Here is a 144179-nt window from a genome sequence, read left to right on the forward strand (position 1 = left end):
TGCTTCTGTGTGGTGATACTATCATAGCCCAGTTTATTCTCTGTGTGATGTTTTGAATAGCATTAAATATATATTGTTAGCATGATGTATTGTATTAGGAATTAGGCTGGTCATTTAACTTTTTTATTCAATTACTATTTACCTTAACTGCTGGGTGCTGTACTTGTTAGCAAATGTTATTTAAACTGGAATAAATTGTGAATTCATTGGGGACTTTTTCCGCTGTGGATTAATGCACATTTGATGGTCTAGTTTAGTGAATACAAATGCAACTGGATCACTGTTTGGAGATGTTGGGTATCTATTTCAATGTAAAGCAGAATGAATTCAAGGGGTCGATAAGTTATGACTTGGTGTCTGAGCAAGGAAATGAAATCTCTCTTTGAGATTTCCCATGAAAAATAATGAACAGTTTTTTCTCTTCATGTTCCCAAATGTATTTAAATGTAACATGAGGGAAAATAACATTAATTTGGCAGACCTTATTCATGTTTTGTTTTTTTATTCTCCACTTCTGTGCTAATTGGATGATTTGGCATTAAGTATGAAAGTGTGTGTTGCGTAAGCCTCTTTTTGAGGAGTGCTTGAAAAGGAAGCAGAGCACTTGTCCTTAGGTGCTGTCAGTCGTGCCACTGAAACAAAATAACATTGAGAGGAGAGAGAGATGATCTAATAGTGACACAAATCGAAGGAGGGATGTGTCGATGCACAGCGGGACCTCACAGCGCCCGTAGGCCAGCCCTCTATTGGCCCCCTGGGATGCCATGCTCAGGATGTAACAAGACCAGTTGGGAAGAGGAGGAGAGGAAGGCAGGAAGGGACAGAGGAAGAGGCAGAGAAAAGAGTGAGCTGGAAACTTAGAAACTATGTAACAAAGAAATAATGAAAAAGGGGAAATAAGGTGAGTAAATGTGGTGTAAGTAAGTGCGTCATAGTTTGAAATTGTGGATACAAGGCTCAACTAGAAGCCAGTGTAAATAATGTAACTAATAATAATTGGATTGGGTGTTTTTTATTGGCTTTTCTTTATAGCTATCTGCAGTTTAGAGGAGGTGCAAAGCTTTTATATGTGGCCCTTTATAGCAGTATTAGTGACATCCCTCACACTGAGGATTCATGATGCCAGAGAAAATGAAACCGGTTTGTCATTTTAATGCTAGTAGCATCATAAAGACAATTTAAGCCTGCCGTGCAGAACACTTGTCCAGAGCACTATCTACACTTGTTATGGCCGTTTTGTAATGAAATAATCTTTCAAAGTGTACGATTTCATATAGGAAACATTCAATTAAAGCACCTTCTGGAATAGCAAATAGTATATTGTTTGTTTTGTGTAATGTGCGGTTTAATTTACATAAAGGTGTATGTTCTCAATCAGCTTTTGCTGTGAGTGATTGAGTCTGATTTAAACGCAAAATGTTCCAAAGGTTTGGAGAGTTATTTGACATGAGAGATTTATACAATTATGTTTTTGTTCTTGGTTTGTTTCATTAGTTTGAACATGGAAAAATGTGATCAGGTGACACATTGTTTTTGCTTGCGCTGCAGGGCCAGTTTAATTCTAAACTAAATTAACCACATCCATACAGAGTTGTTTTTTGTGTTAAACTTGTGACGGATAACCAAGGATGTTCTTTTCCTTTGATCGTGGCCTTTTCTTTCACAAATAGTTATTGTTGTAGAGGAGGTATTTATTTAAAACCAAGCTCTCTGGGTCTTCAAATCTTATTAATGATTTGGATTATTTTTCTGCATACATTTTGGACATTATTTAGCGTATCCGTAGCTTGCAGTATACAAATAATCTGCCAGTTGACTCACATAAAGAACAGAAAATCACAGGTGAGAATAAACATTGCATTTTTCCATAGTTCCCATCCTTCTTTCAGGCTTGGTGTGGCTTAGTCATTATGTTCCCAACTTTCCTGTGAGGTCAAGATGAACAAAGCTTTCTGTGTCTGATAGCTTTGGTTCTTATTTGACTGCCCAGCGCTTCACAACAGTGCGATGTGTGAGTGAGTGTATCAAAGAAAGGGAAGGCAAGGTTACAGGATGTGGGAAAAGTCTAAAAGGTGGTGTTTACAGGGAAAAGTTATTTAACCTCCATGCAGATTCTTGCAACTACCACCATGACACAAGACAGAGTGACGAGGCATCAACGTCACATCGCATCCTTGACCTGTGGCTTTGTGCTGTGTGTTCACAGACACCATACACATGTTTTTCACAAGGGGATGTTCAATCAATTGACCTTGTTTCCTCAGACTGACCTTGGATTGCCTCTAAATGGTTAAATCCTATTGGCTAAGTTGCACAACAAAAACAACTCTCACATGCTTTGAACCTGTTGCTTATACTAAATGTTTTTAAACCCTATATGTCAGAGAAGGTCTGATTTGATTGAGTCGACCTCTATATACTTGCATGTGTGTGGTAGTGCGTTTGTGTATATTTATATATGTATGTGTATACATATTAAAGCCTATCCTCCTGGAATCCTAATGGATTATTAACTTTTCCATACGTCACAGTGCTAAGGACACAACAAACTGCACTGATGTAAATATTGACAGTAATGAACAAATGTTTATGTACACGTTAAGATAGAAGATGTACGTACCTACAAAGAGAGAGGGGGAGGGATGGAGGGAGGGAAGAGGGGGTGGAGAAAAAGGTAAATGTTGTCGTCTGGAGGGAGTATGAGGAAAGGGTGCGTAAGGTTTAGGTCAGCATGGAGCCAAGTCACACTGGAGGAAACAATGTGTGTAATGTTGATGAATGAACACCAGAGTAAGGTTACTACAACACACGCACGCACGCACACACACACACACACACACACACACACTGAACATGGAGCTGTTTGTGTGATAGATGGATGCTCAGGTGTCCTACTGAAGTGCATTTGTATACATAGATTAGCATAAACCTCACAGAAGGCCATGTTGTCTTTACCTTCAGTGACAAGACGTGACACCTTTTTATATTATGTATTTTTCAAACCAAAACACACTAACAGAAAAACCGTCTGGATTATTCATGTTCTGATTTACTCTAATTTGGAGGCTTAATGTCCCCGGCATGTCATTATTGTTGCTATATTGGTAAATATGCTGCAGCAGAAGGTGAAAGCAAGAAAATAAATTAGGTAAAAGAAAAACCAGTGAGGCTACGGCAGGATTAGGGTTTTATAATATTTCTTTAACTGCACAAGTACAATCCATATACTTCAGCAAACACTAACTAATTGTTCACCATAAAGAGGATGTTTCCCCCCTGTTGGTATTTCTCATATTTGTTATTTTGAGCCATGGTCACTTAGAAATGAAAGCTGATCAATAATGATACAGCTCATAATTGACTGCCTCATGAGGTTCCCATTTACACAGTTATTTTGTCTAGCTTCTACCCACATAACACAGCATAAGATACTGTAGCTACATTTTCAAAAACATCCTGTTCCACATGCTGCTGCAGCATCGACTTAAAATGTATCGATAATAAGTGGGGAATCCCAGAGGAAAGATCAAAAGAATTTGAGACAGGAGAGGATAGAGATCGGGTCATCACCTCCACATGGACCGACAGAGGCTTTGTTCTTGATATCTATTAAAATAGCTCTGTTGAACTCAGGGTTGAGTGAAAGTGTGTTTGTGTGCTCTGCAGTGGTTAGAGGTTATGGTCTGTAAAAACAGGGTTTTGTGCATCAGTCGATTTCTGTTTCTAAATCACTGCCTCTTCCATAGTTGGCATCAGATTGCGTGTGTATGCGTGTGCTTGTGTTTGACCTGCAGGACACCAGCTCAGACTGCTGTCTCCATGGCGAGGGCTGCTTCCTGTCATCGGAAGGCTGGAGCTTCCTGTGCTGAGGGCGCTGTTACTGTGGGCGTGTGTACTGTAGATTTCTCAAATTGGATACTTTTCAACATCGAGCAGAAGAGTAGGTCCGTACATTCATGTAAAAAGAACAGAAATACTATAACCATGTGCTGGTGATGGCGGTTTATTTAATGTAGCGACAACAAAAAAGGCCTGAAAGTACGTCTGTTTTACTCCTGACCCGAAAACCTTGCTGGCCTTTCTTATCCCATTGTTCAGATGGCAGCAGGTCCGGGATACATAAACAGCTTCCAGGAAACTGTTTCAATCCACAAGAAGTCCTGCACACTGTATGTCTCACCCTGTCATCTAGATTAGATTCCTTCTAGCACGAGACCAAACATATATTTCAACTGAATAAAGGCAGGTGGTTAATGTTTGGGGCGACGCTAAAGGTGGAGGGAGCCTCTCGAAATAGCAATGGCAGGGCCAGAGCCATTGTCTGAACTGTTGTAGTGTCTGTTCTTTTCCTCCTGTAGACTACTCCTTCCCTGTCTGCCACACCCCCCTACTACACTGCCTGGACAGTAGACATACAGGCACCAGGAGGGAAACCATTCCGCTGCACGCTATTCTTTGAGGATGGCTATTGTAAAGCGTCAAAATTACAATAGGAGGGTGCTTTCAGACACATACAAACGAGTGTGCCGAATGTAAACCTTAGCATTTGTTATCGTATGTCAGTCCAAATAGACATTTTAAACTTCAGCATTTCAGTTATCAATCAGTTATCATCTTGTACTTTGTTACTGTGTAGATAATTTAGCCCAGCAGGTACAATTAACAGTAAACCTTTATTTGTACAAATCAATACAGACTATGACTACTTATTTCAGTTTAGTCATGTTCAGTCGCATAATGGGAAAGGCCAGTGGTGAGGACACAGTCTTAGGTCTTTTGTGACTATATCAAATGCAGGTAATTTATGGTTGAAGATTCCTGCTTAAGGGTTGCAGAGTTGAAAGAGTTGGTCATAATATTTCACTATCAAGTTTGCTATAATTTAATTCAGATTGCAAAGTAGACATACATTCCCTCCCATAATATCATATTTGGATTACACATAATGCTGAAATACTTAAGGAGTTTTCAAACACTAATAGTGCTATGGTCTAATTCTTTAAAGGGGGCCTATGATGGTTTTTGGGGATTGTCTGCTAAGGCTAAAATCCTAAAGTTCCCTCTAGAGGGCGTTCATCTCCGCCTGAAACGCCTCCAATGTAGTCCTTTGTTTAGTGACATAGTGACATCACTACGTAACACTCGCGCTTATATCAGCTAGTCCTCCAACACATTGTACGTGATAGGCTAAGGGGCGGGACATCTCTAAGCGGTTGTTCAAAATGTACAACAGAGCCGGCCAGCTTACCAATAAGAGCAGACTGGGCTCTGGTTTTAGACAGAGGGTGAAAAGAGATGCTGCAGCACAGGCAGTATGAGAAATATAAAGAGCTTTATGAACATTAAAGCATGTAAACCTGTCATAGTAGAGGCACAGAATACAAATATGAAACCTGAAAAGGACCAAAATGGGGCCACTTTAAAGAATGTGTTTCCTCACCTGCATGTGGTAGTTCAAGCTACAGTAGGTGTCTCCAGAAGCACATTTGCCATGCTGACACACACATAGACTCACAAGGTGAACACAACTCCAGTGTTGCTGTTACAGCTGGTAGCTTTACTTCCCTGGACACCAGGCTTTGGGTTGGCCTATAATGCTGTCCTTAAAATACTCACTGCCCAGCTGAGCCCTGTGTTCCCTTTTCAAAGTGTCTGGAATATTTGTGTCTCTCTGCTTAGCATTTGTGACAGACAGAGTGAAAGACAGAAAGTGCCAATGGCCATCTGACCTTGCTTTAGAATCTGTTTTCCTGTTCTCTCCAACAGCCCTGTGGCATACAAACAAGTTTTCATCAAATAGTTGGTGCTGTGTTTGACAGAACTGAACAGAGTTTTCTGCAACTGATAATTTACCAAACAATGTTACCTTTTTACAACATAGCTCCACACAGGATAAAGTATACCGTGACACTTATTTGACCCAGGGCTGATAGTCATCTGGTCAGGCAAGACTGTGACTGCAGTATCTGATGAAACGGTGCTTCTGACAGCATTTGACATTTCAGTCAGCCAGTCAGCACAGCAGTGCTCCCTGCACAGTGAGGCCGTCAGCATCTTTACGTAATAGCCAATATGTATCAAGCAGAACTTAGGGAGAGATACAGAGTGGCAATATTGCAGGGAACACCCACACATTCTGAAAAGCAGTTTGTGTGTATTTGTGTGTGCTACAACTTCTAATATTTTCTATAAGAAGCATTAGATATAACAGTTAAAATATACAGAATGCAAGAGTTAGAAAAAGAGTAAAAGTTGCTGCCTACTCAGAGGTTAGATACAAGAGAATACTCTGAGCAGAGAGGCGTTGTTCGGAATTAGAAACCTACCACTCAAACTTGGGCCAAGCTGCACTTAAAATACTTCAAGTTTTTTTTAATCTTTTCTGAGTGCTAGGACAAAGAAAGGTGCAATGAATTGACTCTCAAATACTTTCCTGTGATTGTCCAAACTTTATGACTCAATGTATTGTCCTGCGAGGCAAACTCTACCCATCTGGCGCTTGAGGAGGATAAATGAAACGTCGTAAAATGATTAACAAATAGCATCTGTCCCACTTTGGCAGTTAACTTCAAAACTGGCCTCCGCTAACAAGCAACACACACACACACACACACACACACACACACACACACACACACACACACACACACACACACACACACACCACACACACACACACACACACACACACACACACACACACACACACACACACACACACACACACACACACACACACACACACACACAGCCAGACACATGAGATGTTGCTTGGTGTTAAGTAGATATTATAATGAAAAATTAAAGTATAAAGCGCAATATCATTAAAGGAAATTACTCTCAAACAAGGCACCAACAGGTTATAAATCATTAACTAATCCTTAAACTACTGTATAAGGTAAAGACATTATGTGCTTGCTGCTGGAAACTTCTTGTTTTTCGTGTGCAAGTTAGAGGTTGCTAATTAAAAGATTCACAGCAGAGCGACTGCCTCCACATGCCACAGCTAACGGCGCTAGCAGCTAACGTTGCTAACAGCGAGAAACAGTGCAAACATTGGCTACATTGCTGACAAAGCATCAAAGTTAACCTAAAGGGAAAATCAGAGGGTGGGTGTTGCGATTCTTTCAAAATAAGGTTGGTTGGGAATCATTTGCGAGACAGTAGGGTACACAAACAAGGACTTACATGCTCACCACGCTACAGTAGGCTACGTCAACAAATCACTGAGAAAAAGGATTACAACACACAGAAGGAGAGTGACATAGCCTACTAGAGATAGACAATACTTTACTTTATCTTCACAAAAAATGTGGTAAACTTCGCTGCTATAGTAATTTTCAACCCAGTCTCACAGCATTTCATGTTATAGTCACGACATTTAATCTAATGATTCGTGTTCACCAACACGATTTTCCCATTTTTTACATGTCACACAGAACGATTTTAAAAGCAATGTATTTCTATTGGTAGTATGTTTCGTGCCTGCACCACGTCTTTTTTTCCGGTCGGGTCTTGGAAGACCGGAAGCTGTGTGGTTCATAAAAATATTTTCTTACTCAATATCAAGCCACGATTATTGTTTATATTTTAAATCGTATAATGTCTGACTTCTTTTGCTGTCCGTGAGGAAAATAAATGGGTCTCAGAATACTGAAATATGTATTTTTTAAATCTTTTTTTCCTTCTAATTTTTTATTCTTTTCTAAATAACACACTGTTATTTACTCAACAATAACACACAATTATCCTTGTTTTTATTTATTTGTTTAATTCTATAATATCGGGCTTTTTTGCCGTCCGTCAGGAACTGAATTTCAAAATAAAGTCACCGGAAACAGACGTAGGCGATACACACCCACTGAACTGATTACCCAAGATCCTCAGCTATGATTGAAGCTCGGTGATTGGATGTTTTAGCCGCAATGCACGTTGGGATATGTTGTTTATGCAATATGAAATCCGAAAACATAAAAAAATAATAATACTTTATTCCGAGTGTAGGCTACTTGCTTTTCTGTTTGAAAGTCATCACATATCGGCATTGTAATACACGGTTCGGTTGCATTAAATATTACACATCTGCCGTACTTCTGTATTTATAGAGCCCTGATTAGAAGACCTTTGGACAAACTGGAAGAAATGCCGCCGAAACTGAATACGTGACGTGGATCATAAATATATCAGCAATTAAACAACATCTTCAATTTCTCTTCACACAATATGTCTCCTTGCAGTATCAATACTAATTCGGCTGACTTTTATATTTGATCCAATTGGTAGATAGGCTGTATTTACACCATAACGGTGCACAGCTGATAGACAGGGACTTGTAGTTTTTAAAGATATTACTGATTTTCTTTGAATATAAGAATGTAAATACTGAGTTGAGAGAATAGTCAGGGGTTTTGGGTGATGGGAGACACATCTATGGAATCAGAATTCCAATAGCTTACCATTACATGATGGATATACCTTTCTGTCTGTGATGTTTTACAAATCAGATATTAATGTGTAGAAGTAAAACATGGGAAATAATATAGCAATATCCTGTAAAATGATGTGAAAACATGAATAAAACTACACATCTTCAGATGTTATACATATATAAGTGTCCTACACTAATAATACAAAGTATTGTTGTGTTAACACTTAAAACTTGACAGTTTTTTTAACCCGCACCCCCTAGTGGTTAAAGCAAGTTATTGCATTTTTTTTGTTGAATGTGTTATATTTGATGAAAAAAATATTAAGAGTACATACAAAATAGGGGGAAAGTAGAAGGTCAATGATAGAAATATAGAATCAAAAATATCAAGAAGATACTGTAAGTAATCTCTACAATAAAACAGTTTAGTGCCGGATGTACAAAGATAAGAAAAAAGCTTTGGGGATATCTAAAGATAAATATTAAGCCTGACAAAGTACTTAACGTCTAATATATTGCTTTCCTGCAATGTATATTGAAGCACTTATTTTAACTGATATTATACATATTAACTATACTCTTATAAGATGTATGTAGATACTGTAGTATAAGAAATGTGCGTAATATGACAGTTTAATGGTGGAGGTATACACACATATTGATAGATGTCTTGTAATGCACTGTTGAGGAACCGGCGACCAAAGTTTTTCATCATTGCATAACTACACCGTAGTTGTGTATATTATGTCAATAAACCTTAGAAAATCTTGAAATCTTGAAAGGGATGTGCAAAATAGCAATTATATACAGCCTTTAATAAACTACACTGAACAAAAATATAAACGCAACACTTTTGTTTTTGCTCCCATTTTTCATGAGATGAACTCAAAGATCTAAAACATTTTCTATATACACAAAATAACCATTTCTCTCAAATATTGTTCACAAATCTGAAATAATCTGTGATAGTGAGCACTTCTCCTTTGCCGAGATAATCCATCCCACCCACAGGTGTGGCATATCAAGATGCTGATTAGACAGCATGATTATTGCACAGGTGTGCCTTAGAATGGCCACAATAAAAGGCCACTCTGAAATGTGCATTTTTGCTTTATTGGGGGGGTCTGGGGGGGACTGAAAACCAGTCAGTATCTGGTGTGAGGGGTAGGGGTAGGGTTAGGGTTAGGTTAATGTTGTGAATCGAGTGGCCTGTGTTCGTCGTCCATAACATACGCCTGCCCATACCATAACCCCACCACCACCATGGGCCACTCGATTCACAACATTACCCTAACCCTAACCCTAATCCTACCCCTACCCGGGCTGAATTGTACTCAGGTGTAACTAAAGTCTGATTTAAGGGTTGTTTATATTTCACATCATTAATCAGAATCTGCAAAGTAACTAAAATAAATGTAGTGGAGTAAAAATACCAGGTTATTCAAGTCCAGTTTTGGATAGTCTGCCGTGGTTTCATTCCATTTCATAGAGCTGTTTGATGCTCAGCGTAACCATGGCACACTGCCACTCTATGAAGGTAGATATGGTGCAAAATGCGAGAGCTTGTAAAACCTCATGTGAGCACTTGCAGAAAAAAAATCTGAGCTTGTGTGTATACATTTACACTTATATAAAAATATCCACGTATCTGTGAACCAAATTTGAAGTCACAGAAGAAAAAAAAAGTTTTGTAGCTTGTAGAAAAAAAATGAACTTAGTGATGAAATGTTCACTTGCAGAAAAATAAATATTTTTAAAATATGTTTTCCATTACAACTGCAACTTGGTTATTACAACCTCTCAATTCAGTCATTACAACGTCACGAATCTGATCTGTGGCAGTATAAATCGACAAATCTGCGGCCTTACTTTTCGCTAAAGTAATTTTCACCTGTAGATGTGGGGGGAGGAAGGGGGGGTTGGAGCGAAGGGGCGGAGCTATCAGAACGACGAGGCGCAAACTCGGGTCACACAGCCATAGTCAGATTGAACCGGATGACTGCGGGGCCCCGCATGTTGCCCCTTTCACCCCAACGTGGTTCCAGGGCCGGTTCGGAGCTTGAGCCTGATAAGCACCTGTTCACGCCGCAGCGGAGACGGCTCTTTTCCCCGAAAACCGGTTCTTATCAAGCTCGAAAAAATTAGAGATTAACCTGAGCTAACAGTTTATGGAGAGTACGGCAAATACAAGTTGTAAAAAGCAGTAGCGCTGAGAAAAGTGACTAGAACCACACACTTATAAAAAAAACATACTTTATAAAGTCAGGCAACACTAACCAGGCTTCGTGTGATTCTGTTTATTTGTAGGCCTACCTTACTTTGACCATCCGTTCGCTGTTATTGATCATTGTGGAGAGAGGCAGACGTTTTGCATTATAGCAGCTATCAGATGGAATCAATACATGGGCTGCACAGGTTGTCATGTCCTACTATCACAAATAGAATAATAATGAAAAATATGCCGGTAAAATGTGCCTGTAGAAAACGGCTTATGCCACAATAGGATAGCAAAAAGTAGTCAATAGTCAGTTTAGCTTCGGTTGCTATGCTAACATCACCCATTTTATACCAAATAAACTGTCATAACAGCGTTGTGATGCCAAACAGCGTCAATTCAGACTGAAACTCATTATCAGCTGCTTGTGTGACAGTCAGACAGTGAATACTTTACAGCGGCCGCTGCTGTAAGTTAACGGGAGAATAAACTCTAGTGGACGAGCGGCACTGCTGCGGTCGGTAAATAGAGTGCCACAGTGACGCGTCCGGCTGAACAAAACGTGATCTGTCTCTTCAATTTGTGTCAACCACAGACCTTATTTTGAGCTATTTTCCAAAATCTTATGGAGAAATTGCATAGAGAGGCGAAGTCCCTCCCTTTCCGGGGGACCTCCATGGGACCTATGTGTAATTTGTGGCACAATTCAAACGGGATCGAAAGATAATCTTTCTCTCCCCATTGACTTCAATACATAATTTTTCCGACCATGGGTCGGAAGTAGATGGGCGGGACTTTGCCTCTCTATTGATTTTTGTCGAAGGAACCGGAAGAAGTTCACTTCCGGGTTTAGGACTGTGGCACTCTATGCACTCTCTTTTTTTTCTACAAGCTACAAAACTTTTTTTTTTCTTCTGTGACTTCAAATTTGATTCACAGATGCGTGGATATTTTATACAAGTGTACTGTAAGTGTATGCACACAAGCTGCAATTGCTCACATCAGGTTTTACAAGCTCTCGTATTTTGCACCATATCTACCTTCATACGAAACATACTACCAATAGAAATACATTGCTTTTAAAATCGTTCGGTGTGACACGAAAAAAAAGGGGAAAATCGTGTTGGTGAACACGAATCAATAGATTAAATGTAATGACTATAACACGAAATGCCGTTTGTACTGCAGCACTGTGACACTCCTGAGTTGCTTCACAAGTGACCCTCATCCTTTCACTCCGCAGACAAATCAAACCTGCTCCCATGATGCAACCCTGACGGTAGTGATGTAATGTCAGCGTAACTGCAGCGATAGCCTTTGGCATTGGTGTTCCTTTCACAACAAAGAAGAACACCAAACTGTGATGTTAATATTCACTGACAGAGCATACTCACAAAATGATTGAGTTGAATTCCTATGCAACCATGTTTTTGGTGTGGAGTGTGCAGAGAGAGTTTTTACAACTTATTAAGGAGAAAATAATACACACACACACACACACACACACACACACACACACACACACACACACACACACACACACACACACACACACACACACACACAGTTTCCCCTTTTGACCTCTTTCTCCTCTAACATTTAATTTCACCCAGCGTGATGTGGCTCCGTCTTCTCTTCTTTCATCTTATTGCTCATTTCTGCAGCTATCTCTGTATCCTTCACACATCTAAGCCCACATTTGGACACATTGTGCTGTGTTTCTCAGTGAGGGTACAAGTTAAGTGAGCACACTGCTGATTAATGAATGTGCTGCTATCCTTGCTGGGAATACAGGCCGATCGCCAACCCAGAGAAACTAATTACTCTGCCAGTTGGAAGCAATATGCCAGACTAAGGAGGTAGAGGAGGGAGAGGATAAGAGGATTGGAAATTAGGAGCCTGTTGAAGAAGGAGGCTAATACAAGGAAGAAGTATAAAAAGGAGGGTAAACTAAAAATAATTTGTCTAAAAGATTAAAAAGAGCTAATGACTATGAAGAACAGAAGGAGGAGAATTATGGAGGATCACTTGGGGAGAATTGGGCCCTGATAATAAACAGTATGGAGGACAAATGAGAAGGAATATAGAGAAAGGATCAGGGAAAGGAGAGAAATGCTTGCTGACAGAGGAGTCAATTAGTAGGGGGTGATAAGAAGAGCAGTAAAATATGAAGAGACAGAGCAGATGGAAGACAGAGAGAGCACACAGGGAGACACAGAGTCGAACAATCAGTAATAATAATAGTGATGTCACATTTCACCCTATTTTCTTTTGATATGTCTTCCTCTAGGAGAAAGATCTGCCTGCTCTGTATGCAAGACATGTCCCATTTCCCCTCATCTGCCCTGTGTGTGTGTGTGTGTGTGTGTGTGTGTGTGTGTGTGTGTGTGTGTGTGTGTGTGTGTGTGTGTGTGTGTGTGTGTGTGTGGTGTGTGTGTGTGTGTGTGTGTGTGTGTGTGTGTGTGTGGGTGTGGGTGTGGGTGTGTGTGGGTGTGGGTGTGTGTGTGTGTTCTTGACTGGCTGTAGCAAGATTATTCAGTCACTGAGTAGTTTCGGCAGTACACAGACCTGTCCTGCACTCTAATTGGTTCAAAGGATGTGCGGCCTCAGCCAATGAACTTGCAGCAAGGTTTTATGGCATTACTTGTGTGTGCAATCAATTTTGGCGTGTGTGTTTGTGAGAAAATAGAGAGAGAGCGTGCGAGAGAGAGAGCAGGATAAATGGTCAAAAAAGAGCATTACTTAACAAGCTTGTAGAAAATACTGTTGTTGTGTTATTTTCCTCAGGCTATGAAAAGAGAGGAGATTATTCTTATAGATTATAGAACATTAGAAGCCATCTATTCTTTCTCATGAGGCACCAGCAGCGATTAGACACACAAGACAGACATTTTATCATTCTGTCGGACTTTCTACCTCTTTCTTCTTCTACCAGGTAACGGTTGAAAGACCAGAAAGAAACCCCTTTAAGAATTGTAGGGGTTGAAGAACCAGTTTGCTGCCAGTGTTGTCAATCAGTGCATCATACTTTTTGATATTCATGGGTACACCTTCTCTCAGCTCTATTTTTGTATTATAACTAAGCTTTAGCCATTTACTGAAGTGGTGTTGTTAAAATATTCAGCCTGGTCGCAATGCATTGTTGTTAAATAGCGACAGCTCTTTAGGATCTGTATGAGAAACGCCAGACTTTTAGGTAAATCCAATGTAATTGTAAACACACCAATGTACGACAGACAGTGCGTAAAACCATAACTCAGTGTCAGTTACATAATTTACTGCATTCTTACAACAACAAAAGAAAATCTTTCCTGAAGTGGTTTTGCTCAATTTACAACGTTAACCACATGTTTACTGCAACTTTAGTGAAGTGTAATGGTTTGTTACCAAGAAGGGGTTTAAATATTTTCTAACACTGTAGTTTCTTTTATGCAGTAGTTTTGATTTGGAGGACATGGTATCTTTATGTTGTGGACACACAGAGGGGATTAACAGGGAATCATGCAGGCAACTATTTCATATAATATAAAAAGCTATTTTTGCTGTCACAACAGATTTTTGTCTTCTTCTGGTGCATTTTGGACAGTTGTCAATCAATTTGCTTTTGCTGCTGCTTCTAGTCGATTTATTTTCTTCCTAATTATTATATGTTATTGCCGTAAAGCATTTTCAACCTTAGTCAATACACAATACGCCGTCAGAATCCACTTAACTGCCTTTGTTTACTTCCCATACGTTTATTACTGCTTGAGAAATGTCACGTCAGCTGGCTTTGGAGTTAGTTTAAACACGTCTGCAGGGCCACAGTGGCCAACATTAGAAAGTTTGCCTTCTTCTCTCTTAGTCTTTGTAAACTGATGTCTAAAAATATGTGAATGATTCAACTGAAATATTTTGCGTACTTTGACAAACAAATCTTGAAAATCTTACAAAGTCACATTGTGAGTTTAGGGAGTGATTTGTTTCCTGGCACCAGTCTTCTCCTTGTCTTTTCTCTTTTTCTGGGGGGGTATTTTGGTTTTTCAGTGTTTTTGTCAGGAGAATATATATATTTTTTCTCAGCTCAGTGTTCCTTGGAACGTGGCTGAAACATTTCCATTTCAAAGCAATACTTGAGTCTCTGCAAGTCAGTGCATGCATATGTGTGTGTGTGTGTGTGTGTGTGTGTGTGTGTGTGTGTGTGTGTGTGTGTGTGTGTGTGTGTGTGTGTGTGTGTGTGTGTGTGTGTGCACATCTTGTTTGCGTGTCAGCTTGCTGAACTCCGTGACGAGGACAGCTTTGGGAAATGTTCTGCTCAAATGTTCGGTGACATCTCTATTTGCCTCTTACCCAAAAGCAAAACTGTTATCTTATATTTACTCTTCAGAGGCTCACAAATAAATGCCTGCAAAGGAAGTTAGTGGGGTGAAAGTAACAGAGAGAGAAACATAAACAGATTCCTCAGTCACTACCTGTCTATAGTAAAACTTTTTTCCTGTAAACAACATTTTCATCTGAAGTTTGAAGTGTGGGCAAGTAAAGTCACTTTGGCTACAAGAAATACACCTAATAATTGGTTAATGTTGTATCAATTTACAATCATTTAAAATGACCATACCTTATTTTGTAAGGGTGATATTCTATTCAGCAATGACTTTCAGATATAATCCTCCATAAAGTCCAGGATGCATTATTTAAATGAAGAATTGTTATACAAAATAATGGTCCATGCTGCTAAAATTAGAGTGACGCTGTCAAGGATAAGGGTAAAATACCATTACAAAAGTGTTTACCCTAACTCTTCAATACAGGCTATGGTAAATATCCCTAATCTGAATATAGATAAACTTTCAAGGACTTTACAGGTATTTCTTTTTAATATATCCACAGTTGGCTTAAGTTTTGGTTAAGATGTTGGTGGTTTCGCTAAAATGATCTGGTGCAGAACTGCACAGCTTAGCACAAAAATAATTAGACTGGTTGAATTCAGGTCACCAGAAAAATAAGTAATTTGTAATCCCTTTCCTCCTGACTTGCACATGTGTATTTATTTGCACACTACTTGCTGCAAATGCAATTTCTAAGGAGCAGGTTGACTGGTGATGCATTTCTCCTGCTACATTATTGCTTCTCTTTGCAATTTTGGTGCATTTAAAACTCAAAATGTGCACAAAAAAGGATCTATTACAATAAATTGGAAAAGAATAAGTTACTTTGTGCTGACATGTTGAGGCTGAGTCTCATATTTCTTTGAATGTTGCCTTATTTCCTTTCCCTTAAAAACTGAAAATACACATGCATGAATGATGAATTATTCCAAATAAATGTGGAATTGTGCATATGTGTGTGGGATCTGAAGTAAAATAAGACATGTGTAGATGTGTACTGGTGGTTGGAGTGGGTGTAATATGAGAGCCCCAAACCCCTCATTACAAAGATAACAAATAGATGTAAAACAACAAGGCTGAAAGATGAAAGAGAATAAGGAAGCAGGAGGAGAGGAAATGTTTCCCACTGGGCTACAGCTCCGCTCGCTCGGTCTTTCGCTGCATCCTCCCCGTGCAATAAGTTTATCTTCTCAGATTTCTTCACATATTTGAGCAGCAGTAGCTCTATGCTGTGTATTTATCCTAAATAATATATTAATTGTCTTTATATAGAATTATCTTCATTAATATGCAACTAATGAAAGGCTTGCACTTAAAAGGATGTCTCTCCATTAGCAATGATAAATCCGCCCGGGGACACCGGCAGTGATTTTGTCCTCCTCAGCTGTGGCTTTTAACCTGAAAGGAATTTAAAGGACAGGAAATACCAAGAAATAGAAAGAAAGCTCACCCAGAGTTTTAGGGTCATCTATCCAGACAACAGAGAGCACAACTGATAACTTATCACAGTCTGTATCCGGGTGAGTGGGCCGCAGAAATTCAACACAATACATCCGACTCTGGCAAGGTAACGCTGAATTCTTGATAAGCCTCCAAAGGGAATTCTACCACCTTACACTTATACCCGTTGTGTAGCCATTTCCTCTCCATCTGTTCGACTTAAAACAATGTTTTATGTTTCCCCAATTGGCTTTTAACAGGTCTAAATGTAATGCTTGTTTGCATCAAATGGTACGTCTCTAGTGTGTTTGTGAACAAGCCAGTGGCACCAGCTCTGGTAAATGACTAAGTCTAGTTAGTATTTAAGAATTAACTTAGTGGAGATTTATGCTTACCTCATTTTAAGGACCAACTGACAGTGTTAACATGACCTGAGAGTGCCGAACGGTGAGGCATAACTGCTGCAGTGCATAGCTACTGAATACACAGTCAAACAAACATTAGCTTGCTAGTATATGACCTGGTCACAAAAAAAGGTTTTTAAACTATGTTTCACAGAAAAATAACACAATATAGGGTTAAATAGCCGATTATTAGATTAGCATAATCTTTCTAAACTGATTGACCTCTGAAACACAACCTTCTTTTTGGAGAAGTTCAGTTACAGCTTGTGTTGCGGTTTTAATTCAGTTTAGAAAAATCACATATACTGTGTAATTGATGAGGTAATTGGATCATCAGTGAAGTTGTGGCAGGTTCGGGTGTCACTGACTGAAAACCCACCTGTTTGACTACACCATGTTCATTTAAAACAAAAAGAGAACAATAAAACATTTCCATTTCAGTACTTCTAAAACGTTTCGGCCTGTTTGAAGCTGATGTATTTGCAATATTCTTGCCGTCCTCTGGAGCCAAAGTTTTGTTTGTGTGCTCTTGGTTAGTGTAATATAGTGCTAGCTCCTACTGACAGTGTGTGAAACATTACTGCGTGCGTGTATGTTGGGAAAAGAGAAACCAGGCCACATCCCCTGGGGAGACAGACTGAGGCTCATATCCAATGCTCTTTATACAAGAGAGCTGTCCCCCCTGTCAGATCTCTCGATCTCTCTCCTCTCAGTGCCTTCATCTCTTTCTCCTCTTTATATTCATCTTTTTCTTTTCTCTCACATCTACTCACCCTTCCAGCACACTCCCCTGTATTTCATTCATCTGGCTCTCCCTATCTTTTCTCAGAATCTATCATCGTTTCACTTTGAACTGGTTCCCCCCCTCTGTACATGTCGACGGCATTCATGATGAAATTGAAATTCTAGCCTTAAAGCTAAAGTAGAACCCTTGACTCAGGATTTATCTTTCACATTGATTAACTCTCTCCGGAAAGTCTTGGACTCTTGCTAGTAATATCAGTTCATAAGTTCATAACCCATGTCATTATTAACGTTGACATCAAGTTTGTTGTTTTTCTGTGGACAAAGGAAAGTCCTTTGCTCTGGTTTTCCAGAACAAATGTTCCTGTCACAATGTCACGCCTTTTATGGTTGAAGCACTTGCTGCATTGCAAAAGCACTCTGACATTTCCTCAACATACTCCAACTATGAACACGGGAATGTCCCTTTTTTGCCTTATCAACAGTTTCCATCTTTTCTACTTCTGCTCCTGATCCCCTCATAGTGTTACCGTGGCGATGGGGGGCCGGCGGTCACTCATTGGTGTGGCGCCAGATAGGAAGCAGCTGACCGCTGTGCAGGAAATGGACAATATAAAGGACACACTGAACCTCAGGCGAGCAAAGAAGAGAGAGAGAGAGTGTGTGTGTGTGTGTGTGTGTGTGTGTGTGTGTGTGTGTGTGTGTGTGTGTGTGTGTGTGTGTGTGTGTGTGTGTGTGTGTGTGTGTGTGTGTGTATATATAGACAGACATCATTGGTGTCGTAGTGTGTAAATATGTAGACCATTGTTTTTATTAGTGACATGCATCATGATGTAAAGGGGAAAACCAAGCTAAATCCACTACATCATCTTAGTTTAATGACTTACATTTTGGTAAAACTTTATTACAACATTTTAAATTATAACATTTGTTATTGTCTCTACTGTTGTTGTAAACAAACTGTACAGTATATAACATTGGATTTAGCTAATGCTTTTATCCAATGTGACCTACAATAAGTGCAGTAAACAATCATTTGTCTTAATACAATTTGGGAAATGTCATTATAGCACTTACAAAGCTGCTGGTGAATTATTCGTTTATACAACAAGTTATTTATGAATTATTATCTTATGCTATGAAATATTGTGTTTTCAAGCATTCATTAACTGTTTATACATATCTTATCAAATCCAAGCTTGTGCTAATAACTTCCTTTTGGAGTCTGTTATAAATATTTCGGTACCGCTTTGCAATAAGACTACCCTTATAAAGGGTTTACGAATAGTTTGTAATTCATTTATTAATTAGGTTGTGAACACTTTATAAATCATTAATACGTTTTTATAAGACATGAGATAAACAGGGCAACTGTGACCGGTTGCTTGCCAAATAGTGAGCCCACATTTATCTGTACTGCTAAGCCTTATTGGCTACTTAGCTTACTTCATGTTCTTCATCAGCCAGCATCCTTGGTATCTGTTGTTCACTGAGTTGGTTCTCGCTAAGTAGCCAATAATAAAGTGTTTACAACCTAATTCATAACCCAATTATAATACCCTTTATGAATCCTTTATAAGGGTAGTCTTATTCTAAAGTGGTACCAACATTTCTATCAAATAAACTTTAAATAAATTCTGACGATGGTGTGACATCCCAGACTGAGATCATAGTGTTCTCTTTATACCGCATGAGCCGTACCACATAATATTACCTTACAGGGTAGAGTGCAGATATAAACTGTGATTTCACTTCCGAAGCACAGATCAGGGCAGAGGGAAATGATTGGCATGCCATGAGCCTCCTGAGAGACGAGAGGCAGAAACAAAGCATGTCTGTAAATAGAGCTGCTGAACGTCTGCATGCTCTCTGTGGCTCCTGCACACTTCCTTATCTCAGAGGCATCGCTCCATCGCTCCTCTGAAGTCAACGCTTCCCATTGTTCCTGGAAAGGCTGGAATTTCACAGCTGGTTCAATGGGAGTGACGGAGAGGGGCGCACAGGCAAAGCAAAGGCTCCTTTTGGGCCATGTATGGAGGGAGATCAGACAATGGGAAATGTTTTGATAGGATCGTTTTTACGTCATGTTAGTTTACCAAGTAGCCGGCGGTGTCTCAAAAAAGCTTACATCACTCATTTAATTACAGATTTATGCTTTGCCATGATTTGAGATTATTTTTAAACATTACTCACTAAAGTAAAACCTTATGATGACATTGAGATAATGCCCAAACATTGTATTTGACTAGCCAACAGAAAGAAAAGAGGATTTATCATTCACTGTATTTTCATAGGAGAGACACCAGCAGCTGAATATCTGCTCCCCAGTCAATACGCTGACACCCCCCTTGAAACTCTGAATTGAACAGACTTTCGGAGGTTCAAAAACTACAAAAGAAAAGTTTCAACAGTGAGAAAAAAACATTTCCCATGTGAATAAAGGAAAACCTTGCAGTTTCAGAACTTTTTCAGAAGTTGAGATCAGTTAAGACTTGAAAGATCTGAGTTTTACTCAGAAGAAGGACTTCATCTTATTTATAAACAGTGATAAATGTGGCCGGTTAAAATTGTAGTTCGAGTTATTAAGAAGCAGAGTTCTTCAATGAAAAGTAAATGTAATTATAATCTCTTTAAAGGAACTGCTTTTGGAAAGATTGCCTTTTAAGCTAAAGGGAAAACATACAAATCGCATCCCAAAACTACAGATGTAGCGTGCTTAAAACAGGGTGTGTGTGTGTGTGTGTGTGTGTGTGTGTGTGTGTGTGTGTGTGTATAAATAAATAAATGTGTATCTCTTTATTTTTTGCTTTTGTGTTTCCTGCACAGAATAAGATAAGTATCAAGACCAAGATAAAAATGCCCTTCACTCTTTGTCCTTGGAGACACATGTCTCAATGAGCGTATGTAAGCTTCAACGAGGCGGCAAGAAGAGAGTGTGTGTGTGTGTCATTAATATGTCCCCGAGTCCCCCCGGCTTATTCCTGTCAATCATCCATTGAAGACTGTAATACTGAAAAGGTCACAAGGCGTCTGCTAACCAGACAGGCTGACGAAGAGAGAAAGGATTGAATATTTTAAATAGTTATTGGATCAAAGAGACAGGATGGGAAGGGAATTAGAGGTGTGCACACGAGTCTGCAGCATAAAGCTCACATAATAAATATCTCACATTTCAGAAATGCTCCATAATGTTGCTTTTTTCCAAGAATTTCCTGATGACATGTCTTATCATAAATATTGATTTGGAGGTCATTTGACAAGTTTTTCATCCACATTCCTGGTTTGTCCAGAACAAAATGTCCTGCCCTGCTCACTCTGCAGACCAGGTGAATCACTGTCTCAGCTATTTGGCAGCAGCCAAGCATGGCTCAAGGAAGTGTTGCTTTTTCAGAGTTATTTCAAGAGATTGATCTGTCTGTAACAGCAGACAAGGTAAAGAGGTGGGGCAGCCAAGTCACGAGGTAGAGAGAAATAACTCAGGGTGCAGAGACTGGCACTTATTCATCATTGGGATTTGTTACAGTTGTCCATTGTAAATGTCCCTGTTCTGAATGAGTTCAGTCCACTAGGCGTACTGTATGAAGTAACAGGTTCACATACTGTCTATACTTCACATATTTTACCTTCAGTCATGTGAACAGCTTTCACTAACAGCTTCTTCAAATGATTGTTATCAACACATATGCATGCACACAATCCAGATGCATCAAACCATGGTGCAGAATTGTCCATGCACAGTTATCTATAATAAGATTTACGTGTGCAACATAGTGAACGTGCATTGTCTGAAACCAGCAAATGTGCACTAAACTAACACTGTATGCAATGCTTATATTCACTCTCATCCAACATAACATCACATGATATGTTCTCCCTAACCTGTCTCGTGACAGACACATTCTCACAGCTCCTGTTCTTCCTGTCCCTCCAGCCTTCAGGCAGTTGGCTGAAAATAACTGAAAAAGCTATGAGGAAAATCACGTTCTGCTTAAACCTAAATGTTCCTCGGAACTCTTTACAGTATTATATCTGTAATAAACACAGAGTGCACTCTCTCTCTCACACACACACACACACACACACACACACACACACACACACACACACACACACACACACACACACACACACACACACACACACACACACACACACACCCTTTTGTTGGCTTTGTGTTACCTTGTCTTGAGGAAGAGGAACACATTAATTGGTGTAAGTGTATAATTACAATACACGTTTGTGCAATATCTTTAACATCTACATAAATACATTACACCCTTCAGGCATGTATCCAAAACAATGTCATAACTCATCATTTTGTTTGTTTGTTTGTAGCCTTTATTTATCCAGGTAAAAATCCCATTGTGATCAACGATCTCTTTTACAAGGGAGACCTGTCGCACATTGGTTACACATGTAACACAAAACAAAAAAGGACACATACAACATAATGACAGGGGTACCATTTACAAACATATTCACAAAGACAGGTACCAGGAGTATCAAATGTCAATTCCTCAAGCTGTGCTTTAAAACGATGCAGGGGAACCAACATTTTAATTTTCAAAATGTTTTGCAGAGTGTTCCATGCTAGAGGGGCTGCACACATAAAAGTGTTAGTGCCTAAAACAGTCCTAGCACTTGGTACATGTAATAAAAACACATCCTGGGATCTTAGGCGATAGCTACTTGCGACTCTGTGAGATCAGAGAGCAGATATAAGTTGGTAGTTTACCCAGCATGGCTTTATAAATGAACATGTACCAATGACTGAGTCTCTGAACCGTAAGTGAAGGCAGACCTGCCCTGGCATACAGGGTACAGTGATGAGTAAGTGCTTTACTGTTTTTAACAAATCTCAGCGCACTGTGATAGGCGGCATCTAACTTGATCAGGTCATTACCTGATCAAGTTAGATGGGCAGGTGCATTCATATAGATCAAATCACCATAGTCCAGCACAGGTAAAAAGGTCACTGAGCCTTTTCCTGGCCTCAAGCGAGAAACAGGACTTGTTTCTGAAAAAGAAACCTAGCTTCATCCTTAGCTTTCTAAGCAGATTATTGACCTGAGAGACAATCATCAAGCCAGATACCAAGTCTGTTATAACAGGTAACCACTTCAAGTACTTTTCCTTGCGTAGTAACAATATCTAAAGTTGTCTCCGGTGTCTTTTTGGCTTTTGAAAATAGCATTACCATATAATTATAACCTGAGACGGCACAGCTTTTCCACAAGTATCTTTATTCATATGAGATTTATTTTGCACTCTGTAAACTTTCTGCATAACTAAAGTATAACCAACCAATCGTCCATGCACACACACATACTGTAGGCATCACACCATCATCCAGTCATCAGATGGTGACTCACAGCACATCTCGCCGCACCTCATTGTCACATGTTGTGTTTGTCTGCGCTGAGATCGGTATTTAGCAACACCCTGATGTACAAAAGCAAGGCAATCAATCAAGAAACTAGTGTGTGCTCACTTCAGATTGTATACAGGATAACTACAAAACACACGCATAGCTTTCATATTGTACTGGGTATAATTATTAGACATTATCAATTCGATTTAGAATTAGTCTAGTCCTGTAAATGTCACTTTACTTAATGGTAACTCTGTGTGGTGCTGTAACCAGCCATCTGCACGAACACTTGTATATCAAAATATATCTTTAGAAATCTCAAATCAAGGTCAACCTACTTGCTTATTTTCAAGCTATCAACAGCATCACATGGTCCTCATCACTCAATAATGGATTGTAAAGATAAAGTCAACATGTATAAAATAAGCCTTACATTTGAATATTTGAAGCAACCTGTAGCACTGAGGCCCAAGCCCATTCATTTATTCTGACAATGTAAAAGACAGGAACAATTACTGCATTGGTTGGGGACTACTTTCAGCAGCGGATTAATACACAGTTAGAGCAGAATTTATTTTTAACGACAGTAGGACAGTCTTTTAAGAAGGAACTAAAGATAAACTACAGTGCCCAGGTTCATTTGAATATAACTTGTCATGTGTAACTCATTGATGTGTTTTTTGTAAAGAGTTTTAGACAATAAATGAGGTATAATCAGGCAATGCATAAATCAATTTTGGGTTTTAGATTTTTAGAAATAAGGGGTTATATATAATATCAGCCTTATCATTTCAAGTCAAACTGAGTTGCAAGTCAGGTATTGAGAGTTAGTCAAGTTGATTCAATGTATGACACATTTATGTCAAATCCAAGTAATGTGACTGGACCCCCGCAGACCTCAACAAGGTACCGACAGTTCTGTGTCACGACCAATAAACATGATGTAAAATGAGTCTGGATGGAGGGAGTCTCACTTGTGGCGCGTTGCAGTCGCTGCTCCTGTTTTAGCTGACCGAGCACAGTGATGAGAGTCGGCCAGTGAGCCATTGTAATTGGTTCTTTCCTCTCCAGTTCCTTCCCTCTGTCTCCTTAGCTCAGCACTGCAGTGTTGTCGGCCCCACTGGGACTTGTTCCATGGCTGGACCCCCCCCCCCCCCCCCCCCCCACACACACACACACACACACACACACACACACACACACACACACAACACACACACACACACACACACACCATGTATACATCACTTCAGGGGACATTACATTGACTTATCCTAACCTTAACCATAACCAACACATTCCTAACCCTTACCCTTAACCTTACCCTAACCCTAATCCTAAACCTAACCAAGTCTTCACCCTAAAATTAATGATTCCCCTCATGGGGACCTCTAATTTGTCCCCATTAGGGAAGCCAGTCCCCACACGTGACTATGTAAACAGATTTAGGTCCCCACAAGTATAGTAATGCTACACACACACACACACACACACACACACACACACACACACACACACACACACACACACACACACACACACACACACACACACACACACACACACACACACACACACACACACACACACACACACACACACACACATACACACTCACATACACATACACATACACATACACATACACATACACACACACACATCTTTTGTTAACACCTTTTTTCCTGATATTATGCTCTCTAAACTAATGCTGTCAGTTTTATAAATGCTAACAATCTCCCACGCTAACACGCCCCAACCCAATGCACACATACTTACAGTCTACAGACGCAGATATACACACTTTTCCTCTTGGTGAAACTTTTAGTTTGCAAGGCAGGGTTACTATTTTCAGCGTGGGAGAGAACTTGCAGTGGTGTACGAGAGTAGCACCTCTACAGATGCTCTTTGCTGCAGCCTGTGGAAGCAGAGCAGGATTATGGGTAATTTACGAGTCGTGTCAAGAGCTGCTTTCCTAAAGACAGGGAGAGAAGACAGTGGATGTGAAAACTTTTGCACAACACAGTTGACATGCAGTCATGTACAAATGGTGGAGGGCATCAGGGATGGGCTCACCTTCAGGGTGTCAGCGGTCCATCACCCTGCTTCTTCACGCAGGACAGTGGAAATCAATTGTTTTAAGGCTGTAAAGAAATGTCAGAGGGCAAATACTAAAATAAAGAGAGCAGGAGAAAGACAAATCTTTTCGTCCTTCCTGCAAATTGAATTTGTCGTAAATTAGATATTGTTTAACTCGAGGTAGATGGGGAGTCCTCTCTTGGTTTTTGGAGCATTATTGATTTCCATTGATAATCTTCTGCTGACATTTACATTGTGATTTATTTGAATTTCAAACACATCAGATGGTAAATCTCTTGGAGTGTAGACACATTTTTATATTCCAGTGTTATAGTTTTAAAGGTCTAAATTAGGCAACTACAATAATGTAATGTAATGCCTGTGCTGTCTCTCAGATTCTCTGGTTTAATTAGAGTCAGGTCCTGGTGTTGTTTTCTCGGAGAAGGATTAGCAGTTGTTCGGTACATGATCAAAACATGCCCAGTGGAGCTCATTAGCACACTGAGATAGAAAGTGTGTACTGCCTCTGACCATCACAAGAGCTTAAAACAGCCTCACTTGGCTTTCTATTAAAAGTTATCTCCCGGAAATGTTCTGTCTGATTATTCCGGATAAATAATATGCAGGAAATTGCATGTAAACACCAACCCCCACATCACCACAACAGTTGGAGGCTGTTTTTGAGGAGGGGTGATCATATCTTATTCTTGCATAGCTCACTTTTAGGATAATTTACTGACTTTGGCAATACTCTGAAACATTTAAGAGAGCTTGTTATTAATATTGTATCCGCTGTGTTTGAATTCAGAAGAGCAGCAGAGAATTGTTGGGTCTTTTGGGAGACTTAATTAATGTTCCATATATGTAATGGAGAAGTTGTTGCGGTTATGTAAGAGCGTTGCTGCTGTCAGACTTTTAACAGCACCCTGGAGCCTATTGAGATGTATGATGAATATATTTTGGCGAACTAAGTTCTTGTATTCCTTTATATTCTTATGACTAATTCAACAAAGAGAACCACTGACGCTTAAATGTTGAGAGCATGGTTAGTCTTTTTATTCTACTGACTAGTCTCCATTATGCAATAATTAAGAATTCCCTTAATAGCTCAAACAAGCTTTTCCTGCCTTTCAATTAAAACTACTTGAGAAGTTAAAAACAACTCTAAGAACTAAGGCTGTGGATAAACCAAGTGCAGTATATAAAGTTTGAAAGAATATCTTATAGGCAACTCGACAAAAAACAAATCCCAGGAGATTCTCTACAGCAGGAAGTGCATTGTTTGCCTCCGCTGATAAATTGCAGGCCGCCCTTGGCTTTCATGCAGCTGGGTGCAAAGCTGATTCCACCAATCATTGTTCTGTGTCATTACCGATGAGTCACTGTTGATTGGGCCCCTGACTGATCTTGATTACTCTGAATTCTGCACAGTCACTGTTACCCCTCCAAGGAGAACCACATCCTTCTCGACATAAGGCAGAGGCAATCTGACTTGCTTGCTGCGTAAAGATAATTTAATTTCCTCATTATGCCTCAGAGTGTGACAAAAAAAACACTTTGTAATTTACACAGCGAGCGCAGGTGGTGTTTTTCCCATTGATTTATCCGGTTCTTAACCTTTTCTTTCTAATTGCTTCTGTCTTGGTCAATACAGTAACAGACAAAGTAATTGTACTGTTGTAGGTTTGTAAATAAAACTCTCCAACAAACTGATTTATGCCATTATAGTACATGCAAAACAAATTGTGCATTTATAGTTTATTCTGCAAAGTTTAACATGCTGTTCAGTTCCTCTTTTCACACTCATCCATTTATCTGCTATTACAGAAGGAGTCCATTCAAAGCACTGATGGAACTGAAAGCAGTAGGCATAACAAACCCTTAGTTGACAGTGATATGCTACTTTCTTGGAATATGTTTGAAGGAAAAACTTTCTTTCTTTTTTGGTTAGAATTTCAATACAACTGCAATGTCTGAATGCTTAATTGGAAGCTATGGCCATGATTTGGTTACCTTAGCTTAGCATTATTGCTGGTAGTACAGGGAAACAAGTCATTATGCCCTGTCAATAAATATCTGACAGCAGCTCAATAAATGTTTTCACACTTTTTACCAGCGTCTGGTAAAAAGTTACAAATATTGGATTAATGCTGAGCATCATGATAGAACTTGAATTTGAATAATACATTCAGGATTGTCGGTTATATAGAAACATTTACCAAGAACTTGCTTCATCAGCCACAATAAGACACAGCCGTAAGCCTGAAGTAGCAAAAGGGTATTAATGTTGCAATATATAATTTAACTAAGATTGGTGGGTGCAATAATTTGTTATGGTTTCTTTCAAAAGTGAAATAGTCCTGCTATAGACAACAAAATTAACATTTTAATTACTGAGCTGTCGATTTGAGAAATGTGGGGTAGGAATTGATCCTCTAGATTTGGCAGGAAAGCAAATCAACATACAGTTGTTGCTTAAGTGTCAAACACTTGAATTATAAGTGATGAGAGATGGCCACAATTACTGTGACAATCATGGATTCGAAAATCAATAAGTATACGTTTTTTTCCCTCCGGCCTCTCATGATACAAACCCTTTTCTCTGACTCATGCCGCACAATAACTGATCAGATACGAGCCGTTTGTTCTGGTGAAAGAAAAAGCCTCACAAACAATGCTTTGGATGTAGCCCCATTTTTTAATTCAAGTCACACTTTTCCATTAGCTGCTAGAAATGCCTTAGGCCATTTGAGTTTGTGAGCTACAGCAGGTAAAGGCCAAGTCTAAACTAATTCCCTCCTCATGGGTGAAGTCAGCAAACATCAGCTTTTAAATAATATGTGAAGCAGACAGAGAGACATAATACAACAACAAGCAGACAAGCATGTTTCAGTCATTAAAAAACATCTATATTTAAAGGGTTGTAAAAAAAGTAACTGTTCTTGCTACCGGCTTAATATTTCATTTATCATCAGTTCTTTTTAATGCAATATAGCCAGCTCACAACTGAACTAGAAACATGATTTTATTTCATTGCCAGGTTGACTTTATATGTGAAGTGCATGGACTCATGAAGGAAACATGATTCAGCTTTATCGCTATGGGTGTCACATCAGGAAATTCAATCAACCCTGTTTTAGAGGTGCAGAGGCAAGGGCATACACAGAATTGATCATGTGTGTGTGTTTGCTTGTGGGTATCACCTAAAGCTCTTAGGAAGAATAGCACCCTACAATAAACATTCGACCACGTTTGGAGACATGTTTTGGGCGTCCTTGTCTTTTTGAGTCCTCACTGGGACAATTTCAAAGACAAGTATATTTTTGGGGTGGATGAAGTGTTAGGGGGTGAGGTGAGGTAGATGAAGAGGAGATTGAGAGAGAGGGGGAGGTGCCACCATCGACTGTAGCAGAGAAATGAGCAAGCGGAGGAAAGGGGGAGGGCAGAGTGGTGATGAGGGACAGTGAGGAAGAGAGAGAGATGGAAGGAGAGAGAAGGGGGAGTCGGTGTGTGCTCACCGCAGAGCCTTTCATTGATAACGTAGCTCTGGTTTGAACCACAGGACTGCATCTGGACTCCTCACACACATCCTGCTCACACACATACACACACACACACACACACACACACACACACACACACACACACACACACACACACACACACACACACACCCACACACACTTCCGGGGTGTTTGTTTACAGGCTGCCACCACTGCATTCTTCACTCACTGTGCACCCCAAACATCTGACCCCACACACACAGTGATCTCACGCTGACACGCTCTAATTGAAACGGACATCTTTGCTGTCTCCTCCTCCTCCTCCTCCTCCTCCTCCTCCTCCTCCTCCTCCTCCTCCTCCTCCTCCTCCTCCTCCTCCTCCTCCTCCTCCTCCTCCTCCTCCTCCTCCTCCTCTCTCTTCACCCTCTTTTGGGTATGTGGGCATAGTGACAGCAGGGCAGGGGGACACCTGAGGAGCGAGGGGCTGGAGCGTCTGATCTAGGACGAGTTTTCGGAGGATAACAAAGAAGCTGCAGTGGAACCAGCAAACGCAACAGCATAAAGGTATGTGTGCGTGCTTTATACGCACAATTTGGAGAGATATGTTAATACACTTTGCATTTGAAAACAATAACACATGCATGGATAAACTTCACACACACCTCACACACATATTGGCTGTAAACAGTGCTATTAACTCCTCACAGCAACAGGAGCTAGTGCCTTCCTTTCTGCTTTTATCTCACTTTCTCCCTATCCTGACACCTTTTGTTGTTCCAGTTACATCATTCTCATTGCAGAGGCAGCAGGACTGTCCCTCATATGTTGGTCCATCTGTTTCCTCCACCTCCACCTCCTCTCACTCTCCTCCTCACACCCTCTCATTTGCCACCTCTATCCTTTTCAAAACAGAAGCATCCCTCTCCTTTGCCATCCTGCGCTCGGCTCTGCGAAAGCAACGTCTTTCTCCTCATGACTTAAACAGCTCTCTCCCCCTCTGTTTTTTGACTCTCCGTCAGTCTGTCCGTCACCCTGGGATCTACGGAGGCAAGCGGAGTGCCGGCGTCGGCCATGAAGCTGGTGAACGGGGGAGGACGAGGGGGAGGTGGGGAGAAGACTGCCTTTTCCTTTAAGAAGTGCTCCGCTTTCCAGTTTGTCAAGAGAAAGGTGAGTTTGGGTGACACACACACACACACACACACACAAAACACACACAATACACACAAAACAACACACACACACACATTTTGGGATGGATGCATTTTTTTCCCAAACACAGAGAGGTATGTAGGAGAGAGGAGACGTCACAGCCACAGTGTTCCCTCTTTATTTTTGGTGTGTGTGTGTGTGTGTGTGTGTGTGTGTGTGTGTGTGTGTGTGTGTGTGTGTGTGTGTGTGTGTGTGTGTGTGTGTGTGTGTGTGTGTGTGTGGGAGAGTGTGTGGGAGAGTGTGTGCCAGAGATGATGTCATTGGGAAAGCTAAGCCGCGCTAATAAGGCACAAGGCTCAGCTCCCTGCGTACTTGTGTTTACCGTGTGTGTTTGTCTCTCTGAGCGTGTGTGTGTGTGTGTGCGTGTGTGTGTGTGTGTGTGTGTGTGTGTGTGTGTGTGTGTGTGTGTGTGTGTGTGTGTGTGTGTGTGTGTGTGTGTGTGTGTGTGTGTGTGTGTGTGTGTGTGTGTGAGCGCCAACACACTGTTGCCTTACAGAGCCCACAAGTGTCTGCTGTGTAGAAATCATGACATCACTGAGCTGGCAAGTCCTACAGTTTAGGATCTACTCAGCATAATAGCATTTTGCTGCAGTGCTGTCACAAGCCTCGTTTCCTGCTTAGTGTTGATGGTTTGCATTAAATGGGTTCCTTGGTTGGTGCTTGGGTAATGAGTTTGTGTGCTGACATTTCCAAAAACAAAATCAGGAATGAATTAACCCCAAAACTGCACTTGAAAGATATTTCGCTTTCTAATTAGACATACGTATGGTTTTATATATTATAATCCACGGCTTTAATAATCAAAAAATAATTTGTTCTTGAGTAAAACAGCTCTGTCTCATTAGCTAACTCTTTAATGTGGTAGCATTTACATCTGCTGAAGTTTCTTCTAACTCCAGTTATATTTATTTATATATAGGATTATACTTAACTACATTTATACTAATGCAACACTTATTCTAGTGCAATACTTATATACATGTGCAACAAGTACATTTACTCCAGTGCATCAATGTAGAGTGATATTCAAAGTTATTTATTTACTATTTCAAAACCTTTGTCTGTCGACTGTGGATGTTTGTTTGCCTTAGTTATTTTAGTTTTTCTGATGTGCTTCTTTATTTTTCGGCTGTTTGACTTATTTTGTATCTTTTAAGTGCACTTAAATAGCAGCTTATTGTGTTTTTTTATACGTATCTATGTATGAGAAAGAGCTAGTTAAAAGCAAAAGTACAGTTTGTTGATTTAAAGCCATTTATTACAACTCGCTAATCTGTATAAGGAAGTAGATTGTCCTGTGCTTAAATAAATAAATGCATTAATCAGATAAAGTTTTAGTTCTCGATGATTGTAAATGTTATGTATTTGGGTTTCGGACTGTTTGATGTCCAATGATTATTAGAGGAAGTAATTAAAACAACCATTAGTTCCAACCATAAACAGAAAGAGCACCTATTTAAATATTCATGTTAGTGGCACGCTGACAATCCTTGTGCCCAATGCTTCTAACATTAAATAGAAAACATTGAATATAGATTAGATAAGTAATACAGCAACAAAAGAGAAATGACGCAACTGGATGCCCATTGTTTTTATAGTTAATTGTTATGTAAGTATTGCTGATAACTGAAATGTGAATTAATGACAAACTAGTGGACATTACCAGGAGTGTGTTGGTATCTGATGACGTTTGTTTCAAGGTCCATTGCTGTAACAATCATTCAAAACACGCCAAGCTTCAAGCAGTTCAACTTCTGCTCCTTCAATTTTGAATAATTTGCAGCTCATTTACATGAGGGGGGGGGGGGGGGGGGATTACGATGGGAATGAAATGACTAACATTACTTCCAGCCTGTGGAGGAGAGGAAGATTGATGCATTTACTCTATCAATTTGTTGCTTTGGGAATATGGCATCACATTAATGTTTTCATTACCAAAACAGTGTTATATAATATATCAGATAATAAAGTAAGGGTTTATTGCACAATATGTTCAAGTTAACACATTTTCAGCCTTAGGGAGAGAATATGTGCCAGAGAAACAACTAATTGGGTACAATCAACTATAATTCACACTTGATAAATAGCACTTGGTTTATAGTTGGTGGGCGGATTTAAACTTTTCTTTCTGGCTGTGTTCCTGCCGTGTGTTCTTGCTCGCTGTAGGGTTTTCCAAAGTGTGTGTTGGTCTCAGATGGCGTACAGTATGGTGTGGATCCCTGATGCCTCGGCCGGTTAATATGAGCAGATTGTGTTGTGTTAACACCCACACACAAACACACATGCACTCCCACAGGCACAGGCTTCTGCAAAAAATTAAAATTAAAATAAATTGGTAATGAGGAGCCTGAGGATCTATCTATCTGTACATCTATCCATGGTAAATTAGGGCCTTTTTTGTGCATATTTATGTATATAAACTGTCAAGAACAACAGAAGCTTCCGGATATGTTTCAGTCCCAAATGGGAATTCATGCCTTCTGCAGTAGATGGTTAATTTCTCTCTCTGTTTGTGTCTAAATAAGCCTAATTACATAATTGGAAGAGCAGGCCAGACAGAACACTGTATCATACCGGTGAGTAAGGGAAATGATGGAAGGAAATATAAAATCAATGGCTGTGTTTGTGTGTTTTGGTCTGTGAACTCAAACTGTACACAACACTTGATTATGCTTTTTGGGCAACATTAGGAGTTTTGAAATGCAACATTTCCCTGAAGTTGCGTCAAGCAGCTTTTCAGATATGAAGAGTTTAACATAGACATATATATATATATATATACGTATATATATATATATATATATATATATATATATATATATATATATACATATATATGTCTATGTTAAACTCTTCATATCTGAAAAGCTGCTTGAAGTAAAAAAAACAGTAAAAAAAACATAGAAAACATCTCCCTGCAGCTGTAAGCACCTCCGTGTGTGAGGTTGAATGAGTGTTATTCAACACATGTTTCCCTTTAAACTGTGGGTTTTCTCTGGAAGTGTTTCCTTGTACGATGTGAGGGTCTAAGGACAGAGGGTGTCGTATTGTCATACTGATAGTCTGTACAAACTGTGAAGTCCACTGAGACAAATGTAACATTTGTGATATTGGGCTATATAAATAAACATTGATTGATTGATTGATTGATTGATTGATTGATTGATTGATTATTCTTCAGATGACATGTCTCATCATTTTCATGGTCAGCATGACATGTTAAAGAAGAGATATGACAGTGCACTGTTTGATTATTGTGGAAAATGCCAATACTTTTCTAACTCTGGTTTGAATCTCTTAAGGAATAACAAGGGAAATAACACTCTAATTGGAAGTAACATCAATCCCAAGTTCATATTCGGTGTGAAGAAACGTTTGTCAATGTTCTTATTTTAGGTGTGTGTCATCTGTTGTGCTAGACCTACAGTATAAAGCCTAGTTTGTTTTTGTGTTGACCTCCTGGATCTCTGTTTTCCTTTAGACTCAACATGCCTTGACATGCTGTCTGGCTGCCCTTTGACTTAAGCATTCATTCATAGTGTGTATGTGTATGTGTAAATGTGTTTGTGTGTGTGTGTGTCACAGCTGTCTGGACTTAGGCTACTGCCCCGTGGTGTGTGTTTGCTAAATGTTCAGTTCATGCAGCTGGACAAGATCTCATAACGTTTTTAATGAAAATGCTGCTTGTATTTCCCGGACTTTCCAATTTGTCCCTTGTGTTGTTATCTCTTTCCTTTCACCACCTCTGCTCTATGTTACTTTAAACTAAACACACCCACCAATAACAGATATTACGATTAGTGACAGTTAGTGCTGTTTTGGGAAGTCTTAGTCACTGCAGGAGGGATGTGTGTATGCAATTTACTTGTCTTGTACACACTAATATGAGCATGGGACAGTGAGATCTCACCTTATTACATCATTTCTGATTGAGTGTTTTTACCGTATGGCTGCATAAAAGGACCATCAGGATATATTAGGATTTTACAAAGCAGTAAATCATCATAATAGCTACATATGGATTACATTCACTCTGAAATGTTGCCGTCAGCGTCATTATAACAAGGCAAGTTGAAGACATACATTTTGAAGAAAGTTAGACAAGACAGAAGTCGTCTTTCATCATTTACATGGGGACCATCAGCATTGTTATTGCATGCAACAGGTGTTGACATGCATGTAATTAAATGTGTGTTTGATTTCTGCCTCATTTGCATATTTAACCTGTTAAGCTCCAAGGTCCCCGTCGGCGGGGACCCTGTTTTTTTTTTTCACGACACTGTGTCTCAGGGGATCTTAATATTTAAGAACCTATTCATGTGTTATACCAGATTAACGGGAATAATCTCAGCTAACTGACAATACAAACCATCTTTACCAAAACAAAACACAAGTCTCATAAGAAGCATCTAAATGACCCCTTAGCGAAAAATGCTAACGGACATTGGCACAGAACTCAAGATAAAAGTACCCTTATTACTTATCGTAGCTGCACATACAAGATATCCGATTAAAGCTGAGGTTCCACAGATTATTTAGGTACATAGTATCATCACTGAGTGATCCGAACTCGCGACAGGGGAAGCAAACACAGACATCACAACACGTACCTTTACGTAGCTTTTAGGGAGATCGTCTCACCGTAGCTGTCAATCTGATCAAAATACGTGTTCAATGGCATTCAAACGAGAAAAAACGCAGCTGAATCGGTTAATCCATAGGTTTTTAACGTCTCTGTATAAACAAATTATTTAATTTATAATCGCGGCTGAATCGGTTAATCCATAGGTTTTTAACGTCTCTGTATAAACAAATTATTTAATTTATAATCCATAATTCCATTTTTATGTAAAAATCGGAGAGCAAAAGTTAGCTGCTAATGGTAGCTACCAGAGTGGCTGCTGCTTCCGGTCTTGGCGATGCGGCAGTCTAACACACACACATTACCAAATAAGGACTATGTGGGTGTTCCCCTCGATTCCATTGGCTCTGACGGTTAGAAAGAGATGTCACATGTCAAAATCCAGCAAGGGGGGCCAGAGATATGAAAAATCCACCCAAATGGCCCCAGAAGAGTTTTTTGTTTGTTGCTAAATCTGTCTAAAAAGGTCAAATATCACTTGTTTTGCATCAATCTTGATACAGGGTACTTATTATATGTTGTACTTTGGATTCCTAAAGCTTTTAGTCTACCATCCCATCATCCAAGGTTAGTTTTCACTATAAATACAAAATATTCTTTGGACGGACGCTATAATTTACAGTTTTTTACCATGTTCAATCTGAATTTTCTTTAAAATAAAAAACATCTATATTGAATCTGACTTTTCTACATCCAACTCACAGGTTTATCATTACTTTGAGAAAAAAGATTATTAATTTAACCCTTTTAGAAGGAAAGATATGGTCATTTGTTCTGGGGGCTTAACAGGTTAAAGACAACTTTCCACTTGTGACACAACATTTTATTGTGTTGATGTTAGTTATCAACTGCAGAATTGTTTGGGTGATATCTTTAATTAAATAATGTACTCTTTTCACCTGTATGGTCTCCCTTTACTTTATGCTTTTGGCCTGATCGCTTCTCTTCTGCGCAGGTACGGAGATGGATGCAGAACCCCAAGGTGAGCGTGGAGAAGGCCCAGGGGAAAAGCCACCTTCACTCCTGTCCAAAGTGTCCTCTGGCAGACGACCTGTGGTACACACACTTCCCCTCGCCTTATGGCTGCTGTCACTACGGGGGTCTGCAGGGCGGACAGTACTACCACCAGGATCCGTGCTCACCATGCCCTGCCAGCGGACACACCAGCGGCCATGACAAGAGCAAGGGCTGCAAGGTAAAGGGTAAAACAAATACAGAGAGTGGGGGGGGGGAACGAAGAAAGGAACGAATCAGTCAGTCATTCTGTAACACTGCACCCTGACACACAATGTTACCCGTCACCTTCAGAAATGAATGCTCAGTCTTCTTTAAAGGATAATGTTAGAGCCAGTATTTTGCTTATATAAGAAAGGCCACCTAATCGTGACGTCTGTAGTCAACCAGAGTATAAAAGACTAAAATTCCCATTGCGCCTCCTCCAAGGTGACAGAGATGTTAGAAAGACTCCGTTGAGGATCAGTTTTTAACCGTTCAATTACCCTTTAAGTTATCAAGTTATACAAGCCTTAACAAACAAAGAAAGAAAGCAAGAAAGAATACCTAAGTTTTGCCTGTTTGATTTGAATATTGTAAAGGCCTCTTTTCTTTGTTGCATGTGTTTGTTATTTTATTTTGAGCAAACCCATTGCATAATATCATCCAAACCATCAGAGGCCAAGCAAGTCATCAACTGTAAGTAACACAAATATAAAGGAAATAAAAACAAGTTAAAAATGTCTGTTTAAGGCGTCTAGTGGCTTGATAGAAAAGTAAGGAAGGAAGCCACGACAGATAAAGTTATAGTCTTTTCCTAGCTTGGTCACCATTTCTATTGATTATAACAACATTGTCTATCCTATATCATAATGTGTGTCATACAGAATAAATAGGAAAAGTTCTTCCCACCATCCTCTCACTACTTATGTCCTCTGGCTGCAGGTGCAACTATAACTAACAGTTATTTTACAGATCTCTCTCTGATCGCCCATTAGCATTCATTAAAAGAAGCCAACAAAGCCAATTAGGTTCTAACAGGACTCTAGACATTACTGTGTTTGTCTTTGTTCTCACTTTAAGCTCTACCATGAGTGTCGTTATGTAATATAAACACTAAGAAGACAGGGGCGTTTTTCAAAAATCCCCCTGTTGTTGTTTTCTACTGCTCGTGGCGGGCTGGTGTTTATGAAATTAAAGCATGTTGCATATATTCAGCAGAGAATACTAAAATGTGTCAGGAAAAAAATACACACACACACACACACACACACACACACACACACACACACACACACACACACACACACACACACACACACACACACACACACACACACACACACACACACACACACACACACACACACACACAACAAATGCCTTGCCCAGACAAACGGCAGCCCATTCACCCTAATGCTGCTGCAGGTGTCCAGGTTGTCCTTGCAACTGCAATCATAATAGCCATCCCATCGCTATCAATCATCACACCCATCAAGTGCATGCGTGCGTGTGTGTGTTTTTTTTCCCCAGTCCAATGGGCAACAGGAGAGAATGAGTCATCACTGTCCCAGCAGGACAAAGCCACACTGTGTACTGTGTGTGTGTGTTGTGTGCTGAGAAACAACACTGAATCATGTTAGAATATAAAACCGCGCCTCATTATTGTCCATCACACTGTTCTCTTTCCTGCAGCCCTATAGTTTAGTTTTTTTCCCCACATTTAGTTTAAAGTTGCTCTGGTTTTCTTCCAGGCAGTTCTCTATCCCTCCATCAATTTCACCTCTTGCCCTCACCACCGATAGATCTGTCGCTAATGTCTCACTGGAGATAACCAATGTGTGTGTGTGTGAAATTGATGGGTGTTGAAGCAAGACGGGAGAAGACAGGAGGGGGGCTCCATGGTGAGTCATAGCTAGCTTTCACTGCAGAGTGTGTGTGAAGTCAATCCAGGAGTGTGGAGTTATACAGGAGTGACCTATAACAGCTACTAGTGTGCGGTGTTGTGATCATGACTCAATTAGTGTTACTTTGGTTGGTTATTACACAAGCCAAAAAAAATCTACCTTCATACTTCTTCCCATTTTACTCCAAATATGCTCAGGCATATATATAATCTGATCAGCTCATTTTCAGAAAGGTTTTTATATAAATGGATCAGGACAAAAAGTGAGCAAATATTTTTTCCTGAAACCTCCAGAATCTCTTTACACAGAGAGGACACATGTTTATGTATAAAAGACATGAACAAGTGGATTTTGCACAATAGGTGACGTTTAAAACTACAACACTCATTTAGAGAGACACAACCCAAATATCGACTCTCTTTCTGTATTTTAATCTGTGTGTCATACCAAGTATTCTATGACAAAACGTATCTACGGTGGCCCTGAAGGGCAAGACACCACAGCATTTCAGAAAACACTACAGCATTTCACAAAACACTTCAGCATTTCAGAAAACACTACAGCATTTCACAAAACACTACAGCATTTCAGAAAACACTACAGCATTTCACAAAACACTTCAGCATTTCAGAAAACACTACAGCATTTCACAAAACGCCACAGCATCTCACAAAACGCCGCAGCATGAATGGAATCGGATCGATCAGGCTAAACTAACCTGTAACAACGTCATACAGACATAAATAAAGCAGCGACTGTATTCGCCATGACACAGACAGTCTGTGTTTTGTATATGTTTAACTTTTGTCCAGTTTCTTAACAGATATGAGGAGCTGTGAGATCTGAGTGTGTGCTAACAGCTAACGGCTGATGTGTTGGGACATGTTGCGCTGTCGGGTGCTGACCAATCACGAAGCGTGATTTCTTGACTGGCAGCAAAAACAACCAATCACAGGCAGCAGTGCTTCTCTGGCTGGCTCTGTCCAATCACAAACAGTGTTCTCCCTAAAGGCCCTGTCACACTGTCCCGAAATTGACACCCGATGGACACACGAATATGGAATTGTGAATTTCGCACGATGATGGCCCCGAACCACACACGAAGGCAACATTTACATTACATTTAAGACATACAACTGCAATGAAAGTACCACAAACAATTGTGTTACAGTACTATGATACTGTACTGATATCTTCAGACTTTGTTCTTTACTTTATCCGTCGTTATATGTAGAAAATATTACGTTTTCTCCGTAATGTTGTTTCCATAACAACAACAACTTCCTGTCAACTGTCCTTCAAAATAATATATTATATCCTTTTTAGTTTTACAGAACACAAATTGGGTTATTTACATAATATATTTACATGATTTTGTTGTGCAATAAAACAACCCGATGGACACACGATAAAGGAAATGTTCAAATTCGGCTGTTATCGTAGCAACATCGGGCCATTCGTGAGGGCATCTTAAGCCATCGTATGACCGCCGGTGGAGTTTCTCAGGCTCCGGCAGCAACTTCGTGAGCGGTGGCAAAATATTTGGCATGCCAAAACATTGCCGAAGGACCTTGCGAAGGTTCATTTTCGTGTTGAATTTGTGTGTCAATTGTGCCCTTCGTAAGGCCATCGTGAGGGCATCGTGTTATCATCGGTGCCATCGGGCATTCGCCCCGATCAGAGTGAGGGTGAATGCCCGATGGCACCGATGATAACACGAAGATGACACGATTTGACAAGATGTCCTCACGAGTGCCTTACGAAGTTGCCGCTCACTAAGTTGCTGCCGGAGCCTGAGAAACTCCACCGGCGGTCATACGATGGCTTAAGATGCCCTCACGAATGGCCCGATGTTGCTACGATCACAGCCGAATTTGAACATTTCCTTTATCGTGTGTCCATCGGGTGTCAATTTCGGGACAGTGTGACAGGGCCTTAAAGGAATACCCTCTCCATCCAATGTGAAATGCTGCAGCGTTTTGTGAAATGCTGTAGCGTTTTCTGAAATGCTGCAGCGTTTTCTGAAATGCTGTGGTGTCTTGCACTTCAGGGCCACTGTACCAGGTATCACACACACGCCATGTTCTGTACTGTTTCCCGCACACCATATCTCAGGACCCTCTGTGCAAACACGTCACAACCCTCAAAGTTGACTTGCCGAACACTAGCAGAGCGTGACACTTGTTCCACAAAATGGAACAGTAACAGAAACATTCCCCCACTTATTCCGAAGACGCCACTTCGTTCTCGGGGAGGCCACCCACGGCTCGACTCAAATGCAAATGAGCAAAGCTTCACTATGAAATTTGTCAGCCCATCAAAGTGAACCGTATCAGTCGCTGTCTAACGAGAGTCACAGAAACATATTTAAGAAAGTTGGGTGGTGACGTCGAGAGGCTGCTGTCTCATTTTCGAGGAGGAGGAGATGAAAAGGATGAGGTGTTGACAGACACTGTCAGCTTACTGTTGAGTGTGCAGAGACAGAAGGGAAAGCTCAGAGGACATGCTGTTGCTTTAAGTATTCTGTATTGTTAAACACCAAATGCTCAACATTAGCTGTTCTGCATTACACTCATTGTTAGCAAAAGCTTTGGAACTGTTACTTGGCCACAAAATGCAGTTGTTTGCTGTCAGAGGAGCTGCATACAAAATGGAATTGAAGTTTCCATTAGAAAATAAATACTTGAACATGACCTCTGCAATGTTTGGATTATTTTAAGGACACTCAAGTTATTCTCTCTCCCAAAACGTTTCCCCTGACAGATAGCTCTCCTCCTACTCCTTCATTAAAAATGCATCCCTGCATCTTTTCTTTCTAATTACAATGCATCAGCACCATTTAACAAGCAGGTAGCTCAGCTTATCCTTGACCCACAGATTTGTATAGCCTTCACCCCTCCCCTGCTTTTGATATAAAGCTATATATAGACCAACTTTATGGCGCTGATCTTATTATATTATGAAATCAGTATGCTAAGTTTGTGGTGCCTGCGTTTTTTCCATTGAGTAATAACTGCGGAGAACATGATGCAGGACAGGAGTGGATGTTTACTGTAGGTAAAAGGTAAGGTGAGTAGGGAATTACAATACAAAAAGGTTAACAATAGAGGCTGCATAGGGAAGATGAGAAAAGTTGAGCAATTGGTGGAAGTGAAGGGAGAGATAAAAACACATTTTAAAAAAGTGATATAGAGAGAGAAGGATAAGAGAAGCCGGGAGGACACTTTTATTGGAAGACAGAAGATGAGGTCAGAGCATCTGCCCCACTGCCTGAGCATGACTAGAAATCAAAGGCATATAAACTCTCCTGATAAGGACGTCCTGTACTGTCCTGTAACACCAACACACTGTCAGATAGTACACATAGGCACACATACACACACACACACACACACACACACACACACACACACACACACACACACACACACACACACACACACACACACACACACACAGGCACACACACACACACACACACACACACACACACACACACACACACACACACACACACACACACACACACACACCACACACACACACACACACTCACACAAAGCTGATGCAAATGCAGCATTTCTACTATTGACATAAAAACATGTTTTATCAACATATGTTACATGTTAAATAATCTCATAGCCACTACCTAAGTTTCTTATGTCATGCCATGGCATTGCATTTTCTGGGAATGGATCTGGCGTCTTGTTAATGAGTCAGTGTTTTAACACCAACACAAACTTTAGCCAGAAAGGTTACTGTCCAAAAATCATTCATGCATAAGCTAAGGAAAAAGAGGAACAAAGGCAGAAAGTCAAAGACGAAGAAGGTCTTGGAGGGTAAGGGTTGTTAAGATGAGAGAAGCCAAGCATGTCCAAGAAGAACAGTCATTTGTATCCACTCCCTGAGAGATGTTGTCAGATGTATTGATTAGATCTCAGCCCAAAGTAAAAGGTGAAAAACTGCATATTAAATTCTAGAAAACTAATTTGTCTGTGAGGTAAGCTCATGTTGTTTATTTTTTATTAGAGTCAGCTAGAACTAAAAGCTTGGTAATACTCCTCAGTCCTCACTGTTAAAAAAAAAAAGTCCCAGCTCTGAGGTTATTAAGAGCATGGTTCTCATGCTGGCTGGATTTACCAGTGAGTTCTCGGCAGTGACAAAACAGAGGGAGACGACCCGCGACGAATCTCTTGTTCTCCCTCAGCAGTGACAAGGCCCTGCAGGTTAGGCTCTGTTCGAAGAATGCTAATGCAACATAGCATTTGATGGTGGACTTAATTCATTCAAAGATCCTGTCGAGTAAGACTGGGATCTGCGACAGATGATGACAAGTGCAAAGTCAACTCAAGTGCCTAATCACATAGGGATTTGAGAAGCCATCACCTTTGGCCCACATATGGGTTGTCTTCTTGGGAAAGATTTGCCATTTTTATGGTGCACGTGTTTTTCTAATGTGAGAATATGTTTCTCTGAACTCTGGACTTTGGATCTTGACGTATTTGCATCTCTAAACTGCCTTACTTGTGGATAATGAGGGGCAGTAGATCACTTGGAGCCAATGGTGGATGACACAAGGGTCAAATTCAAAGATCCCACTGCTACTGCTGACAGTTTCTGAGTCGAGGGAACAGACTCTGGATTGCAGCCATCTCCAGCAGCTGTTTAAACTTAAAGTGTGAACTCTTCAAATCAAATCAAATCAAGTTTTATTTATATAGCACATTTATAAACGATTTTTGGTCGAGCCAAAGCGCTGTACACACAACAAAAATAGCCCACAGCAGAGACACCCCACAGCCAACACAACAGCACAGATTGTTCAGAATATCAGTATGAGAAAAAACGACACCCTCTATCCTTAGACCCTCACATCATACAAGGAAAAACTTCCGGAGAAAACCCACAGATGGAAAATCTTGATCTGTGGCTGAGTTGGCAGGTTTTTCGTCAATATTTAGGTCAACAATTATGAAATCCAATAACACCACAAACTGCAGTGTACAACAGGACTATAGACTCTGACACAGTCTGGTTTATTGCAGGACTGTTGTTGTGGATCACTAGTTAGTTGCACATTACATTACATTTCATTTAGCTGACGCTTTTATCCAAAGCGACTTACAATAAGTGCATTCGACCAAGAAGATGCAAACTTGAAGAACACAGAATCATATAAGTACATTAGATTTCATAGAGCCAAACCATTTTAAGTGCTACTCAACTGGCTTTAGATAAGCCAGTGCTTTGTTAGTATATAAGTGTTTTGTTAGTATGTAAGTGCTTTGTTAGTATATAAGTGCATTTTATTTTGTTCTGTTTTTTTCATTCTATTGCTCGAAGTGGGGTCGAAAGAGATGAGTTTTTAGTTTGCACCGGAAGATGTGTAGGCTTTCTGCTGTCCTGATGTCAATGGGGAGCTCATTCCACCATTTTGGAGCCAGGATAGCAAACCGACGTGTTTTTGCTGATGGGAACTTGGGTCCCCCTCGCAGTGAGGGTGCAGCGAGCCGTTTGGTTGATGCAGAGCGTAGTGCACGCGCTGGGGTGTACGGTTTAACCATGTCCTGGATGTAGGAAGGGCCAGATCCATTCGCAGCATGGTACGCAAGTACCAATGCCTTGAAGTGGATTCTAGCAATTACTGGAAGTCAGTGAAGACAGCGGAGGAGCGGAGTGGTGTGGGAGAATTTAGGAAGGTTGAAGACCAGACGAGTCGCTGCATTCTAGATGAGCTGCAGAGGTCGGATGGCACATGCAGGTAGACCAGCCAGGAGGGAGTTGCAGTAGTCTAGGCGTGAGATGACGAGAGCCTGGACCAGATGTTGTGTCGCTTTCTGGGTCAGGAGGGGACGTATCCTCCTGATGTTGTAAAGTGTGTATCTGCAGCAGCGTGTTGTAGCAGCGATGTTTGCAGTGAAGGACAGTTTGTTATCTAGGGTCACACCCAGATTCCTTGCAGTCTGAGTCGGGGAAACAACAGAGGGGCCGATGTTGATTGTTAGGTCAAGAGTGGGACAATCTTTTCCCGGAAGAAAAATCAGTTCAGTCTTGTCAAGGTTGAGCTTGAGGTGGTGAGCAGACATCCACTGAGAGATGTCAGCTAGACAAGCAGAGATGCGTGTGACAACCTGGGTTTCAGAACGGGGAAAAGACTAAATGAATTGAGTGTCGTCAGCGTAGCAATGAAAACCATGCGGGCAGATCACCATAATGACAGATCCGAGCGAGTTTGTGTACAGAGAGAAGAGGAGGGGACCGAGGACAGAGCCCATGTCAACCAATTAACTCTCTTCCCTGTGTCTGACACTGACAATTACTTATCACTTGCCTAAATGGTGACCTTACTGAAAACCTCATTTGAATTCCAGCTTTAGTTGAATTTGCCATCAATAGTGTTTGTTAGCTTTGATTTGGGAATAAACGGAAATTAAGATGTACAACTCACTTGGTCCAATTATATTTGGAACTGGGGTTACAAATCGTAATTTAAGTGGAAGTCTTGTCATGCAGATTGTACCAATACCAGAGAGAAATGCCTCTTGTTCAACCTCTGTTTGTAGTTGTTCGGCTAGCTGAACAGCTAGCTCTGCCGGCGGGTCTCTGTGGTCTCGCGCTGACGGCTGCTGGCCTAGCAGCAGGACCAACATCCACACCATCGGAGGACGGGGGCCCGCACCGAGGGCTAAAAACACAGCAGCGGAGAACCATGCATCATTCACCGGCTGTCTTCAGACGAGGCCGGCTAGCAAAACAGCTAGCTCTGCCGGAGGATCTCTGTGGGCTCGCGCCGGCTGGCTTCAGACGAGGCAAGCTACAGTAGCTGAACAGCTAGCTCTGCCGGAGGACTGTGGGTCCAAGTTGGACCGTCCAACAGTCTCACAGCATTTCGTGTTATAGACACGAAATGAGTCTATTGATTCGTGTTCACCAACACGATTTCGCATTTATTTTTTTTAATAATAACAAATTAGAAGGAAAAACAGATACAAAAAAATACAGATTTCAGTATTCTGACACAGAACGATTTTAGAAGCAATGCATTTCTATTGGTAGCCTAGTATGTTTCGTGCCTGCACCAAATAATAAAAAATTAAAAGGAAAAAAAGATGACAAAAAATACAGATTTCAGTATTCTGAGGCTCTGAGCCCCATTTATTTTCCTCGCGGACGGCAAAAAAACTCCGACATTATACAATTTAAAATAGAAGGGATAGGGTTAGGCTTAGGGTAAGATATCGAGTAGGAAAATGTTTTTGTGAACCACACAGCTTCTGGTCTTCCAAGACCCGACCGGACAAAAAGACGTGGTGCAGGCACGAAACATACTACCAATAGAAATACATTGCTTTTAAAATCGTTCTGTGTGAAACTCGTGTTGGTGAACACGAATCAATAGATTAAATTAATTTCGTGACTATAATACGAAATGCCGTGAGACTGGGTTGGTGGGTCCGTGCGATGGCTAGCAGCCTAGTGACAGAGAACCACAAACCAACAGCTAGCTCTGACTGACTGACTGAGGTAAAGCCTAGAAATCCGGTATTTAAAAAACACTGTTACACAAAAAAAATTCAAACAATGAATCAAGCAAAAGTAGTGTGAGATCCTCGGTGCAAACCGAAGGGACTATTCAGTGGACATTTACATTTCTGCAGCATCTGTAATAAACATGAACAGCTAGAACATCTCCTCCTTGAGTCCAATATTGATTGTTTAGGAATATCGGAATCTTGGCTAAAACAGTCGTCACCATCCACTCTTGTATCTATGTCAGGATATAATGTGTTTAGGAAGGACAGACTGAAGGGAAAAGGAGGTGTTGCTTTATGTGAGGAATACCATCACTTGTAGGGAGATTGCACTCCCAGATAATATTGAGTTTGTGTTGTGTTGGTGTGGAAATCACACTTTCTGAGGAAACGTCCCTCACCATGATTTGCCTATACTGTATATCGACAACCCACCGCGAAAGGTGGATTTCTATGATCAGGTAAAACTCATGCTGATTTCCTGTGACTCTAACAAAGAACTAATCATTTTAGGAGACTTTAACATAAACTGGAATGATAAACAAAATAGAAAGAACTTAAAACGGATCACGGATAAACACAACTTAATACAACTAATGGATCAACCGACTAGAATAACCAAAACCTCCAAGACTATGATAGATTTGTTATTTACTAACAAAGCTGACAGAATAGTTCAAACCTAAAACTTACTGACTGGTCTTTCTGACCATAATCTTGTTCTTATTACCGGGAAACTCACAAAAAAAGGTTCATGGCCACAGCTAAAACCCCTGCCTTCGATTCTCGCTTCATCCCCAAAAATCTGCAACAAAGTTTTATGGATGCAGTGAAAGTTATTGATTGGGTGGACACTGAAGATATTGGTGAAAACTGTTTATATAAAATTAATATCTTCCTTCTCAAGAAGAGGGTGCCTTAGGGACAGGAAGGAACATCATCTTCCCTGGCTGAATCTACAGTGCAGGAATTTAATGAAACCAACTATTAAAGCAGAGCTTGAAATCCGGACTATCCACTGATGGATAGAAATTCACTCATGCTCGTAACAAAGTAACACAAACAATAAGACAGGCCAAAGCTAACTTTTTCATCAATATAATTGAAGGTGCGAAAGATAACGGTCAAAACGTTTGGCAAATCTTAAATAAACTATTAGGTAAACAAACCAAACAGGAAAATAATGTTCTAGAATAAACTCTCTAAATGAGTATTTCATAAATAGTGCTTTGGACATTACAAAGCTCTTCCCGCCATCTGAGGTCTCACCTAGCCCGACTGTGGATAGTACACACCCCGTTTTTGACCTCGAGGAAATCACAGAGGTTGAGGCAAAAAATATAATCTCAGGGTTAAGAGTTTCTAAGGCTAGGGATGCAGATGATTTAGACACCAACTTTATAAAAACACATATCAACGGTCTAATAAAACCAATTACTAGTAAATCAATCTATCAGCACGAGGGAAGTTCCATCATCCTGGAACGTGGCCACGTTGACACCGATCTTTAAATCTGGGGATAAGGCAATGATGTCCAATTATAGACCAGATCAGCATCCTCCCCTGTGTCTCTGGTAGCTGAGAAATGGGTGTCAAAACTAATCACCAAACATTTAGACAAAGGTTTCGCTACACTCCACCCAATGCAGTTTGGTTTTCGTGCTCACCACTCCACTGAGACAGCTAACTGTTTCTTTGTGGAAACGGTTAAATGTATGTTGGACACGAGCACATATGTAGGTGCTGTCTTCCTTGATCTCAGTAAGGTTTTTGACACTGTTGACCACCAAGTGCTCCTTACAAAGCTGACATATTTCAATTTTTCGGCAGTTTCGATACAATGGGTTTAGTCTTACTTATCGAACAGAAAACAGTGTGTTTTGGTCAACGGAGCCAAATCCCCCTACCTTGTGAACCCTGTTGGGGTTCCACAAGGTTCCATTCTTGGACCGTTACTTTTTTCACTGTACATTAATGACTTGCCTAATGTATGTCCTGAGTTGAATGTGCAAATGTATGCCGATGATGCGGTCATCTTTGTACATGGGAAAAACACTGAAATGATCTCATCTTGTCTCTAATGCTTTGGACAAGGTTCAACACTGGCTGAACAACATTTGCTTACAGTTAAACGTAAAAAAAAAAGTATGCATGATGTTCAGTAAACGACCAGTCGAAATCGAAGGATCCAACGTGTTTTTAAATGGAGCAGAAATATAACTAGTCTCCCGCTTCAAGTATCTTGGAGTCATACTGGACTCAAACTTGACTTTTAAGAAACATATCAAGAAAGTATCCAATAGTATTAAATTCAATTTGCAATATTTTAAACAAATTAGACCCTTCTTAACTGTCAATGCTGCAAAGTCAAACCTCCACTGTATGATTCTATCCCATATTGAACACTGTTTTACAAATTGGTCGTTTGTTTGTGCCACAAACCTTAAACCCATAGAACAACTGTACAAGAGAGCTATCAAGGTGTTTGACAGAAAGCCAAATTCATACCACCACTGTACCATCCTAGAAAAACACAATTTCTTGAGTTTTGACAATTTTAAGTCTTTTAAAAGTATGTGCTTTATTTATAAATGTTTACATGGACTGGCCCCCCTCCCTTAGGGGAATTCATCCACACAAAAAACACTGGACGCTGCACTAGGTCAGAAACCAGAGGAGACTGTGAAGTCCACCGTAGACGGACTACTTTTGGACAAAATGTCCTTTCCATTAAAGGCAGCTCATTCTGGAATAGCCTCCCAACTGAGATACGGGATTGTCCCACTCTCATAGCTTCAAAGGTCAACTCAAAGAATGGATGATAAACAAACAGACGTGCAATCACCGCTAAATGCACTTTAATACCTCCTCTTGCACTTTATGTAGCTCTTGTATCTTCTCTTGCACTTTATATGTCGTTCCTGCTATATAGTATTACCATGTCATAAATACTTGTGTATGCTGCTCTTGCTCTTTTGCACTTTTTGCATATCATGTATTTTGTTTTTGCCATGTTTGTAAAATGCAATCTTCTTACATATTTTATGTGAGGGACTGCGGATGTAAATTAGCTCAAAGCTAAATCTGGCACTGTTACGCTTGCTACATTTGAATGTTTTGAGTGTTCATTACTGTGCATTGTCCCTGCCAAATAAACGATTAAATAATAAATAATAATAATTGACTCAAAACTTTTATTTTCTCTTTTGTTAAAGACCTCAGCACATATTCACATTCACTCCATATACATCTGAACCCCCTGAGTTTTTCAAACCCTGTTCTTAGTAATGAAAAGTGCCAGCTCGTTGGAATAAAGCCAGTTCGTATCAGTTTGGAAAACATCCAGCTCCTTCTTCTACTCCTGGCAACACCTGAAGGAGTCAGCTGGCTCCCAGGTGAATACCTTGCCTCTGCCTGCATCTATAACAATAAAATAATGCCCTGTATTGTTTACAAACCTGATATTTCATCCTCCTTTGCTATTGTCATCTTTTTCTCTCCCCTGATTTAATGATATTTAAGCAGCATTTCAATGAGGGAACTCTCCCAGAATCTAGAAAGCAGTTCTAAGATACCACTGTTTAGCATTTTGCTATTTTGCTGTCCCAAAGCCAATTGCTCTGGCAGTGGAAGAATGTGGTTAGAGTAATACATTGGCTTTTCTTGCTTGATTTATTCTATGCTCACAGTGGATGTATATTTACAACCTAAAATGGCACTATGCAATTGTTTCCATTGCTACTGCAGCATTATACACACCCCCGAAAAAGAGATGAATACAGAAGGAATTCATACCTTGGCTGTGGTTTCCTGGATTTGTCGTGACACAGAGGGATATGTGAATTAGCTTTGTTGTGTTTACCCAAACACAGCTATAACAAGATAGAGGCGAGCTGGAAAGGAAAAGTAAGGCAGCCAGCCTGATAATCTGTGTTTGGTTTAATGCAGATAAAATGGCATTCGGTACATGTAGAAAGTGATATCTACATCTGCATGTCTCCATATTCTGTAGTAAAATGCAAGGGAAGTAGTTGTGAGGAAGTTACTTTATATTCAACAATTTTTTAAGGGTTTCAGACTTTTGCATAAACGGATTTAATGGACAAACAAAATGACTGGTGGCTGGATATATTAGCTGATTTCAAATTGACTATGTTGCAGGATATATGTAATGTATAATCAGTTACCTCAATGATCACAAGACTCGTAAGAATGGAACATATTGTCCCCTCCCCCTACACTGACATTGCCCAACAAGAAAAATAGGTAGCTTCCTTTTTTCTGAATCTCATTGTGAGGGAATTTAGACATTATTCTTGTTCTAATCTACCCTGGGAACCCGGATAATCCCATTTTGCATCTTGATGTTCCAGAGCTAACGCCAAGAAAATGCTGCGCCACAGAGGCTCAGCAGCACCCTGACGAAGCAGTGAGACTTTTTTTTCTTGCATCCACACACTCAGCTCTATTGAAACTGCTTAGTGCAATGAGGTTTATAGGGGCTTATGGCTCACACTTGACAACTAAGCTTTGAGTTGACCTGATCTACTTCAGCATTGACAATATGCTCACTCATGACACACTAGAGCACAACAAGCAACTGTTGTTGTGCTCTGTTACTTCATTCTTCATTGTTGTGAGCTGTAAAGGGATCAGACTTACTGTTTTTCCATTTCCAGTTCAGGTTGACCATGAGAATTCATTTAGGTTTTGTGGTGCTAAATCTTTAAGATCCATGAACAAAATCCAATTTGTTGTATAGTTAGCACTAATAAGCATTCGCAGAAGTATAGACACATGCTTTGGGACCTTGTGTTGTTTTGTTGCTCCACCACTCCGGAGAGAAATATCTCAGCTACTATTGAATTGAGCACGGAGGCGTGTGGCGTAGTGGGTTGTCCGTAGGTGTTCGGATCAGGGGGTCTCAGGTTCAAACCCCACTGCAGTCAGCATGTCGTTGTGTCCCTGGGCAAGACACTGAATTGCTCCTGTGGGGATTGCCCACAGTATTGAGTATGTAAGTTGCTTTCGATAAAAGCGTCTAACAAGCGTAATGAATTGCTTTGGCATTTTGTACGGACATTCATGTTCCTCAGAAGATGAATCCTACTCACTTTCAATTCGCACATAAAATCCTCAGTTAAACTTTAGCAAATGTGCTAATTTTATCATGGTAAGGCCTGAACACTAAGTTAAGATGTTGAACATAGCAAATATAGCATGTTAGCCTATAGCTTGCCTGCTATGCGTTAACATTTAGCTCAAAGCATTGCTGTGCTTAAGCTGCTCATAGTTACCATTATGGCTGTACACTCATTTTGTTAATGTGTATGTTAAATGATTATCCAATGGTACTATTCAAGAGGAAGTTGGCATCCAGTCGAATTAGGTAGTTACCTTAAATCAGATCAAATAAGTGTTTTGAATTTAGTATTCCATGGTTTTCCCATTTGGCCAATTTAGTTAAACTGTGCTCATGCAATGGGAAATATGTAACTATCTCAGTAAGACAGGAGTAGAGACTTGAGACAAAAAGACACATTTAGCATCAGGGATTTGGGCATACTGAATGACTATGAATAGTAAAGCTTGCCAGTAAGTCCTGGGTTCAGAGACGTCAGCATTGCTCAGGATGTAATGCTGAAAAGAGTCTAAATATGACCTCAGATAATGATAAAATGGCCCCAAAGCAGCTTAAGTTCAAAGTCTCAATATTGAAATCCCAGACTTATCCCTTGGTGTGTTCCCGTTCCTAACATTACAGTTCTCTGCATCCTGCTGTCTTGTTACTCAGATACTCACTCTCTTATTTCAGGTCCTCTCTCTCTCTCTGGCTCTGAACAGTATTTGTGAGACTTAATCTCCCACGGGACATGCTGTAGCTGCATTTAAATTCCATTTGGACTGCATGAAACATCTTTCTCTCTGTACTCGTTTGGGTATGACTACCCCACTCCCTCAGTATTTAAAAAAAAAGTGTGTTTGTGATAGGAACAGAAGACAAGGGGAGAAGAAAGAGCAGTGACCTTGGTGGTAATGAGCAAGTCTGATCTGTGACAGGGAATGGGACGGTTTATGTAAGACTATCTCACACTCTAATTTTCTTTGTTTATCTTTTTGTCTTTCAAACATATTTTTCTTTGTCTCTCTACCATATTCCCTTAATCTACTTTTTGATTCTCCACACCAACGCTTTCTCGCCTTTCCCTCATTTCATTACTCTTTGATGCTCAGACATATATGGGATGTCACACAGCTTGTTAGAGGTGGCAAAAATGCAGGCAAAAATGGGGTTACCAGGAAATAGGGCCATAGGCTGGCTAATAAAACTACTATAAACACTGTCCTTATCTATTTCATTTTACGTCTAAATCTATGAGGCAAATCTTAAGGGTTACATACATTGTTGTTTAACAAAAACATTTGAACACCGGGAAAGAACACTTAATGACTGATCATGTTTTTATTTTTGGACTTTGTCACAGATGTGTACATGTTGGCCTTGGTATCCCTGGACCTTATTACATCATGAGTTTATGAGGTTAAAGGACAGATCTCTAGGACAGGCATATGCAACCTTACTAATAGAAGGACCCTTTAAATGGTTGCAGCACAAGCCCAGGTCAAAGGGCAGGCAACGGGGTTAAGAGGAAGGGGAATCTGGAGATGGCACATGCATAACTGTGTGTGTGTTATACTTCCTGTGCACATATGTTCTTACCCACTGAAGGAATGCAAGTATACTTTCTCTGGAACAAGGTTCACTAAGAGGCAATACATTTAAGATAATCTGCATTATAAACAGTTTCAGTTTAGCCTAATAAAGAGCAGTGTATTAGTCTGTACATAACTCTGATAAAATGTTGCCCATGGATACAATGTTTATGACCCACAAAGAAATAACTGCATTCCAGACATCCTTCACATTTATAACTTTTATTTGAAAAATTAAAATCTTATACCCATGTATTTAATATTTGCATACAAAAAGGCTATATTTGAGGTAATTCCTTACTTCAGATATAAATTAGAAAGCAAGATCTAAAAAATACTCCACATAAATGAAAAATAATGAAAAATGTGTGGAAACAAAATCCAACATATGCCTGTTTCTTGGTGAAGGTAAAAAGAATATAGTGCATAGGCTACTGTAGGTTACTAACTAATAACACGTTGTATCTTGTTATTTCAATGCACACAAAAATGAGTCTCCTGTGGTTGGAAAGTAACTGTGCTAGGAGCCAAGAAAATGTTTAAATTGTATAAAATGTATACAAATTAAACAAAGAACAAGATAAGACATTTAGATAAATTAGTTTAGTGTTGGTAGGCCGAATTTGTTAATCTATAAGTGTGTGTGTGTGTGTGTGTGTGTGTGTGTGTGTGTGTGTGTGTGTGTGTGTGTGTGTGTGTGTGTGTGTGTGTGTGTGTGTGTGTGTGCTCAGTAAGAGCCTGGCTAGCTATTTCTTCCTGTTTCCTGTTTGTGCTAAGCTAAACTAGGCTAAACTAAGCCAAGACAAGCTAGGCTAAGCTAACCGACCACTTGCTGAAGTGGTATCTTTTGAGTAAACAACAACTTTTCCAAACTAAATTAAACTTCTGCATTTAGAATGTAATAGTTGGTCTAACAGTAGTGATGACAGTTTGACACTGAAGCTTCGAACGGAGCTTAAATCCTGGACTTCCTATTTTATAGAAGCAGTGCTTCGAAGCTTGCTTCAAATCACGTGACATGTGACGTCAGAAGCAGCAACTGCTTCAAATCACGTGACATGTGACGTCCGAACCAGCAACTGCTTCATTTCCTGAATGAATCACTTGACTGGTTCACGGTCCATTCACGCGATTCAATGCACTGCCTCGTCTCGATTCTGACAGGTGACAGGTTGAAACAGTTTCGAATTTGAGCGCTTCACTTTATAACCGCTCTAAACAATGCGCAATGTGTGGGTTGTTGTCGTAGTTTGCGTTGTTGCTGTTGAGTTGTTGTTGTTGTTATTGCATTTGAATTGTAGTATCATTATAGAGCAAGCCAGGAAGAAAGATAGGTCGTTCTGGCTCGGGAAACACTTCGAAATGTGGAGAAGTTCTGAACAAAAAGACAATTATCAGTAATATAAAAACAGTTCAATAGTTTAAGGAATAGATAGCCCAGTGGGTAGAGCCAGCGGCCAGGATGCGGCGATGTCCTCCGCGCAGCTGGTTCAAAGCCCGGAATCGATGTACTTTTAATCATTGCTTTCATTAATACTTTAATGACTGATAAAAGGCCCTCTCCTCCCAAAAAAATGTCCAGCACTCTCTAGTCTCTTCTCAATAACCCAATACACACAATTATCAATCTTTAATTGCAAATAGAACATGATATTCAGTCTTACGGCCCGTCCACACTACAGCTTCAAAAAAAGCTTGGAGCTGGGCGTGTCTGAAGCTCGACCAACAACCAATCACATGAATCTCCCGCCCCTGACACACAAGCAGCGGTTTGATTGGCTAGAGCCATTCAAAGTGAATGGGCAGACGCGTTGGAAACCGTTTTTGAAGCTGTCGAAGCTGTAGTGTGGGAAGCACACGGAGACGATTCCCATTCACTTTGAATGGGGTGACAAGCTTTGCCGAACTGCATTTTGGTTCCGTCGCGTCGCTTTGCCTCCGTTGCTCGCTTCGAAAGTTGAGAAAAGTTCAACTTTTCAAGTGTCGACGGAAGCGCTAGCCAATCAAATCATATGCCAGTACAAGCGCTAGCCAATCAAACCGTGTGCTTGTGTGTCCGGGGCGGGAGATTAATGTGATTGGTTGTTGGTCGCGCACCTAACATGACTACCGGCAAGCTTCAACGTAACAGAGCCGTGTGGACGTACCGTAATTGTTGTGACTCAATACCATTTTCTCAACCTGGCAAAATTATACTGAACACACAAATACAAGTATATCTTGCTCACACACACACACACACACACACACACACACACACACACACACACACACACACACACACACACACACACACACACACACACACACACAAATATAGAGACAGAACAGTTTTAAATAGTGTTTGACACCATCAGTAATTGTTTAGTTCCATTCTGTCCTTCCAGCACTGAGCTACAATTATTGTCAAGGGAGCAAATGTACACGGGCAGTTTGCTTGCAGTTATTTTTGCAGAGTTGCAAGTTTTGAACTATAATATGCACACATCCACATGCAAAATCACCCTCACACACATTTCTCTATCCCAAGTTGCTGTAAAATAGAGGCCATCAGAGCAGGAGCCACTGATAGAGGCCTTGATAAGACTCATTTTAAACGGCCGCAGCCGATGAACCTGTACGCTCTGTGAGCCAAGGACACCATTAACCTTACATAACAGCCATTCTGGGTCAATGACACTTCTAACTATGCAATTCTGTTTCCCCAAGAACTATGTGCACCTTGACCTTCCAATGTCCCATGCATTTTATATTTCTCTCACACACCTGATCTTTCCTGTGAGTATGTGTGTTTGAAGGGCATTATCAGGGTTTATGCCCATGATGAGTACTCAGTCAGTGTTGCCTGTCCCATGCTTAATGACTGAGAAGAAGTGTTTGTGATGAATACTCAGAAGAGTGTGTCACTGCAGCTGTCACACAAGAGGAGATTACTGTTAAAACTCAGACTAACTTACTCAATGCAACCCTCAGATATTTATAGTGTGAAGGTGTTGACTCTAGCTGTGGTAGTTAAATAAGTTTAATAAACCATCTAAACAATAATAGCATGCTATGTTCTGTTTTAGTCAGAAGTAGCCCCCTTTATTATAGGCTGTTATAATAATTTATTCCTCATGCTGTATATGGTTTTACATTTTTGTTGGGCTACTGCAAAAACACTTTTACCTATCTTCACTTATAGGTCAGGAAGTGGAAGATGCTGGCTCGGCATCACAGTGAGGGCACAGGAAAACAGAAGGAAGCAGAGTGCGATGTCCACCATGGTGGTTGTCAGTCCTGGGGGATCCACGCATCGCCCCTCATGGCCAGCCCCGTCATGCTGGAGTGTTCCGTCTGCAGCGGGCCCTACATCAGCTACGCCCTGGAGGACACCTGGCAGCCACGACAACGCACACAGGCAAGTTCTTTCTGCCTATAGATAATTAAATTACAAGTAACAAACACTCCTTTATTTCAGTAATCACTGCATCACAAAGAAGGGAACTTCCAGGTATCCATGACAGGATTTCTAGTAAATCCCCAATCTTTGTTAAGATAATACAAGAGGGTGACAATGTACAATGACAGTCTTTACACTGTTTTTAAAGGTGGTTACGTCCAGGTAATATCTAATATGTCACTTACGTATAGTTCACTTCGTCTTGCCAAGTTACCCTGTACTTTTTCCTACTCTCCTGCAACACACGACATGCCACAAACCGGAAGATTATGTGATAACGTAAGAAATCATTGACCGTTTTTTTGCAATATTACATCAGATTAGGTAACTATAAAAAGCACAAGTATGTTTGTTGTTAGTATGGGAAACTATAAGTAGAGTATATATAGTAAAGTTAAAATGTTAACATTGTGATGAATAAAAACAGGGGCCTACTTTCTATTTTCATTGAGATCTGTTTCCTTTTGATCTCTAGAAACTTTGAATTTAACATTGAATTTCTGATATTTGATAGGCAAATCAAAAATAATTCCCAGCTATTCTGGTGTTAAAAGTGATTTATCTTATCACTCAAAGTAAAGACGTGCAAATCTCTACCTCTCCTTGACTGTCAAGAACTATTCCTCCCTGTCTCTCCATTCTGTCTTCTTTTGGAAACATAGAACCGTTGAAATATTAATGAACTGAGAGCCTAGATTCACCATCTCTATGGATACCACTCAGTTAGATCTCTTCTACAGAGTGAAGAGCACATGAGGTAAATTCAAGGAGAAGGGGGCACAAACCGTAAAGTGACTGTTGACTGCAGAGAGATGTTGACATTGTGAGGGGATAACAGCAAGCAATATGGGTTTAAATATGAATGAGGAAGAGATGGAAAGACCACTGTGAGGGTATATTAATACGTATATGGATATGAAATGACAGGCAGATTGTTGAGTAAACAAAGTGATGATATTGAAACAACTCTCTCACACACAAACATGCCTTAGCTTGCCTCATCGGGAAACACCCATGGGAGAATACTAAGAGCTGCGATATGTTTTCAGAGCTGCAACGTCAAAGAGAAAACTAGGCTAAGACTGTTTTTAACAAAGACACTTTCAATAGCCCAATGGTTGACTGCAACATCACAAAAAAAAGGATATCTGACATGACAGTGCAGCTTCGTGAGCAAGTCCTGAGATGCAAACGCTGCAGGTCGCGTGACGGCTGGCAGTAATACTGTTGTGTAATGTGTGTGAGAAGAGAAAAAGTGGGAAAGGCTTTAGTCGTTGTTGTTGAGACCTTTGTGCATGTTCATAAGTGTTTACTTGCACATTTCTGATCCATTCAACCTGCCACGTATAAAGCAATATATTGACTTTTATAATCAAATGAACCAGGTCAGAGGTCAACATTCACCACTCAACGTGCAGTGGTTGGAAAAATACATCTTCTCAAGCTGCCTTAAGTAACATTTTGAGGCACTTGTACTTTACACGAGTGATTCCATTTTAGGGAACCTTATTATTCTGCCTCCCACATCTGAGAGAAATGTTGCACTAAACTCCTCAATATTTATTTGGTTTCTTGAGTTGGGAGTTATTTTTCATATTTTAAAAATGCATAACACAACTTATTGAAAGCTTTTTTTTAATGAAATGCTTGGTTGAATAATAAACAGAAGGTTCCCACATTTATGGTTTGTGGCATCTTACAACAATGCAATGGCCTGTTTGGGCACACAGAGAGCATTTCCCCAGTTCACCTCTCAGATGGTTTCCTTTTTATAATGGTTTGGGATCAAAATACAATATTTCCTAATAAAAGCAAATATAAGAGAAACGTCCCATTTATTGAATTTATTGGGGTAAACCAAAATAATGTATCAGTCAAATTTGTTTGCAGGATTAGCAATTAGGCTTTTTAAATTAAAGTAACTCTTTTTTATTTTAACTTTTACTGATGTAATGGAGTGTCTTTCTTTCTATGAATGTGCGGTTACTTAGACTTCTTTAAAGGATCATCATGTCATCCAAAAATATGCTGCACAGGAAACTTAACCAAGATTAGCTAAGTTCTAAAAGCAATTCATCTTCTTTTCATGCTGGCATTCAGTCTTGCTAAAGCACAATAATACACTCATGTTGTCATCATGTTGTTAGAGCGGATGTTTTTCCCTTCTTTCAACACAGGACTCAAGTGATTTAATGCAGGAAACCTAACCTCATTAAAACACATTATGTGGGAAACCAACCTAAGCTGGAGCACAAACAAGTCTGGCTCAGAACCAATGGTTTTAGTTTACTGATGATCAAAAACATCACATCTCTTATTGTCGATAAACTATCAGTGGTTTCCAAAATTCTTTGGCTAACCCTAACCCTAACCACTTGGGACCAGTTCAACAACAAATGGATTCCCCATCCCCCCTTGTGTTGCATAAAAACTCTCAGATTAATTTGTGTTTCTTATGAAAATGTTGATAAAGGTTTCTGCTCTCCTGTCCTGCTAATATCCACATTTGCATATCTCAGCTCCCATGTTGGAAGCTTCTGACCTAGATTGTACATTGGGCAGCCTTTTTGTTTTAATGTTATAATCAAATGGTGACTTGAAAGAACATTTGAGCCAAAGGGCTGTACAGTTTACACAACCTAACAAGTCATTATTGTTATTCAAGTGAATAAAACAAGAACATTTCCAAAACTGGATTTGCAGGGTTGTACAGAACACTAGCCGGTTGTTGCCTAATAAACCAGGTCAGTTATTAAGACATTAGTTAGACTTTTAGAGAATGATTTGATGCATGCAACTGAATCCAAAGTCTGACTATGTAGTGTGTGTTTATTCATGTGCTTTTATATGCATGCTTTTCACATCAAAGTATTCAATTAGTTTTTACTAAGTCGTGCCATATTCCTCCCCCAGGCGATGGACCTGTACTACCACAATGAGTCAGACCCAGACAGTTACGGTTGCCCTGGCGACAACAGTAAGTCACTAAACCCGTTGTTTTGTATTCTTCCACTTCCTCTTGTCCCTCCTTTTTTCACGACTGTTTTTTTCATGGCCATTCTCATTCCTCTGCTATTTCTATCCTTGTCAGGCCCATCTCATTTATTTTTATTATCTGCAGTTTTGTTTATTTTGACCATAAATCCAAATAATGATCTACCAGTCATTCTCTGTCTTTTTTTCTCTTGCTGGCCCTTCATCCAAACACACACACACACACATACCATGTATACATCACTTCAGGGGACATTACATTGACTTACATGCATTTCCTGGAGACTTATCCTAACCTTAACCATAACCAACACATGCCTAACCCTAACCCTTACCCTTACCCTAACCCTAAACCTAACCAAGTCTTCACCCTAAAATTAATGATTCCCCTCATGGGGACCTCCATTTTGTCCCCATAAGGGAGGCGAGTCCCCACACGTGACTATGTAAACAGATTTAGGTCCCCACAAGTATAGTAATGCTAGGCCACACACACACACACACACACACACACACACACACACACACAACACACACACACACACACACACACACACACACACACACACACACACACACACACACACACACACACACACACACACACACACACACACACACACACACACACACACACACACACACACACACACACACACACACACACTGTGAAGCATCTTACCACTTGGCTCTCTAATCCAACCTCCCAACCTCTAAGGATAATAACTGTTGTTCATAAACCAAGATTACTGTTTTTTTGTTTTGTGGAAACTGACTTGGCGAGCAAAGCAGTATTTTAGAGAGACAATAGAGAGTGCTAATTATCATCCACATGACACAGGGACCTTTCCTACATTTCTTCACAACTTTTGCCACCCTCTGCAGCAGAACTGTGTGAGTTTGTTCCTGTCGCTGGTGAGAGTCACTGGTTTACATCCAACATGTAAATGTCAAGGGACAGTAATTAACTTTTCCATCATGCACCTTATTTGTGCCACAAATCATAGTCCAATCCAAAGTCCACAATATGTAGGAAATTAAAGGTGCTTTGGCTCAAAGGTCATCTATTTCTTTTTTATTGCTGCCTTTGCCTTTATCAATCACACTTCACGTGAGTGTGTTGGAACTCAGAATGACTGATCATTTTTAGAAACAAGCTTTGAATTTCCTTTCAAATTGACTGTGATACAAAACAATGTAATGCATTGCAATTTTTGTATTTTATACTTTGATTTGATTTTGATTTGATATACTTTATTAATCTCCTTAATTAATACTTTTGAACAGTTTGCACACACACTTGTCATTGGTAGAGGAGGAACTATTGAAATTATTTACCCAAGTAAAGTCATCACTACTCCAATATAAAATACCAATTGTTGTCATCCATTGAAAATGTCTCTTGAGTGAAACATTATTTGCTAAATGTACAAATAGTCAGAATTCTTAAAAACAGATTAATATTGATGATGCATTAATGTGAAATGGCCTTTTTACAGTTGTTGTTGTTGTTGTTGTTGATGATGGGTATAGCTTATATGAACTATTCTATACTACTGTTGGGTAGTGTCATCCATACTATCACATTGTATTTTTCAATCTCATCTATGTTTTGCATACGTAAAGATGCATACAGGATAATAATAATAATAATAATAACTTTATTCATATAGCACCTTTCATACAGGGGATTGCAGTTCAAAGTGCTTTACATCAGTAAGAAATAAGACATCAAATCAGTGTAAAACAAGCAGCAAGAGCAAAGCAGAAAGTGGGATAAAATAATTAAACATAAAAACATGGGGAATAAAACATAGAGAAATAGTGCAATGTCAATCACAGAGAATAGTGCAGTATAATAGTGTAAAATCAGTAACATGCTTTGGTAAAGAGCCTTTTAAAAATGCCTAACGTATTGGCTTCCCTAATATTGTTGGTGTTCCACAGTTTTGGGGCGTAGTTTACAAAGGCTGCATCACCGATCTTCTTATGACTCTTTCTGGTGATTGAATAGACCTGCATCTGATGATCGCAGTGTTCTAGCGGGTGTGTAGTTTATTAGAGAGTCAGCAATGTAGCTGGGTCCTTGTCCATTTAGAGCTTTGTATGTGAGGAGACGACCTTAAAATCAATTCTAAAAGTTACAGGAAGCCAGTGTAGAGTAGCTAAGACAGGACTAATGTATTCCCTCCTTTTGGTATTCGTCAGTAGTCTAGCTGCAGAGTTTTTAATGAGCTGGAGTCTTCCAATAGCTTTCTTGGGGAGACCAGTGAATAGTGCATTGCAGTAGTCTAGTCGGCTAGATATAAAAGCATGAATTAGCTTCTCTGCATCATTTTGATTTATGAATGGTCGTACCTTCGCTATGTTTCTGACATGAAAGAAAGCTATTTTGGTCACTTTGTTTAAATGGGCGTTGAAGTTCAAATCTGAGTCCAGGATGACACAGAGACTTGTCACCTCCGGTTTAATCCAAGTGGTTAAACTTCCTAGATTATTTGTTAGCATCTCTCTTTTTGATTTGGGGCCAACAAGTAGGACTTCAGTTTTGTCCTCATTCAATTTAAGAAAATTATCGTTCATCCATTTGTTTATTGCTGTCAGGCAGTTGGTAATGGAGTTTATGGCTGTCACATCATTTGGTTCAGTATGTACAATTGTGTATCATCCGCATAGCTGTGGAAATCTATACCATACTCTCTGATGATGTCGCCGAGCGGTAACATATAGAGAGAAAAGAGTAATGGGCCTAAACAGCTCCCTTGTGCAACCCCGTAGCGGCTTTCATGTTTCTCTGATGTATGGCCTCCTAGACTAATATAGAACATCCTTCCTCTGATATATGTTTTGATCCAGTTCAAGACGCAACCAGAGAAACCAATAAGCTTCTCAAGTCGATTTATTAGGATGTTGTGATCAATAGTATCAAAAGCTGCACTGAGATCTAATAGGATAAGGATGGAGATTGTATTTGCATCAGAGTTGAGTCTGAGGTCACTAATTACCTTTGTGAGTGCAGTTTCCGTACTGTGGTATCTTCTGAAACCTGACTGAAATACTTCTAAGATGTTGTTTTCTTTAAGATAGGAATTTATTTGGACTGAGACAATTCTTTCCAATATTTTACTGATAAATGGTAGATTTGATATTGATCTGTGGTTTGCTACTGTGTTGTTATCAGCTGTTTTAAAGGCATCAGGGAAGATACCAGTTTTAAAGGATGTGTTTATAATGTCCAGGACTGGACTGGAGATGCTATCAAAAACTCGCTTAAAGAATTTTGTGGGGATAGGATCAATGTCTGAGGTTGTGGAGTTTGCTTCTGAGACAGTTTTACACAGTTCGCTTAGTGATAAAGGATGTCTAATGAAGTACAGAAGTAAAGTACTTCCTTAGACAGTACTTAGTTACTTTTCACCACAGCTTGTCATTCTATGCTACTGTAATAACAAAACGTTGAGGCAGATCTGCAGACCTGTTGGACCGTGTCCAAGAAAGCAATGTGACAAGGACCATATTCTGATGAAAGTGTTTTTCACTGGGAGTAGTCTGCCTGTTAACTATGGGAGTTTTCGGCCCATGGAAAGCCTTGCAAGCAATTAGCCAAGCTGGTGACAAGCTGTTCCTGTGGCCTCGGCCGTGATGTTGCTACACCCTGTCCTTCCAAGCTAAGCAATTAGAGGCGTTAGGAGCACTTAAAAGTTAGAGTTTGTCACATAGGAATCATTTAGTGATGCAGCAAAGTGTTTGGCAGAACAGAGCAATGATGGAGAGCCAGGAAGAGATAATAATACTTTTAGGGAGTGGAGTTATAACTTTCCAATGAAACAAAAGTCATGTTTGGTCATAGAGCAGCTGCTACTCTTACTTAATATATAAGTATGTTGACCAACTTGCTACAGAGCAGTTCATATATATATATAAAACGTGTGATTATAAAGCTTTCTGTGTGTGTATTTGTTCTCAAACTATTGCTCTGAGTGTTCTCAAACTATTGCTCTGAGTGAGGCCAAACTTATATCCATGCAGTTTTCTCTATGGAAGGCAGGTTGACACAGGTGAGCAATGTGTCATGAATGATAGAATGAAAGTAGTAATTATCAGCTTCAGAGGGACATCCACACCTCCAACAAGCAAGTGTTCACAAACACAAACATAACATGTGCTTTATGTCCAAGAGTCCCCCAACAAGAGACGATTTTGAGGTTGTCTGAACATGTTTGTTGCCTTTATACCATGACGATTTGCAATAAAACAGATGTGGTTGTGTGTTCTATATTCAGAGCCACTGCTGCAGTCACTGACATAATCCCTGTTCTCTAAATCTACCTTTGACTATCACAACCTTGACCTAATTTGAGCCTTAATCCAAAAGGCAAATCCTCGCCCTCATACAACCCACTAAAAAACATCCTCTCTTGCCAAATGTTCTTACTTTTTGGTACGTACTGATGGCCCAGGAGTTACAGTAAGAACGAAATGTGCCTCTTAGATTCCTGCTGGGATCATTTGTCGCACTTCATTCTTGGTCTTTTCCCCTCTGATACCTGTCAGATACCTGTCTCTCTACTGTTGTTTCTAGTAAAGGCTTAAAATCCTCAATAATTGGTATGTTTGTTGTGTTTTAATTATATGGATGAGTCCTTTAAAATTATAGTTTCAATTTCTGCTTCTTGAGAAAATTAAATATTTTAAATCAGAAAGCAATTGAGTCCAAAGAGTTGGGTCAAAGATGGCAACTATTTGAGTTAAATATTTGGTAATTTGCTCAACATGTGTTGAAGCAACCCTCCCAAAAAACTGATCGTAACAAATCAGTTCATTTAGGAAATTATTACAAAACTCTGGAAGTACAAAATGAAGTGTCACCGAAACACACCCATTAACACACTAACAGTCCACCAGTCATCCCTAACAGACAGTATCACAGAAGCCCAAGGATAAACACAGGAGAGTTTTTATAGTAGCCAGCCCAAACACTCCACAGTCACCAGTAGCAAAATAAAAGCCTAGCTGTCCTCTCTGAATAGCCTTTTATATAATGGTGTCATTTGGTTCCTCACTACCAAGGCTCATTCTCATTCAACGCCAGATCAACTGTAGCCACCAACAGCCCCATCCTCCCCTCAATGGCTGCACAGAGATTGGACATGGGATGGGAATATGGAAGAGATGGAAGGATATAATGTATGGATCTCTCCGGAGAAAGCATGAATCTGGGCATACGCTGCTCTTTGTTTATATGTTGGGAATTCTGTATGGGTGGGCTGATGGAGCGTGTGTGTGTATTTATTCTAGGACTTTAATTTCCTTCACCTCTAGCCCTCTGGCACTGAAAGAAAACTTCTCCGTCCTTTCATGGAATGGCCCCCTACGTGTGTGTGAGTCAATGCTGGTTTTGGCACCAATTATAGTGCCACTGAGTTATATAATTCAGATTCAGATTCAACTTTATTGTCATTACGTAGTACATGTACTAGTGACGAAATGTAAGTTTAGGCATCTGACCAGAAGTGCAAAAAAGCAGTGCAGGAGTCTACATAATGAGAATAATTATACATGGAATTATTATAAATAGAATCATTATAAATAGGCTATAAACAGATGAATATATACAGTGTAAACGGCATTGCCAGTCAAATATATAAGCAGGTGGGTATGGGCTTGAATCTATCAGCGGGCAGAGTTCAGCAGGGTAACAGCCCTGGGGAAGAAGCTGACCCTGAACCTGCTGGTCTTGGACCGGAGGCTCCTGAGGCGCCTCCCCGAGGGTAGGAGGACAAACAGATAGTTTGCAGGATGAGAGGTGTCTTTGAAGATGATGTGCGCCCTCTGCAAACACCGTATCCCCTGGATGTCCTCGATGGCAGGGAGTGGGACACCGATTATGCGTTGGGCGATTTTCGTCACCCTCTGCAATGCCTTCCTATTGAGCAGTTCCCATACCAGGCTGTGATACAGCTGGTCAGGATGCTCTCAATGGTGCAGCGATAAAAGTTCACCAGAATCTGAGGAGAGAGGTGATCTTTCTTTAGTCTGGACACTGGTGAGCCTTCTTTACTATGCTGGTGGTATTGTTGGACCATGAGAGGTCATCGGATATGTGGACCCCCAGGAACTTGAAGCTAGACACACGCTCCACCGCCGTTCCATTTATGTGGATGGGAGTGTGTGTGTGCCTTCGATTTCCTGAATGCACTAGAATCTCTCTCTCTCTCAAACACACACACATAGAAAGTGGGCAATGAACAAATACTTGAGTTTTGGAGCCTCTTGTTTGGGCCAAAGCAGCCTGACAATCGAGAAAGGTCAGGATAGGAAGGAAAATACTGAGTGGACCTTTTTTCGTGTGGACACCTTGAGAAAGTTTAGGAAGTATGATGTGTGTGTGTGTGTGTGTTGTGTGGTGTGTGTGTGTTGTGTGTGTGTGTGTGTGGTGTGGTGGGTGTGTGTGTGTGTGTGTGTGTGTGTGTGTGTGTGGTGTGTGTGTGGTGTTGTGGTGTGTGTGTGTGTGTGTGTGTGTGTGTGTGTGGGTGTGTGTGTGTGTGTGTGTTGTGGTGGGTGTGTGTGTAATCGCATGAGTAAGTGTGTGTTCGTATTCTGTCAGGCTCTTCGCTGGTTTGTTTTGCCCTCCAGCTGTAAGTGGATGTGTTGTGGGTTGTGTGTGTGTGTGTGTGTGTGTGGTGGGTGGTTGTGGTGTGTGTGTGTGTGTGTGTGTGTGTGTGTGTGTGTGGTGTGTGTGTGTCTTTTGTGTGTATGCATCAGGTGGCTATGAGGGACATTAATAATAGATTTGACCTGAGTAAAGGGAAATACAGAGACAAGCACAGAAAAGTTGAGGTTATATTTCAAGTCTGCAGAGTCACATACTGTACATGCACAAAGATATTGTTTCTGGGAGAGGCCAGGGGTCTTTGTATGCAAACATATACCAACGCAAATTCCTCTTATGTTTAAACCTGCTTGGTAATAAACCGATCCTGATTCTGATTGGAGCCATTCTAGACTCTTAGTCTTTTTTGGACAAGCTTTAATTGCACCATGTCTTTGGCTCTGCATTTTTTGTCTAACAACAATGCTAAATGTTTCTGTAGCATAGCATTTTCCTACTTCCTCACACTTCATAAGATTTGTGATTGAAATGTAATTGGTTTAGTTAAAATAGGTTATATCATCACTGTTTATTCCATGGTGTTTTCATTAGTGCATCACTTGTCCATAGCCTATGTTTAGTATTTTGCCACTGGTGTCCTCATTTTTATGTTTCCTTTCATTCATCTATCAGTTCTCTACTCACGCACATAAACACTAATCTGCAAAACATTATCCTGAAATACCCCAAGCGTGTATAGACATGCACAACATTTGCATGTTTATTAATACTGCCTCAACTTGTTGTGGGCTCTCAAAGGTTAAGTTAATGGGAACTCTGTACATTTCCAAATCCGTTTTACTTTTTAATTCCGAGCTCAGCGGGTTAACGACCTCAGCTAGCAGGCTGTAATGGAAAAAACTGTCTACAAGGGGAAATTAAATAAACCCAATGTTTGCGTCCTCTAACTATTAACCTGTTAAGCCTGAGAGACCCCGGTACCGGGGTACTGCCGCAACATCTTGCAGGAAACAGTGTCTGAGGGCATGTTCATTTAATAAACTATGAATGTTTTATATCCATGTAACGGGAAGAAACTCATCTAACTGATCATTTTAAAAAAAAAAATCTAAAAAAAACCCACAATGCTAACGCTGAGCCTCTGAATTAGCAACGAGCGAAAAATGCTAACAGATGACTGCACCGAAATTCACTCACAAAACCTTATTATTTATATTTGCACATCCAATAACACATCGTTTCACATCGTGAGGAGACACAGAATTGAAGGGTACCCTCATTATCACCCAATTATACGAACTCGCGGAGATAATAACAAGAACAGACATCAAAATATATGGCACTAGGTAGCTAAAAACGCTAACATGGCTCACCTGTGTCGTAGTCAAGCGGCGCCAGAGATTTTCTCTAGGGGGTGCTGTGGGGTAGCTTGACGTTTCATAGAGGGTGCTCAAACATTTAGGGTTTCCCATTAATGCACCAGCGCTACAGTTGAATTTTCTACTGCAACACTCCCCACGCACACACACACAGTGCACCCGCGACTGTTACAATGAAGGCTCGATCATCAGCTCACGGCATATAGGCAGGGGTAAAGTGCTATTTTTACAAGTGGGGAGCGGACCTCACCTCCTCTAGGAGGGTCCTCACCTCCTCTAGGGGGGTCCGGGGGCTAGCTCCCCCGGGAAGATTTGTTGTTACATATTTAAGTTAAAAGCATCAATCTGGTGCACTTTGAGAGCAACATTAAGAGATCTATGGATACATCTCAACACCCATACGAAACAGAACTGTCAACAGATTTTCTATTTCTTTATAGATATTTTACAAATCACTCCCCTTTTAAAACAAACCGTTTGAGACCCACTGAGATAACTAGACTAAAGTTAACTATCTAAACACTGAGAGAGTCCTTTACTTCACCTGAGTTGAGGTTACCTGAGACTCTCCGTCTGACAGGAGAGAGTTCTCCCTCCACCTTGTTGTTGAAAAAGCTCCTTATATCCATTAGCTTGGCTAGCTAGCACCAGATGCTAACCACAACGATCTCCGGTAGATACCCACTGGTGCGCGAGGCGAGCTCTCTCGCTCGCTCGCGCACGCACGCACACAAAATGGCTCGTGCCACACACCACACACACACACACACACACACACACACACACACCACACCCACACACACACACACACACACCACACACACAGAGCAGGGCTTGAATGAAACACAGAGACCCAGAAGTAAGCTACTTGTACTCACGGCCTATTATGTGCAGAATCCCTCTCGCTTTCAGTTGGTTTTGATTGAGTGTCCACCACGTGGTCGTTTAAGGACTAAAAAACGATCAATTTTTCACTTTGCTGTTAGCAAATTCATTGGCGCTCTAGCTAACAGGAAGTCAATCAAGTGTCACAAGTAATTTAGCCAATGGTAGGTCAGAAATCGAATGGGTGCTGACCATTGGCCTAATCATATCACCTCTGTTGGCTTTATGTTTTTGCGTCAAAATGTGTTTGTTCACATATGCATTGATGTAATCAATAATATTTCTAATTTAATTTAATAAAAATAATAATAATAATAATTTTCGAAAAAAAAAAAAAAACACATATTTTCTTGGGGGTGCTTAGGGGCTGCTTTGGCAATCCTGGGGGGTGCTTCAGAGAGCTCTATTAGCTTCACTCTCATGCAAAACTCTGTCCGCGAAGCCCCCACCTTTTTGTTTTACCATGTGTGAGTGGGGAGATTCCCCTTCGATTCTATTGGCTCTAACGGTCAGAAAGAGATGTCAATCACCAAAATTGACCAATGGGTTCCAGAGAAACGGTACATTTCTACCCAAATCACCTCAGAGGTGGAGTTTTGTTTGCTAAACCTCTCTAAAAAGGTCAAATGTCACTTGTTTTGCATCAATCTTGATACAGGGTACTTATTATATGTTGTACTTTGGATTCCTAAAGCTTTTAGTCTACCTTACCATCATCCAAGGGTAGTTTTCACTATAAGTAAAACATATGTTTTGGACGGACACTATAATTTACAGTTTTTTACTATGTTCAATCTGAATTTTTTTTAAATGAAAAACATCTATATTGATTCTGACTTGTATACATCCAACTCACAGGTTTATCATTACTTTGAGAAAAAAGATTATTAATGTAACCCTTTTAGAAGGGAAGATATGGTCATTTGTTCTGGGAATGTCATTTTCGAGCCTGAGACCTGAAAAACAGGCTTATAGGGCTGAACTGGTCAACCAGTTCTTGAGTTTTTTTCAAGAGGTTGTTTCAAGAAGTTAGAAGGTGCTAGAAAAATATGTCACCAACTCATAGTGATATGGTTTGATGCTATTATGTGTGTGTTGGAGTATACTTTGCAGATTGATACTGTCGACATCCATTGCCGCCAGAAGAAAAAATGCAATCAAAAAAACATGTCTTGTGAGTTATTATAATGCTACATTTTCTTGAAATAATGGTTTTGTATCTCAGAACATTTAGTTATTTTCATCCTTTTTGGAAGGTTGCTCAGTAAAATTAATAAAAGCATATTTGTTGTCACTTTGGCACAAATAGGCTTCCATACTTTGAAGTCATTTTTCTTTTATTTGACTCCTAAATCAAACAATTTCGTTGCTGGAAAAAGCCACGTGATATTTTTTACCTTTGTTAATTTCTTAATTAAATAAAAAGTCAGATCTATATTCTAGATGTCTGGCTGAACTGTAAAGTAGGAGCTTATGGGGAGACTTTGAAGGCAGCACTCCCCCCGCCCTGAGGAAAACTCATTGAGCCGTGCATGAAACTGGAGAGTGGAAGGAAATAGAGGCGGAACGTCTCCGCCCCTGAAAAAAAAAGAAGAAATAATCTTCTGGAGGAAAGTCTTCAAGATCAGGAATGCGGGGGGTAGTTTGATTACCTGTCTGCCGAGGAACCTAAAGCCTCACTCCTTGTTGTGATTCAGAAAATAAAAAACCCTATGAAAGACAAAACAACCGCTTTGACGTGTAAGTAGGCTGCATATTCATTTTGAACCAACAGCGATGGTTTCTCCATTCGAAAAAGTCTATGATATTTGTATAATGCCCGTATAGTTAACTGTATGTCTATGCAATATGGTTTAATGGTTGTCAGCCTATTGTGATATCGTTTTTTTGTAAGAGGCTTAGCTCAGTCATTTAACTTACTGTGTGTTGAGTGTTTGCAATAAAGCTGGTAGACATTCTCGGGGGGCGCTCCATTCACTCAGTAATCGCGTGACCTGGATTTATGATGCTGTTATATGGAAAAAGCCTGCTGATAGGGGGTATTTTAAAAGTGCCAGAGAAAACTGGGCAACTCTATTTTGCGACTTGTTGATCCTTGACGCTGCAGGCAGTGAAATGATAAGTCCATCAGAACTGAAAGGTTTGTTTTGTGATTAACTGGTGTGTGTAATTTAAGCAATTAAGAAACCGAATACCTGGGACATTATACGTTTTTACGCAAGACTTGGACAATTGTTGTGCATTTGCAGAAAAGTTACAGTTCATTAACCTGCATTGTTTCCACTCCGCTTTTCTCTTTAAACTCTTCAACTCAGTTTATTTTAATATGGATGTTTTGCCTGTGTCTCCTTCCTTTTTACGCACGGTTATCAATATATTTGTATAATGTGTTATAATGTGCCTCTATGGATCATATCGTCTTACATACTACATTCCTATTGGGTGTGTTGATCAAACTTGAACCAGGTGCCTTACATAACCAAACCTCGCTGTGTGGTGTTCTATGTGCCAACAGGAAAATCGAGTAGTAATTTTCCACATTATACATGTTCATCATCACATTGAACTGTTTTGGCTTCTTCTGAGAGGCTTGCCGGTTTGTTGAAAACAGATCCTGGGTCTGATCTGCCGGTTTTATTCGCTTGAGTTGGATGTATTCAGAAGTGTCTCAGTCTGTACTTTTCCACTACCAGCGGCTTTTTTTCTTGGCACCGGGCCGCGCTCGGTTTAGGTTCTCCCTCTAGTCTTTTGTATACCCAGGGAACCTGCGTCACTCCCGGCCGTTTTAATTGAGAAGCAGCCAAACGGTGAAGCTGATAGGCCTAGTTAAGAGGCTATCAGATTATTTGTTCAGGACCAAGTTGCAATCTCATAGGGGGAGGTCAGGTGGTGGAGTGTTACAAAAATAATCAGGAGGTTGGAAACATATCCCGAATCTCATGAACCCTCTCTGGCAGTTTTACTTAATTTGCACTTGTTTGCATCATTTGGAGTTTTTTCTGTATAGGCTACTGCAGGAACATTAAATACCACAATATGTTACTTGCTGCACACATCTTGATCTCATTAGCCTATATATAGGATTAGTGTTTGCAGCATAAATGCAGACTGAAATGTGGCTGTCTTGATGACAATTAACCCATGGCATGTTAAGAAAATGATGGTGTTGCACAAATATATGTGCAAGATAGTACACACCTTTGAGTGAGTAGTGGTAAATGACTTTTTTCCCCAATTCTTCATGTTATTTGACGCAAGCACATCTTGAGGTGCGGTTGTGACGCGTTAGAAGCGCAACGGCCTCTGATTGGTCGACAACGTGATCGATCATGTTCTCACGGGCCACATAGCTGAAAGAAATGTTTACAGAGCATCACGCCCACCAGGGGGTGTGGGTGTGTTGGGCGGCTCCTCCCTCCTCCGGCCTCTTATAAAACTAAAGGCAAATGCATGGGAGTTATATTTTAGTTTGAAGGCAGAGAGCTGTCTTTACCACATCACATCATGACGGTTAAAACAGAAACAGAGATGCCTGTCCTGACTTACTCCAAATCTAGAGCGATAGTTGCCTTAATCACTGGTAACTGGATATTTGATTCTTCAGGCAATGGATGGACCTCTTTTTGCTTAATTTTTTTTCAAATCTAAACTTTACTTTCTCTCTTTTTTGTGTTGCAGCTTTTATGAAACAGAGAAAGATGGGTCTGAACGACTTCATTCAGAGGCTGGCCACCAACTCCTACGCCTGCAAGCAGTGAGTACCATCTGACTCATGTTATTGTTCTGTGTCACTGGAGGACAAAGCGTTGGAAAATACAGGCAGCAAATGCCAGTTAGTCTTTGTCCTCTGGAGGAACTTTGTGACTCCCTAATCAGCTGATTCACATATTTAAAATAATTGAATAATCTCTTGATGCTTTGTTGAATGAACTCAATTGGAACTCTTTGGTTTTTTTTTCAGTCCTGAAGTTCAGTCTATTCTGAACCTGAGTCCTCCTCAGGATCCTGAGCTTATGAATGCAAACCCCTCTCCTCCTGTAAGTATTTCAATAAACAGACTATTGTGTGTTGCTTCCTCTGCTTACATTTCACCATATGCAGAACTATAAACACACTGTTTACCATACATTTTTTGGGGTCATTATAAGGTTCTAACTTTGTCATCTTCTCCACCTTTTGCAGCCAAGTCCTCCCCAACAGATCAACCTCGGTCCATCCTTAAACCCCTCCGCCAAACCCAGCGACTTCCACTTCCTCAAGGTGATCGGCAAGGGCAGCTTCGGCAAGGTCCTGCTGGCACGCCATCGCGCTGATGACCAGTTTTACGCTGTCAAAGTCTTACAGAAAAAGGCCATCCTCAAGAAAAAGGAGGTAAGTGTGGCCACAGACATGCCAAAAGTGCACATGCCTACTGTTTGTCAACCTCTCTAACCTTTAACCCTGCTCTTTTATTCCCCAGGAGAAACACATCATGTCAGAGAGGAATGTGCTGCTGAAGAATGTCAAGCACCCTTTCTTGGTGGGTCTGCATTACTCTTTCCAAACAACGGACAAACTCTACTTCATCTTGGACTACATCAATGGAGGAGAGGTGAGTTACAGGCTGAACTGTGCTAGAAAGAAAGTTACATAGCAGAGATGATAAAGGGAGAAGCTCAGCTATTTAAAGTAGGTGCTTTAGAAGGGGTCGTTTTTGGAGAGGAATAATATTCTGAGTACCAGGATCGAAGATGAGGCAGAAACACAGACAGACAGAGGGGATATCCTGCCATGAGATGCAGATTAGAAGCTCTCTGCCTTTCTTTCTCTAAAGGAAACACCTCTCAGGAAATCATGGGGTTGGTCGGGACAGCGGGAGAGACTTTTGGGCCAAATTTAGCAGCACCATTCAGACTCAGTGTGTGCCCAATCCAGCTAATTTCCTGTGATTGTTGGACGAGTAAAGACAGTGCTGATTAAATATGGGCTTCATCAGGAAACAGGATGCAGTTACTCTCCTTTTCTCTTTTCTTCCCCTCTTTCTCCCTCTACCCTGCAGCTCTCTCCCTCCACCTTTGACCCCCTTTAATCTGTCTTCCCCTGTCAAACTTGTAAAGCCTTTCCTGCCTCTTTATTTCTTCCTATCCTGTTTCCTCTTGGCTGTCTTTATTGTTGACCTTTTAATTTACTATCGGAGCTCATGCCATTTTTAGATTATTTCAAACATAATCAAGGTATTTGAGGGTTTAACTAACTTTTTGTTTCCTTGTCTTCCAGCTGTTCTACCACCTACAGCGAGAGCGCTGCTTCCTCGAGCCCAGAGCCAGGTTCTACGCCGCAGAAATCGCCAGCGCACTGGGATACCTTCACTCCCTCAACATCGTGTACAGAGACCTGAAGCCAGAAAACATTTTGCTGGACTCACAGGGACACATCATTCTCACTGATTTCGGCCTGTGCAAGGAGAATATCGAACCCAACGGGACCACGTCGACCTTCTGCGGTACACCGGAGGTAAGGAAAAGCTTTCTGGTGACTCAGAACTTGACAGCTCTCTGAAATATCCTGTAATAAAGCTTACCCCATCTCTGCAGTATTTAGCTCCTGAGGTCCTACACAAGCAGCCCTATGACAGGACGGTAGACTGGTGGTGTTTAGGTGCGGTGCTCTATGAGATGCTCTATGGCCTGGTGAGTAACATTCACATTGCTTTTTACAATCTGCACTTTAATGATGAGTTGTACTGTACACAATGAAGCAATTCTTATCTCAGTTTTGTTCCGCGTGTCTCTACATGCATGATTTAAAAAGATGTAGTCAGTGTGTTCGTCATGTGGATTATTCGCTTGTTGCCAAGATGCTTATCAGTTATTTTTGTCCCTCACCAGCCGCCGTTCTACAGCCGCAACACAGCAGAGATGTATGACAACATACTGAACAAGCCTCTGCAGCTGAAACCTAACATTTCCAACGCAGCCCGACACCTGCTGGAGGGCCTGCTGCAGAAAGATAGAACCAAGAGGCTGGGCTGCACAGAGGACTTTGTAAGTGTTTAGTTATTGTGGCTGCATGTTGATATATATGCATTTTATTGACTAAATATGTACATTAAGGGCATCATTTAATTATTGGTCATTTATGTCTCTTCACAGGTTGAAATTAAGGTCCACGTTTTCTTCTCCCCCATCAACTGGGATGACCTCAATGCCAAGAAGATCACCCCTCCCTTCAACCCCAACGTGGTACGTTCCTTTTAATACCACAATAACTGCTGATTAAAGCAGATTTTCTACAGTATGGTAGCCAAAGCACAGACTTAGTCCTCAGTATTCACATTTACATAACTAGATTGAGAGTGTGGAACATCCTTGCTGTGATTTAACACATTTCCAATTATGGCAAGGTATTTTACAGCCTGACTAATCCCCTTCTTCTTCCTCCCTCTCAGACGGGACCCAACGACCTGCGGCACTTTGATCCAGAGTTCACAGACGAGCCGGTGCCCAGCTCCATTGGCTGTTCCCCAGACAGCGCGCTCGCCACAGCCAGCATCAAAGATGGTTCAGAGGCCTTTGTGGGCTTCTCGTACGCCCCATCTATGGACTCCTACCTATAGGATTAAAACACAGGCACTCAAAGGACGCCAATTCAGACTTACAGGACATGAACTGTAGCATGTCCATGGATTGCATCTTGATCCCACTTTACATTCCCTGTTGGGTTGATGGATAGTTCTGAAACCAACCCCCTGCAACAACTCTGCATCTGCAAAGAATGAAACATGTGTACTTGCCATAATCCCCTTGAACTCTTGAAAGAAGACTTGCTACAAGAGGAAGCCTGCCATGATTTGATGACGCATTGGGGTTGTAATCCTCCATCCGATTTACTATCGCACAACTTCTTCAACCTTCCACAACAGACACACTCTGCAGGGCTTCACTCAGCCATCTCTTACCCGTTAGTGGAGGTCTTTTGCACCCAGCTCAGGCAGCTTAGAAGCCCATTTAGACCATGCAGCCACAACTGACAAGCACACAAACCAATTTCAACCATACCTAGAAGAGGAAGGCTGGACCACGCTGTAACAGATCTGACCAGGATTTCTATCTTCATCACAAAAAGATCTTCCCTCTTTTTTCACACCACCCATGGGGGACCAACAGTAACTGAGTTGGACTGAGTAGCTTGAAGATGACATTTGTGTTGGTGCTTTAGTTTCTTCTTATTTACATTCTGTGTGGTTGGAAAAGGGAGTCATTTGAAGCTGAATGTTACAGAGGGGGAAGTTTATTTTCTCTCTCAAAGGTGCCTTTTGTTTTTTTCTCTCCATCTTTTGGGTTCGTCTGGGTCGACCTTAGACTCAACACGTTTAATATGTTTTGTGTTGTGTAGCACCAACCTAACACACCAGTTCTGGCATTTACATGCGAAACGTGAACAACTCAAATGATGTTTCATATCTACATTTGCACATAAAATAATAATGGTGATAGAGAGAGAAAGAGAGAGCACAGCTGCTAGGGGAGAAAGAGAGTTATGTGTTTGTGTAGCTCTGCTTGCCAACTGTGTCCCCCTCATATAGTCTTCCACTGCATTGAAACGGAACATTCCATTTTAATATTGCTGTTATGCGGTTTGACGGTATTTAAGTTTGTTTGTATATTTGGAGTTATGTGTACAAGTTTTAATGTATATTGAATAAAACATGACTAAAGGTATGCTTAAATATGTATATGTATCAATTCATGTTAAATGTACTGTAAATTGTCAAATTGTTTAAGATTTATGTGACCATGTTTGGTTTGCAATAAAAGTTTAACTTTATTACACCTATTCATTTTGTTTTTATATTATTGATAAATCAATTTGGTTGATTTCCCTTTAGTCTGAACTGAAGTATGTCAATATTTGTAACATAAACTTGTCTTGACACTGGCAATAAATAGAAAATAATGAAATAAAAGCATTTGAGTCATAGAGTAAATAAAATAAATGTAAAGAATGAATATCTGGTAAACATATACTAGCCCTGGTTATGAAGAGGCTTGAGCTACTGACCCCTGCCAAACGTCCCACATTAGTGTAATATGGACTTTACCCCCCTCCATGCGTCAGAAGCCTTACACAACAATTCCTGTGACGTCCATGTGTGTGTGTGTGTGTGCGTGCGTGCGTGCTTGTGTGTGTGTGTGTGTGTGAGCGTGTGTGTGTGTGTGCGTGCGTGCGTGCTTGTGTGTGTGTGTGTGTGTGTGTGTGTGTGTGAGCGTGTGTGTGTGTGTGTGTGTGTGTGTGTGTGTGTGTGTGTGTGTGTGTGTGTGTGACCTAGCATTACTGGATTTGTTTGCAGGCTAATTATTGGATGGCCTCAGATAGACTGGTAAGGCCACTACAGGTCATTAGAAGAGCATTGATTTCATGCAAAAGCTATAACTGCATTAATGATGACTCAGTTATGGATAATAGGAATTATATATATCTTAAATAAGATTACTGCAGGGTGGTGGGTTGATAAGTGAGAGTGTCCTTCTGCTGGAGTTCAAGATTGTGTTCTTGGTAAATGGAGTCTGCCGGGTGTCATTTAAGACGACACTGAATCAGATCTAGGGGGTTATTGTGCAGGTGACCTCTGACCTCTAACTTCCTGGGATGGAGGGAAAATAAATTTCACTTTACAGATTAACATTGGAAGAGGACTGTTGGGAAGGTCTCAGTTGAAACTAATACAAGTGTCCCTTTAACATTGCCTTATATGAACGTGCTTTAAAGGTTAAAGCTAAGGTTTATTCTAGTTCAAAATTATCACACAAGTCAGGAGAAATATCTTTACATCGTTTTTTGAAGGCATTACATAATTTCAATGTTCTACAGAATAGGAGAAAACCTGATAACATATTTCAGAGCTGCTATTTTTCTATCTAATATGATGATCTACACAAAGCCTGCATCTATCTCATCTGATCTTACAGACTGTTCAAATCATTACTTTCCACTCCTTTGTATTTCCTGTTACATTCTTGTCAAACTTGTTCCTCCAATGATCGTCTTCCTCATTTTGACCATTGATCTTATCATAGGAAGAGGTGAACAGAGTTGTTATTGCTGATTAACCCCAATAATAAAGGCAATTCATTCAAAATGACAACAAAAGAAAAAGCTGAAACATGTATAGAAAACGTGTCACAGTGTGAAATGCTTTGGATTTCATCAAAGTACTGTGCGACTGATTTTCAGCTCATGTGTGCTTTATAATCTCTGTCCAAAGGAAGGCTTTTGTTGGGCTGCATGATATTTCCAGATCTGCCCAGCAGCAATAGTCATACACTGCCATCTTCTGGCCGAGTCTTAAACAGAGTCTGAAAACCACTAGTAGCAGTTTCACACACATTGGACAACACATTTGGCATTACACACACCATGCTTGAGTTTGTTTGAGACCCTTTAATTTAATTAAATATGAGATAGTAAGGAAACCCGCATAAATATTTGTTTAATTATAAAAATCCACCATCATTTATCCGAAAAAAGGTGTATGACCTAAAAAGTTATTCTGATATTTTTTGACATAAGTTACTATGACTTTTCTTCGACATACTATATTTAGATTTTATCATTCAACAATAATTATACTATAACATTTATCAACATCCACATACTATACTATGAGGGTTTTTTGAGAATACTATACAATTATGTTTTTCTGATATTTTTAGACATACTATACTATGAATTTTTGTTCCACATACTAAACTATGACCGATTTCAACATACTATACTATGAGGGTTTTTTCAACATACTATCATTTACTATGACATTTTTCTGATATTTTTAGAAATACTATACTATTATTTTGTCCACATACATTATTAATTATTTCCAATATACTATGACTTTCTTTCCTATACTATACCATGACGTTTTTCTATATACTATGACTTTTTATTTGACATACTTGACATGTTTTACTGATATTTTTCAGCACACTATATTATGACTGTTTTTAGACATTCTATACTTTAACTTTTTTCCCAACAGACTACACTATGACCTTTTTTTTTACATACTTTATAATTTATGACATTTTGGGGAATTTTTTACTAAAATATTTTCTGATTTTTACTAAGATGTTTCCTGATATTTTTTAAACATACTTTAATTTGACTTTTTTTCGACATAATACATTACATTACATTGCATTTAGCTGACGCTTTTATCCAAAGCGACTTACAATAAGTACATTCGACCAGGAAGACACAACCTTGAAGAAAACAGAATCATATAAGTACATCAGGTTTCATAGAGCCAAACATTTCAAGTGCTACTCAACTGGCTATAGATAAGCCAGTCCTTTATTAGTATATAAGTGCTTTGTTAATAATTCTATCGCTCGAAGTGGAGTCGAAAGAGATGAGTTTTCAGTCTGCGCCGGAAGGTGTGTAAGCTTTCTGCTGTCTTGATGTCAATGGGGAGCTCATTCCACCATTTTGGAGCCAGGATAGCAAACCCACGTATTTTTGCCGATGGGAACTTGGGTCCCCCTCGCAGCGAGGGTGCAGCGAGCCGTTTGGCTGATGCAGAGCGTAGTGCACGCGCTGGGGTGTACAGTTTAACCATGTCCTGGATGTACGAAGGGCCAGATCCATTCGCAGCATGGTACGCAAGTACCAGTGTCTTGAAGTGGATTCTAGCAGTTACCGGAAGCCAGTGAAGGGAGCGGAGGAGCGGAGTGGTGTGGTAAAATTTAGGAAGGTTGAAGACCAGACGAGCCGCTGCATTCTGGGTGAGCTGCAGAGGTCGGATGGCACATGCAGGTAGACCAGCCAGGAGGGAGTTGCAGTAGTCTAGGCGTGAGATGACGAGAGCCTGGACCAGAACCTGCGTCGCTTTCTGTGTCAGCTGGGGACGTATCTTCCTGATGTTGTAATATACTGTTATTTAATCAAATAATAATAGCTCAACTGAATTATATTCATAATTTTCTTTATAATTGTTGACAACATGATGAAGAAAACAATAAGGGTTAGCAGCAGCAAGCATATCTAGCTATGATGAGTTTTTTGCAGTTACTTTGCCTAGAAGATCAAGCAAGAGAGGAAAAGATAAGGATGACAAGGATAAGATCATTTAAACAGTGGCATGTCATCAATGATAAATGTACATCTTTCAAATGACACGACATCTAAAACAGCCAAAGAATATCCTTTGTCCCATGATTTCTCTGTTAAATGGTATATGTATATATATATATATTATTATTTCCTTTTTTTAACCAGGTAAAAGTATTTAAATAGCGCTTTAACGCCCCTCAAAGTGCTTTTACAGATACAAGTCAGCATTCACAAAGACATGGAGGCAGCAATACAAGGTGCCATCTGCTCACACAAAGTCACACATGCTGTGTCATTGGATCAACTTGTCGCTAAGTATCTTTCCCAATAATACACTGACATGTTGTGGTATAAAACCAAGGACCTTCGTATTGATAAACAACCTCATTATCTCAGAGTCAGTCTCCAATCCAAATCACCCGGTCTTTAACACAGGCCTAAGGATGGCAGTGCTGGTTGCTATCATTAAGGAGTGGCCATTGCCTTCATGATGAATGCAACTGACACTCCAGCACTCTTACATTTTCTGATACAATGACATGCTATATTATGAGATTTTTGAGGAATACTTAATATCAACTTTACTTTGACTTTTAAATACTTTTTGTTGCTATTCCATGTCATTTTTTTTTAAATATATTGTGCATACATACTTTATCTTGTATAGTATTTTATGATATACTATATTATGATTGACTATGACATAATTGTTCTGAGCTCTCGGGGATGGAGCAGTTGGTGATGGAGCTGCCGCACTCCCATCATGGAGCTTTCTTCGATGGAGCTCTCGGTAATGAAGCTCTCGTAGAATGAGCTCCCAGTGATGGAGCTCTCAGCGATTGAGCTTCCAAACTCTCAGCAATGGAGGTTGCACTCTTGCCGATGGACTTCTCGGCTGTGGAGCTCTAGGCGATGGAGCTTTCGCTCCATCAAAAAGTCAGTCAGGAAGGCCACACTGTAATTGAATATAATGAATATATAATGACCTATATAAAAGAAAAAATAATAAAATAAACTGTATAATTCATTAAGTGATTCTTTAGTGGGGTAGGATTAAATAAGCTAAACACTATATGCTAGTAAGAGAAGGCTATATTTAATAGATATAAATAAATATGTTGCTAAATGTTATTGTTCTGCCACTGAATCAGGTTCCTGGTTTGAATATTACTATGTCCTGAGTCGTGGATCCTGAGTCGTGGTTCCTGAGTCGTGGCTGTTTCTGTCGCCGTGGTCCTGCCTGATGCTCCCCTTACAATTCTTTGATGGCACCCAGAGGATTGTTGACATCCACCTGCATCCATGTTCATCTTTTTCTAGACAACCTATGCATTTTTCAAGCATTTGGACTACCTATGTTGTAAATGTATTATCCTGTGAATTTACACACAACATCTATTGCATGTCTGTCTGTCCTGGGAGAGGGATAAGCAGTACTCGAGTTGAGGGGGGATGGCATCCCCCCTGAAATAAAAACGGTCAAAATCATCCCCCTTCTAAAACTGCCATCCCCCCTTTCCATCCCTTATGTCATTTTATCAATGAACGTGGCACTGGTATTACTGCTATTTCAACATACATTTTGCGCATTTTGAGTAAAATACTGTGGGCGAGGGAGCACGCACACACGCAATGACATTTTTACCAAGTCACTGACGCTATACTATGCGAGTACCCTAGAGGGCGCCAGAGCGCCGTGATGCGCCTGTTTGATCGATGCCAGAAGCGCAGGTAAGGGTCATCACAATGGCCAAGCAACCAGGAGGACAACGCGATCTGAGGGACTTCATATTTAAAAATACTAAAAATAACATTTCAGGTAAGTCAAGAGTCAGTAATCTTAGTCATTACTCACTACTTTAGTCACCAAAGGTGGAATCTATGGACATAAGCAACAATAACAACTTAGTTTGGAGTTTAGCTACGTTTTTCTCTCGTGTTAGCTAGCTGGTAAGACTCAAAACTGTTGATGAAATGATACCACCAGCACCAGAAGAGCTGAAACCCCTCCTTCAAGCAATGAACACTCTGGTCATCTCCACAGCTGAGTGTGAACGTGGGTTTAGTCAGATGAACATTTGAACCACAACTAGAAGCTCCCAAGAGATAAAAAGCATGTCAGCCTTGCCAGGGGCGGAGCTTCCTACAGGCGATACAGGCGGTTGCCTAGAGCGCCACCCAGAGGGGGGCGCCAAAAATTGCACCTACTGTTGCTTGGCTTAGTTTTGGCGCCCCCCTCTATATCTGCAACCATTATTCTTACATTAAAAAAAATTCTAACATAAGGAGAAATAAGCCAAAAATCTAAAACGGTCGGTCTAAGAGCCTCGGCTTTAGGTGTTCACAGTCAGAACATGCTAGAGCGCTGTGCATTGATGGGTATGGGTCAAGTGTTTATAAAATTGAGCGTTGAGGAAAGAAAGACTAACGTTAGAGAACTATGAAGAGGCAAAAGCCATCCGAGGCGCAGTATAAAAACAGAAGAAAAGAAGAAGAGAAACGTGCCAAGGTGAAAGGTATGCAATTTTGATTGTATTATCAACATTAGCGAATGGATCATGTAATCTTGCTAGTTAGCCAAGCCAACGTTAGCTAGCCAGCGTTTGTTATTGCCATTCAGTCGAAACTGTCATAAGGCTATTTTCGTTGTGTCATGAAATAGAAATATTAGTAATAATAACAATGTTAGTTTTGGTGTAGCGAGCTAGCCAGTGTGGTGGAATGTTAGTTAGTTGGTAACGTTAGCTAACGTTAAGTTTACCTCAGAAAGCACATTGACTATCCGAGTCAAACATTTGCCAAATTCAACCCTGTCATAATGTGCGCTAACGTTAGCTAACTAGCTCAGTGGTTCTCAACTCCAGTCCTGTTGAATGTTTTAGTTCCAACCCAGAACTAACACACCTGGTTCAACTGTTCTAATAACATAGGCATAGCTCTTGATTAGTTCAATCAGACCTGTCAGGCTGTCCAAATGCTTACTAACTAAATAATAGCTACATTTAACAAATGGAAATTATTCAATGTTGATAATACACATTTTGTTATATCATTTTAGATTCACTTTTAAAATATCTGGGACCACCTGCTGCATCAGTTGACAAGGAACAAAAGCGGCTGAAGTCAACAAAGAGGCACTTCTCATATGAGTCTCCTGATGAGCCATTGAGGGATGCCTTGCAAAATCTGGAGGTAACCTTCCTTAACGTGGTGGTGGATGCTGCAGTGTCAGCACAAAAGGAGAGGTTTACCACTCTTAAACATGTGCAAGACAAGTTTGGCATTCTGTACTTCCCAGACCTGCCACACCAAGAGCTGATGAAGCAAGCAGAGGCAGTTGCACACACCTTAAGCCATGGAGGGAAATCGGATTTGTATGGGAAGGAGCTGGCTCAGGAGTTGGAAAATGTACCTGACTTGCCATCAAAGAGCATGACAACTCTTGAGTTGTTGAAATTCATACACACAAAGCAGCTCACCGAAATATATTCCAACTTGTGTATTGCTCTGCGGATCAGTGCAACGCTACCAGTAACAGTAGCTTCAGCCGAGAGGAGTTTTTCCAAATTAAAACTCTTGAAAACATACCTGAGGTCAACCATGGCTCAAGAACGCCTCAGTGGTCTGGCTGTAATCAGTATTAACCATGAGGTTGGTGGTCAGATTTCACATGATGATGTGATTGATGACTTTGCAGCGAGGAAGGCCAGAAGGATTGCACTGTAAATAGAAACCAGTAGGAGCTAATATGTAGGCTAACGTTGTGTGATGATAGTGAGTGGAATGTAAATAGTTCTTAATTTTTATTTATTTGTTTGTTTATTTAGCATATTATATATTGATTATTTGACATGTGTAACATATTTTACATTTCTTCTTAATTTTCTTTGAAAGCAAATTTGCACATTATTTTATTGTTTGTTATTGTTATTATTATTATTATTATTATTGTTTGTTAGCTAAGTTGTTTGTTTTAATTCTTTAGTGTGCACTTTACATTTATTCTTAGCTCTTGTTCTTGCTTGTAATAAATAAAGGTGCAGTACTTTACTGTATAACTGTTAAGATGTTTTGATATTTTTTTTGGGGGGGGGGGCGCAGTGGTGAAGCTCGCCTAGAGCACCAAATGTGCTAGGTCCGCCCCTGAGCCTTGCTTTTCATCAAGTGTGTTGGCCCTCCACTGAACAAGTTCAGACCAGAAGTATATGTCAAGACTTGGCTTCAAAGCCATTGCTTAGCTAACAATCCGAAAGCAAGAGCCAGAAAAATTGAGACCGAAAAACATGATTATGAACATCTTTGGAAACTTCTATGAGATGGGGGAGAGTGGAGTAGGCAGCCATTGACAACATTGGTCCTATTTTGTATTATCTGTATAATCTGTTAATATATTTTCATATTTTGTAAACAATTTCAATTTGCACTTAATGTCCTGTTAAAAAAAGTAACATTGGGAATGTTAACATAAAATATTTGTATTTGAACTGCAATAAAATGATGACGGATCAATTTTTTCATGAAGTGTTTAATTTACATAATGATTTAATTAATTACGATAAAAATGTAACCCTTTAGATACCAGTTTTGATCGTATACCAGTAACTGCTTTTTTGAAAAAATACACTATAGTTCAATATTCTAAAAACAATTTTGACTTTATTATTAGTGTAATCAGCTGATCCATCTGAATAATAAATGAGGGACTGTTAACCTACAAGATTTGTACCATAGACTTCCATTATAACCACATTTTTGTATCCCCTCCCCCCCTTTAAATTAAAGTGAAAAAAAGATTTTGCACTAATTGTCCTCTGCATTTGACCCTAAATGTTAGTGGTGCCATGGCAGCCCGGGGACCGACTCTAATTCTGAGGTCCCTTGGTCAAGAGCAATGAAAGGAGTATCTGAACATCCATAACATGCATGTTGTTTTAGGAGTATAATAATTATCTTTATGCTGGAAGGTCTCTCACCCTCGGCGGGTTATCAGCACAAAGTATGTCCCCATATGATAAAATCCACCATCCCCCCTGATTTTTACAACTTGAGTACTGGGGATAAGGGTCTAAGGACAGAGGGTGTTGTATTCGTGTTCATATTCTGTACAAACTGTAAAGTCCCCTTAGACAAATGTAAAAGTTGTGATATTGTGCAACATAAATACACATTGATTGAATGATTTATTGATTGATTGATACTGCACTGCTCAATGTAAGGTAAGACAAGAACAGAGGAAAGCCTTTCGCTACTGTATATATATCACGGTTTCAGATAAACATTTTATTTGACAAATTCTGCTGGAATCATCAATATACAGATGGTCGACACACTCAATAAATATAGGTATGATGAAAAGGGCATTATTTACTGTAATTGGAAACTTTTATGTGTAATTTCAGCATTTTCAAATACTTTGAAGCTTATTTTGTTTGTAATTCATTGCTGCACTGAATATGTTGGAGCTACGTCAAATGACAATTGATTAAATAAGTTATCATGCAAAGAAACTCACATTAAAGCACCACCCTATTCTCAGGAGCTTAACCTTTAATTCAATATTCTGGGGAAGTGGGCATATTTAATTTAACACATGACAACTCTATAGTTTCTATGTTGGCTATGTGCCATATGGGTGCAATTAAGTAATATTCGTATAAGGTTCCAGCAAAGGCTTGTTGGGGAAAGTTGACATGCCAATGATGACCTTGATCACATGTCATGATGCATTTTAGACCAATGGCTAAGCTCATGACCTCAGCTGACTTACTTGTGATTTAACTTGAAATCTAAATACATAAATCTCCCCTTTCTAATTATAGTTCTCTGCCACTTTCAGTAAATTACATACATTTTACTTCAGGATATTAAATTGTACATCCACCTTGGACAATAAATACCTCCCCCTTTGCTCTATAAACTGATGTACAGCAAAATGTATACCTCCCACACATTTAGTAACAGCAGAAATTAAGTTATGATATTATAACTAATACTTGATACTCAGCGTGGGGTTTGTGTCAGGTGGTGAGAGCGAAAAATGAGGGCATGTGTGCATACAGTATGAATGGCATAGCCTTAGTGCACGTTGACAGGAAAAGTAATGTTAACATGTGTGTTTGTTTACAAGTGCAAATGGCCACAGGTGAAGTTGTGTAATTCAAGATGGTAATTGTTTGAACTGTTATTGTCATAGTCTGCTCCATCATTCACCAGTAGTTTTCCATTCACCTGTCTCACCTGTTTTCCACACCCACTCATTAGCTCACTCTCTTTCTCTTCTGCACCCATTAGCTTCTGCCAGTATTTAAACCCGCACCTTACACACACTCTTTGCCAGATTGTACTTTGCCTCATGCTTGTCTTTCCCGCGTTTGAAACTAGATTGCCTACCCGGTTCCGACCCTGCCTGTCCTCGATCTGCCTGCTCTGCCTGTTCCCTGATCCTGCCTGTCCCTCGACTATCCTGTCTGGCCTGTTATCCGACCCTGCCTGTATCCCCGCTGACCGCCTCGCTTACTCCCTGACTCTCTGCCTGTCCCTGACTCACCTTCTGCCCGCTGTCCTCCGGTGCGTTAAACTGCTCGGTTGGTATTCCTCAGATCCAGTGGAATCTCCAATAAAGTGTATTACCAATTCTCCTTGGTTTCTCGAGTGCTGCATTTGGGTTCTCCTTAAGATTGTGACAGAACAATCTGGCCAGAACATGGACCCAGCGCACTCCTCTGCACCTAGAGACCGTTTCGTGAGAGTTGAGGACGCTCTCCAGAGGCAGGAAGCCTCGATAGCCGCCCTGGCCACCGAGGCTCATCATGCTAACTCTTCACATGACCAGACGCTAACCTATTTAGCTGCGCAGCTACAGCAGCTAACGGCTACTGTGCAGCAGCTAGTGGCAGGAGTGGTCGCTCCAGCGCCTCTTCATATGCCGTCGACACCGGCTTCTGCATCACCTCTGATGGGATTTACCCCGGAGCCTCGGGTGGGAACTCCGGAGCGCTACGCCGGGGAACCGGAGGGCTGCAGCCCGTTTCTTACGAACTGTTCTATCCTGTTTGCGCTGCAGTCACACACTTTCGCTTCTGAAGCTGCTCGTGTGGCCTTCACGGTCAATCATTTGACTGGGAAAGCCCGACTATGGGGCACAGCGGAATGGGAGCAACAAACACCCGCCTGCTCTTCGTTCCCCGCTTTTTCTGCGGAGCTGCGCAAGGTGTTTGGACCCGTGTCTGTGGGTCCAGACGCTGCAGGAGGACTACTGAACCTGAGCCAGGGTAATGGATCTGTGGTGGATTATGCCATTGAGTTTCGCACCCGGAGCCGCCTCAGCAACTGGAATTCTGCAGCCCAGTCTGACGCCTATCTGCGTGGTTTGGCGGATTACATTAAAGACGAGCTGGTGTCGTTTGATCTGCCCAATTCACTGGATGGGTTGATTGAACTGACTTCCCGCATGGATCGGCGCATCCAGACACGGAGACTGGAGCGACGATCGGCGGGAGTTCAACATGCCTGGGCGCCCCGACGTCCGAGTTTGGCTACGACACCTCACCTCACTCCAGAGCCGCAACCAGGGGGGGATGAGCCCATGCAGGTGGGTCGCACCAACCTCACTTTGGAGGAACGTGAGCATCGCAGACGTCGTAATCTGTGTCTCTACTGCGGCCGGGCCGGCCATTTTGTTTCTCACTGCCCGGTAAAAGGCAAGGCTCAGCAGTAATGGGGAACATACTGGTGAGCCAAACCCCTGGATTTGTTCCCACTCAGAGACCATTGAGCCACGCCAGGTTGCTATTACCGGATAGCTCTCAGGCGCTTGCTGTTTTTATTGACTCTGGTTCGGACGCGAATATTATGGACGAGAAGCTTATGCTGCAGTTGGGAATAGACCGGGTTCTTTTGTCTCGCCCAGTTCCAGCCAACGCTTTAGACGGTCACCTGCTGGGGACAGTGACTCATCAGACTGTACCCGTTCACATGCTCCTGTCTGGGAACCATCACGAAACTATTCAGTTTCATGTTCTCCGGTCTCCACATATTCCGCTGATCCTGGGTTATCCATGGCTCCGCCGCCACAACCCTAACATTGACTGGGAGACGGGAGCCATTTTGGGTTGGAGTCCTTCTTGTCATCTGATCTGCCTGAAACAGGCTGCCGCGCCTCAGCGTTCGGTAAACCCCAGCCAAGTTCCAGATGTTACAGGGGTTCCACCGGAATATCTGGACTTCAAGGAAGTATTCAGCAAGTCGAGGGCTACTTCCTTACCACCACACCGGCCCTACGACTGTGCCATCGACCTGCATCCCGGGACCAGCCCCCCCAGGGGTCGATTGTACTCCCTGTCTGCTCCGGAAAGAGTTTCCATGGAGACTTATATCAATGACTCTCTGGCGGCTGGGATTATTCGCCCGTCCTCATCACCTGCTGGCGCAGGGTTCTTCTTTGTAGAGAAGAAGGACAAGACCCTAAGACCCTGTATCGACTTTCGGGGTCTTAATGACATTACGATCAAGAATCGATACCCACTGCCTCTTATCTCTTCTGCATTTGAGTTGCTGCAGGGAGCAACCATATTCACAAAGCTGGACTTGCGTAACGCGTACCACTTGGTACGTATTCGCGAGGGGGATGAGTGGAAGACAGCCTTCAACACCACCTCGGGGCACTACGAGTACCTAGTCATGCCTTTTGGGCTTACCAACGCCCCTGCAGTATTCCAGGCGTTGGTAAATGACGTGCTCCGAGACATGTTGGACCGACACGTGTTTGTTTACTTGGATGACATCCTGATCTTTTCCAAGACACTGAAAGAACACGTGCACCACGTCCAGGCGGTTCTCAAGAGATTGCTCGAGAACTCGCTGTTTGTTAAAACGGAGAAGTGCGAGTTTCACACATCCTCTGTCTCTTTTCTGGGATACATTGTGGGACAGGGGAGTATCGAGATGGATCCTTCCAAGGTTGATGCAGTCACTTCCTGGGCGGTTCCAGAATCCCGTAAGCGGCTACAACAGTTCCTCGGGTTCGCCAACTTCTACCGGAGGTTCATTCGTGGATACAGTACCTTGGCCGCTCCTCTCACAGCCCTGACCTCCTCTAAGGTTATGTTCCAGTGGTCCTCCTCGGCTGAGGAGGCGTTCCAGAACCTTAAGGCCAGGTTCACCTCCGCCCCCATCCTCCGAGTACCCGATCCTGTAAGACAGTTTGTTTTGGAGGTGGATGCCTCTGATATGGGGGTGGGAGCCATCCTGTCTCAGCGAGCAATGAACAGCCAAAAACTCCATCCTTGTGCTTTCTTTTCAAGGCGTTTGACTCCAGCGGAAAGAAATTATGATGTGGGAAACCGGGAGCTGCTAGCAGTGAAGTTGGCTCTGGAGGAGTGGCGTCACTGGCTCGAGGGGACCAGTCAACCTTTCCTGGTGTGGACCGACCACAAGAATTTGGAGTACATCCGGTCGGCCCGCAGACTGAATTCCCGACAGGCTAGATGGGCCCTTTTCTTCACTCGGTTCAATTTCTCCCTCTCCTACCGCCCTGGTTCTCGGAACATTAAGGCTGACGCTCTTTCTCGTCAGTTTGGAGAGGGAGGTAACATTCCCAGGGGCTTGGACACCATCCTTCCGACTCCTCAGCTCGTCGCCGCCCTCATCTGGGAGGTGGAGGAGAGGGTCAAGGCCGCCCAGCAGGACCAGCCGGGACCCAGTGCCTGTCCGCCGAACCGCCTGTTCGTTCCGCAGACGTTGAGGTCTGATGTTATCCAGTTGGCTCATAACTCCAGACTCACCTGCCATCCTGGGATCCAACGTACATGGGAGGTAGTCCAGCAAAGGTTCTGGTGGGCAACACTTAAGGAGGACACCAGGGAATTTGTTAATGCCTGCCCTGTTTGCAATCAAAACAAGTCTTCTCACCAAGCTCCTGCTGGTCTCCTACGACCTCTGCCTATCCCTCATCGCCCCTGGTCTCACATTTCTCTGGACTTTGTTACTGGTCTGCCACCGTCCAACGGACACACTGCCATCTTGACGGTGGTAGACCGATTCAGTAAGATGGCTCATTTTGTGCCGATACCCAAGCTCCCCTCAGCCAAAGAGACGGCGGAGCTGGTCCTGCTTCATGTGTTCCGGCTCCATGGGCTGCCTACTGATGTGGTTTCCGATCGTGGTCCTCAATTTACCTCAGTGTTCTGGAGGGAATTCTGCACGCTCCTTGGGGCCACGGTCAGTCTGTCATCCGGTTTCCATCCGCAATCCAACGGTCAGACAGAAAGAAAGAACCAGGAGATGGAGACGACCTTACGCTGTATAGTCTCCAAGAACCCAGCGGCCTGGGCTAAACAACTGCTCTGGGTCGAGTACGCCCACAACACTCTGGTCAGTTCGGCCACCAAGTTGTCCCCATTTCAGTGTGCTTACGGGTTTCAACCCCCTCTGTTTCCAGCCCTGGAGAGGGAGGTTACCTGTCCGTCCGTCCAGGCTTTCATCCGTCGTTGTCGACGGACCTGGAATCAAGCCCGGAGAACTCTCGTTTGTTCGGCCAACCGATACGCCTCCTCTGCCAACCGCCGACGTTCCAAAGCACCTGTCTACCAGGTGGGCCAAAAGGTATGGCTTTCCTCCCGGGATATTCCTTTACGGGTGGATTCGAAGAAGCTTGCACCTCGATTCATTGGACCTTTTGAGATTGTCAGGATAATCAATCCCGCAGCAGTAAGGCTAAGACTGCCTCGGACTCTGCGGATCCATCCCACCTTCCACGTTTCCAGGATCAAACCTGTGCGAGAGAGTGCCTTGGTTCCTAAGGTCCCTCCCCCACCACCGCCCCGGATGATTGACGGCGGGCCTACGTACACTCTCCGGCGACTTATTCGTTCCCGTCGCAGAGGAAGAGGAGTCCAGTACCTGGTGGACTGGAAGGGTTACGGCCCTGAGGAGAGGGCTTGGGTTCCAGCTCGTCATGTGTTGGACCCCCGGCTCATCAGGGAGTTCCATCGGCGTAATCCTGAGCAACCGTCTAAGACCGTCACGTCGACGGGCAGAAACACAGGGAGAGTCTCTCCTCTTACCGTCAGCTCTTCAGAGGAGGACAGCGAGGGGCCGGCTTCTGATGAGGACGCAGATTCCGACAGGGGGCAGGAGAGGGAGGCCAAAAGAACTTTTTCAGATGAGTATTAATCCCACCTCCCACCCTCCTCTGTAGATTAGCATTTAGGGACGTCAGGAGCCGTCCATTAAGGGGGGGGTTCTGTCATAGTCTGCTCCATCATTCACCAGTAGTTTTCCATTCACCTGTCTCACCTGTTTTCCACACCCACTCATTAGCTCACTCTCTTTCTCTTCTGCACCCATTAGCTTCTGCCAGTATTTAAACCCGCACCTTACACACACTCTTTGCCAGATTGTACTTTGCCTCATGCTTGTCTTTCCCGCGTTTGAAACTAGATTGCCTACCCGGTTCCGACCCTGCCTGTCCTCGATCTGCCTGCTCTGCCTGTTCCCTGATCCTGCCTGTCCCTCGACTATCCTGTCTGGCCTGTTATCCGACCCTGCCTGTATCCCCGCTGACCGCCTCGCTTACTCCCTGACTCTCTGCCTGTCCCTGACTCACCTTCTGCCCGCTGTCCTCCGGTGCGTTAAACTGCTCGGTTGGAATTCCTCAGATCCAGTGGAATCTCCAATAAAGTGTATTACCAATTCTCCTTGGTTTCTCGAGTGCTGCATTTGGGTTCTCCTTAAGATTGTGACAGTTATACCCATTTACTCAAAACTATATGTACACTCTTTATAAGTTTATGATAGACGATTGAACGTCCAACAGCAGAATGTAGTTAATTACATCTATTAGGGCACAATACTATGAACAATCTTCAGGTAATTGGACTTTGATAAGTTTGGCTGCTAGACAAACATACTTTGTACAAAACGTAAAATCAGTTTGTACAATTGACTGTTTTGTTGTAAATCAAACTACCCAGAAGCATATACAATATTTAGATTTAACTCTGAATCCGAACATCACTTCTTGAAAAATTATAAATTAGCAATGCTTATCCAATTATTTGATAGACTGTAAATTATTACATTATTGTGTCAGGGTCATTCAGATGCATAATAAGTAATTCATATTTGATATACTGAATGCAATTTAACAGCAACACTTTTGTCAAAACAATCTTATTGCTTAATTCGTTTTATTTGCAAGAAAAAAACAAGGTTGACCTTTATACTATCAATAGTGTCTGCTGATTATATTTGTTCCTGGGAGGTTAAAACTAAGGAAAAGGAGCCTTGCAAACACACAGTTGTTTGAATATGTGCCAGTTGGCGTTGATATTCAATTATATGCCAATTGCAACTAACTGCAAAAGCCAAAACAATGTCATCAATTATTTCTGACATAGTAAGGGCCACTCCCCAAAAAGTAGGACATACATGGTTATCTTGGTTACTGAGTACTTACATAACACATGCACATACACACTCTTTAACTTAAGTGAGGATCAAATGACAGTGGTTAAAAACAGGTCAAACTTTGAATTCTATAGGCGATGTCCGAATATCTAAAATACATCTCAAGAAAGCCATGTCCTAACAGGGTGTTACTGGAACATACCGTAAGGCTACATTCTGTCATCTGTGGAGCAGGAGGGCAGGTTGGACAGCTCAGTCCTGCAGCATTCATTGAAACAGGACATGGGAACCAAGCAAAAACCAGCAGGAGGCCACCCCATGTTTTCACATACAGTATGAGAGAAAGACCATTATTGATACAGGTGTATTTTATGGTGGTTATATTATAGTGATCACAGCAATACAAAAATAGCAGCTGGAAGCATAACAAAACAGCATATAGAAGGATAAGCTCCTTTATAGCTCCTTATACCCTACCACAATAGATAAATATAAGCCTAAAAGAACATACTGTTTCATAAAAAATGTGCTATAGTGTGTAGGCACTACCGAGGACAAATCCAAGTTTTCTATTGGTCCGACCAATTTCTGGGCCGACAAGGGCGGGGCTAAACAAGTGCTTAACCAAAACAACTTTCGTGCGTGCTCCGACAAGAGAGAGAGAGAGTTGCCAGCCGGGACAAAGTCATAAAGTCTGGAGAAGAAAGCGAATGGACCGATACACGGGAAAATAAGCAGAGACTCCGCCGGGTAGTCAGGTGAGGAAGGTAGTACTAGAGCAACAAGTGTTTACTGAACTTTTTAGGCATAGACACCCGCAAAGTTGCAAGTCAATTGTGGACAAGCCCAAACTCGATGTCATTGGGTTTGAGTCCAGTTTACTTTATTGTTAACTGTAAAAACGTTGTCTTTTCCCCTGTGGTCTTGGTTTACTGGCCTCCACAAAATAACCTTGCAACACTTTAGCTCAAGGCGAGACATTGTAACACCCATAGGATGCGACTATCAGTGGGAAAAACAAAGGTCCCAAACCATTACCATATGCCAAAGAAGGGCAACACAAAAACAAACTTAAGAATAACTTAAAGCTTACTAGCAGCTTGACATGATCTGGTTTTAACACCTCATAGCTACAGTCTTTGGAAGTACTGTCGAATTCACTCAACATTGAACAACTGTATTTCACAATCTAAAGCATGTCCATTGAGAGCGGGTATTTATTTGTATCCAGAGCCACCAAAAGGCATCAGTTGAAAAGAAAAAAAAGGCAACTGGCCTGTTGATCTTTACAATTTACTGCACCAGGATCAGTTTTTGTATTTTGGTTAAATTAAAATATGTATTGGCTGTTGGATATGGTAAAAACGGATAAGTCAAATCAAGCAATCTGATTGGGTCTTAGCCGTGATATAATGAGCGTATATCACGGGTAGATAGAATTGTAGTTACTTTCTTTTTTTTTTTTCTTTTTTTTTTGGTAGTCAGTATCCCTCTGAGCTACAAAAACTGAACAGAATTTAAGATTACGTCCGTTGCGAAACTAACTAACAAAGCTTAAGATGGAAACATTTAAGGTTAACTTCGACCTCCGGGGTCGCCTTAATATGGAGGAGTAGATTTAGCAGTGCCTAAACTGCCTATCTCCTGAAAAAAAAAGCACATAAACGACGACATCACATACGTGAAGAGCAGGTAGACCAGTGGTTCTCAAACTTTTTCTGTCAGGCCCCACCTTTGGAAAAAAAAGAAGAAAGTCGGGCCCCCCCCCCAACACAAATAGTCAGGCTCAGTGGCGGCGCCAGAGATTTATTTTGGGGGTGCTGTTGGGTAGCTTGACGTTTCATAGAGGGTGCTCAACAGGGCCGGACTGGGACAATAAGTCAGGCTGGGAATTATACACCCAGCCAGGCCACTACAAGTTTTTTGTGCCATTTTTCTGGATTTATTTGTCAATTTTTACAGCGTTGCTGCCCGTAGTGATAGCCCTCTAAATCTACTACCCAAAAATAAACATATGGACATGGGTTACTATTTAAACAAATATGCAAATCTATTTAGGAACCTAGGTGAACATATTTTAAGTGGGGGTGGACTTCAAATCCTATAGGGGGGTCCGGGGGCATGCCCCCCCCGGTAAGATTTGTTTTTAAAATGTTGGACTTAAATGCATCAATCTGGTACATTTTGAGGGGGAAATAAAGAGACTACACCCATATGAAACATAACTGTATTTAAATAATCATAAAATCATAAAAACATGGCCATAACCAATAACATACCATATCCAATATGAAAAAACATTGAAACTTGTTTATTTATTTGTTTTTGGTTCATTTATAGTTGTGAGTGTGTCTGTGCTCCTGAACCAGCCTCACCTGTCTCCCTCCTCTCCCCCTGCTCCTATTTGAGGCAGAAGCAAAGACTAGTTTTAGATCTCAACAAGTTTTAATAGTTTATCTTGCCTTTTTTCACCTAGTTAACGTTTTTTAAAATTATTATTCATGCATATTTTACTAATCACTCCCCCCTCAAATGGAAATATGTGTTTACATAAATGGTGACCAAACCGTTTGAGACCCACAGAGATAACTTAGACTAAGTTAACTATCTAAACACTCAGAGAGTCCTTTACCTCACCTGAGCTGTAGTTATCAGTCTCTCAGTCTGACTGGAGAGGACTCTCCCCCCACCCTGTTGTTGAAAAAGCTCCTTATATCCGTTAGCGCAGCTAGCACCAGATGCTAACAACAACAATACACGTAACCGGTGCGCGCGCTTTATCTCACTCGCTCGCGCCACACATACACTAACACACACCCTCCCGAGCTTGAATGACACACAGAGACCAATCGAGGGCATTAGTATGATCTGTATGAAAGTGGCCATGTGGGCAGGCCACATCATGTATACAGACAGTCACACTCTGTGAGGCAGAGTCAGACCCACATTTGCGCAGCGTTGCATTCACAATACATACATAAAAAATCCTCAGGCCACTTAACAGGCCAGGCCATCGGGAAACCTCCCGGTCCTCCTGATGGCCAGTCCGGGCCTGGTGCTCAAACATTTAGGGTTTCCCATTAATGTACCGGGCACTACAGTGGAGTTTTCTACTGCAATACTCCCCACGCACACAACGTACCCGCAACTGTTACAATGAAGGCTCGATAATCAGCTCGCGACATATAGGTAAGCAGGGGTAAAGTGCTATTTTTATAGGTGGTGTGTGGACCTCACATAGGGGGGTCCGGGGGCAAGCTCCCCCGGGAAGATTTTTAAATATTGAAGTTAAAAGCATCAATCTGGTGCACTTTGAGAGCAACATGAAGAGATCTATGGATACATCTCTCAACACCCATTTGAAACAGAACTGTAAACAGATTTACTATTTCTTTATGGATATTTTACAAATCACTCCCCTTTTAAACCTTATTCCTTTTTTAATGTCATATAGTATTTCATACCTGTTTTTCATGTATTCTCTTATTTTTTTATAACTATAATGATAGTATAAACGTGTGCCTCGGAAATAATTGTTTACATTAATGGTGACCAAAACGATTGAGACCCACTGAGATAACACTGAGAGAGTCCTTTAGCTCACTGAGTCTCTCAGTCTGACAGGAAAGGGCTCTCCTCCACTTTGTTGTTGAAAAAACTCCTTATATCCGTTAGCGTAGCTCGCTAGCACCAGAAGCTAACATCAACGATCTCCGGTACCGGTGCGCTCTCTCTCTCGCTCGCGCACGCACGCACACAAAATGGCTCGTTCCACACACACACAGAGCCGAGCTTTAATGAAACACAGAGACCCAGACGTAATAGTACTGTATCATATTATTTTCGAATCAATAATTTTTAAAAATACGATTTTATTTTTTTTTAATAACCATTTTCCTCCTGGTCTCTCTCTCCCTGTCATGCCTCTGCGCCCCACTGAGGGGGCGCGCCCCCCACTTTGAGAACCACTGAGGTAGACCAACTGACCGGAGAAAGTGGAGCAATATTCTCGCCAGGCCAAGCAACAGCCGAGTACACAACCTCAGCCTAGTACAAGTAACCTCGTAAGCCATTCTACTGATGCTGGACAGTTTTTCAGTGGGTGCACAATAAACGGCAACATACAAATGAATGTAAATAAATAGCCAAATAATGGATCAACGCTGTCTGTCTAATATGTTCGCTAGCTGTTAGTGTTGTTGCATAAGGCAACGGAGGGACTATTTTATTTTGAACATCATTATTTAGTAATAAAAACTATTTAAATTGGAGTGTGTATTTTTCTTTCATATTGCCATACTTGGTAAGTATATAGCACACAACAAAATAATAGTTAAAATATATTAAATTGTATCACTGGGTTGGGCTGGGTTGAAACATATTTTTTATTAAACAGTTGTTGCTAAAAAACAAACAAAGTTATGCCATTTTTAAACAATAATTTCTGTGAAGTTTTTGAATGTTTCTTTGTCTGATGGTCTGTATCTGCTCTACCTAGGCCTAATGTTAGAGGTTAATGATGGACCCCAAGAAGATGACGACCTCCCTCCTCCTAGGCGACCCCTCGCCTGAGGCGCAGGAACAGACCCCTCCCAAAGGCCCAGGTACGCACAAATGGCAATTACATTTTATGAAGATAGAAAAACGATTGTTTGTTATGTGAATGTTGGCCAAGGAGTGTCAATGTTTTTTTAGAGGCTCATTTGGAATTGTTTATGGTGTACCTTCAACACCATATACAAAAGGGCTCCTCCCTACAGCTTGCACTACCTCTCTACCACTTTATTATAATACCACATTTGGTTACACCAGAAAGAAATATTTGTTAAATGTTAACTAGGTGCCTCTTCCAAGAAGCAGTTTAGTTGAATTTTCTAGATAACTTTCAAAGTAACCGTCCCCTTTTAGTTACCCTCAAAGTTATCTGGTGAATCAGTAAACCTGCTTTTTACAACAACAGATGAATATAAAATATATTTATTGGCACTTTTAACATCTTCCCGGTAGCTTTTAAAAACTGATTAACGAAGACACCAAAAGTAATTTATGACTTTTATTATGCCCAGGTCACTCTTACCTTGGTTGCTTAAACCCTCAACTCAGTTCATTCAGTAAATGACCCACTTCTTTACCAATGATTCTTCCTGGAGAGCGATGCTGCACCGTGCTGCGCTTAGAAGTTAAAAATACATACTTCTCTATGGATAATAGAGTGAAACACAGGTCTTTGGAAGACAAAAATAAATTCACATTTCTGCATTAAATAGGTGTCAAATGTTAAAATGTATTACGACGCATTACAACAAGCCAGTTATTCTTATCGGAGTTGAAAAGGTACTTTAGGATTGGCTCAGCCACAGTTGTTTTGTGACTAAAGACTAAAGGCAGGTTCAAATATAGCAAAACAAGTTCATTACTAAAGTAGTATTCTATCTAAATACATTTATATTGCTCTTATTTTAAATTGTTCAGGAAGTGTAATAGGAATGTGACAACATTCGTTTACAGCCATAAGACTCATTACAGGAGAGAACAGTCTAACATATGAAATATTGTAATCCCATTATGATATAAAGTTTGTTATAGAAAAGGATTGACAGATGGTATGCAGTGCAACAGTCAGAGCATATGACTTGTAGATCCTGCAGTTTGCAGCTGCGTCTCTGTTGTTCTTGCATGTTGCACCGTGGGAATTATATTAGATTAAAAAGAAAAAGAAAAAGCCCTGAAAAATACCTTGGCATTAAAGTCTTCAGCCTACTATAAAAGCAGATCTTTCAGGTTTAAACCACACTAATACCTCAGGTGCAGTCTCCTTAGTTAAAAGCTGTTAAAGGGTCAATTCATGTCATCAGAAATAATGATAGAACTTTATGACTGTTCCCTATAAATACACAAAAAAAGGTCATGCGTATTACTGTTTTTAGCTCACAAGTTTAAAGGTGCATATGTCAATTGGATATATATCTATATGCTGAGCTGATCAGTTGTGATTCTTCCAGAACTTTCCTATCTATCTTTTGATAACAAATGTGTGACAGCTCACAGTGGTAAGTGCAAGACAGCGCAGATAGGCTTTAACCCCTCACTCACTCACTCACTCACACACACAAACATAATGACTTGCAAGATTGCTTCAGCATTCTTCTGACCTCCTGTTCCACACTGTCAGAGCTTGCAAGGTGTCTTGATGGTTGGGGGAATCCTACAAGAAGAAAAGCTGTGACAATGCCGATAGTTATGGCATACATATTAATATTACAAACACTAGTATGTGTTTTATTTTTCTGCCCCCTTACATCATGATGTTAAGTACATACAGTCACTATGGATATATTTTATTCTTACTTTATGTAATTTCTTAAAAGTATACTGGAGGCAAATATGTATTCACTCTCACTCTTCTTCTCTCTGTGTGGAGCAGCAAGTTCAGCTGTGGCATAACATATTATTAATATGTCGGCTAGTAATAGATGTATTTATTTTCTTCTCAGAGTGTACCAGAATGTGTAGTTTTGTTAGTATTTCTAAAAATCTCCTGGGGGAGAATCCCCCCCAGACCCCCTGCTGGGGTTGGGTTTTCAGCACGTGTGCTTTTTTGTGTTATACAGTTCAGCTTTGATTCCATCATCTCATTAAACCTTATTTAAAAGCATACTTTAGTTCTGGGATATAAGGGATATATGCAGCACTGTACTTCACTTTAATTAATATTGTATGCTGAAAAGCGTATGTATTACAGCACGATTTTTTGTTGAATAGATTTGAGTGGTTCAACATTTTGGGTCACGATTTATTGACAAAGAAAAAAGTGGGTCCCGAGGCCTGACCAGTTGAGAACCACTGCTTTAAACCAAGCTGTACAGTAATGGGTAAAAAAAAAGGTTATCAGATAAACTTAAAAGATACACAATTAAAAATTGCATTTTTAAATATCACGGTTAACGTCAACACTGAATATCCCTACATGGGATCTTCTCATATTTTATCTTAGAGTATATTGCAAAGCCCCTATTACAAAGTAATGTCTTCTTTGAACCGGCTAACTTGTTTGTGTCTCTTTTTGGAAAAAGCAGCAACATCTGTGAGATCTCGAGGATGCACATTGAGACCTTGTTGGGAAGCTATTGTATTCCCTCTCACTCTCTCTCTGTGTTTCTGTCTTCTCTCCAGGCTGCAGCTGGCTGGTGGTGGTAGCGGCTCTGGCGGCCTCTCTGAGCGGCCTGATGCTGGGGTATGAAATGGGGCTGACCTCGGGGGTCCTGCTTCAGCTGCGGGAACTCCTCTCCCTCTCCTGCAGGGAACAGGAACTGCTGGTCAGCTCCCACCTGCTCGGCGCTCTGCTCATGTCCCTGGCTGGAGGTCCTCTTCTGGACCGCTACGGCCGCCGCTTCTCTTTGCTCCTGAGCGCCGCACTGGTGGTCGGAGGGACTGTCATGCTCATCGCGGTCAACACACTGGGTTTCTTCACCCTGGGCCGGGTGATAGTCGGCATGGGTACAGCTCTGTCTGGGACAGGAGCGTGCCTGTACATCGCAGAGATCTCACCGATGGAGAGGAGGGGTCTGCTGGTCACGCTGTACGAACTGATGCTGGTTGTGGGTGTAATGCTGGGATTTGGCTGTAGCTACATCTTCTCTACTGTGCCGCATGGCTGGGCGTATACATTTGGACTAGTAATCCCCCCCGCGCTGCTGCAGATCAGTATCCTTGTGTTCCTCCCAGCCAGCCCACGCTTCCTGGTCACCCGGGGTAAAGTGGAGCAGGCCAGGATGGTGCTGGCCCGAATGAGAAGTGGGGTCCAGGAGCATGTGGAAAAGGAGCTCGGAGACATCCAGGCAGGACTTAAAGAGGAATCAGAGCACAGTTTCTGGGAGCTGTTCAGTAGCAAAGCTAACCTGCGCTCACGGCTTCTAACTGGCGTGGCTTTAGTCTTCCTTCAGCAGGCTACAGGTCAACCCAACATCCTGTCCTACGCCTCACCGCTCCTCCGCAGCATGGCCTTCAACAGCGACGCCGCAGCGACCTTGGCCTCCACAGGGTTCGGAGTGGTCAAAGTAGTTGGCACCATCCCAGCGGTGTTGCTGGTCGACCGCGTGGGAACCAAGAACTTTTTGTGCGTTGGTGCGGTCGGAATGGGAGTGTCGCTACTGGCCCTCGGCACATTGACACTGCAAAGCCACACCCATCTCACCAGCCTGTGTAAAAGTCACACCATACCAAACCACACACATACGCCATGGGATTTAAACGGATCCTCTATAGACTTTGGCAACAGGGACATTTTAGCTACTGGCCTCCCCAGCCAATGGGATAGTGAGGAGGTACAGTGGACTAAAAGAGAGGATGATGGGAATAGGGAGTCAGGAAGGACTCCTGTGGAAGTGTCCTCCTTTATGAAGTGGGCTTCATTGATCAGCTTGCTGGTGTTCGTGGCAGCCTTCTCCATTAGCCTGGGGCCAAGTAAGCACCAGTTTTTTATTTACCCACTCCTTGGGCGCACCAAAAGCTGTAGCATCATTCCAAACTTGTAATATTTGTTGTTAACCAATAGGAGAGTGCAAAGAAGTGCATTTTTATCTGCAATAAAATACTGCAGCTAAGATCCATATGCACTGACTAGCACAGTTCAGAGAATGGCAGCAGCTTATAACACGTTTTGTTTTGTTATTTGTATTATTGCGTTATTAACCATGGTCTCTTGCGTATTTTTTTCTTTCCCTTCCAGTGGTGTATGTGGTTCTCAGTGAGATCTTTCCGATGGGAGTACGAGGTAGAGCTGTGTCTGTGGTGTCGGCTGTGAACTGGGCCACTAACCTGCTCATCTCCATGACCTTCCTCACATTTACAGGTGTGTGTGTGTGTGTGTGTGTGTGTGTGTGTGTGTGTGTGTGTGTGTGTGTGTGTGTGTGTGTGTGTGTGTGTGTGTGTGTGTGTGTGTGTGTGTGTGTGTGTGTGTGTGTGTGTGTGTGTGTGTTGTGTGTCTTCTTCTTCAATTATGTATTTTAAGGACAATGTCGTCACACAATGAAGCAGAGTTAGTCATTTAAACTGTAGAACAACTAGCAACTCTGTGGCGCAACGAAAAAGCCGTCATCGAGCCAAGAATGCATTCGAGCAAGGAGGGAAATACATAACAAGTAAAACAAACAAGCATGCTATCTAAGGTACTGTGTGGACATTTGAGGATGATGTGTTCTTTCCCTTTTGTTCTCCTAGAAAAGTTTGGTCTCCCCAATGTGATGTTCCTGTACGCTGTTATGAGCTTTGTTCTGCTGGTCTTCATCATCTTCTGTATCCATGAGACCAAGGGTCGCACGCTGGAGGAGATATCAAAAGAACTGGCTAAGAAGTGAGTGGGAGTTTGCTGATAAGCTTAATGTTATCAAGGTGTCAAGTCGTTTTCTAAGTAGATTGCTTTATCTTCCTTCTCTGCTTTCCCAGGAAACATTTTGAGGGGAGGCTCTGCAGGCAGGTTCAGCCTCAGAAGAGTCTGATCTGCAGCAGTACGTCCACAGAGACTCCAGCAAACGTCTGATTTTATCATTGGATTCCCAACTGTACACCTCATCTGAAGGAGAGTCCAGGGGCCTCATTTATAACGCCGTGTGTAGGATTCACGTGGGAAGGTTGCTTACGTAGTAGAAATCCAAAAAATATATACAGAAATGTCCCGATTCACCAAACATTGCGTACCGGCGAGGAAAGTGCGTACGGCACTTCCAACGCCGGTTTCCCTTTATTAATCACAATCGACTCGAAATGCGGTGCAGTTTTTGCGGGCTTCACGTAACGCCCATATTTGCCTATAAATAGTCAAAGAAACGGCCATTCATTCATTCATTCTGACTGACTTTATGAAGAAGATCGCAGGAAATGATGACAGAACAGCTAAAAAAGACATCTCACACCGTGTCAGATTTTGGTTATTTTGGGGAGGTTGAGATAAATCATATTGTTTGGTGGATGCCGTTTGAACCAGAGTAGCAGCATGGAGGTCGGATCGTCACCAAAATAAATAAATAAGTGGTCCGAAAAAGGTTAATGACAAAATAAATACATATAGCCTTCCTCAGGCAGTGTGTTTGTACCGGGGACAGGAGACACCCCCTTGATGAGAGACTGTAAGAAATCCCTCCCTCCGGAGTGGAGTCATGACGACTGGATCTGAATTATGTTTTTGGATTTGGTGGTTTGTGTCCCGCTGTCGATCAGCTGTGCGCTGCGTCTCCACTGCAGCCTGTGCATCTCAAGCAGTGCGTACGCATGGGTTAGAGTTTGCGTGGAGGACCGCACATTTTCCCGTCAAGTTAGTATTTTATAAATCGCAAACATTGCGTAGAAACTGGCATAGGCTACGCCATTTTTTGAGCGTATATCCCTTTATAAATGAGGCCCCTGAGCATTTAAGGGCAACTGTTAAGAATTTGGGCTTGAACTCGTAGATCGCTGCAGTTCAAGCAGATCCTGTATTGATGGCAAACTCATATCCTTGTTGCTACGTGCTGCATGTGAAGGACGAACAACAGGAAGGGGATAATGGAAATTGTATTTTCAGGACATTTTTAAATAATTAAGGTTTGATTACATTAGTAGAACTCAGGTCTCACTTCAGGAAGTAAAGATAAACTTTGGGGATGAATTTAATTTCTTTGTAAAAAATGCCTTTCTTGTATGACCTACCAATTCAACCCCAACATAATGACTTCCATATAAACCTTGAATTCTTGGAGAATATGTTTTTCCAATGTCTCAATAATTCAAGGGTGAACATATATACAACAAACATATTGGGGGTAAAGTATTACCTTAAGAATACAGTTCCAATAAGGCAGAAATGAAAGAAAACCCACTCAAACTGTTCTACTACAGGTTTTTAGTTTAGACAAAATAATGTCTCGTTGGTCTTGATTAGGGAAATCAAAGATGTACTAAACTATCAAACACTAATAACTTGAAATGCCTGTAACATTCTTTGAATTCCGAATGAATGCATAATGCATTATTTATGTACTGTAACAACACTAGAGCCCGGTGCCGCCTCTTTTTATATGGGATTAAGCAATCAAGAAAATGATGACTCAACAAGATACCTTTTACTGTCTGCTGCACAAATACTAAACTCATCAGGTATGGTAGTATTATTGGCTAGACAATATTGGTACTGTTGTATTGTAAGATGAAAAGTGATGAAATGGTTTAGTTTTTTTACTCAATGTTGCCAAAATTAAACTTAGATGATTAACAAGTGGGATGTTTTACATCAAAGTGTGTACTTTGATACAGCTCCTTATCTTTTTCTCCTGTAGGAATGTATTTGTAATCGGATACACTGAAAATCTTGGATAACCATGAGTTATTCATTGCTGTAATCACGCCACGCACGTACACAAAGAGAGTAAATGATACAAAGTGAAGTGTAGTTTTAATTGTTCCTTTATTTTTATACAAAATACAAAATTCTGAACAAGTGTCACAAACTTTCAGTCGACACAGTCCATCGCACATACTTAAGACGACATGTCAACGGCTATATCAACATGTTTTCATCAGATGCCTCTATTATATACATACATCTGTTGCCTGACATTAGGTTGTCCCAATTAAAAACACTTTCTGTTGTTCAGAATGATAATATGTGTAGGATTAGATTTTTCTGGGACTAGCTAACATCGTTGTCATTGCCTCTTTGAACACTGTGAAATGGAACGGCTGCTGTTGAGATTATGATTTATTTACTTAAAAATGACACTCGATTTTTTTTAAAGAGTTTCTGTTACTCTAGTCTGTGCCTCTCAAGCAATTTCAAAGACTAACTATGGACGGTGTTTCATAACTGTTCCTTCCCTTGTGTCAGCAACAATGACCTGGGACTAACCAGAAGTTCTGTTTAGTAAAAATGAGTTGGGGGGTCTATGGTGACGGACACATTAAGAATGAAAACATACCCTTTCAAAGTTGTTGTTTTGTATATTTGCCTTGTTTAAATCTATTATTAAAAAATGAAATCACAACTTCTGTGAATTCTGATCCAGTACCAGTTAAGAATGAAGAACAGATTTATAGTAAACTGACAACTAAACCAAGTAATAAACAGATTACAAGCAACAAGTTAATTGAGATTAATGCTTTCTGTGAGCAGATATGTGCATCTGCATAAAGAACTGCAGCCTTAGTCCAGACTCCATGTTTTTCTGATTGGGCAGAAATATGGATAATACAGAGGAGGCCTTGGGTTTGTGTTAACACGCCATGGACGGAGATTATTTTAGAAAAACGACATCTTGTATGTAGAGTTAAAGGTGAGGCTTCTCAGTGTAGACCTACTGACCCGATGCAATGGTCACAAACGTTCAGCGTTAGACTGTTAAACACGGGTCTTTCTGTGTCCACCCAGAGCAAATGAGGAACATGAGTGAATAACTTCAATGTCAGGCAGGTCTGGAAGAGCAGTTTCCACTGAAGAAGGTGACGTTTGAAAGACAAACTTGTAAGTCTAGGCGGTTAAAATCACAATAGCCACAGAATCCACAACAACAGAGACACTTGTGAGAGGGAAGTTGTTAAAAGTTCAAATCCAGGTGACATCCAGTCTGTTGTGTTAGAAGTTTGTGGACACGTAGCGGTAAATCCAAGCAAATAAAACCCAAGGATAAGGTGCTTCCTCACTGACAAATCAGACGTGTTCATTCCCTCTGTCTTTGACACGTTTCTTCTATTTGCGGAGGGGTTTCCTACACTCGAACAGTAGTGGGTACACCTGCTCAACAGCTGTGGCCACAGTCTGCACATTTGGTCCTGGACAATGGGATAGATGGGGATGGAGTGGGGGTAGGATGAGAACATAACAATAAGGTTTTAGTACAATTAAAAGACAGATAGAAGCCAAAAAATTGAAGTCACATATACCATTAGCACCATTGTTTGAGTTAAGTTTAACACAAAAACGTCCTAAACTATTTCACCCAGAGTAAAAATTCCTTTTCTGGTTGTGACAGACTATAAAAGCGCCTCCTAGCTGAGGATGAGACTCAGGGCACAGTACCCTATAAGAAATGTAACGGTGTACAGCATTGCACTTTTACTATTTAATCATTATTACTAGTATAATTATCAGTTACTAAGACCGTTAAAGTAATGACAATAGAAGAATAAAGACATAGTTTTAAACCTGATATTAAAAAAAAAGATAGCATCTCACTGAAGCAAATTAGTTGACATGTTGCCAGCAGTATAGCAGGAAAAATAAACTAGTGAGTTTATTTGAATACTGTAGATAAGGAAATTAACACAGTATGGTAGCGGTCAACTGTCACACACATATGTGCATGTAGCGAGAGGTACCTGTAACTGTGATGCTGCCAGTCGAGAACACCTGGACGGTAGCTTTAATATGTTTGATCCTGTAGGTGGCAGCAGGATGGAGCTCCGGTTCATAACTGACAAACAAGCACAAGGTAAGTCATCTCAAAAATCTTGATGAATCAACCATGACCTTCAATAACTATTTTTTGGACAATAACTGAAAAAACAAAATCATAATTGAGGTTATTCATCCAGAATACAGTATTCTCCCCTAGCATGCAGCATTACAGGGACACAGAAGGTTAATTCATTTAATTTTTGGGCCAAAACTCACTCAAAAAAATAGAAGAATACACCATGTACTTATTTTACAATCTATATCTGTGTACCTATCCAAGTACATATACAGCTTTGTGAATCAGAAGCTGTTTACACATACTCATCTTTTCTCTGATGCTGGTGCCAAATGAATACTGAAATGCTGAACAGTGCTCACACCACTAGAGGTCATCCTGCCCTTCCAAATAATTAAACACTATGTTAAAAAAAACTTTTAAACAGGGCTATTTACTCCAAAATACATGTACTGGGATGCCTCTGGCAACAAAAATTGAAATAAATGTAATTACATTTCATTAAAAATAACTGACAAACCATATAATAATGACACTAATCTGTAGTCTTTATGAGATCAGAGATAACGTCAGACTTCTAATGAGTCAAAATGAGAACCAAAACATTTTGGAGATTCTGGACTGACAGGAGAAACCATAGGTACTATGTTATATATATTTATAGCACTGCTAAGACAAATCTGGATAACAGTTATGATTGTAATCAGTGTGGTGATATTGGTTGTAATGCATAGTACTGTATTACCTGGCAATGGGTCGGTTGTTCATTGTAAAGTCTATAAGGGCGATTGAAAAGGGCATGGAGCACACTGCCAGAACATTCACCACTTTGAAGGCTGAAAACCTCACCTGTGTAGAAAAACATACACATGCAGTTACTCATATGAATGTATTTACTCGTACATGCGTCCACATTAAAGAAGAACTCTTGTCTTTTAATGTTGGTCTCATGGCCTTAGTGTTGGCAATAATTCCTATAAGTCAGCCCCCACACACACTCCAGTTATTCCAGAAATATATGCAAATGTAATCCACCGATAACCGGCAAGTAATCTGATCTGGTGAGAGGTGACCCGTCTGAACCAAATGAGAATTCACAAGAAATGTAATCATTTAAACTGTCAGTATGTTTGTTTGACTAAAGAACTGCATTAACAGCAGAGCCTTCTTGAAACATATTGACTCTTGCTGAGTCAATAAGTCCAGGATTGTATAAAGAAAAGAAAAATCCCCTGAGAAATCACATGTTTTTCTCATAAGAGAGGCTTGAACCTTAACTAGACAGTCTAAAATGCAAGCATGTTACAATACGCTTCACATTCGGATTGTTATGCCTGTTTTTCAAACATAATAAAGTGCTTTTTGTTATGATACAAAGGTTATGCTCACCCTGAAGCCCAGTTTCTGCAGAACACGGGCTAACCTGCGAGCGCCCAGCTTTGCGTCATCCTCACTGCAAAATACAGAAGAGATGTTACATGGAAATTGGCAAACAAAGAGTAAGGGAGGCAAGAAATCAGAAGCCCACATGTTTCTCACCAGATAGTTAAAAGAGCAGTGCATGACATTAAGGATTAGCCCTGTGGGCCATCTAAGCTAATTTACAGATGGCCCTGAGCCCAATAGAGATTGCCCTGAAAAATGTGCACGGACGAAATGACGCACGAAGGGTTTGGGGGGCCTCCCCCTAGAAAATGTAGATTTTTGCAGGTCTTAGATGCTGTCTGGTGCATTCTCTAGACCAGTCGATCGCGAGTGTGGTGCGGGTAGATCGTGGACCGTTAAACAAAAAAGTAACAAAAGAAAAATAATAATGTTTGAAAAATACGTTTTTAGATGTAAACCACCATCCACCACCCCGTTAGCAGCTGCCACTTGATTGACGTATATTTGAGACACCTCAATAATATAATACATTAACCGTGCTTTACGTGAACCTCATCCTGACACAAGAGAGGACGGCAGGACTGCAATTTCCCGTGTTCAGTGAATGCAACAGAGGCAAGACACCAGACCAATCAGAGAGTTGCATGGAAATACACGTGTGCTTGTGTCATTCAAGCTCGGCTCTGTGTGTGTGTGGCAATAGCGCATTTAGTGTGATAGAGAGAGGGAGAGAGGGGCCGGTGCTAGCGGGGACCGTGATGTTAGCATCTGGTTAGCTAGCTGCACTAACGGACATAAGGAGCTGTTTGTTCCACAACAAGCTGGAGGAGAGTCCTCCCCTGTCAGACTGAGGGGCTCAGGTGAGCTAAAGGACTAAAGGAGTGTTTAGAACGGTTTTGTCACAAATTATTCAAAAGATTATTTCCGCGGCACACCTTCATATGATCATTATAGTTATACAAACAATAAGAGAATAAATGAAAAACAGGTAAATACTATATGGCAGTAAAACAAGAATACAGTTTAAAAGGAGAGTGAAAATATCCAAAAAGAAAATATGTTTACAGTTGTGTTTCATATGGGTGCTGAGAGATGTATCAATAGATCTCTTCTTGTTGCTCTCAAAGTGCACCAGATTGATGCTTTCAACTTCAATATTAAAAAAGAAAATCTTGAGGACCCCCCTAGAGGAGGTGAGGTCCGCCCCCACTCATAAAAAATAGCACTTTACCCCTGCCTATATGCCGTGAGCTGATTATGGAGCCTTCATTGTAACAGTCATTCAGATGCAATTAGCCTATAAAAGGCCTCAAATTGGAAGCACTGTCTGGGCCGTCTTTTTCACTCAATTCTGCAATAGGTAGATCTCGCCTTTCACCTAGGCTGAGGTTGGTGATCTTGGGCTTAAAAAGGTTGGTGACCACTGATCTAGACTGAATTATAAGATGAACCACCAAAATATTATATTGTACAATTTCAATTGTATTCTTCATTTAACTTGTTTGTTTGTTCTTGTTTGTGTTTTCTCGCTTGCATGCCCTGCATAGCTATAAGAAATACTTAAGTTGTTGGTCAAGACACTTTCCATCTGATGACGGCAAATGCCTTCCCAGATGTACAAAAGTAGAAAACATTACATTCAGTTATAACTGCCAAAACAAACATTATTTACACTATTAGGGATGCAAACTCATCAGGTATGAAAAAGGTGACAAGGATCCGAGCCCCCCGACCCCACGGAATATCGGCTTTAAAATGAAGAATAACAGGATTTTAGCAGTCAGAACAACTAAAGCAGCAGTGTTAATAATAACAGAAACGCTAAAGAGTCACTTCTAATAGAAATATATAAAAGCATTTATTATTATTTATGATTATTTTTATTTTAATCAGTTTATAATTTTGGCAGCACTGTTGAGCATTTTGAAAATGTATTTTCATGCCTCTGTGCAAGGCTTAGTCTTTCTATCTTTATAGCCACTGGTGTAAAGTAACTAAGTTCATAAACTCAACAAGTACTATACTTGGGCACAATTTTGAGATACTTGTACTTTATTTAAGTATTTCAATGTTTTGCTACTTTGTTCTTCTACTCCTCTACAGTTCAGAGGTACATGGTGTACTTCTACTCCTCTACAGTTCAGAGGTACATGGTGTACTTCTACTCCTCTACAGTTCAGAGGTACATGGTGTACTTCTACTCCTCTACAGTTCAGAGGTACATGGTGTACTTCTACTCCTACAGTTCAGAGGTACATGGTGTACTTCTACTCCTCTACAGTTCAGAGGTACATGGTGTACTTTTCCTCCAGTACATGTATTGAATCCCTTTAGTTACTTTACAGATGTGGATGAATGATGTGAAATATAATCAAGTGTTAAATCAGACTTTAGTTCCACCTGGAGTAAATCCACCAGCTACCCTGCAGTATACAAAGTCATTCAGACTAGCTGCACCTTTACCAGCTTTGAGAACACTTTCATAATCAATCATTATAAAACATATCATATATATTATTCTGAAATGGACCAATCTGCACAACGACTACTTTTACTGTCGCTACTTTCAGTATATGTTGATGATAATACTTTTACTTGAGGAACATTTTGAATGCAGGACTTTTACTGTAACAGAGTATTCCTACACTCTGGTACTTTAGTACAAGACCTGAGTACTTCTACTTTTACTCAAGTACAAGATCTGAGTACTTCTACTTTTACTGTTGCTACTTTAACTATATTTTGATGATAATACTTTTGTACTTTTATTTGAGGAACATTTTGATTGCAGGATTGTTCCTACACTCTGGTACTTCTACTTTGACTCAAACCTGAGTACTTGTACTTTTACTCAAGTACAAGATTTGAGTATTTATACTTTTACTAAAGTACAAGATCTGAGTACTTCTACTTTTACTCAAGAACAAGATCTGAGTACTTCTACTTGTACTCAAGTACAAGATCTGAGTACTTCTACTTTTACTCTAGTAGAATATCTGAGTACTTCTACTTTTACTCTAGTACAATATCTGAGTACTTCTACTTGTAATCAAGTACAATATCTGAGTGCTTCTACTTTTACTCAAGTACAAGATCTGAGTGCTTCTACTTTTACTCAAGTACAAGATCTGAGTGCTTCTACTTTTACTCAAGTACAAGATCTGAGTACTTCTACTTTTACTCTAGTACAATATCTGAGTACTTCTACTTTTACTCAAGCACAAGATCTGAGTGCTTCTACTTTTACTCAAGTACAAGATCTATACTTATACCACCTCTGTTTATAGCCTATGAAAAAAACTATTAGAAAACGAAGGCTAAAGCTAACGTTAGCAGATAGTGACAATGTATGCTAGTTAGCCAGCTCAACGATAATATTGCGACAGAAACCCTTCTCAGTGCACATCACGCTCTGCCGCTCCGACAGGGAGCTCTGCTCTGAACACCTGAACGGCCCGTTTTAACAGCTGTCCAGTCTGTACCACAGTGACTCCGGACCACACAGTTAATATTAACGAACGCACCCGTAGGTAATGTAGCTGCTGAAGCTAGACCATCATCGCGGCCGCAGAATATAATACGTTTATTATATGGTTACATGCCACTTTACAGAAGCAGGTTGCCCATAAACTACATGTCCCACAATGCATCTCGTTTTGTGACATGCTAGAGACTTGCAATTATTTGCCCTGGACTTCTGCTTTCAGACTAATTACTAAGTTATTATCCTATCCGATAATAATCCAATTCAGAGGCAATAATGTAACATAATACATTATTTTATATATATATTATATAGTTATAACCGGCCCTTTGAGTGCAACCTTTATGCGAATGTGGCCCGCGATGAAATTGAGTATGACACCCCTGGTGTAGAGTCTACCTCGTGGCTCCTGTGCAGATGATTTTCCCTGAGGACCAGATTGAGGCTGTTATCTTGGGTTTACGAAGCTTCATCAGGACTTTCTAAAAAAGAAAGTGTTAACATTTGAATGCAGCCAACATGAATCAAGATAAATGCACTGTACATAATCAAAAGAAAATCAAGCTATTATTTGAATCTCTTAATAAGAATTTATTTGCATTCATCCACTTCCTTACCCCACAATCCGGCTTATAGATGACATTGTTCCCCTCTAAGGCGATGGTGCGCAGGTTGAGGTGGCACCTGACCCTGAATGTGGCCACCACATTGGTGATAATGATATCGAGTGCCTCATCATTGCTGGAATCCATGAGGAAGTGTGCGATGCAGCAAGAGGACCACAGGGGCTTTCTCCTCACACATTTATCACCTACGCCTCCACCACCATATCACTCATGGGCCAAGGAGACAAGAAGAGCTGGAAGGGGAAAAAAGGAGTTATTAATATTTTGAGAGACAAATGTTATAATGGCAGTTTATGACGAAAAACCTTGTTTGGTGATAAAACTAGTGTCATACACATGCAAAGATACTAAGTTTTGTAATGTCCTATATCCTTATTACTTTCCAAAATGCCTTTGTTTTCATGGTTTTACATTATTATTCACATTTCACTGTCACATTAGCCATTTTATAACATGACCAATACAGTTAAAATCAACTCGCACACATGTATGTTCGATATAAGATAGAGATATGTGTAAATAACATCTGAATGAAAACGTTAAAAATGAATGCACTAACTTGTCACCTTAGTTGCAGCGCCAATTCATCTGATTCTCCAGTTATGTGGTTCCCTTGTACTTGATATGTAGGAGAGTGAATGGGACTAGTAATCACACAGGCATCTGAAAGACATGAGGAATCATTTATACATTTTGGGAAATTATATTTATTTTGTATGAACTTTTACGCTATGTTGGCCATGTATGTAGTTAGCTTTCCCGCTAGTTATACAGCCTGACGCGTTAGCAACTTGATCTTCCTATTAAATCCACGCTATCCAGTAAGATACATACACATTATATATTAGAGATTAAATACATGATTTATACATCACGTTAATGTGTTAACGCGATATAGCTGGACAAAGTTGTGCCTAAAACAGAAGCTTTAGTGGCGTTACAGCTGATGCATCGCTCACCCCTCTGTTGTATTGCATAGTAACGCAACTGATAAGCTTGTTTAGGACACTGATGCTAAGCTAGCTAATCTTGCAAGCCTTACAAACCGGCTGTCAACTTTTAATCGATGACTAATTTAACATTTCGACATCAACTAACATGTTTTATGAAGTTTACTGAGATTAACGATCAGGAACAAACAGTAGATCCACCTCACTACTGCCCAGATCTGTTGTGATGAGGCTATCCGTTAGCTGCAACAAAGAAAGTGCTCAGGCAGTAATGAATGAAAAGTTGGCAGCTAAGCTAGCTAACAAGCTAACTATCTAACGATGACGAAGTCGTTGCACTGTTTCCAGTGGTTGGTGTTAATGTGTGTTTCTCAAATGTATGCTTTAGTTCTTTAGCTACCTCTTCAGCTAGCTCAGTGATGTAAGCCCGAAACATAAACAGTCCAGCCAACGGTGAAATTTGTGGACAGACCCCTTCCTCCGCGAGACAATGAACAGCGAGCCAGCTAGCTTCCTGTTTGGGCTTTCAGAATAAAACCTTGTGACGCAGGGAAGTTCAAAATAACTACAACTTCCGGTTTGAACTTTAAAAATGTAGCCATGATAACATTTGAACTTTAAAAATTTAGCCATGATAACATACAATAGGCTACTAATGTATAGTAACTTTTTATGATAACGATTTGCAGGACAAAAACATATATTTTAAATAGTAGTTAATTAGATATGTGTTTTCAAAAGTAAAACTACAAACAGTAAAAACTATTCTTGTTTTGCAGGAATTCATCATAAGGCATTTGGTAAACAAATATAAAGACTGTATTATTCTTTATCATCACCAAACAGTTATTAAAGTTCTCTTAGTTTAAACAAGAAAAGTATCACATGTTTTCAATTGAGTAAAAGCAAGGAATTGCAAAGTTAATTGGAAATTAATTTACAGATACATTTTCTGAAAAATCCATCCCTACCTGCAGCAAATATGATCAATGTATGACTCCTTTCAATTGTTTGGAGAAAACCATATCAAATAGAACATTCCTTTTCTCTAATTGGCATTTAATTCCCATTCGCAGAAATAAAGAACATTATTATGCAGATGTTTAAACCATACGTTGGTTTAAAGTTGGTAACTTGCGCCACCATGTGGACCATTAGGGTTGATTTCTGTAGCCACATTCTGTTCTACAAGTTTGTTTGGGATAATCTACATTTGCCAATATTACACTTAGTAGGCTTATGTTAACACCATTTCCAGATAACAATGTGTAATTTTTCCAGTGTTTATGGTGTATTGACATTTAAGCTATGAGGGTAAAAAAACATTTCAGAGGAAAATGAGCACATCTGGTCAGTAAATACTGCTTAGGGAATTCTGGACAGGCTAAAAAAGGGGAGAAGGAGTAAAGTTTGGACGCGGTTTGGAATGTTTGTGTTATCAATGAGAGAGTTCACAGCCGCTCCCGTGGCTCATGAATGAATTTAGTGAATGGATGGAGTCCTGAGGTGTCTCTGTCACATCCTGCAGTGACTGTGACCATCAGGCTTTTGTGTGGATTAGACTTATTCTTGAGCTCTTTTGACTTGCTCTCTAACTTTCCACAACAAATACATACTAATGAGTAGGACATATACTCTTTGTAACTGAGTGTGTATAATGTGCACATCCATATGTACATATTTGTGCTTGTCAATTACTTATTGCTTGCTTACACACATTTTCTCATTGTGTCCTGTAACCCCTCTCTTCTGCTCAGACCACCGCAAACTCTTCTCCCTTCTGGCCTGCGCCCAAACACAACAGAAAAATAACTTCTTTAAGATTCAGCCTTGTTATTATTGTTCGTCCTCCCTGGTTACCAAATTGTCTCTCTTTCCTCCAGGGCTTATCCTGGTGATATATAGCCTTGTAACTCACATCCATTTTGCACAAGAGCCTTGTTCAGATGTCCCAAGTTGTTTACTATAAAGGTCTAGATTTAGAGCAGGTTAGGAAAGTCAGACCACAGTCACAGCATTGATGGTGTGTGTGTGTGTGTGTGTGCGTGTGCGTGTGCGTGTGCGTGTGTGTGTGTGTGTGTGTGTGTGTTGTGAAGCGGCTGACGCAGGACACAGGAGTGTGTTTACAGTTTGTTGGGCTACACAGCGCTGGGGCAGTCTCTTCCCAGGGGAACAATGCTCTTATTCTCATTAGGTCATAAGATGCAGCATGTAAACACACAGATGTGAGCACTTAAGGTTTAATAGATGCAGATATGTCTAAGAATAAATAGATGGTCCATCACTGTAATTACTTTGTCTGTGCGTGTGCGTGCGTGTGTGTGTGTGTGTGTGTGTGTGTGTGTGTGTGAGATAAACAACATTGTTATACTTCATGGGAATATATTTTAATTGTGTGCCTATATGTGTGTGTATCAATTCTTCATCAGCCATTTGCTTACTTCAAAGATGTCAACCCCTAGTCAAAACATGATTATTTCAAAAATAATAAATGTTGCGGAAAATGTTTGCTTTTGGGTGGAACAATATTATCAACCATGTCCATACATCCCCAGGTCCCAAGAGGAGTGTTTCCTTCTGAGCGTATGGATGATCTGCACAGTTTGGAATTCTTATGACAAAAAGCCGAAAAGGTCATGCAATTTGTATCCAGACAAACCAAAAGAAAAAGGGGAACTTTTAGAAATATACTAAAAACAAAGTCATTATGTGTCTACAACTTACGAAAAACACGAAATGCTATTTGTTTTAAAACATGCAGGCAGATGCGTATTTGCAAAGATGTTCTAGAGGGGTGACCTCACTGTTGCCGGTAAACTGGGCGTGTTTGTCAAGACCCCGGTGTTCTGTTTATGTTGCGCGCACATCACAGGCCCATCTCAAAAGGGCTTAGAGAGCTAATTCAAAGCTTTTGAGAGTCTATGCGGTCGAGTTGTAAAACTGAGTTCAGTACTGGTTTGATGGCTTTGTGGGAACTCTGTGTCACACTGCTTAATATTTACCAGTTTGTTTTTCATCAGACAGGTTTTTAAAAGGTAGTGGAAATGAAAAATGAAATGGGCATCTTGGGACAAATTAAAGGCATGAGGGAAATGCCCTAGGACAACAAAAGTAAGTTTAAAAAGATAAGACAGCGACTACCCACCTTATATATGAATGGCTGCATTTCTGCACATATCTGCCTGCCTACGTACTACATGTGTGTATGTACGAGTGAGTGTTCTGTAGGAGACAGAGATAGATAGTGTGTTAGTTGGCCGTGTGGAGGGAATCCAGTGCTCGGGTAGTGCTGCTCTGGGGTCTTCCAGTGTAAACAGAGACGTGGGAACGACCAAGCCTGTTTATATCAGCTCCTATTCTCACTGGGACCAGACAGCCCGACATCAGGGGCACAGCCAACACACTGGCCTCGTGTGCATACATGCTCAAAAAAACAGATTTGCCTACACAGAAATGCATGCAGGCTTGTTAATGCATGCAACATCCTAAAATCCCAGATTTGTGTGACTTATACATCAAAACAGGAATGTTAACCCACTCAAAGTCAGTTGACCTCTCTAAAGTCTGATCAAGTACATCTAAAGTTTTTAACATTGGACTTCTTTGTCGAATAGGACAAGTTGTTTATTATTTATTTTGGTTTTTAATGGAAAAGAAAGGTTAATCAGTATCTTGTGCTTAAATTAACCCTAAACAAATGGCATTCCCATAATATACGTTCTCTTCAGATAAAAATACCCAGAGTTTAATGTTGAAATGCATGACTGTTGTTGACCTTTTCTCAGACACACTGTCTAACTAAAATAGATAATCTTAAGAACCCCCAAAAGCCCCAATGTGCCAGCAGACACTTAGCACCAAAGTTGAGGAATCTAACTTATGCACCAGAGCCAATCAAGTAAATAAAATAAAAAAGGTTGAAAAGGAGCTCTATAAAGAAGTGAAATCCTCTTACATCACAGCTCCAGAGGTGAGTCTGAGCTCAGACAGAGAGACAATCACTCCAACGCTCATCATGCGGCTTTACTGGGCTAACATTAACAGCACCTGCATAAATGTTATGGAGTTCCCTGCTAAGCCATGTTTAGACTAGTTTTGGAAAATGATGACACTGCCATGAGCATTATCTAGTGCAACTCCAGTCCGCAGAGAAAGCACCTGCTCTGTGCAGATGTAATGCTGAGGAACTGGGTCACGATTAAATCGAAGTCTCTTACAGATTGATTTATTTCTGTTGTTTTTCTGATATATTTTTTTATTGAGTTTTAAATTGTTTTATTGCATTTCTGCCTGCCTTGCCCTTAAACTTGCATAATGAAAATGTGGGTGATGCATTTATTTCACTCGACATAGAGCGTCATCATTTACAGATTAAGTAGAAATCGTGAATTATACAAAAAATCCCATTATAAAAGAAAAAAACTAAACGTGGATCTTCACCAACTTCAAAACAAAGCTAGAAAAGAGTTTGGATTTTCATCAACAAAATATTTCTGCATCCCATCCAATGAAGTACTCTATCAGCATTGACTCAATATTTTTGTTGTGTTGTATTTCAATTGAAAACGTACTTATTTTCAGTTAAGAGGGTATCATTTACACTTTATTTTATTTATTGTCATTATTATCTACACAAGATCTTACTATTTGTCAGTGTTTTGGTCCATTTGGTAAAAAGTTCAAAAGCACTTTCTTAAAAGGGATGAAAATAAAACACCATATTTTGTACTATATTGTCATTTGCATTGGCGCCTGTTTCATTTCAAGTGTTGATTTTAAAAGGAAATGATATTGTCTGATTACAGATATAACAGCTGAGCCCAAAGGGCAGAAAAACACATAAAAAGGCCTTAACTTCAAAAAGAGCAGTGAAGGAAGGATGTATCATCATCATTATAATCATGAGGAGGAAATCTTCCAAAGTAAATGCCGATTTTTTTTCTTTATCAGTGAACATTTGTATTAAGCTGCAAACAACCAGTCATTTCAAAATTAGATGGAAAATTCTCTCGGCAATACTCTTTTTTGTGGCTCCTCACTGACACAAATGAACAAACGATACATCTCTGCTGCAGAACTGGGGCCCGCTGGCCCTTTTTTCAGCACCTCAGACGGACATCCAGCCATTGTTTGGATAGAGAAGGAGTTGCTGTAAGCCTTGTGGAGTGGATTCTTCCTCTCACTAGAAATCAGCGCAATGCAAAAACAAACCGCTGTAAGAGCGTGGAGGAGTACGTCCGAAGGGCACCTAACAATCGCAGAGAAAAACCACAAATGTGTTGGCTTCGGGAGGCTCAATTACACACCTGGTTGCCTTTTGAGATAAAGTGTGTGTGTGTGTTAGCAATCAGTAGTGAAATGCATCATAGTCACTGTGTGTGTTAATGTATACAAGGCATGTTAGGAGGAGAGGCTGGGTGCCAAGACTATCTCTGTCTTTATAAGTTTGTACTGGTAAAGGTCCGAATGTGGGTGGAATGGGGGGTGGGAGGTGTTGACATAGAAGGATGTTTTGGGGTGGCGTTTGGGGAGCAAATCGGGGTGAAGGTGTAGAAGGATGATAGGAAGGAGGGATATGTGATAAGGGGGTGTTGTGTTTTCGCGGCTCAAAGATTGGGAGTTACAATCGTACGGTGTGCAAGGTTGATGCATGTTTGCACACATTTTCTAATTGGTCTGTTTTTGCTCATACTTGTGTCTGTGTGTGATAAAACAAAGAAACAAAATCTCCCACTCATATGCAAGCAACACACACACACGCACACACACACACGCACACATCCACACGCACACACACGCACACACACACACACACACACACATACTGATATCTAAATTAATGGTCTCCTTGGGGAGTCATCCAAAGGCCACGGGCGTTTGGGAGAAAAGATTCTTGGAAAAAGGCTTCATCATCAGAACATGTGCTCATTAGTAACCCCATCTTAGCCATCCAGAAAGAAAGAGCGGGGTAAACCAAGGAAAACATGGACAAGGTCATATACTTATCATGTTGAAGAAGCATTTACTTTACAGTCTTTCCAAATGACGATAAAAGTCAGAGAGAGGCGATTGGGAATCAGCCAATCGGTGATGAACAGAGATGAGGGTAACAAGGTAAAGAACATAAATAGTTTAAAGAAAGTCTAAAAAACTAAAAAAGAATGAGTAAAAGGAAGGAAGGTTCTCAGCATGTTAGACTCCCTCCATCTCATTCAGCCTCACTCTTCGCAGGAAGTCATTAAAGAGTAAGCCAATAAAGCTGTGTCAGATATATTGTATCCCCATCCTCCACAGGGATATAACATATTGGTCTCCTATTCTCATCAGACATGGGGATCAGCATTTTACAGGCTCACAATGTCCCACTTTGGAGTTCAGAGAGTTTACTTTAAGTCATCAACTGTCTTGTTGTTGGTTTTTAACACAATTGTTTCCGGTTTTATTGAACATGACTCATTCAAAGGGGCATCCTGCAGGAAATGAAAGTTTTAAATGTGGTACTGTAATGTTCATCCTTACAATTCAGTCCAGCGTTGGGTCTTGAAGTTAGATTTTTACCAATTAAAGATACATTTTGGGAATGATCCTGATTTGGGATTGCTCCTGAAATAAAAAAAGTCTGTTTTCAGGCCTTTTACTATTCTGATTGGGTTCATTAATTTGGTGTCGCTACTTTCCTTTCCAACTATCAAACAGGCAAAGTTAGCAACTAGCTGGTGAACATGGTGCATAATTTAGCAGCTACACAGCTATATTTTCCTCAGGAGTTGTTAGCGACCAAAACAGAACTAAAAGAGATGGAAATTAGACTCACATATGGCCAGTTATCACATGCTAATCAATGCTAATGTTGCTATATGTATCTGCTGCGTGATTATGAATCCAGCTGCTCTTCTTGGCTATATCCGCCTTATGTAGCTTGATGATTCATAGACTAGTGGTTATGGTTAGCCCATTGGTCAAGGCGTAGAACATTATCCAACAGATGACCTGTGTTTTGGAAAAGTGGACTTCTGGCTAATCCTATTGCGCTAGAATGCTACGCAGGATGGGTCTTGCCTTTAAAAGCGGCGGGATTCATAATCACACATAGCTGTTGGACTAGTAAGTAAGCAACCTTGTGAAAATGTTTTGTTAAAGGAGGGGTATGTAATTTATTTCAGAAAGACTTTTTGTTATATTCCATGGAATGCTCTTAACATCCCGATAGCAATGAATAAATTAAATGCTTTGACAATAAATCCATACAAAAATTGGCCCGGCTAAAATAACTGGATGGCCTACCTGCCTGTCAGCCTTCCATCTGTGCACAAACTTACTGTATCTCGTGCCCTCATTGGTCATGTGGGCGTTCGTGTGTGTTGGAGGCGGGGCTCTGTAAGGAAGGTATTTTCAAATTCTAGCGCACTCGAGCTGGTTTCTCCAAAATGACATACTCAACCTTTAAAAGCTTTTTTCTACAGCCCTGGGGAAAATAAGTTATTGCACGTAAAAATAAAACATTTAAAAAAGGAAAATCTGACATTTCTTCCAACAATGTTCTCAATCAATTCAATGACTAAGGTTTACAGGGAAACTCCACCGAAAACAGATGAGCTTGTTATCACTACTAAAAACAACTTCAACATTTCATACTCTCTGTTTGTGTATACGTGTGTGGTTGCATTTCAAACTCCCACAAGGGAGGTTATGGGATGATGATTAGTCTTTCTTTGTACTTAGTTTTTCCTTTGAGATCTTAACATTTTTGGACCAGTATTTTATATCTTGCACTAACAAAGAGGATAGTTTGGAGGAAAAATAAGCGGCCCCTGTTGCTTTTTCTGTAGATAACACTCTTCCAAAAGAAATACAAAACATCTTTACATTAGTATTAGAGCAAGAAGAGAATGTGTTTTGCATGGAAATGTTGTTGTAGTTAAAGTGTGTTTAATTGACAGACTGAGACAGTCAGATGAGAGATAGGTAGATTGATACAGATACATAAATAGATGGATATGTAGCAAGTCAAGGGTAGGAAAAAGGAGCAATAAAACATGATGGAGGGAGAGAGAAGTAGAAAGTAGTGAGGAGACGAGGTTAATCCAAACAGACGTGGGCCAGGTTATTTTTACGACAGTCCCATCAGCCATTATCTGCCTGCTCTGTTATGGTTAGGGATAAATACAGACCTGGGCAATACCGAGGAGGGGCAGATTTGTGACTGTGTGAATGGTTTAGCGTCCGTGTAGTAATGTGTAGTTTTGTGAGCATGTCGTCCCTCTCCTTCTCTCTGGCTCTCATCCACTGCAGCAGCCAGGGAAGATAACCACAACAGTTTATACCATTTCATCAGACAGTCTTCTGGCGATTTTAGCCCTAATGGACACAGAACAGAACTGGCCGTTTTATCTTCTTGCTCAATAAAAATCTCAGGGCCAGTCATGAGACTCTCTGTTTACTAAACTAAATAAATATCTACCAATTTACTGAGCTGGTGAGTGGAGAAAAAAGAAAGGTTTTAGAGGAGTCTTTATGTTAGGCAAAAGTGAAGTGCAGGGGAGTTTTCTGTGGGAAACAATTGTGTGTGAGAGGGAAGGAGATGACTAGAACGTGGTTATGATATCATATCTGGCATCAGTCTCTCGTCTGTAAGCTCTCCAAACACCTGTGTTTAAGGCGTGGAGTGAAGATAAACGAGGGGTTTAAAGTAAGACATACAATGAAATGAATCTGTGTGTGTGCGTTCACCCATCTGTTTGAAAGATGTAGCGTTATGTATATTTAAAAGACCTTTACACTATTTGTATCATTCCATGCTTATTTAAACATGCATTTCAGTGTTTCCTAGCCGAAAATGCAGCATTTTAGTTAACACACACCTGCGGCCTCAGGGAAAGCCTGAGGCCAACAAACGTGTGTTTAGGCGAGGGTGCCTCATCCCATCTGGTCATGTGAGTGTCGGTGCAAAAGAGCAGAGGTGACAGTGAGTTTGAAGCTGCAGAGAAATGATCTTCAGCGTTTATTATCTTTAATTACCATCCAGGGGGGAAAGATGGATAAGGACCACCATTTCGTTGATAAATCTGCTCTGTGTTTTTCCCTTAAATAAAGAAGAAAGAGTATAGTAAAAAAAAAAGCAAGAAAAACAGACTGAGGCTTCGTCATTCCTAAAAAAGTCCGATCATGGTATGAAATGTCAGTTTTACAAATGTTGACATTGGCCCTTAAACTGAACGCTACAGTTTTTTAAGGCTTTGATAACACATGAGTGTTGAGTATTTACCACACTTTATTTGGCCAATATTGGAAGTAAAAATAGCTTGCATTAAATCAACTAAAATGGCGCTATAGGAGATCGAGGACTTATGCCAAGAAGGTCTGCAGAAAGGGGGTGTCAAAGGGTAACGATGATCCCGGTTAAAGACTGAAGATCTATGGTCACATTGACAACTACAAAACCTGCGTTAAAATTGTCACGAAGAAGCTGTTAGCCGCTACCTGGCTACACAATCCCATGTGGCTAAATATGTTATCAGTAATTGTTTGATTAAGGAAACATATAAAGTGAGACAATAAAGAGAACATGTTTGCTGACTTTCAAAATGTCTGACCTGAGGAGGCATTCGGAGGCATGTTGCCCACTTTCAAAATGGGCAACAAATAGTTAACTACTGAAACACAAACACACAGACACACACTTCACACCTCTTAAGATACAGAAGGCTGCTGTCAAATAAATAAGCAAAAAAGTAAATACATATCAAAAACAGCTGGACAACGGCTGTTACGCTATTATAACGAGGATCAGCAAGAAACAAGGAATTGTATTTACACACGTGTGAGAGTGTGTGTGCGTGTGTGTGTGTGTGTGTGTTTCACAAGAAACAGCACTGTGAGATTAACATGATGGCGTAACTGTTACAAAACTCAATAACCTTGTTTAAAAAACAAGAAGAAGAAGAGCAGCAAGATTAAGATAGAGTTTTTAAAAGAAGAGAGAGTACACAACTCATTTCACCACTGCTCAGTCTGCATGCCTTTGAAATAGCAAATATTTGTAAAATAGCAGAATCAGATTTGTTCACGATGGAGGACCGAATCATGAGTGAATTAGCAAATTATAGTTTATTAACCTTTATGGTAGACTCATCTAGGTGTTTGGGTGGGTGATGAATGGATCACAAACAAACTTATATTCAAGCATATCATAGTGATGTCCTTTTATTTCTGTTTCAAAACTTAAAATGACCGTATTAACTAACGGATGTGAACAAACAAATAAAGTAGTCAACTATAGCTCTGCTGATTGGACAAATTACTTTATGTGAATCTTTCTCGGATGATTATAAACAATGCAATTTGCATTATAGCCAGTGGATGAATAGCTTGTGCCAAAAAAGAACTGAGTGTCAGTGTTATGGGTGAGGCTATGCAAATCAAAAATGATCTGACTTATATCATATTAAAATGGATGCGTTAAAATCCATTTAACATGTCTGCAACAAGGCGTCATTGCTTTCTGCTATGGTTGGTAGAGAGATGGCCCTTCTTCTCTTATGTTGAGTTTATCTTTCTGAATGATTGAACACAGTTACAATGGCACATCTTACTAAACGTTTCCACCGCCAATACGAGTTTGCTAATATTGTAAAAGTCAGTTTATCTGGCAACAATATAGTATTGATGTGAGGACTGGAGTGAGGAGTTTTTCTCATAACTGCCTGCAGTGTGGTGTGTCATCAAAGAAATATGTAAGACCATGCACTTGCACTTTGGCATTTAGCATGATAAGCTAATAATCAAATGCTACAGCCAACATTTAGTACAGAGTTCAGCTCACATCTGTTTGTGATTATGCCGTAAAGGTAAGGTGCTGTTGTGTCTGTCCTCTGCTACTAAGTGGAGCTGTCTGTTTGCTGCACCGGAGCTTGGGTCACATTCACATTCACATACACACACACACACACACACACACACACACACACACACACACACACACACACACACACAAACAAACACGTGCGCACACTAATGAGCTAATACACACACACACTTGTCTGCTTCCTGCCGTGGGATTTGGGGTTCAGAGGATTTTAGGTGTTCCCTTGAGATTTGATGTCAGATGTTTTGGTGTGTGTGTGTGTGTGTGTGTGTGTGTGTGTGTGTGTGTGTGTGTGTGTGTGTGTGTGTGTGTGTGTGTGTGTGTGTGTGTGTGTGTGTGTGTGTGTGTGTGTGTGTGTGTGTGTGTGTGTGTGTGTGTGTGTGTGTGTGTGTCAGGGTATATTTTTATCACAGCTCTCATCTCACCCTCTTAGTCGTCTCCTGTTAGCCTCCGGTAGCTTTATGTCTGTGTCTCATGGGAGAACTGATCCACACACTCGCACAAACACAGATTAGGCTGAAATTAGATGGGAGAAGGTGTTGCTAAGGTCAGCCACCTTAATTTAATCGTTCACACAAACTCACAATTGCAATCCCTAAATACAGCAAAACATGTCTGCTTCTTTCATAATTTCACATTTCTTTCTTTTTATTCTGTCAATTTTACTTTTCTTCCAAAAATACAACTCTGTTATACCTATATGTTCACTTTGTGAATTATCATACATTTTACCTCCTTGGGTCTATTAACCTGATACCATGTTATATTTTGCTGCATGTACCTTTTAAAGGGATCCTATCATGCAAAATGCACTTTTTGATGTCTTTTATACATAAATATGTGTCCCCGGTGTGTCAGGGAACTCACAAAGTGTCAGAAAATAAAACCCTCTCTCTTTTCCTCTGTGCGCAAATCTCTAAAAACGGGGGTACAACGGAGCTGATCCAGATTTGCCATACGTCATATCGGATGGTGGACCCAGGCACTATCAGAAACGTCGCTGTATCAGAAACAATTCCCGACGTGTTTTGGACGTAATAGTATTTGTTTACATTAGCAAGTATCGCTAACACTCAGAGCTAAGCTGTACTGGAGAGAGCATGTGTAAGAAGCAGGATATAAAAAGTAACTCACCTTGTGGTAAACCCGCAAGAGAGAAAGCTTTTGAGCTCCATACTGTTTCAGAAATAATCCTTGATCTAATAATCCTTGCGTTTCATCACCGCAGCATTTTAGACAGTATCTGCCAGGTTCCGCATGAGCCGGCATAAACTCCGGAGAAAAAAAAGAAGCTTTATACCCAGAATCAGCACTTTTGGAACAGGAAGAGAAATAGAGGGAGATGAGGCATGGCTAGAATGGGTGATCCGTTTGGTTTTTTGACCAAAACACTTCATAGACATGTTTTTTATATATTGTATATATCTGAGACCTATGTTATTGCCTACAAATAGCATGACAGGTGACCTTTAAAGTTCTAATCTGAGGGGAATTTCTTGTTGTTTGTGTTTAACTTGTGATGTGTCATTTGGTAAAGCCCTTTGAGCTTCATGTGTTGTATGAAAAGTGCTATATAAATAAAGCTTTATTATTATTATTAAATGTAGGAGATGTATTTATCCTATACGCCTGGCTTTTTGTTGGTGTACAGTGTGTGTAAATGATTGTACATGTATGTTAAATGTTTGTACAAGTTTCCTCCCTGTACTTCAGGCCCTCTCTTTAGTTAGTTTAGGGTTAGGGGAGTATCAGTGGAGTAGCCCAGGAGGAGCCTTTAAACTGGGCCTCGTGGGGGTGACGGTGCCCTGTGGGACATGGAAGGAGATTGTAGGCTGGAGGAGAATCATTCAGGGAAGGAGGGCAGTATGTGTAATGTCTTTGCTGAGGAAGGCAGAGGTTTTTCTGCATTTTGAGAAGTCAACACGTCCCTGGCTATCAGCATTTCTGGATGGTTTATCCGGAGATATCGGCAGGTTATGTGGGTGTATCTTGTTCGAGTCTGGAGTTCGTTCATGTAGACAAGAGCAACTAACACTCCCCCTCCACAGAGAGACATGCGAAGAAATTCATAAATGCAACAACACATTCACCACATTCGCTCTTTGGGGACTGCTCGTATCTCTCTTCCTGGGGTCTGATAATATTCTGTCTCCCTCTGCTCCATGAGTTACAGTAATTACCAGCGAATGCCATAGAAAGTTATAGATAATCAGTCTGTGTGCGTGTGTTTATCAATGGTCTTTTGTGAATGTGCAACTATGAGCTCACTGGACCACTGAGACAGAGGAGATATGATGGGGTGAGATCATTACATCTACAAGTGAAAGGAAAATTAAGTAAATTTTTCAAAATAAAATAATGATCCTGTACTTCAAATAGGAGTACGGAGCCCTGGAGGGTTCATAGAGAGAAAAATAAATAAAACATGGCCACGTTTTACTTTCTCGTGCGCACGCTTTAGTAACTCGTGCGCACGAGTTACTAAAGCGTGCGCACGAGTTACTAAAGCGTGCGCACAAGTTACTAAAGCGTGCGCACGAGTTACTAAAGCGTGCGCACGAGTTAATAAAGCGTGGCCTCGTTTTGTGTGTGTGTGTGTGTGTGTTAGTGTGTGTGTGGGGGCATTTGTTTATAATAATAATAATAGATTTAATTTGTTAGCGCTTTTACAGGTGCTCAAAGACGCTTTACAGATATAGTGAAGGGAAAAGAAAAGGAAGGAACAACAAATAAATATACAGTTAAAGTTAAAGATATTTATGATAGTATCGTTCGTTCCGGTGTACTCCGGCAGGACTATAGCACATCGAGATTAAACACATTTCTTTCACTTGGGAATACACTTAACTATGGGGAACCATATTTGTGTAAAGTACTGTTCGTGGTAATTTGAAAACAAATGCCGGTGGTGTCGGATACACACGAACATGCACACAGAGCGGAGCTGAGCACACACACACACATCATGCGCCCCGGTGACAGGACATCTCCTTCATAAAACGAGGGGGAATACTCTGGTAGTTCGATGTGTGTATAGTAGGGGTGTAACGGTACACGTACCCGTACCGAAATTATTCGGTACGGGCCCTTCGGTTCGGTACAGGTGTGTACCGAAGTGTACCGAACGAATATAACGTTAAACGTAAAAAATTGAGAACGTGAATAACTTTTTGGAAGAAATCTCAGGTGCTGCGTCGCAGCATTCAGAGTAATTTGCTCACATTGGGTTCAACGCGTCATAGAGCGAGCAAGTCATTTCATTGGATGAGAGGCATACTATGAGAGCTGGTCAGAGGGATGCGTTCAAATGTAGTCAGTAATTTGAGGAACTGTCAAAAATTAATGGCGAACGCAGATAAAGTTGAGCTCGAAAATCCTCCAGCATCATTGAAGTCTCCGGTTTGGGAACATTTTGGTTTCGCAGTTACGTACAAGGATGACGGACAAAGACAGGTGGACCGAACCAAAGCTGTTTGTCGGCATTGTTCAACTAAAATTGGTTACGCGGCTGGCAATACATCAAACTTGCACACTCTTGAAAAGGCATCACCCGAACGTGAATATCACCGGTACCAAAAGAAAAAAGACTGAAGTGCAAAGTAAACCCAACTCCCAATAGCATGTAAGCCTCCACCACTCGCAAAAGATCAGACCGAGCCAAAGCTATTACAAACACCAAATATCCTTATGTTGCCATGTTAGCAAAGCGCTACCTGGCTGTATCTGCTACCTCTGTCCCTAGCGAGAGGGTTTTCTCCACATCAGGAGACATTGTTAGTGCCAGCAGATCTGCCCTTTCGGCAAGCAATGTGGACAAGTTCATTTTTCTTTAAAAAAACATGAAAATACAATGACAAGCAAGTTCTAATGTCAAACTGGCTGCTTAGGTACAGTACAGTTCAAATACAGATTATTTCAGTTCATTGAAATGCTGCACCTTAATGTTTATTTTATTATATTTTGTATTTATTTGAGTGAATACATTATTCACAGTTTAATAATAATAATAATAAAAAAATATATATATATGTTTTGTTTTGTGAAAAAAAATTCTGCTGTACCGAAAACGTACCGAACCGAACCGTGACCAAAAAACCGAGGTACGTACCGAACCGAAATGTTTGTGAACCGTTACACCCCTAGTGTATAGGTGTGTGTGGTTAAACGTAGCAGCCTCGATCTCTATTCAGCGGTTCTAATGAAGGGAAACGCAGTGAAGTAAACAGTAAAAGGCACAGCTCTTTGCAGCTGGTGCTGCTCTTCTCAGATTCTGCTGAGTTACACGTTACTGCCTCCAGTGCCCTGTACGACGAAGCCAGTTCAACAGACCCTGGACCTGGATATGTTCGATTTACCCGGCTTAACTAACCCTAACAAACGCGATGTCGATAAGCGGTCCTACGAAGCTGGTTATCAACTCAGTAAATCAACCAGGGTTTCTCTGTCCGGCTGAGAGCGCGTTCACGTGAAAGGGACGGGGTTAGCAACATTTGACCAATCACAAACATGGAGACGCGTGCTGACAGCGCAGCGTCATACTTCATGAATGAATAGTGTAAATAGCAAATCCTGCTTTGTAGTACAGGCCACTGGTGCCGCAGAGATTTCATAAAGTGAAGGAGGTTTTCCTTCTATAAAACAGCTGTGGGCAGCAGATACTGTGAGTCACGGACAGGAATCCCTCAATTTAAATAAAACGAGGCCACGCTTTATTAACTCGTGCACACGCTTTAGTAACTCGTGCGCACGCGAAAGTAAAACGTGGCCACGTTTTATTTATTTTTCTCTCTATGAACCCTCCAGGGCTCCGTATAGGAGTAAGAATGTTGATAATAAATAAAATACAGAATACTCCCTAAACAGATTTGTTTCCTCCTTGGTTACAATTTAGGAATGTGTGCACTCTATTTAACATGTTACAAAAATGTTCACATTTCATATATAAACACACACACACACACACACTCACACACACATACACACACACACACACACACACACACACATACACACACACATACACACACACACACACACACACACACTCACACACACACACACACACCTGTCGCTCCCCCTCCTGAGTAATGAGGAGGAAGAGGATCAAAGCAGAGAACCTGATACAGCCAATAGGAGCGCAGCACTGTTTATCATCCCTCTCCATCATCGCCCTCCTTGTTAACAATTGCCTGAGTAATCAGGTGTGAATAATATCAGCGACGCTCCAGCATTACAACGCTAATTAGGTGTGTGTAATGATAATCCTGACAATATATAACTCTTCATTTATAAAGATGAATAGATTTGAAATGATTATGTCTTGGTAAGACTGGGTAGACTTGACTCAAACACTGTCATCTGAATTATCTGCGCATTACTCATCTTAATCTTACATTTTAAATGTAATCAATACAAATGTTTAATTCCTGTAAGATAAGCGCAATGTTAGGCTACACCACACATCTTAAGTATACTACAGCTACAATTCAAACAATTCTGATAACAAAGGTAAAACATTTTAATCTGATCTGATTTAACAATATTATTAATAGTTATTATTATATTTCATTTCTGCTAATACATCCCCTTATATCAGATCAGATTCTGTTGCTCCTTTGAAAAAGAAGAAAATAAAACAACATAGATTAGCTCCATGGCATAATGCCGAAACCCGCAAAATAAAGCAAAAGTCCAGACAACTTGAAAGGATATGGCGTTCCACTAAACTTGAAGAATCTCGTTTAATTTGGCATATTACTCTCAATGAATATAAGAAAGCACTGCGTAAAGCGAGAGCAGCCTACTACTCTTCATTAATAGATGAGAATAAGAATAATGCAAGATTTCTTTTCAGCACTGTAGCCAGGCTGACAGAGAGCCACAGCTCGATTGAGCCTTCTATTCCCATAGCACTCAGTAGTAATGATTTTATGTGCTTTTTTAATGATAAAATTGTTACTCTTGGAAACAAAATCAATGACCTCTTGCCTTTGACCAGTATAGTGTTATCAATAGCTCCCGGAAACGTAAGTTCAAATATTACACTAGATAATAAATTAGAATGCTTTTCAGCCATAAACCTTGAACAATTGAATTCAATGATTCTTTCTTCTAAACCATCAATGTGTATATTAGACCCAATTCCAACTAAGCTGTTAAAGGATGTTTTTCCATTAATTAGCACTTCTTTATTAAATATTATGAATATGTCTTTATTATCAGGCTATGTTCCACAATCATTCAAAGTAGCAGTGATAAAACCTCTTCTTAAAAAGCACAACCTCGATCCAGAGGTTTTAGCCAATTATAGACCTACAGTTGCAAGAAAAAGTATGTGAACCCTTTGGAATTACCTGGATTTCTGCTTAAGTTGGTCATAAAAATGTGTTCTGATCTTCATCTAAGTCACAACAATAGACAAACACAGTCTGCTTAAACTAATACCACACAAACAATTATATGTTTTCATGTTTTTATTGAACACACCATGTAAACATTCACAGTGCAGGGTGGAAAAAGTATGTGAACCCCTAGACTAAAGACTTCTTCAAGAGCTAATTGGAGTCAGGAGTCAGCCAACCTGGAGTCCAATCAATGAGACGAGATTGGAGGTGTTGGTTAAAGCTGCCCTGCCCTATACAAAATACACACCAGTTTTGAATTTGCTATTCTTAAGAAGCATTGCCAGATGTGAACCATGCCTCGCACAAAAGAGCTCTCAGAAGACCTACGATTAAGAATTGTTGACTTGCATAAAGCTGGAAAGGGTTACAAAAGTATCTCTAAAAGCCTTGATGTTCATCAGTCCACGGTAAGACAAATTGTCTATAAATGGAGAAAGTTCCGCACTGTTGCTACTCTCCCTAGGAGTGGCCGTCCTGTAAAGATGACTGCAAGAGCACAGTGCAGAATGCTCAATGAGGTGAAGAAGAATCCTAGAGTGTCAGCTCGAGACTTAAAGAAATCTCAGGCACATGCTAACATCTCTGTTGACGAATCTACGATATGTAAAACACTGAACAAGAATGGAGTTCATGGGAGGACACCACGGAGGAAGCCACTGCTGTCCAGAAAAAACATTGCTGCACCTGGATGTTCCACAGCACTACTGGCAACATATTTATATATATATTTCGGGACCCCCTTGAAAACGAGATGGTGCATCTCAAAGGGTTTATCCCAATCAATAAAAATGTCTATATATATATAAAATATTCTGTGGACAGATGAAACCAAAGTCGAGTTGTTTGGAAGGAACACACAACGCTATGTGTGGAGAATCCAAAGGGTTCACATACTTTTTCTTGCAACTGTATTACTAATCTTCCGTTCCTCTCAAGAATACTTGAGAAAGCAGTCGCAAAACAGTTGTGTGATTACTTAAAAAACAATGATTTATTTGAAGATTTTCAGTCTGGCTTTAGAACACATCATAGCACAGAGACAGCTCTGGTTAAAGTCACAAATGACCTTCTCAGACAAAGGACTTGTCTCTATTCTTGTTTTGCTCGATCTCAGTGCATCACTATCGACCATGATATCCTATTGCAAAGACTAGAGCACTTAGTTGGCATAAAGGGAACTGCTTTAGGCTGGTTTAGGTCCTATCTATCTGAACGGTCTCAGTTTGTGTGTGTCAACGATGAATCTTCCATCCAAACCAAAGTGAGCCATGGAGTGCCACAGGGCTCAGTGCTTGGACCTATTTTGTTCACATTATATATGCTTCCGTTAAGCAATATTATAAGGAATCATTCTGTACATTTCCATTGTTATGCGGATGATACTCAACTATATTTATCCATCAAGCCTGATGAAACCAATCATCTAAATAAAATTCAAGACTGCCTCAAGGACTTAAAAACGTGGATGACCTTAAACCTTTTTGATGTTAAACACGGCCAAAACTGAAGTTATTGTACTCGGCCCAAATAATCTACGAAACAAATTATCTATATTAAATTAACATGAAGCCAAGTTGTTGCCTGGCAACGCAATCGCAGAACGTCACGTTCGTTAATTCCACAACCGCACACATGGATTAACATCGATTTAATACATTAATGTAGCCTTTGTTTCTGCTAAAAGAGGTGTCGACCAGCTGGGGCAACAAGAAAATCGGCGAAATCGAGTGTGACTATTAAAAAATAAATCATTATTATATTAATATTGACAATAACAACTGACCGTTGGGGTAGCATTTGCTTGGCATTTCCGGGTATTTGGGCCATGTTAACAATACCGTGTAACTGTCACGTTTGAAGGGACGAAATTGTGACATCTTCACGTCTCCCAGCATGGTAAATCGTCACATGTTCACGTCTTGCCGTGATACCGGGTTGGGCGTATCATATGCACGCAAAATTGGACTTCTGCGTATCTATTGCACGCATTTCCAATGTGTAAAGTCGTGTCATTTGTACGCAGACTGAAGAGAGTGGGTTGGATATTATGTAAAAACTGTGAAGTCCACTGAGACAAATGTAACATTTGTAATATTGGGCTATATAATTAAACATTGATTGATTGATTATATATTACACACTGGGCCTTTAAGAGCCAAACAACCATATATTGCAGTTTCATCTGGCCTATAGATTTAAAGTTGACTACCACTTTGAAATACAGGTATCAGTATTTAAACAGGATCAAGTGTGTGGCTGCATCTTGGCTGAAAAGCTTGTTTGTGCTCAACTGTTTTTACTTTATTTGTTTTGGCTAGAAGGATTTGACAAGACATCCAACAACAGACAGTGGAGTCTGTAGTGGGGACAGTTAAGAAGGGGGGGGGGGGGGGGGGTTCAAACGGATGCTGTGAAGGATTTAGTAGGGTGCTGGGAGTTCGGATTAAACCACACACACATCCAAACTGTGCAGAGACCCTCTCCCTCTCTCTGTTTATAAACTGTAGCCTGTAGTGACAGAGACCAGACCTTTGACTCTGAAACCCAGCACTGTCCTACACTGCCCTGATGCCCAGTGCTGAGGACACGGACACACACACACACACACACACACACACACACACACACACACACACACACCACACACACACACACACACACACACACACACACACCACACACACACACACACACACACACACCACACACACACACACACACCACACACACACACACACACACACACACACACACACACACACACACACACACACACACACACACACACACACACACACACACACACACACACACACACACACACACACACACACACACACACACACACACACACACACACACACACACACACACACACACACACACACACACACTTTTGTTATCTGTGCATCCGATCACCAGGCCACAAAGTGCAGAGGTTCCAGCAGAGGTTGAAAAGTGCCATACTGTAGCAGAACACATGCTAACACACAAACACACTCAAACTGCAGCTGCATCACGTCTCACTTACTTCCGACAGGCCACTTTGGGCACTTTGCCAATTCAAGTTCAAGCCAATACAATTTAAGAAGTGTTGTGTGTTCGTCTATTCTGGAGCCAGCCATCAATGTAGCAATGGCTAGCCACAAAGTCAGTTCATGTTAATATCTATGTATCTTTTTCTGAAATCTCCACCATGTATTTTTGTGTCTTTTCTCTCTCTTCCCATTTCCAACAATTTATTTATTTCTGACCTCCATCTGTCCATTTAACTCTGAGACAGTTGTCAAAGCTACTTTTTGTCTGTCCGCTGTGCTCTTTGTGTTTATTTAACAGCCCGTTTTCCAACTGTGCAGGCGTAAGCTGGGAAATACCTAACAACAAACGCTCCAGTGAAAATCTGTTAAGTGGTCTTTGAATCCATTTGACATAGTTGCCAAACCGTGGAATGACAACTTCCTGGTCTGTCACATGATGTAACTGGGCCCAAAAAATATGTTCTCCAATCAGAAAAGACCCTTAAATATTGTGGACTAAAAGTTGTAAAAGGAATGTATAGTTGTTCAGTGAACCACCACGTTGCGCTTCTCTATTGGTCGATGAATGCTAAAGATGAAAATACAGGTTATTTTATACCCTGCAGCTAAACTTTTTGGGCCCCTTGCACCACTGAGCAACTTTATTATTTCGTTTTTTATATTTAGGATGATGTAACATCTTGAGCACAATGACAACACCATGTTTGCTCAAGTCAAAACATGCTGTTGTTCCTGTCTTCTGATTGGTCGTTGAGGTAAGGAGTAAAACATTACCCCAGCAGGGCACATTAGAGATGATTCAATCTCCATCATTTGCCACAATTTCTTTCAACATCCATCACACACATTGTGAAACCCAATACATTAACCACATATTTACACATTTATGCAGATAATGTGTGCACAAATTCCAGAGACTAACCAACTCCAACTCCCTCAAGCTGCAAGGACAAGACTTCCAGGTCATTAACCGACACTGTGACAGAATATCAGTCTCTTTCTGGAAAATCACTGTTTGCCTCCCCCCGGATGTTCCTGTCACTTAATATCAAAGGATTTTAGTCTTTTTGAAAAAATAATATGACAAATCCACTCCCAAAAAAATGTCATAATTCTCTATCATTGCCCGGTTTGTCCGTCATATCCTTTTTTTCCCTCTGGCTTGCTCCACTCCCTGCTTTGCACTTTCTGGAACCTTTCTTTGTTTTACTTTGATTTGATTTTTTTGACTTTTTTTAGAGGTACTTGAACTGAGGCGGAAACTAAAAAGTGCGCACATTTGTGTGTGTGTGTGTGTGTGTGTGTGTGTGTGTGTGTGTGTGTGTGTGTGTGTGTGTGTGTGTGTGTGTGTGTGTGTGTGTGTGTGTGTGTGTGTGTGTGTGTGTGTGTGTGTGTGTGGTGTGTGTGGGGAGTGTGGTTGTGATAAGGGACAGGGAACTGGAGTGCTTGGACATAGATGGATGATGTTTTTCTCACCCCAAGCCTCACTCAAAGATTGCATTCTCTTTCAGCTCTTTAAAACCAGCAAGCAACTACATTTTTCCGTTTTTATATGTCACAGTGGAATGTTTTGCCAATAAATAAAACAATATTATTTGCTTTAGATTATCCTCTTTTCCCCTGACAATATTTAATGGTTCCTTCCTCTATTGTGTTGTCCTTGTGATGTTTTGCTCTTTTCTTTTTAGTTTTGATAAATTAGGTGAAGAAAAAAGAACAAGTTAAGCAGTTAATGACTGGGAAGTTTGTCAGAAGATACCACAATTTGATAGAGGCATCTTTTTCTTAATCACACAAGTAACATTTTAGGAATAAGAAACACTGTAAATATACAGTAGCTTTAATCCTCAACTGCAGCTTTTCCTTGTTTTCAGTTTACATTTTTTATTTTGTTACCCATTTAATATCTAAAAGAAGCTTTCCCCCGACCACCGCAACTCTTTTGTGCTTTGCAAGTCAAATTAAAGTGTTATATCTATGTTTTTTGTAACGAATCAAGAACAAATTACAATAAAATACAGTAGTATTAGAGATTCTTATACATAATAAGTTTCATGCCTCTCGTTGGACATTATTAGTGTTTAAGCAATACTTGCTAATGTTACTTTTGGTTTATTTCCTGCATAGTAGGTCTTTGATTTGTCATACGTTAAAGAAAGGAGGGGCTCTAGTGTCAGCCCTCTGTCTTTTTCATGAGTGTAGTTGTGGTGACGGTAAATATAGGCTGTCAAAACTCACAGCAACAGGTAGTTCTTTGACCATATAACCTTTAGTCCATGCTGTGTTGGCTCTTAAGTGATGAAGTGCCTGTTTCTTGTAGGACTAGAATAAATACAGTATTTTTTAAAGATCAACCACACGAAAAAGGGGCCCATAAAACATTTTGGTACTGACAGTGTTAATCAGAAGCAATTTGCATCCCCTTAGTAAACCAATGTGGGTTTATGTGAAATAAATAACTTTCAGTTCTGTCATACAATATTATTTGTTCTCTTACTTGATAAATTCCTCCTTTCTCAACATAAGCATTTAACAAAGGTGTGTGTGCATGTGTGTGTGTGACAGAGAGAGAAATGATGATGACCGGAGGCATCAGGTGCCCCCCCCCTCGGTGGCCCTGCGAGCAACATCTGTAACCCGTCCCTTTGCGGTGACATCACACAACCAGCCTAACCTTTGAACCCAACCCGGCTAATTAGCAGCTCGTCCCTCCATAACTGCCAGGGTCCCTTTTTTTTCTTTCCCCGTCTTTCTCACCATTAACCCCTCTCCACCTGTTGCCTCATGTCACACAGTGTGTGAGACCGGGGCTCTCGATGTGAAGGTTTTCTAAACACTCATTGAATTTTTTTTTTCACATGAAAAGCAGTTAGCCCTGGCAAGTGCAAGTTTGAGTCATGATTGTTGTACATCAGGGACTGTGTTTTATTGACGCACAGGGAAGAAAAACACGATTGTGCTCTGTTTTTTTAGCTATTTTAGTTCATTCCCTCTCCCTGGTGGATCCATGTATCTCAGAGGTGATCATCAATCTACCAGACTCTATTATTACTTTTCCACAGAGTGCTTTGATTTCCAGCCCACCCAGGAGATTAAGCCCCCTCGTTGCTCTCTTTCCTCTCCCTCCATCCCCTCACCTATCTTTTCATTTCTCTCTTTCTTTTTGTCCGCTCTGTGTAGTGCCTTATCGCTTTTCCCTTGCAGTCCTGTGAACTTCTTTCCAAATGTGTTCCTGCTTTAGATTTTTTTGTTTTAAGATGTATCTCCACGCAAGTGTTTTTAAGTATTGTGTCAATTCTATGGCTAAAACATATAGTGCTGGTGCTTGTTTGGATGCACTGTGACACCGGAAGCGAGGGGGCTAAAGGTCAACTCTCAAGAGACACACCTCTCCTCCTTTGCACACGCTTCAGCTGTGAAGGCAAAGGCACACACATTCCCAAGAGATCTGCAGCTTCATGCAAATGTGCAGCTTTAGCCACACGTGCAAACAGCAAATGTTTCAGTCTTTCAGTATCACCAACAATTAGAAATTTCAGTCAGCAACACATACCTGACTATCATCAGTATTAACCCACCCGTTTCCCGCTTAACAGCTCCAGGTCCCATTTGTTTGGAGCATCGGTGTGGAATGGTGTGGAAGGCCAAACAGAGGATTTTGGGTCCCGAGTATCCATTACATCAGAGGAGACCAAGGCGCCAGTTTGCCATTTGAGACGTGGCACCCCCATGTCCTTGCACTTTATCCTGTTAACTGGCAAGATGTGCTGAAAGTTACGTGGGCCCTGTAAGTGGAACTCGCTTAAAACAAACACTTTTTGGATTTGTAATTGTAAAGTAAAATCTAAAATCTAAATATCTTAGAGTTAAGTGTCTTGATGATAGGACCTTTTTTATAATATTTTTTAATTATAATGTAAGATTTATGGCAAGAACCTTAAACCAATTTATTTATAGAAGACTATAGAAGACAGTATTTTGATCTCACGAGGTTATTAGAATAAACGTTATGCCAATTACATATAAGATGACATATTAAAATCATATTGTCCAAAGTTAAGAAAAAGTGGTCACAGGTTAGCTTTCTTAAGTTTTTTAGATGTGCAACAAAATGTGGCGATTGCACCAAGTCAAAAGACATCAGTAGAACCTGCCATCACAATTAAAATATGTTTCTTTGTCTGTAATATTTGTCTGCTATATTTATAACCACATCAGTTGTGGCCATCAAGGGTGAACAAAGGTCAAACGTTTGAAACCTTGAAAAATAACTGTGAATATCACAGATTGAGCCTAACTTTTTCAAACTGTATAGGTATAGGCCCACACTTTTTAACCTGTTAAACCCCATCCCCTCACCGGCGGGGGGAAAAACGCATCATCTGCAGGAAACAGCGTCTGACTCTGAGGGCTTCTTAATATTTAAAAACCTATTAATGTGTCATACCCACTTAACGGGAAGAAACTCAGCTATCAGACAATATTAACCATTGTTAGCAAAACGACAGATAAGGGTAATAACAAAGGCTCTGAATTAGCCCTGAGCGACACTTAGCACAGAAATCACTTTAAAATACCCTTATTACTTATCTGCAAAAACAAGATATCGATTAACAAAATGAGAGTGCACAGACGCGACAGGTATTGGTATCATTACTGACCCATCCGAACTCAAGACATGAGAAGCTAACAAAGACATCACACCACGTAGCATTAGGTAGCAATTACCTTTGTTGTTTTCTGATCAGAAGTTGTCTTCAATGGCAACGATAAAAACGCTGCTGAAGGTTAATCCAGGTTAATCCAATGTGTCTGTGTCACTTTGAAATTATTTCTGATAATCCATCAGCAATAGAACTAGATTTCAGTTTTCAGATTTCAGAGTGTAAAATAGGTTTTGCTTTGGGCAAAATTGATCAATGGTAACCTGTGAATGTGGAAATTCCCCTTCGATTCTATTGGCTCTAACGGTTCAAAAGAGATGTCAATCATCAAAATCGACCAATGGGTTCCAGAGAAACGGCAAATACGCCCATTTCCACCCAAATGACCCCAGAGGTGGAGGTTTTCTTTGCTAAACCTCTCCAAAAAGGTCAAATGCCACTTGTTTTGCATCAATCTTGATACAGGGTACTTATTATATGTTATATTTTGGATTCTTAAAGATTTTAGTCTCCGATTCCATCATTCAAGGGTGGTTTTCATCATAAGTAATGGTTTATTTTTGGATGGACAATATAATTTACATTTTTTTACTATGTTCAATCTGAATTTACTTTAAAATAAAAAACATCTATATTGATTCTGACTTTTCTACATCCAACTCACAGGTTTATCATTGCTTTGAGAAAAAAGATTATTAATTTACCCCTTTTAGAAGTTATTGTCATTTGTTCTGGGAATGTCATTTTCGAGCCTGAGACCTGAAAAACAAGCTTGGGGCTAATGCACCCCTTGAACTTCTTAAAACGGACAAATATATTTATAATTCATCCTTTCAGTTTTTTTCCTCATAGAAAGGCCTACTCCTAATTGTTGGTTTGAATTACGGTTCAAACAAACGATATAATCCTCCTTTTCCTGGGGACCTATCCAGCGTCCCTTGGGGTCCTGGACCACTTCGGGGACCAGCATGAGATCAACTCCATGTCTCCTCCCAGCATGAGGTCACGCCCTCCCAATGATGGGGATAAAAAGCCTGCTCCTCTCTGCTCTGTTCACACTCACTTTGCAGTTGATGAACTTATCTCTGAGGCGCGCGGTTGTTCATTCCTGTCCGGCCACAGCTTCCTGCTCCCATGTTTTAAGCGCGCTGCTTTTGGTTCACCATGTCCACCGGGTCTCTCAGCGATGTCGACGACGAGCTCCTGGACGGCATCCTAAAGTTTGGCTCCTCCAGTAAAGACTCCAACGAGAGCGAGGAAGAGAGCTCCAACTCCGAGGGCGCAAAAGACGCACCGGGCAAGAAACGGAAGAAAGCGTCCCGGAAAAAGGCATCCAAGGGTGGGGCCCAGCAGGAGGGCAAGCATGGGCCGAGGAACGCGGCCAACGCCCGGGAGAGAGCCAGGATGCGGGTCCTGTCCAAAGCCTTCTCCCGCCTGAAGACCACCTTACCCTGGGTACCGTCGGACACCAAGCTCTCCAAACTGGACACTCTGCGCCTGGCGTCCAGCTACATCGCGCACCTCCGGCAGATACTGGCCAACGACAAATATGAAAACGGATTTATCCACCCCGTTAACCTGGTGAGATGGGTGAAGGGGAAATTCAGCTGAACGTTTATTATGTTTAAAAATAAATGTATGAGGGGAGGGAAGTGAAGTATAAATGTATTACAGGCCGAATTGAGCAGGAAGGGTTTATTTTGTTTGCCTTATAATATTTCAGTCCCTGATATTTTTGTATTCCAGGCTACACCAATGTATAGGTGATACATGTGGGTGATAGATAAGTGAAGCAGGTGCATGAGAGAGGAAGAGCAACAATTCAGCTGACTGTTTTTAGGCAAAACATTTGAATTATTTTTACTGAGCTCTCTCCAAAATGTATTGTTACCATAACATATATTACATGCACACGCCACAAATGTATAAGATTTACAATTGTTTTTTGGGAAAAAGCTCTGAGGCATACAACATTTGGCCTTGATATGTTGATAATAGCTCAAAATAGCTTCACTAATGTCAATTGGGATTACAAATCTTCTGATTTAGGAGACACACTGATTTATTGTTAAATCGATTAGATCTCAATCACATAACATTTGTATTTATTTAATGCATGAACGTCTGCATGATATCGTTCCTGCCAGGCAATTATTATGTGCACTTGATATCCGCAGGTGATAAACTGACACATTATGGATCTGTGTTTTTTTTTTCTTCTAATCTAATAACTTGATTTATTTTTATTAATATTCTAAGAAACTGCTGGCCCTAATTGATTTTATTTTTCCCCGCAGACGTGGCCTTTCATGGTTGCAGGTAAGCCGGAGAACGAGTTGAAGGAGATGCTGAACAATACAACGAGGTTATGTGGAACAACGGCGTCTTGACGAACTGAGGAACACGGATTTTCCGAGTAAAAACCAGAAACATTGTGACTGACATGAACGTCTCATCTCCGCAGACTTTGAGTGGGAATAACAGAGAATATTATCTCTTTTTCGTTCCCGTAAAGACAAGTTGAATTTTATTTAAATGCAATATGTCACCCATTGTTGTCTTTGCTGGTCCAAAGATAAACTGCGTGCTTTAAATTGCTTTTTTATACTCTTCAAATGCATTTTTACGCATGCAGGCCTGTTGTGGCGGCTGCATTATGAAGGATGTGCACATGAAAAATGTCCACCGTCTCAAATGGTTGTACAGATTACATGTATATAAAATATATTTGTATCACTTTTACACCTTGAGTAGCCTATTGAATGTTTTTGTATTCCATTTATTCCTGTTTATTACCGTGTGTGGGCCAATGCTTTGACCTAGTAACCCCCTCTTATCAGTCCACTCCTTCAGAATAACCTGAGCACCGGAGCATCAGTGCAGATAAGTCCCTCTGTTGTTTCTAAAAGATAAACAGTGGACGTGGTTGTCATTACATAAACAAACGTTTTTCTTCAAGATTATTTGAGACCCTTAAGGAGTTAGTGCTCTTAGTTTAAACAAGTCAAAAATTAGTTTACCACCCTGCCAATTGATGGATGAAGGGGAAGTGAACGGCATACAAACAATATATCTCAGCTAATTGATATATTTATAAATATCTAAATATAACATGTTTGTTAGTCAATGCTTTTATTAAACCTTTGACTTTATTTAATGATAACCACACACGTTTATTTCTAATGCAACTTCTAAATGAGTGTCGAATGAGAGTTGAAGATATACACATTTTCCAGTGCAACTTATTGGATAGCTATATTTAGGATTAAGCCAATCAGCAGTGAGGGGCTGAGCAACGCGATTTGTAAGAGGTCAGAAAATATTTGGAACATTATGAAAGTTGTAGAAAAACCTGCGGGCTGATTTGTAATCCCTCCCAAACCAGTTGTTTTAATTCGCTCGGTTATGACCGCTTGTTTACATCAGGCCGACATTTATTTATGCAGTCTGACACGCGGCCCCCGCCCCTCTCTTTCTCTTTAACACGCGTCCTCTCATTTGTCCTCCTTTCTGTCTATCTCCATACATGTCATACTCTATTTTATATGTAACCTTTATTTAACCAGATAAAAAGCATTGAGATAAAATCTAATTTACAATGCTGACCTGGCCAAGAAGGCATGCAACGTTACACATAGCACATACTGTAACACACAACTAAGAAAACAAAAGACGAAAAGCAGTCACTACATTGTGCACATTTAGGACAGTAAGAAAGGTGCACTACTTATTACTGCAAGAGCAGCTGGTGGTAAGGACCTCAGACAACTTCAATTTAAAAGAGGCTATTGGGACAATCAGTTTGAGGCTTGATTGAAGGTCATTCCAAGACCAAGGACCATAATAAAAAAGACTCATTTTTCCAGCCTCCGTCCGCACGGCAGGTACCTGGAACCGTATCCAGGCACTGGTTCTGAGGTTGTAAGAGTCACAAACTGGAACACATCTGGCACAAATATACAGTGGAAGCTTACCTAAAATGGCTTTATACATGAATAAAAAACCAATGCTGCATCCTACGCAGTGAGGACCATCCAGTTAGGCTATACAGTTTGCACCTATAGGGTGCATTTGATATATATCGCAGTGCAGCATGGTAGAGTGGGTCAAGTTTGGCCAAAACAGTGGGACAGGCAAATCTATTAATGGTATCACCGTAGTCCAGCTGGGACAGGAATAAGCCAGAGACCAACCTTTTACGGGAAGAAATTGAAAAACAACATTTAAGTCTGTAAAGGAAGCCAAGAGTGAATTTCAATGTATTTGTTAGAACTTCAATGTGATGTTTAAAGTTTAGATTTCTGTCCAACCAAAAGCCCAGATATTTGTATGTATCAACAAACTCAACAGAGACACCATCAACGGTGTCAGAGGACGCTGACTTGGGAGCAAAGAGCATTGCTTTGGTTTTCTTACTGTTCAATAGCAGTTTGAATCAAGAAGTGCATGCTACAGAGACAGTCACTGATCAAATGCAAACACAGCGCTATACCTGACATGCAATTGTATTTTCTTAAAGACAAGCAACATTGCATTTACTGCATATTAAAGAAAAATACATCTAAATGTTGATGTGCATATACTTGTATTTATCATTTTATTTTATGCTACCTACATCATATTTTAGAGTTAACTTTTGATGAGTGAAATCAAATATGATGCATTGTTATATCAATATACAACTCAAGAAACCAGCTTGACAATGACCAGCTACAGTTATATAGTTTGGAAATGTTACAAGGTTACAGACATAATCAAGATTATATATATTATATATATATATGTACACAATCTAAATATATATCAAGTATCTATACATCTATATTCCTTCAGTAATCAGCCTAAACACCCCCAGTGTGATTTTTTTTTCTGAAACATGTGAAATGTTTTTATCTTATAGTGTAACCCTCAAATTCACAGACATATTAGGAGATGACCTCATTTTCCTCCATGGAGTTAAATGTTGCTTATACAGTATTTCCACATTAATGATTATCAATAATCCAAGACTGACTTCAGCCATTCAACTCCATAATAATCTGCTTTTGAATGCATTTACCCCAACATCACTTCTGTATTTTAAATTAGGTTTTCAAATGCTGGACTTTATTTTGTGATTGGATATTTTTTAGATATATATTGCTTTATTAAACATCTGAATATGTCTGCTCCCACTGTAAGCAAAACATAAACAGTAAACTACATTAATTTGATAGTATTCAATCACTAATGCTATGCAAGTCTCGTTCATGATTTACTAATAGTGATTTGAAAAACAATGCTAACTCTCTACCCAACTCTCAAAGCAACTCATGGCCTTCGCAAACTTGTATTTTCTTAGTCGTCATGGAGATATTTACATTATTATTGAGGCTCATGTGCTAATTTTATTTCAGAGGTCATTACCTTTCCAGTGACTGGAATGATGTGGTTGACTTTAATCACACTTACTAGATCACTTCATTTTAGGCATTAGAAAAAAGAAAACACCAAGTGTACTTTATTAGGAACAATAAGATGGAGTGCTGCAGTAATAAAAGAGTCCCACCGACATCTCTTCAAGGACCCTCACCTAATACATCAGCTGTGGCGTGGCAGGGGCCTCGCCGCCACCTCAAAGGGACCACCGTGGAGAGAAAATAACTTGGCCGCCTCTCTGCTGGGGCCAGCTGCAGAGAGATAGAGAGGAAGAGAGATATAAAAGGGGAGGGAGGAGACTGCATGAGAGCAGGGCAGGGATTTCCCATACTTACTAATTGTTTTGTTGGACGGATGCCCCAAACTGTGATGTGAATAAGGTCCAGGAAAGAAAAAGAAAAAATCACATTGTGTTCCATCAAGTTTCCCATCTGCCCTCATGGTTCCTGCAGATCACTTGATAGTGGCATGTCTTTTCTTCAGGGTGTGTGTTGGCTAATGCGGTATAATAGTGTTAAGAATATAATAAACAGTGTGTATTCAGTTTATATTTAATCTCTCTGTTTATTCAAAAATATTGGACAGATATATGAGGCAATGAAGAAGAAACATAAACATATGATCTTTTGTTATTTTTGAAGCCCTAATTAAGCAGAAACAGCCATCACTTATATGATGCATTACCATTTACATGTCATTGTATTCCAATTGTCTCCCAAGGCTCAACCCTGACACAGCCTGCTGTTCGTGCAGCATCCAACACTGCCATCTTTTGGACAAAATATAACGGTGTTTTTGGGAAAGCTTTGGACCCTGCATCACACTCTGTCCTAAGGAATCAGCTCTCTACAGCATTTTTTTGTTTGTCCTTTTTAAGAAATAATTCGAAAATCTGATTTAAATTTTATTTTTTGATTGTTTATGTCATGGAAGGGCCCGTAAAGAAACTGTATGTAATAAATCACAGTCCTATTAGCAAAACAATGATTTTGAAAATAGCAAATTATTTCTCTTTTTGTTCAATTTGAATGGATTGTTTTCAATCTTCATCACATATTGAAAGCAAGAAGCCACTAAATGTGCTGTGATTGTTTTGAATTATCATACACTGCATTCTCTTCGGTAGGACCAAATGTAATTTCATCACCCACATTCAGCTCTAGAGTAACAGCATTTGACAAGTACTCAAAAGACTCAGTATACCTGTTTTCAAATTAAACATTACCGATCTCCCATTATAAAATAGTTTCACTCCCATGTTTGCCCTTTTCTGTAGAACCACATATTGTGAATCTAAAATAGTACACTCCTTCACAGGTGCGGTGAAGAAGCCAGTGGTCGGACTGTAGGCGTTGCCAACATTGGTGAAGACCTTGCTGAACTTTAGCACTGTTGGAGTATTGTAAGGCCCTACAACAAGTGAGTCTGTCAAAGCAGCGTAGAGGCCACCTTTGCACTCTCTTTGATCCAGAATGTCCACTCGGCTCTCAATGGTGTTCATCCTCTCCGAGACAGATGTAAGTTTGACTTCTTGAGCTGTGTTCTGGGCCTTCAGGTCCTCCATTCTTGTGTGTTAGGAGCTGCAGCTCACTACCGCCGACTGTCACTCTGGTTTCTATGGAAAAAAGTTCAGCAGCCTGCTTTTCGAGAGCGACCCCCAGCTCTGTGTTTACTTTTCTTGAGTTCTTCCACTTGCTTTTCACTTGTTTTCAGTCTCTCCTGTGTGGCAGCGTGATCTTCTCTTCAGCTCCTCCAGGCTGGTTTGAGTGAGAAGCAGGTCGACCTTCTGCTCGTCTGCATGCATCTCTGTCTCACTCAGCCTGGCCTCCATGTTCCTGAGCTCACCCTCTGCTCCACAACCATGTCTCTCAGCATCCTCAACTCCGTCCAAACGTCAGGGCCGGGTGTTGGTTTGGTCATTGGGCCCCTCTGCTGTTGTATCGGGGGTCCAGAGGTTGCTTTTTGTCAGTCACAAAATCGAGGAGTTTTGGTCTCCACTCTTTCACTTGCTGGGACATCAAGAGTGGTTGAAACGAACAGGGCAGGGCAGCAAAACCAGCAAAAATAAAAAGGCCCTCATTTTGCCATCTATTGATGCCTCGACGGTGAAAGGTCGAAATGAATGCGGTTTGGGGACCGTCTTTTTATAAGCAAAATACGTAGCTGTTTTTTGGAAGCTCTGCTGGAAAAAGTAAAAGGTGGCACAAAGATAAACTGAATGTGAAGCAGGCTGCTCTTCAAGGTCATGTGAAAAAGCCAGATGATGTTTCACTGAGGAGGGTTGTAATGTATTGTAGTGGTGTTGTGTAAGGATATACAAATAGTATTCTATTAGTACAACAAGTGCTAGAAGTAGAATTTTTCAGAGTTTGACTGCCAGCTTTGGGGATATATAATATTATATAAATTCTGCTGTGCTTCTTCTTCTATGGTGGCGGTTGTTCATATCACCAATTTAATAAACTGTAGAAGGATTGGTGAAGAAGGTGCTCTAGCATGTATATGTTCATGTCTATATTTATGGGTGGCTTTGGTGTTCTTAGTGTTCATGCAAATGGTTAAAAATGCATGACTTACCACTTGACATGTCTGCTATTTTTTCATTTTTTACATTTCACCAGCAGTGCATGGCATCTTTCCTAAGTCTTTCTTTATCAATCTGTTAGCCAGTTTGTGTAATCCGAGACCCCTGCCAAATTGTGTAGCACAAACACATGCTGCTGCTCTCATGACTAAGGTCAGCTTAATACCGTTACTCTGTACTGTAAGAAGGTAACCGAGCCCCATGTCTCTGTTTTATCCATGTTTTTTTGTCAAGAAGAATATAATTGTTTAATAATAAAAGGTAGTCTTTATTAGGATGACTTGGCATTATATGACCAGACATTTTTTGACCAGAAGATGGCAGCCTTACAACAATAATGAGACATCACTTTTAGTTGCTGCGCTCAGGACTGGTATATGGATGAAATGTAATGGATGAATCTGACAAGAAATTCACATCATTACCAGCTCCCCTCAGGTTTTGGAAAAACATTTAAATGCAAAGTGATATTTAACTTTAAGACTGCACACTGATGTCCAACCCTTTTCTACCAAAGGAGACAACATTTGTACTTGTCTACCTCTTAAGAGTTGAACCAGCAGGTGGCAGCCGAAAGACCTCCCTTTCTAAGAAAACGTCAACAACAGCAGCAAGAGAAAGAAATGGAGGGGAGGGAGGAAAAGGAAAAACGCTTAAGCATATTTGAAGATTAAGGAACTGTGACTGAATGGAGCACAGGAAGTGGACATTCAACCTGTGTGGAGTCTTTGTGGCAAAAAACTGCAGCTGTGACTTTTCCACCAGTTGTGTTTTTTGTGAACATATACTGAGAGTTTGACACCAGTGGGTTGCTTTAAAGTATATAAAAACCACAAGCTCATCATGCATTCAAAAACATTGCTGAGGTAAGAGAAACAGCTGATGATGGTGTCAATTTGTATCAGATGGTATGGCAGCCTGGCACAGCGGCCACCAGCCAGAGCAGAGATGCCAAGATAGCTGCG

At 40.6% G+C, this 144179-nt stretch overlaps 4 protein-coding genes across 13 annotated transcripts; 3 read left to right on the forward strand and 1 right to left on the reverse strand.

Annotated features, from left to right (window-relative positions):
• The first annotated feature begins 29003 nt into the window (after positions 1-29003).
• On the forward strand, positions 29004-74676 carry sgk1 (serum/glucocorticoid regulated kinase 1). Of its 4 annotated transcripts, XM_034234053.1 has the most exons (14): positions 29004-29115; positions 29571-29718; positions 35358-35597; positions 54733-54948; positions 57904-57967; positions 70540-70615; positions 70823-70898; positions 71044-71232; positions 71321-71452; positions 72118-72354; positions 72435-72530; positions 72729-72884; positions 72993-73082; positions 73289-74676. In XM_034234053.1, exons 2-14 carry the CDS (start codon positions 29623-29625, stop codon positions 73454-73456), a joined length of 1836 nt encoding a protein of 611 aa, XP_034089944.1. In that variant the 5' UTR covers positions 29004-29115; positions 29571-29622; the 3' UTR covers positions 73457-74676. The 4 variants fall into 4 exon arrangements, with proteins under 4 accessions (XP_034089944.1, XP_034089945.1, XP_034089948.1 ...); XM_034234054.1 differs by lacking the exon at positions 29004-29115 and having other exon boundaries at positions 29564-29718; XM_034234057.1 differs by lacking the exons at positions 29004-29115; positions 29571-29718; positions 35358-35597; positions 54733-54948; positions 57904-57967 and adding an exon at positions 68453-68601.
• A 14846-nt stretch (positions 74677-89522) lies between these two features.
• Positions 89523-100176, forward strand: slc2a12 (solute carrier family 2 member 12). 4 transcript variants are annotated; one of them, XM_034234060.1, is made up of 6 exons: positions 89523-89574; positions 94856-94961; positions 97531-98820; positions 99086-99208; positions 99577-99709; positions 99802-100090. In XM_034234060.1, the coding sequence occupies exons 2-6, from the start codon at positions 94874-94876 to the stop codon at positions 99893-99895; spliced, it is 1728 nt and encodes a 575-aa protein (XP_034089951.1). In that variant the 5' UTR covers positions 89523-89574; positions 94856-94873; the 3' UTR covers positions 99896-100090. The 4 variants fall into 4 exon arrangements, with proteins under 4 accessions (XP_034089951.1, XP_034089949.1, XP_034089953.1 ...); XM_034234058.1 differs by lacking the exon at positions 89523-89574 and adding an exon at positions 89662-91124; XM_034234062.1 differs by lacking the exon at positions 89523-89574 and adding an exon at positions 89665-91115 and having other exon boundaries at positions 99802-100176.
• A 1599-nt stretch (positions 100177-101775) lies between these two features.
• Positions 101776-110772, reverse strand: tbpl1 (TBP-like 1). 4 transcript variants are annotated; one of them, XM_034234066.1, is made up of 8 exons: positions 110643-110772; positions 109859-109955; positions 109284-109525; positions 109066-109148; positions 105186-105249; positions 104542-104645; positions 103702-103796; positions 101776-103155 (listed from the first exon to the last, which is right to left on the reverse strand). In XM_034234066.1, the coding sequence occupies exons 3-8, from the start codon at positions 109416-109418 to the stop codon at positions 103073-103075; spliced, it is 564 nt and encodes a 187-aa protein (XP_034089957.1). In that variant the 5' UTR covers positions 109419-109525; positions 109859-109955; positions 110643-110772; the 3' UTR covers positions 101776-103072. The 4 variants fall into 4 exon arrangements, with proteins under 4 accessions (XP_034089957.1, XP_034089958.1, XP_034089960.1 ...); XM_034234067.1 differs by having other exon boundaries at positions 109852-109955; XM_034234069.1 differs by having other exon boundaries at positions 109852-109955; positions 110444-110651.
• Positions 110773-136282: 25510 nt separating this feature from the next.
• tcf21 (transcription factor 21) lies at positions 136283-137954 on the forward strand. Its single transcript, XM_034234045.1, has 2 exons — positions 136283-136793; positions 137510-137954. Exons 1-2 carry the CDS (start codon positions 136377-136379, stop codon positions 137600-137602), a joined length of 510 nt encoding a protein of 169 aa, XP_034089936.1. The 5' UTR covers positions 136283-136376; the 3' UTR covers positions 137603-137954.
• The last annotated feature ends 6225 nt before the right edge of the window (positions 137955-144179 follow it).

The sequence above is a fragment of the Gymnodraco acuticeps genome, unplaced genomic scaffold (genome assembly GCF_902827175.1).
Source record: "Gymnodraco acuticeps unplaced genomic scaffold, fGymAcu1.1, whole genome shotgun sequence".
Classification (NCBI taxonomy): Eukaryota; Metazoa; Chordata; class Actinopteri; order Perciformes; family Bathydraconidae; genus Gymnodraco; species Gymnodraco acuticeps.

Coding starts and splice junctions, on each gene's coding strand:
- tbpl1 (XM_034234066.1), bottom strand. CDS start 109,418: ATGGATTCCAGCAATGATGAGGCACTCGATATCATTATCACCAATGTG. Junction 109,149..109,283: donor TCTATAAGCCGGATTGTGGG/GTAAGGAAGTGG, acceptor TTTCTTTTTTAG/AAAGTCCTGATGAAGCTTCG. Junction 103,156..103,701: donor TGGCAGCATCACAGTTACAG/GTACCTCTCGCT, acceptor CCCATTGTCCAG/GACCAAATGTGCAGACTGTG.
- sgk1 (XM_034234053.1), top strand. CDS start 29,623: ATGAAGCTGGTGAACGGGGGAGGACGAGGGGGAGGTGGGGAGAAGACT. Junction 29,719..35,357: donor TCCAGTTTGTCAAGAGAAAG/GTGAGTTTGGGT, acceptor TCTTCTGCGCAG/GTACGGAGATGGATGCAGAA. Junction 70,899..71,043: donor ATGCAAACCCCTCTCCTCCT/GTAAGTATTTCA, acceptor CACCTTTTGCAG/CCAAGTCCTCCCCAACAGAT.
- slc2a12 (XM_034234060.1), top strand. CDS start 94,874: ATGATGGACCCCAAGAAGATGACGACCTCCCTCCTCCTAGGCGACCCC. Junction 94,962..97,530: donor GACCCCTCCCAAAGGCCCAG/GTACGCACAAAT, acceptor TCTTCTCTCCAG/GCTGCAGCTGGCTGGTGGTG. Junction 99,209..99,576: donor GACCTTCCTCACATTTACAG/GTGTGTGTGTGT, acceptor TTGTTCTCCTAG/AAAAGTTTGGTCTCCCCAAT.
- tcf21 (XM_034234045.1), top strand. CDS start 136,377: ATGTCCACCGGGTCTCTCAGCGATGTCGACGACGAGCTCCTGGACGGC. Junction 136,794..137,509: donor TTATCCACCCCGTTAACCTG/GTGAGATGGGTG, acceptor TTTTCCCCGCAG/ACGTGGCCTTTCATGGTTGC.